General features: G+C 42.1%; 8 protein-coding genes, 1 long non-coding RNA gene and 3 pseudogenes across 23 annotated transcripts; 6 read left to right on the top strand and 6 right to left on the bottom strand.

The window, feature by feature from the left end:
- Window positions 1-2,116: 2,116 nt before the first annotated feature.
- Window positions 2,117-15,594, top strand: LOC103712868 (C2 and GRAM domain-containing protein At1g03370-like; annotated as a pseudogene). The gene is made up of 8 exons (XR_016399408.1): window positions 2,117-2,337; window positions 11,954-12,146; window positions 12,312-12,595; window positions 12,694-12,810; window positions 13,747-14,008; window positions 14,273-14,440; window positions 14,553-14,731; window positions 15,373-15,594. The product of XR_016399408.1 is annotated as a C2 and GRAM domain-containing protein At1g03370-like (transcript).
- Window positions 15,595-17,717: 2,123 nt separating this feature from the next.
- Window positions 17,718-20,291, top strand: LOC103712843 (protein phosphatase 1 regulatory inhibitor subunit PPP1R8 homolog). Its single transcript, XM_008799516.6, has 3 exons — window positions 17,718-17,864; window positions 18,294-18,954; window positions 19,208-20,291. The coding sequence occupies exons 2-3, from the start codon at window positions 18,503-18,505 to the stop codon at window positions 20,019-20,021; spliced, it is 1,266 nt and encodes a 421-aa protein (XP_008797738.3). The 5' UTR covers window positions 17,718-17,864; window positions 18,294-18,502; the 3' UTR covers window positions 20,022-20,291.
- A 10,105-nt stretch (window positions 20,292-30,396) lies between these two features.
- LOC103712867 (NDR1/HIN1-like protein 6) lies at window positions 30,397-33,465 on the top strand. Its single transcript, XM_088716428.2, has one exon. The coding sequence runs from the start codon at window positions 30,485-30,487 to the stop codon at window positions 31,202-31,204; it is 720 nt and encodes a 239-aa protein (XP_088572554.2). The 5' UTR covers window positions 30,397-30,484; the 3' UTR covers window positions 31,205-33,465.
- Window positions 33,466-38,525: 5,060 nt separating this feature from the next.
- On the top strand, window positions 38,526-48,727 carry LOC103712841 (BTB/POZ domain-containing protein At5g47800-like). Of its 3 annotated transcripts, none has more exons than XM_088716427.1 (7): window positions 38,526-38,961; window positions 39,072-39,152; window positions 45,375-45,519; window positions 45,741-45,810; window positions 46,292-46,696; window positions 46,917-47,651; window positions 48,033-48,727. In XM_088716427.1, the coding sequence occupies exons 3-7, from the start codon at window positions 45,461-45,463 to the stop codon at window positions 48,036-48,038; spliced, it is 1,275 nt and encodes a 424-aa protein (XP_088572553.1). In that variant the 5' UTR covers window positions 38,526-38,961; window positions 39,072-39,152; window positions 45,375-45,460; the 3' UTR covers window positions 48,039-48,727. The 3 variants fall into 3 exon arrangements, with proteins under 3 accessions (XP_088572553.1, XP_017699711.1, XP_038982771.1); XM_017844222.4 differs by having other exon boundaries at window positions 48,023-48,727; XM_039126843.2 differs by having other exon boundaries at window positions 38,611-38,961; window positions 39,056-39,152; window positions 48,023-48,727.
- A 1,508-nt stretch (window positions 48,728-50,235) lies between these two features.
- Window positions 50,236-52,878, bottom strand: LOC120110899 (pentatricopeptide repeat-containing protein At3g02490, mitochondrial pseudogene; annotated as a pseudogene). The gene is made up of 2 exons (XR_015975598.2): window positions 50,669-52,878; window positions 50,236-50,411 (listed from the first exon to the last, which is right to left on the bottom strand). The product of XR_015975598.2 is annotated as a pentatricopeptide repeat-containing protein At3g02490, mitochondrial pseudogene (transcript).
- Window positions 52,879-61,578: 8,700 nt separating this feature from the next.
- LOC120110900 (uncharacterized) lies at window positions 61,579-72,437 on the top strand. The gene is made up of 5 exons (XM_039126863.2): window positions 61,579-61,678; window positions 62,697-62,779; window positions 68,387-68,538; window positions 71,608-71,683; window positions 71,848-72,437. Exons 2-5 carry the CDS (start codon window positions 62,719-62,721, stop codon window positions 72,045-72,047), a joined length of 489 nt encoding a protein of 162 aa, XP_038982791.2. The 5' UTR covers window positions 61,579-61,678; window positions 62,697-62,718; the 3' UTR covers window positions 72,048-72,437.
- Window positions 72,438-82,459: 10,022 nt separating this feature from the next.
- Window positions 82,460-94,492, bottom strand: LOC103715879 (zinc finger protein CONSTANS-LIKE 9-like). 4 transcript variants are annotated; one of them, XM_088716425.2, is made up of 5 exons: window positions 94,187-94,492; window positions 92,296-93,599; window positions 87,523-87,747; window positions 84,376-84,698; window positions 82,460-83,157 (listed from the first exon to the last, which is right to left on the bottom strand). In XM_088716425.2, the coding sequence occupies exons 2-5, from the start codon at window positions 92,878-92,880 to the stop codon at window positions 83,028-83,030; spliced, it is 1,263 nt and encodes a 420-aa protein (XP_088572551.1). In that variant the 5' UTR covers window positions 92,881-93,599; window positions 94,187-94,492; the 3' UTR covers window positions 82,460-83,027. The 4 variants fall into 4 exon arrangements, with proteins under 4 accessions (XP_088572551.1, XP_008801880.2, XP_088572552.1 ...); XM_008803658.5 differs by having other exon boundaries at window positions 84,376-84,680; window positions 92,296-93,597; window positions 94,187-94,340; XM_088716426.2 differs by lacking the exon at window positions 94,187-94,492 and adding an exon at window positions 93,760-94,153 and having other exon boundaries at window positions 92,296-93,597.
- Window positions 94,493-97,785: 3,293 nt separating this feature from the next.
- Window positions 97,786-101,062, bottom strand: LOC149768324 (uncharacterized). Its single transcript, XR_016399407.1, has 2 exons — window positions 100,970-101,062; window positions 97,786-98,068 (listed from the first exon to the last, which is right to left on the bottom strand). It is a non-coding gene; the product is annotated as an uncharacterized LOC149768324 (long non-coding RNA).
- Window positions 101,063-109,639: 8,577 nt separating this feature from the next.
- On the top strand, window positions 109,640-110,388 carry LOC149768323 (uncharacterized). Its single transcript, XM_089928176.1, has 2 exons — window positions 109,640-110,201; window positions 110,360-110,388. Exons 1-2 carry the CDS (start codon window positions 109,640-109,642, stop codon window positions 110,386-110,388), a joined length of 591 nt encoding a protein of 196 aa, XP_089784302.1.
- Window positions 110,389-110,908: 520 nt separating this feature from the next.
- On the bottom strand, window positions 110,909-112,785 carry LOC120110906 (uncharacterized). Of its 6 annotated transcripts, none has more exons than XR_005512030.3 (6): window positions 112,650-112,785; window positions 112,224-112,389; window positions 112,050-112,128; window positions 111,865-111,952; window positions 111,421-111,708; window positions 110,909-111,326 (listed from the first exon to the last, which is right to left on the bottom strand). XR_005512030.3 is itself a non-coding variant. In XM_039126896.3 (5 exons), exons 1-5 carry the CDS (start codon window positions 112,668-112,670, stop codon window positions 111,742-111,744), a joined length of 381 nt encoding a protein of 126 aa, XP_038982824.3. In that variant the 5' UTR covers window positions 112,671-112,785; the 3' UTR covers window positions 111,359-111,741. The 6 variants fall into 6 exon arrangements, 4 of the variants coding, with proteins under 4 accessions (XP_038982824.3, XP_088572548.2, XP_088572549.2 ...); XR_015975596.2 differs by having other exon boundaries at window positions 111,524-111,708; XM_039126896.3 differs by lacking the exon at window positions 110,909-111,326 and having other exon boundaries at window positions 111,359-111,768.
- LOC103723554 (uncharacterized) lies at window positions 112,767-124,353 on the bottom strand. 3 transcript variants are annotated; one of them, XM_008814507.6, is made up of 15 exons: window positions 123,680-124,353; window positions 122,689-123,347; window positions 121,021-122,247; window positions 120,804-120,875; window positions 120,140-120,211; window positions 119,932-119,969; window positions 119,734-119,821; window positions 119,499-119,648; window positions 117,210-117,401; window positions 117,040-117,119; window positions 116,861-116,933; window positions 116,630-116,731; window positions 114,300-114,405; window positions 113,254-113,341; window positions 112,767-113,184 (listed from the first exon to the last, which is right to left on the bottom strand). In XM_008814507.6, exons 1-15 carry the CDS (start codon window positions 124,038-124,040, stop codon window positions 113,004-113,006), a joined length of 3,489 nt encoding a protein of 1,162 aa, XP_008812729.3. In that variant the 5' UTR covers window positions 124,041-124,353; the 3' UTR covers window positions 112,767-113,003. The 3 variants fall into 3 exon arrangements, 2 of the variants coding, with proteins under 2 accessions (XP_008812729.3, XP_088572547.2); XR_606666.6 differs by lacking the exons at window positions 112,767-113,184; window positions 113,254-113,341 and adding an exon at window positions 114,852-115,006; XM_088716421.2 differs by lacking the exons at window positions 112,767-113,184; window positions 113,254-113,341; window positions 114,300-114,405 and adding exons at window positions 115,565-115,747; window positions 115,853-115,949.
- Window positions 124,354-127,216: 2,863 nt separating this feature from the next.
- On the bottom strand, window positions 127,217-127,726 carry LOC149768322 (secreted RxLR effector protein 161 pseudogene; annotated as a pseudogene).
- Window positions 127,727-135,453: the final 7,727 nt, after the last annotated feature.

Below are 135,453 nucleotides of genomic sequence, written 5' to 3'. Positions count from 1 at the left end.
AATAATGTGACTAAAACAAGATCAATTAGTGTTCTCTATATCCGCAATCACCTCGATATCGATATATAAAAATCTTTGTGCTATTATCTCAGACTCGATAAAATTTGAGATATCCCAATGCACTATGCTGATTTTTTTTTTCATTTATTTTTAAATTTTTGATATAAATTTTTAATTTATACATCTCAAAGTCAATGCTTAAATTTAGTTCTATATCTCAAATTTATCATATTGGCTAAGATTCTAACATAAGGAATCTATACGACTCAAACCGTATAGCGTGTTCGATTCACGCAATGCACATAAGGAATCTATGCATAGTAATGTCTTTCTACCTGACTCATATGGTATCCATCGTAGGCCTATAAAGACCACCTCCACCTCCCACTTCCGCCCCTGCAGTCCCACCCTCTTCACTCTCGTGTCGACTGAGTTATCTCTCTCCTTCTCGCTCTCAAAAAGTTAAAACGGTGTGGGTTTCTTTTTTTCTTTTTTCCTTCCGACTGTCCCCCCGAATCTCCCAATGCTCCGATCGGATCGGTCTCCTTCATTCGCCCTTTGTTGGAGACTTCTCTTCCTTGCTCTAGGTCAAACGTATGAGTTCTTACTTTTTTTCTTCTTCTTTTTTTGTGATGGTTTGTGGATTGTGGTGCTTCTTCTCAGTTCTTGACCTTCTTTCTTATTTTTTCGATCATTCTTTGTGCTTCTGCCTTCTCTCTCTTTCTCTGTTTTTTTTTTTTTGATTGTTCTTGGTGTTTCTTCTTCTTTTTCTTCTTTCTTTTTTTTTTTTTTTTTTGGTATAACGGCTGTTGACACCCTACAGATGTGAAAACATCCAACAGAATCCGAAAACAACAAAAAAGAAAAAAACTCCGGCACTATGTCGTCCTCCCTCCAAACAAAGTCTCCAAAATGGTGAGCCGCATAGAAAGCGACCCAATCAGCTGCACAGTTCGCTTCCCTGTAGACGTGTGTAGCCTGATGGGTGCCACACGCCTGCAGGAGTCTGTGAATGTCCAGAAGCAACGGCCTGTCCTCACCTGTACGATCCTGACCCCTGATCCAATCAATCATAGTGGCTGAGTCGCCCTAAAGGATGATCTGGTCTGCACCAAGTGTCCGTCTCGCAAAGGATATGCCCTCGCAGGCAGCCCGAAGCTCAGCACACACCACCGACGAATCGAAGATCCGCTGGCCTCCCGTCGCCACTAGTCTGGAATCATGATCTCAAATGATGAAGCCAACACTTTCGCCTCTCCCATCAGCAACCATACTGCCGTCGAAGTTTACCTTCAAGAAGCCAGGGGGTGGGGGCATCCAGGATACGAAAACATATCTGGACACTGCAAGAGCAGAAGGGGTACCCCAGATGTCCCTAGCCAACCTGGTAAGTGAACTCACCACAGAACTAAAGAACTCCTCTGCATGTAGTAATGCTTTGGCCACCACCGCCCATGGGGGCGAACTGCAACCCTCAAAGACTCGTGCATTCCTATTCTTGGTGTTTCTTCTTGAGGTATGATTTCTTGGCCCTCTTTTTTTTTCTCTTGATCATTCTTAGTGTTTTTTCTTGAGGTATGATTCTTTGGCCCTCTTCTTTTTTTTTTCTCTCGATCGTTCTTGGTGCTTCTTCTTGAGATCTCTAGCAAGAATATTTTCTTTTTGGCTATGATCGTTGTTTTATGTTTCTCGAGATCATGCTTAGAGATCTCTCCGAAGAAATTTTAAGTTTTCAACTAATAAATTCAATAGGTGTTCCTAGAGTTTTAATGGAGGAAATAAGGTTTCGATGCTTGGCATGTTATGAATTCTACTTCTAATTCTTCCAAGACTGGCAATAGTGGATTCGTAGGTGACCCATGATCTCTTTTGAAAGCTCTAAGTATTTTTTGAGATAATTTTTTGGCATTAAATATTTTTATCTTAGTTTATTCCCAATTGGGATTTTTGAGAGTTTTTTTGAACCGTAATTAGGATATTTTCTTAATTAACAATGTTCGATTCATGTGAGGCGCGTAATGAATCTATACACAGTAACATCTTTGTATCCGACTCACATGGTATCCTCTCCTAGGCCTATAAACGCCGCTCCCGTGCCACCCCCCCGGTCCCACCAGCTTCCCTCTGATTTCGAGCGACTCATCTCCTTTCCCTCCCGCTTTCGAGGGTGGAAGCGGGGTGGGTTTCTTTCTTTTTCCCCTGCAGAACCATCCGCCGAAGCTCCAAGCTCTTCTTTATTCACTATCAACGTCCCCATCGGATCGGTCTTCTCCATCCGCCCATCTCTGGAGAAGAAGATACGCATACGAAGCTCCTCTTCTTTACTCTGGGTCAAAGGTGCGAGTTCTTGGCCTTCTCCTTTTTTTTTCTGATCGTTCTTGGTGCTTCTTCTCGAGGTATGAGTTTTTGGCCTTCTCTCTTCTTTTTTTCGATCGTTCTTGGTGATTCTTCTTGAGGTATGAATTCTTGGTGCTGCTATGAGTTCTTGGCGCTGCTATGAGTTCTTGGCCCTCTCTCTCTCTTTTTCGGTCGTTCTTGGTACTTCTTCTTGAGATCTCTCGCAAGAAATTTTTTCTTCAGCTTCGCTCGTTGTTTATGTTTCTCGAGATCGTGCTTAGAGATCTCTTTTAAGAAATTTTAGGTTTTCGACTTAGGATTTCAATGGGTGTTCATCCACGTTTTTTATTTCTTTTATTTCTCTGGACTAGAGTTTTAATGGAGAAAATAAGGTTTCGATGCTGGATATACTGTGAATTGTACTTCTGATTTTCCAAGTCTGATCATCAAATTAGGAGTCTCCATGACGTGGAATGGTATCGAAGCTGTGGTGATAGTGGATTCGTAGGTGATCCATGATCTCTTTTGAGAGCTCTAAGTGTTTTTTAAGAGAATATTTGGCATTAAATATCGTTATCTTAGTTTATTTGATGGGGACATCAGCTAGGCTACCATTTTATTTGCATGTTTATTTTATTATTTTATTTCTGGGTTTATTTGCATTTTAGGGCTTATTTGTGGTTTATTTTATTTCTGGGCTTATTTGCATTTTAGGGCTTATTTGTGGGCTTATTAGGATTTATTTCTGTGTAAGGGGGTTTATGCAAATTGCGTATTTGGGCCCTATATATAGGGAACTATTTTCATGATGAGGTTTTCAATGAAGAATTAAGAATTTCTTTCCCCACATTTTCCTCTTCTCTCTTCTTCCTTCTCGTTTTTCTTCCTCTCCTCTTCTCCCTCTCCTCTCTGCCGTTTTCCCTCCCTTCTTCTCTTCCTACTCTTCCTCCCCTTCCTCTGTTTTCACCTTCTACCATTACAACAGTCAACATTGAAGTAGCAGTGTGATAGTCACCACTTCCGGGATTAGTCCTACACCAACTTGGTATCAGAGCGTTGGCGGGCTTTGCCTCTGTTGCCAAAGCCCCGATCCGAGTTATGATGGGTTTGTCCCTGTTCTTCCACGCAGGAGCCTCCAAACAGAGTCCTTCCGAGTGATCTGTTTTCTCTTCCTTCCCGAAAAAAAAAGAAGAACGAAGAGATCTCTGCGGCTGGTCTTCCCCGTCCACCTGTCATCACGCCCGACACCACCATCAACCGCGGTACCCTGGCTGTGTTCCACCTCCCTTGCTTCAACGCCGGCGGCCGCTTCGCCTTCCACAGAAAACCCCGCCGGTGTATGGCGGAGCAGCGCCGGATCCCCGGATTCCGGTTGGCGCACGAGCTCTACGGGGTACCCCGACCATGACACCGAAGCGTGTCGACGGGCCACGAGCGGTTCCCGTTGCCGGAAAGAAGAAAAGCGTTGCCGCCCTACTTTCGGCCCTATCCCTCGGATCTGTCGAAGCGACCGCCGACCACCACGCACAGAGGCTGTCCGCCTGCCGCCACGTCCAGCCGCCGCCTGTCGCCACCGACCACGGAGTCGCGGCCGCGAATTCCGTCGCCGTTTCGCTCGGCCGTTCTGCCGCTGCCGCCGAATCGATCGGATCACCCTCCCGAATCGGTCGGAAGGTTGAAGAAGAAATTAGGTAACGGGTAAGTCCTAAACCCGTTACCTACAACCCGGTAACCCGGGTCCAACAAGTTATAAAAAATTTTTTTTTGCACGTGATCTGCACGTGCTGGGCTTCACAGTTATCGGAGCGGGTTTCAACCGAAACCCGAACCCGATAACCTGAACTCGTAAAAAAAAAAAATCCGTCGGATCACGTGACCTGCATGTGTTTCCAAAAAAAAAAAGCTTACCTCTGTTTCTGCCGAAGGGAAACCTAAGGGTGTCCGCCGCTGATGCCGCCGCCGCCGCCTCCGCCGTGCCGCTTTCTGCCGCTTTTGCCTTCTCCTCCATCGTCCGAGCCCGCGCCGCTCCGCCACGCCGTCCCCCATTGTCGCCGAGCTGCACCTCCTGCGCCGACTGCATCCGCACGCCGTTGCCGAACCGCGACGCCACCAATCGAGGCGCCTCCTTCCCGCGGCCAACCACAGCGCCGTCCGAACCAGCCGCGAAGACGCTGGGCAGCCGGCAGACCACCTGAGCGCCGCCCGCTTCCTCTGAGCGTCGTCTTCTCCCTTCCCACCGAGCCGCGCCGCCACTCCAACGCCGTCACACGCCACCGCAGCTCCGCCCTCCTCCGTTTGCCGCTGCACCAGACCGCCACCACCCGCTTCCTCTGATCCGCCACCGGCCGTTCCCATCCCGAACCGCTGTCGCCTTCCGCTGCCCTTTTTTCCCCTCAAACTCCTTCCTATCGGGCCGATCCCACGCGCCTCCCATCATCTTCTAAAGCCAACACGGGCCGATCCCAGGCCCACACAGCAGGAGCCTACCCCGACTCTCTCTCTAAAGCCCAAGTCAGCAGGCCGCACCAGAGCCCCTTTCAACGGGCTTTTTCTTTTCCGGAGGCCACACCACCCCTCCCTCCTCCCTTTTCAAGCCCATCGGCTTGGACCCATCGCTCATGATCGTCGCCCCAGCCCTCGAGCGCACCATTCTGGTCGTCTGCTTCCCGACAGGTGACAGGTTTCTACTTTTCTTGGGCTTGTTTATCTAACTGTGTTCTAGTTCTCTTGCATGACAGCCATATTTGAAAACTTACTTTTCTGTCATATTTTGCAAACCTAGAACATAGATTACCACACCCGTCCTATTCACCCTCTAAATTTAGATATTAAATTAGCATACCCTAGCGACAGGATAGTTTTCAACATCCAAAGATCAGATTAACTTCAGACTTTGGACGACCGTAATACATGTTTGCAACCTAATTTTTTATAGTGACTAATTTTCTACCTTAATTCTGAAATAACCAAAGTACAAATTAGTAATATTTAATATTAAGTTATTTTGAGAAAATTTGCTGATTTTCGAATTCATAGTAGATTGCATTAGGAGGTTGTCCTGGATTGCATTTGGCAAGTTAGGGTTCATTAGTAGCATTGCATATCATATCACCAACTAGAGTAGGCCCTGCATGCCAACCCGTAGTGGTAGAGAGTACCTTCTCACTGACTCTCAGACCCCTTTACCCACCATGGATCCCAGAGTTCTACAAGATATTTTGGAACAATTAGCTGCATTACGAGCTGATCAAGATGAATTCAAACGAGAGATCCGTACTCTAGTACAACACCCTAGGACTCCTGAATCGTCAACCCCAATCGCAGCTTATCCCGAGCTTGGTTTGACCACACCACCTGTAGCTTTTCCTCATCCCCCTAGGAACCAACTTCCTCCTGATCACCAGCGCGATCTTGACGAGCAACTACTTCGTACCGTAAGAGTAGATGCTCCCACATTTGCTGGTCAATTAGAGCCGAGTGTGTACCTTGATTGGAGAGCAGCCATGGATAACTATTTTGAGTGGTACGAAATAACTGATGAAGAAAAGTACGGTTCGCTAATAATGTTGAACATATGCGTGAGATCCAAAGGCTTCCTCGTATCACCACTTGGGAGGATATGAAAGAAAAACTGAATGAGAAGTATCTGCCATTCTCTTACCGACAACGCCTTATGGATAGGTGGCAGAAACTAACTCAAGGGACTTCAACCGTTACCGATTACATTGCACGATTTGAGGAGTTTCATATGAGGTGCGGTGTAATTGAAGAAGAAATTATTACCTTTTCTAGGTTTTCGGGCAGGACTCCGCGAGGAAATCTAGAAAGAATTAGTCCTCCGAGAGATTACCACCCTTGGCCAAGCATATCAGTTGGCTCAAGATGTGGATAGCTTCTTATGAATCCCTGTAGTGAGGCGTACCGACTCTCGGTCCATACCCCCAGGAGCCCGACCTAATCAAAGCTATTTCCCGCAATCCAGACCATTTTCCAACCATCCTAATCAGCCCGACTCTAGCCAAGCACCGACTAGGCTGTTCCCGATGCCTGCTCAAAGTCCGTCAACTGATAAAGAAAAAGGCATATTAGGTTCCAACCCGTCATCAAGAAGTCAAACCCAGAGTTTCAGGTGCCAAAAGTTTGGCTATATCGTGTCCCAATGTAATGCCAAGACCTATCTAATGACTGAACTGGAAGCAGAAACCCAGGAGACTGAATGTGTCGAAGAAGTCTATGAACCAAACATCGAGGATTTCGTAGAAGACTTTGGCGACGAACAGACCGGGTTAGAGTTTGTTCAGATTGAATCCCAAAATGAGCCCACTGATTGGAATGACCAAAACCCTAGGCTCCATGTGGTTAGGTGTACTCTAGCCCAAACTAAGACCGAACAAGATTGGCGTAGAACCTCCCTATTTTACACGTTTATTAAGATCAATTGTAAAACATGCAAAATCCTATTTGATAGCGGGAGTTGCATCAACGCCATTGCGTCTGGAGTTGTTTTCCGCCTCGATCTGAAATCTACCCCTCATCCCAACCCATATAAGGTAGCCTGGGTAGATAAGACGTCCATCTCGGTGTCGGAAAGATGCCTTATCCCGATTCAATTTCTATCTTATAAAGACGAGATCTGGTGCGACTGCCTTCCGATGGACGTAGGTCAAGTCATTCTAGGAAGACCTTGGTTATATGATAGGGACGTCATGGTCGGTCGAATTCGTGTAGCTTTATGTTCCAGGGTCGGAAAATTATACTGAATTCATTGCTTCCTAGAGATCCCGCCCCTGAAAAGAAGGGTGCTACACCACGGAAAGATGAGTCACTTCACATCATTACTTCGAAAGAGGTAATGAAAGATATCGAAAGCCAATCATCTGTGTTCGCCCTTGTGGCTAGAGTTATCAATGTGGAGTCAAATCCCGAGCATCCGGCCGCAGTAGTTCCCCTGTTGGAGGAGTTTCACTCTGTTTTTCCTAAGGATCTTTCAGATACACTCCCTCCGATGCGTGATATCCAGCACGTAATTGATCTCATTCTTGGAGCATCTTTGCCAAATCTTTCCCATCATAGGCTAAACCCAAACGAGCACACTGAACTGAAACGTCAAGTTGACGAACTTCTCACTCGAGGATATATTCGTGAGAGTTTGAGTCCCTGTGCTGTACCTGCACTCCTCACTCCCAAGAAAGATGGCTCTTAGAGGATGTGCGTCGATAGCCGTGCTATCAATAAAATCACGGTTAAGTATCGTTTTCCAATTTCCAGGCTGGACGACCTTTTGGACTATATGTCTGGTGCTACAGTTTTTTCCAAGATCGACCTAAAGAGTGGGTACCACCAGATTCGGATTCGTCCTGGGGATGAATGAAAAACTGCCTTTAAAACTAAAGATGGACTCTACGAATGGCTAGTAATGCTTTTCGGATTAACAAATGCTCCTAGTACTTTTATGAGGGTGATGACACAGATCTTTCGACCTTTCTTGAATAAATTTGTCGTTATATATTTTGATGACATCCTCATCTATAGTCAAACTCAAGAGCTCTATCTCTCACCAATATTACCTTGTTCGGTGGAAAGGTCGACCCGAATCAGATGTGACGTGGATTTCGAGAGTCGAGTTGCAGCGCCTTGACCCTGATCTTCTGGAGCAGTACGACAGCCGACCAGATCTGCACTCGACGGGGTCGAGTTTTTCCCACCCGGAAGGAGTTGATGGGGACATCAGCTAGGCCACCATTTTATTTGCATGTTTATTTTATTATTTTATTTCTGGGTTTATTTGCATTTTAGGGCTTATTTGTGGTTTATTATATTTCTGGGCTTATTTGCATTTTAGGGCTTATTTGTGGTTTATTTGTGTTATTTGTGGGCTTATTAGGATTTATTTCTGTGTAAGGGGGTTTATGCAAATTGTGTATTTGGGCCTTATATATAGGAAACTATTTTCATGATGAGGTTTTCAATGAAGAATTAAGAATTTCTTTCCCCACGTTTCCCTCTTCTCTCTTCTTCCTTCTTGTTTTTCTTCCTCTCCTCTTCTCCCTCTCCTCTCCGCCGTTTTTCCTCCCTTCTTCTCTTCCTACTCTTCTTCCCCTTCCTCTGTTTTCACCTTCTACCATTACAACAGTCAACATTGAAGTAGCAGCGTGACAGTCACCACTTCCGGGATTAGTCCTACACCATTATTCCAAATGGGGTTTCTTGAACCGTAATTAGTGTTTTTTTTTGTAATTTGCTTTTGCATGATCCGTAATCAGGGTTTTTAGTTTATTCCAAATTGGGTTTCTTGAGGGTTTTCTTGAACCATAATTCGTATTTTTTTTAAAATTTGCTTTTGCATGATCCGTTATCAGGATTTTTAGTTTATTCCAAACTGGGTTTCTTGAGGGTTTTCTTGAACCGTAATTAGTGTTTTTTTTAAATTTGCTTTTGCATGATCCGTAATCAGGGTTTTCTACAGACAACAGATGACCTGATTTAACTTTCAAGATTTAGTTTCAGAAGAAATATTTTGTTTTAGATTTTTTTTTAAAATAACTTGCCTGAGGTGTACTCTGGTTTGAAGTTTTGCTGCATTGCTTTGATAGTTGATCTAGTGTCATCACTAATATTAGTATTTCTTGCTGCAGATTTTGTTTTCTATACATTCCAATGCAAACATCAGTTCGTATATAGTATTGGTGATCGTATATAGATTGTTGAATCCTTTTGCAATTCCACTTTTTCTTATTTTTGTCAAGCCATTTTCTCTGTAATTACCTTCTTTGTGGTATCTGTTACTAGTGATTTCAATTTATGTCCTCCCAAGAGCTGAAGAAAGATTTAGCTAATGGTTTTTTTGGGTGAAACTCTCCTTGAACTGAGAGGTGATTGTATTTGATTATACATAGGAAAACTTACAACAGTAGAATGGGAAGAAAAGTAATTGCAAAGATTTTAACAACTCAATTAGAATATTGGAAAGATTTCTTCTTTGTTTCCAACAATTCTGCATCTTCCTTATTAGTTTCCAACGGCTCTATATCTTCCTTATTGATTTTCAAATCTCTACATCTTCAATAGCATTTTGGAGGGAATTGCATGATTGATGATTTGTTTTCAACAACTCTGCATCTTCCTTATTAGTTTCCAACGGTTCTATATCTTCCTTATTGGTATTCAATAATTCTTCATATGACAAATTGGTGATTTCTTAACATCCCCCCTCAAATGAAGCTGCGAGATGAGGCTTAATTTGCGGCGATTGAACTCATATGCTGGTCGATCCAATGGTTTGGTAAAAATATCAGCTGTTTGGAGTTTGGATGGAACATGCTTCGTGCGGAGTAGACCTTGTTGGACTTTTTCTCGAACGAAATGAAAATCAATTTCGATATGCTAGCTACGGGCATGAAAAACAGGATTGGCTGCCATGCAAATAGCACTTTGATTGTCAGTTAGGAGGAGAGGAGGGCGTTGTAGAGGAATGCCAATATCATGTAGAATGTAGGATAACCAAAGTAATTCAGCGGCAGCATTGGACAATGATTTGTATTCTGCTACGGAGCTGGAACGGGAGACAGAAGACTGTTTTTTGGCTGACCAAGAGATGTTATTGCTACCAAGGAAGGTGCAATATCCTGAGGTAGATCGTCGAGTCTCCTTACAACCGGCCCAATCGGAGTCAGAAAAACCATAAAGGTTAAGAGCCGAGTGGCGGCAAAGGTGAAGTCCAAGAGTGATGGTGCCATGCACATACCTGAGGATCCTTTTGACAAGTTGATAATGTCCTTGCGTTGGAGAATGCATAAACTGCGAGACAAAATTCACACTAAAAGAGAGGTCAGGTCTGGTAAATGTAAGATATTGTAAAGCGCCAACTATACTCCGATAGTGAGTAGGATCAGAAAATGGCGTGGTGTCCGTGGAGGCCTTGTCCTTGGAAGACGTGGGGGTGTTCACAGGCTTACACCCCTCCATTTGAGCTCGTTGAAGAATGTCTAAAGCATACTTGGACTGTGACAAGAGCAAACCATTAGGAGTATGTGTGATTTGAACACCAGGGAAGTAATGAAGAAATCCAAGATCCTTCATATCGAATTCTTTATGAAGATCAAAAATGAAATTTTGTAAAAGGGTAGGATTGGACCCTGTCAAAAGAATATCATCAACATAGAGAAGGAGTATTAAAGTGTCACTCTGTTTTTTTGTAAATAAAGAGTGAAGGGTCAGCAATGCTACAGAAGAAGCCAAATTTATCAAGAAAGAGCTAAAACAAGCAAACCATGCACATGGTGCTTGTTTGAGACCATATAATGCTTTGTGTAATTTGCAAACATGATGTGGAAAGTGAGAATCAATGAAACCGGGACGTTGTTCCATAAAAATAGTTTCTTGGAGAGAACCATGTAAGAAAGCATTTTTAACATCAAGTTGTCGAATGTCCCAATTTTTTGAAAGAGCAATAGAGAGCACAAGTCTTATGGTACCTTGTTTGATTACCGGAGAGAAAGTCTCATGGTAATCGATGCCATCAACTTGATGATACCCTTTTGCAACTAAACGAGCCTTTAGGCGTTCTAAGGTACCATCAGAATTGAGTTTAGGTCTGTAAACCCATTTATTGCCAATGACATGCATGTGAGGCTCTCTAGGGACTAAACTTCAGGTTTCATTTTTACTTAGAGCATGTAAAAGGCAGGCTCTGATACCATGAAGAAAGATTTAGCTAATGGTTTTTTTGGGTGAAACTCTCCTTGAATTGAGAGGTGATTGTATTTGATTATAAATAGGAAAACTTACAACAATAGAATAGGAAGAAAAGTAATTGCAAAGATTTTAACAACTCAATAGAATGTTGGAAAGATTTCTTCTTTGTTTCCAACAACTCTGCATCTTCCTTATTAGTTTCCAACGGCTCTATATCTTCCTTATTGATTTTCAAATCTCTACATCTTCAATAGCATTTTGGAGGGAATTACATGATTGATGATTTGTTTCCAACAACTCTGCATCTTCTTTATTAGTTTCCAACGGCTCTATATCTTCCTTATTGGTATTCAATAATTCTGCATATGACAAATTGGTGATTTCCTAACAAGAGCTAGGTCTACATGAATAAACCTAGCTTCTCTATTCTATGTGTGCTAATGTGAAATATCTTGTTGTCTATACTATTAGTGATCATCTGCTCTTTTTTGCAATGGCATTATTGATCATTACTATGGTTTGGCATGCTCTAACTTTAGTCTTTTGCATTTTATAATCATCAACAAAATTCAGCCTCCACGGAATTATGTATTCTAAACATAGAAGCTACAGCGGTTATATATTCTCAAAAAAAATGATAAGTTATGGAGGTCTCGAATCAAAGCCTAGTCAACCTCATTGTTGTCTTATGTTGTCTCAGCCAACAAGTCTTCTCTCCTGTCAAACATTTATAGATATTTTTTTACTTCATAAGAAGCAAGCAATCATGTCCATTAGCATTATGTTAGAGAATTAAATGAACATCCATTGTCACAGGATCATGAGCTGAGGCACGACCTTTGCCTCTTCTATCGCACAAATCATTAGTTAGATTTTGCCCTTAATATTATTTTCTTCTTATGATTGCGTTTTTTCTATATAGTTTCTCTTTTAGATCTTTCGATCTCCAAGGCAGCCACAGATCAAAGAGAGATTGAGGGGTGAGAGAGGTGGGGACATGGAGAACAAAAACCAGGGTTCTTCTGGATTCTCTGATCCATATGTTGTTTTTACCTGCAACAGTAGAACAAAGACCAGCTCAATCAAGTTGCAAACAACAAATCCTGAGTGGAATGGTAACTGAGTAAAGTATCTCTTCTTCCATTTTGTTCTATTTTCTTGCTTTTGTTCCTAATTATGAACAAGTACTTATTTTCTGATTTCACTATGAGAGTTTTGTCCGATTGAATTTGGCCAGTTTATAGTGCATTCCTTATACTTCACTTTTTTTTAACTTGCAGAAATATTTGAATTTGATGCCATGGGTGATCCTCCATCCAGAATGGATGTCTCTGTTTATGATTTTGACGGACCTTTTAATGAAGCCATATTGCTTGGTCATGCTGAAGCCAACTTTGTGAAGTCTAATTTATTAGAACTATCTGACGTATGGATTCCGCTTAAAGGAAAACTTTCTCAGGCATGCCAGTCTAAACTGCACTTGAGGATTTTCTTGAGCAATACACAGGGAACTGTGGTTGTTACAGAGTATCTAATAAAGATGGAGAAGGAGATTGGTAAGAAGGTGGGAATTATATTTGGAATTCACTATGTTTGCTGTTTTCAGCTCTAGTATATTTTATAGCTCTCTTGCCCAAGTTTATGAGATACTTAAATGTGCAGATAAATTTGCGGTCGCCTCAGACAAATTCAACATTCCAGAAGCTCTTTGGTCTCCCACCTGAAGAATTTCTCATCAATGATTTTACCTGTCACTTGAAGCGCAAAATGCCTTTGCAGGTACTATTGTTCAATTTATGTGGTAATTTACCTGGCAATCAGTTAGCTTTCATATTTTCCTACTGAATATTTATTAGTAAATTGCATTTACCTTAGTTCAGCTGGATATGATAAGGCATCTTGGAGAGTACATACTTGCAGCCTGCATGTTGGTTCAATCAACCATAAAGGGGACCTGAATTATGGCTGTTGACATCATGCCATGATATCTTCCACAATTCCATGTCTCCATGAATATACTCTCGTCTCTAGTTAAATCACCTCATTTGATTCCATTTCCATGTTCTGGAGAGAGAAACAAGGAAATGCATCAACCACAAGTGGGAGCACGCATGTTAACCACAGGAATAAAAGAATATCATTGCAGAAAACCTAATCCATCATATACTCCTTAAACCAGTCACATGCAGTTCAATAATATCCTGGTCTGATGGTTGTCTCAGTATTTGCTTTTGGATGGTCTGCAGAATCAATGCAGTGGTTGAGGCAAATGCTTATTAATTAGTGGTTGACTTTTGCAAGGTGGATCATGCTCAATGGCGTAGGTCATGAGTTAGTTGTTAAATACTGTGATATTGTGACTTGTAGTGATGTCTTTAAAGTAAGAGGAATGCTTTGGTGCCTCCACTCATCTTCCCCACTTTGTTTCCTGTCCCACATCGCGGGAGGTGTTTGTCCAATTCTCGGAGTTGGTGGCTCGTTTGGGGGAAGATTCCTATTTTGCCTCTGCCATGCCAGTGTCATGGAGATGGAAAACTCAGTGGGGTGCCATGGAATTTTTCCTGAAATATTTGTTGACTTAAATTTATATGGTTTATTGAACTTTATTTTCAATTTCCTATGGACGGACTTGGAATTTTATATGATCAAGTCTTTTTCTTGTCACATTTGAAGGATCAACTTTCTTGTTCAACTGAGAACATCAGCTTTTTGCAGGGTCGCCTCTTTCTTTCCCCTAGAATAATTGGGTTTTATGCAAATATATTTGGTAACAAAGCCAAGTTTTTCTTTCTCTGGGAAGACATCGATGACATTCAAGTCATTCCACCATCCCTGGCATCTGTTGGTAGTCCCTCTCTGATGGTCATTCTGTGCGAGGGCAGAGATATGGATGCAAAGCATGGAGCAAAGGCACAAGACCAAATTGGAAGATTAAAGTTTCATTCCAGTCATTTGTTTCATTCAAAGCAGCCCACAGGTCTTTATTCATTCTCGTAAAGCTTCATTTACTTGCTCAAAGTTCAAATGGGATGATTTCTTTTCATCTTTCATGAGCATGGGCCAACCCTCTCAAGCAAACCATGTATGGTAATATTGAAGTTTCACTCTCTTCCACTTTATTTCCTGGTGTCTGCAGCGGTTTGAAAACTCTCAAAGCCTTGGGTTTCCCAAGTTGCACATCTAGATTATGTTAGTATTTGCCTAAAAGAGAATGATGAGAACATACTTTTATGTCCCACAGGGAAATCATGGCGCTGTGGAAGACAAGATCCTTGAGTCCTGAACAAAAGGTGCGGATAGTTGAAGAAGAATCTGAAGTAAAACCTCTCCATTCTGAAGATAGTGGATCTTTCTTGGGCATGGAGGATGTCAAAATGTTAGAGGTTTTTCCTCTACAGTTCCTCTTGCTGTGAGTCTCTTACCCTAATACTTCACACAAATATTTTCAAGTTGAAACATTTTGGGGGCGTCATCAATGTCAAACTTTGAGTTACCTTTTGTTATTTTTAATGCATTGCCAGGCCAGTTCATTGATGAAAATATTTGGAGGAGGGTAAAGTGATGCAGAGAGTTGGCTGTGTTGATTACTTAATGACACCAAAGCAGCTTGCAGCAAAAATCACAATTACCTGATAGAAATGGATGGGTTATCCAAGAGGTCATGACCCTCCAAGGGGTCCTACTTGGTGACTATTTTAATGTATATAAATCTTTCTTCAAGTAATTCTGCAAGTTAATGTTCTTATGATATAGTTCTTGGGATATTCTCTATCATATTATATTTAAAGAAGACAAAGAGTACCCTGAGCAAACACGGAAGACTTCATTTTTGATAACTCACCACATCATGAACCATTTGCAGTGATGAGTATTTGACAATCTACCCTGTTTCAGGAAATTTATTTATAATAGTTATTTCCATGAATATACGTATATAGGAACCACGTTTTCGGGTCCAAAACCCAGAATGGTGTTTTATGGAAAAAATAAAAAAGAAAGAGAGATCCCTAGGGAAAAAGCATAGCTTCCTTGGCTACATGTCCTAAACATTTCTTGGATTTTCTTTGCCCCATACCTGATCCAGATACATGTATTTTTCTGAATGCAACGAGAAAAAGAATATACAGACAGGCCTGTATATTCCTAGGAAATTGTCATTTTCCTAGTGTAGCAGCATTTTCTTTTCTTTCTTTCTTTTTTTTTTCTTTTTCCCCTTATTTACATAGTAGGTGCTTATCAAATGATCTATGGTATAGTTAATTGGGGGAAAATTCTACATTTTAACAAATGATTTCTCTGAAATCTTATGTTAAATGTGTGATATTCTTGTCTTCCTTGCAGCTTCAGTTGAAGTATCATGTGGAAAATCTTCCATTTAAATCCAAGGAATGCAATGTTCCAGTATCCGTGGGATTGCTTGGCTAAAAAGCACCAAGTATCAAAAGAGAATCATAAAGAACATAATTTCCAGTTCTTCCATTCGCCACAAGGAGATGTTCTCTCAAGTTGAAGAGGAGCTCTTGCATGGAAACCATAAAGATTCTAACTTTGAACTGAACCCTTCCACTCAAGGGTGAAACGCAAGCATGGAGATTTATTGCCATTTTTGTTCGGTACAAGAAATTCGGAGGGTATGTGCATCTCGAGGGCATTGGTTTTGAGCTCCAGGTTTTCAGGCTTTGTCTGAGAAACAAAATGAAGGCTTTTGAGAGTTCTAAGCCAAGCAGAGATTGTCAATGAAGATAATGCAGATTACATCTTACCTCCAGCATGCACTGAGGTAATTGATATTAATTGATGAGCACAGATTCTCCAAGCTGGAAATATCGCCTGTCTCCATCCCAGTGCAAGAATCAGCTGTAGATCCTATTCATTCTCTATGGATTGCATTCTCTGCTCTCATGTTCTTTTTTGTTACAATCGCCTATATTGTAATCTGGAAGTGGACTTGTACCGGAGAATTGAAGATATCCACATTAAGAGTATGCAATGGGGGACTGCAAACCACTTTCCATATCCTGTTGATACATCATGGCGTAGATTTGTGTTCAGATCCCTGATGCATGTGAGCTCAGTGTATGAGTGATTACGATTAGTTGCAGCACATGCCCAATGTTGTAACAAAATAATCCCTCTGTAAACTAACTTCTGCCTGATGAAAATAAAGAGAAAGCAGGGTTCTGTTTGCCTTGACTGATTTGTAGCTGAACTCTGCTCACATGATGAAAATGAATAGAGGAATGTAGAATTATGGATTATGGTGTATTGTTTTTCCCCGTAAAGGTGTACAGCCTTAATAGCTGTCTTGGATCATATCCTAATGGTGCTGCATTTGTCCGTGTGGTCAAAAGGAGTGCTTTAATAGCTGTCTTGGATCATGAACTCTATTCTCCATTTAATTGCTCTTCTGAGTGAGATAGGTTATAGCAAAAAAAAAAAAGAAGCACACAAATCATTTAAGCCTTCAAATTCTTCCTTTTGTTTGGGAACAATTATAAACTATTAGACTCAATGTGTTACAGCATTCTTTTTCATCTATATCACAGGGATTAGGATAATTATATGATGTTATAATTGCAATAAACATTCTTTTAGTTAGCTTGAATATGTATATGTATACATTTATATATTATTTTTATATGAAAGATATACTCCAATTGAGTTTTTAACTTGGGAGGAAAATTTAACCAATATCAAGGATTACTTTCACTTTTTTAATTATTCATGGTGTTATAATTTAATAGGTTATAATCAGAATCTTCCTATGTTATTCTTCTCCAATAGGATCCCTTATCCAATTCAGCATATGCCATCAAAATCATGCAAATTTTTTCAACATTTTTATGTTCTTTATGCAAATCCGGTCTCACATCATCTTGCAAGCATCACCATCATAACAATTGGTAGTCTATAATGCCAACATCTAGTAGCTCAACTGGTTGGCACTCATCTCTCCAAGTGATGCCTCAAGTTCACATTTGAGCAGTGGCAAAAATATTATATTCTTCAAAAAAATCTAATAAATATTATACTCTTCAAAATATCTTAAATTCCTCTCAAATATTGTTGGCCATGCACTAAGTTCACTAGAGCCCTTGACCTATTTAAAGTCTAAGCCATGGTCATGGAATTGCAATTAGGATCTTGACTGCATAGACGAGAATCAACTATGGGTGCTGAAGTGGTGATACTACACAGTTTATTTTCATATTCTTAACCAAAAAATTGAAGAAAAAAAAGCAACATTAGATAGTAAAATGTGATAAAATGGAGATGGTTTATGTAGGGTCTCTTACCATGCGACAAAAGGGGCCGATGAAACTAACAAATTTATTGCCAAATGTAGCGGGTCGATTGATTGTAGAGTTGCCAAGACAGCTCGATGGTGTGCGCATATGGAATATTTACATCTCATTAAAGGTCGCAAGTAAAAAATATTTCTATTAACTAATTTGATAATTCTTCAAAAAAAAAAATTCTTTTCATAGAGGAGGGCATAATTAATCTGTTCCATAACATATGAATCCTCTGCCAAACATCCCTACTCTTGACAAAGGTGGAATTTGTATCTGTCTCCAATATAATTATTTTACCTCCAATTGCAGTAAAGTATTGATGAAGAGTCCCACAGTGGAATGAGTCCATATTGTAGGATCCGTTACTGAAAGAGGAGTCCTAAAATGGAGTCAGTTGCATAGGTCTCCTAACGTATTGCAAAGCTTAAGACCATCCCTCGGCTCCGAGTACTTTCCCCATTCTCTTCCCTATCCATTTGTCTTCTTCGGCGCTTCCATAAAAAACCCTAATCGGAAATCTCTCTTCCACCTCGCGAGGTAACCTTTCCTGGCCAAATCTCGGATTCTCTTACTCCACCAATCACCGCTTTGCTATCCTAATCCTCATCTCTTCGTTTAAAAATTTGGTTCCTATCCGATGATTCGATGTGCTTTTTTATATGAATGCGTGCTTCTGATTTGATTCGATTTCTGTTCTTCATCGTAATTTGTTCTTGTTTCTGTAATCCTTTCAAATCATACGATGTGTAATTAGGGATCCGATTTCCTAAAGCTCTAGGGTTTTTATTTGCTTAAAGGTGGCATTTTATTTCTTTCTATTGATTTGGGTGCTTTTTTTTTTTTATGTAAGTTCCAAATTTGGGTTTTCCTTCAGCTTCTCGTCTGCCGGAAATAATTTTCTTTTTGTGAGTTCACATGGGGTTTCATTGGTCTTTTGGGTGAATGGAACTGATTCTTTTCTTTCAGGCGGTGGAGCAGTTTTGAGAACCCTGGTATCAAATTAGGGTTTGGGAGCTTTTACCGGGTCTCTGTTTCAATGGGTAAGCTCCATACCTGTCGATTTGGCTGGATCTAACAGAGGTTTGATGTTCTCTAGATGGTCTGTACTTAAGCTTTTCTTTCTGAAGAAAAAAGACTGCATCTTGGGATGATTTTTTAGAAAGGAAGAAAGGAAAATGTATAGAGGGGGTCTCGATAGATTTAAGAAAGCCCAATCTTTGGAGCCATTCTCAGTTAGCCTCAATTCATCTTCCAAAACTACTTCAGCTCCTAAACCAGCCCACCCTCCAGTCCAGTCACTGCAGCCGCAAAATTCTCGCCTAACCCATACTCAGCATCAACAGCATGTCACCTCGAATCCTACAGGACCTGAAGCGGTGGTTCCAGCTTTGCAGACCACTCAGGTTGGTGGAGGGCAATCCACCTGGCAGCCTCCGGATTGGGCTACTGAACCCCGTCCGGGGGTTTACTATCTTGAGGTGTTGAAGGATGGAGAGGTCATCGATCAGATCAATCTAGATAAGCGGCGGCATATATTTGGGAGGCAGTCCCCGACATGTGATTTTGTGCTAGATCACCAGTCTGTGTCACGCCAACACGCAGCAGTGGTTCCCCACAAGAATGGAAGGTTAGATATCTGAATTGATTCTAATTTTCTCCGGTTCCAGTTTCTGTGTACAGCTTGTGAAGTATATAAATTGAAGGCTTTTTTCGTACAACCTTGCATATTCCTTCATTATTCTTTTTTAAATTATGATTGTTTGTGAAAACAGTTTATGAGGATTGCTTTTTTAAATTGGAAGAAATTTATTATGTTGATTTAGTGTTATTTTTTGGAGCTAGAATGTCTCCTCAGATGCCTGTACTTAATGTTTCTGCAGCATTTATGTGATTGATTTGGGGTCGGTTCATGGTACATTTGTTGCAAATGAGAGACTGACTAAAGATAATCCAGTTGAGCTTGAAGTTGGGCAATCGCTACGGTTTGCTGCTTCAACCAGAAGCTACATCTTAAGAAAGAATACAGCTGCTCTTTTTCCCACCCCAACACTTCCTGCAGAAATTAATCTACCTTCCCCTCCAGATCCTTCTGATGAAGATGCTGTGGTGGCATATAATACGATACTCAACCGCTATAGTGGTATTAGTCAATTGGATCTTTCATCCAAGTCTAAGCAATCTTCAGGCAATTTGTCAAGTGAAACTGATGATAACCATCTGTCAGGAAGGTCTGCCAAAAGAATCAGGAAAGCAAGAGTAGCATTTAAAGATCAGGTTGGGGGGAGTCTTGTTGAAATAGTTGGAATTTCGGATGGTGCAGATGTTGAGACTGAACCAGGTCCCATTGGTGTAAAAGAAGGAAGTCTTGTTGGGAAATATGAATCTCTTGTACAGATTACTGTCATCCCAAAAGGAAAGGAGCAGGTGTCTCCAAGGGAAGACAGTACTTCTCCCAAGGGTGTTACTGATAAGCTACAACAGGTCTTGAACAAAGTTAAAAGCACTCAAAAAAGTGGGATTTATGATGATCTATATGGGGATTCCTTTTTTGGAAAGGTGGGCTCATCCTGGGCATACAAGCCAGATGGGCAGGCAGGTAACACCAAAAGCGTTGAAGAAAATCCCCTTAGTTCTGCGACTGAGAAAATCAATGGTAGTTCAGAGGATGACAGCGATGATCTTTTTGGTGACTAATGATGGCATATAACAGCTTGTTGTTCTCTTATCTGTTCATTGAAGGAGTCTCTATTGAGGTATGCCTCAAATACACATTTTTGGAAGCCATGGTGGTATATGAATGTTATGTAACTGAGAAATTTTGCTGTAGTTCCTCATGATTGTTTTTTATGGCATGACATACACCAGAAAGGTACGCTTGGCTAGCCAAATATTATTCTACAGTGATATGTTTGGGCTGTTCTCTAGTGATGAACCTTTTACTTCTTTAAGTTACATTTTCTCTCATGAACTGGTTATGGCTTGTGCCTCTGATAATTAGCATTACCTGATAGGTAGTTTCAGATTTTGATATGCCTCTGAGCGTTATTATGCCCTCAGGTTTGGCATTTTAGAATAGCACTTGCATAAAGCAGTTAGTACAACACTGTTTGTGTTTTCCATATTGATTGAGCTGGAGAAGTTCGGAACAAGGCATGCTTAATCTTTTTTTGAGTTTTATGCCAAGCTTCAGCTCATATTGTATCACAAACTTATTATTAGTTGATTCTGTCTACTATATGCTATATGTCGAGTTTGATTTTAAGAACATTGGAACCAAAGCACTATCTCTCAACTATTCTAAATTACAACTAAAGCAGCTAATTGAATCACTCTAACGTCATGGTTATATGTAATGAGGCCGTATATTAGTTGGAATAGGTGGAAATGAGATTTTGCATGATTTGTAATATAAAAATTGTGAGCAATCAGGATGAACATGATAAAAACTAGAACGTTGAGATGGATCTGTGGAAAAACTACCATGGTGATGTAAGGATATATTACAAGAGGCATAGGAGCTAAATCAATTGAAGATCAATTGGTGAAGAATCAATCAAGAAGCTATGGGCATGTACAACCAAAATCTCAGGATCCAACGAGTGCTCAAGCTAGTCTCAAAGGGTCTAAAACAAGGAGAGGGAGGCCTAGGCTGGCATGCATAGAAGTTGTGGGAAATGATTTGGAGAAGCTTGCAATAACACCAAATCTGATCCTGAATACAAATGGTTGGCAGAGAGCAGTCAGAATCCAATCCTAAATGTTCGGGACAAAATATGGTGGATGTGGTTTCATGGAAATTACATGTTTATTGGTATGTTAGTGGGAAACCTTTTTTTTGGCCTCCTTGGTTGAAATGTTTTCACATTCTTATCTCTGAGGCTAGGTTGGTAGATGGATTTAAGTGGAGGGCAATGAAGGAGGTACCTGCAGGGAAATGTTCTTTGTTGTTTTGACTGCCTAGGTTAGGCACAATGGTAGGTTGTTCTGCAGTATTGTTTGTTAATTTTCAGAGAAATCATATGAACATCCATGCTACTCTGCTTTATCTGTCTTGCTTTGTCTCCAACTTTAATAAAAAAAATAGATGCAAACTAGAGAAAATGATTTTACCAGTATACTTGATGATCAATTTTGATCAAGAGCATTCCTTGATTCTGTTTCAGTTACTATTTTTGTCACTGCCTTAACAAAAGGTGCATTTTATTATGAAATTTGATGATCCATCTATTTTATTTGCTCGCTTGATATCCGGTAACTTTGGTTATTTCGTTTTCACATGACCTGGAATGCTCTTATCTTATGTGGTTTTAATCTATATGATTTGAAGTCCAATGAGCATGACTTTTAACAAAAAGCATCATTTATAGCACCTGCTAGAGTTTTGGACAGAAGTTTATTTAGAAGCAGATGAAAGCCTGATATTTAGGTCGTAGGTTTTGTTGTACTTCAGATTCTTAGGGTAAACTCTCTTCCTGATCAGATATTGTGATCCTTAACATCATGTGGAATGTTGTATAAGATCTTTTTCAATAAACTTTTAGACGAGGGATTGCACAGTATTCCAAGCAGCTCATAGGGAGGCAAACAGAGCAGCTGATTGGAATGCATCCTTTGTTGCTCATCACTCTGGCGGCTTTTTTTGAAACAACTATGAGACCATTCCTCCACCCCTAAACAATCTCTTGTTTTCTGACTCTATCGAATGTATTTATTCCAGAAGTATATCATCCATCCGACCTATCAAAAGAAAGAAAGAAAGAAAGAAACTAAGTTTAGTGGCATTCCACTACCGCCCTTCTGCCTTCAATTCCTAATGAACATGTCTTCTTCTATCTGTACATTCTTCGAACAGTGATCAGTCCAAAATCTGTATTTGCCTATGCTGGATCCCTTGATCATTAAATTCCGCTCTAGTATCATTTATTTTGGAATAATATAGCACCCAATATAAAATTCCTTGCCACCAAGGTGGTAGCCTGGTGGTAAGGGGGCGATAATTCCACTCGAGTTGCTCGAGTTCGAAATGCGCGGGCGTTGATTAAATTAGGGGACCGGATGTCCCACGCCCAGATGGCTTGCTGGCGGTTATGCTTTCCTTCCATCTGTACTAAGGTGACGCTGGGGTGACGTACCCACACGTGAGGCGGTGAGCCTAGTGGGGTAAGCCTACGGGTCGGGAAAGGCACGCGAAAACCTGCGACCTGTATCGAACATTTTCTGGTGGAAGCGAGGTCCAATGGGGGTTGCTACGCTGGTGGGCTGGTCCCTCCCCCTCCCCTCCTATTCGAACCACTCAAAAAATAAAAAAATATAAATATTTTGCATTGTTTTGGCCATTAACCAACTTGTGAAATCGCACAGGTTTCTTTCCCTCTGACTTTTAGACTTTGGGTTTGACCTGGAGCGCCTATTATTTGGTCTCAATTGGCATGAACAAAAGCCCCCAATGGGGTTTCCAGGCCTAACCTTGTTGCACTGATATTTCTCCCCCTTCCCAGTAGGGGGTTTCTTCAAGGCTACACTACGTTGTTCATTGGTTTGTTCATTTATTATGTTTGTTAAGTTGCATCGTTAGGTCATGGTGTTTTCTTTTCTCATCATAAAGCACCAGCTAATATAATTAGTCAGCAGTTGAGTATAAAGCCTCATGATCTAAAAGCTAAGACCCTCAGCGGTCGAGACAAAAATACTTAGAACTCATCTTTCAACATGATGTAGATTGTCTCCTGAACCTTAGCGTAAAATATTAATTAAATGTAGGATAAATCTTCGCAAAATTTGAGTGGGTTTACAAAATCCTACGAGTAAGAAATGATTTAAGGGGTCCTCAAACTTTCTTCTTTTTTGTGGCAATCAAACTTAGCACGCGGCTCCTGCAGAACTTTCCATGGGGCATGTATTTACAAGAAGTCAACCCCAAGCGGATTAAAAGATTATTGTGCGAACATTTGAAATCTCTAGTGTTATATGAAGGAAAACTACTGCGATGTGTCTGACTAGATTTTCTATCCAATGTGGATATTATCGCAAGTATGATGCGCTACTAGATGCACCCCACCTCAGTTTCTGTCTCTCTTTCACTCTTTATTTAAGACAGAAACCGGTAGGGCACAAATCATCTAACATAAAAATGAAAATATCAGTCTCGGCACCAAAGGGACTACATTGAAGAGCACCTGCTTATGTTTCTGCTGTGTGGCCAACTGCAATGATCCCTTTTGAGTCCAATAACTTTTGCATCTGATTCTAGTCAGGCTTTTTTATGAACTCTGCTAAGCTAAAATGAGGCTAGACGGCTAAAGATGGGGCTGGACGATTCTAGTCGGACTCATAAGCATTGTACATGGTTCATACAGAGGGGAAGGAGAATGTATGATATTATTACCTTGTGGAATTTAAGTTTTTTTTTTTTAATGAAAACTTGATTCATAACATAAGAATCCTCCTTTTCCATTCAGAAATGATTGAAATAGCCATTTAAGTTCCAAGTTGCTTCTGTTTTTCCACGTTAACACACAGAAAAAAAAGGATGCGAGACAATTTTTTTTGCCTCAATTACTCGTTTATCTTCTTTATGCTGCTTCCAATCTTTTTTCAGTGATTATGTATTCGTAGCTTAATGCATTATGAGGGGAATGGTATATGTCAACTTCGTTCGTTGAAGATTGAATTTTGTCTTTGGATTTTATTATGGAACTCCTTTTTTTTTAGACCCACCAAAGAAATCCCTTTTATTTTATTATAGCGAAAAAAAAGTTCATTCACTCTTTTTTTTCTCCCCTTGTTAATTTGAGTACGTGGAATGATGCGTTCCATCCACCACCTCATTTCCGTTTTCCAAATAGCGATAATACTCATGAGAGAATAACCTCTTGTCCATCCTTCTCCAGATCCTAATGGCTGTCATCCGCCTTTTTTTTATAGCAAATGCTCTCCAGAGACGGTATCTCATATTTACAGGAAAAGGAGATAAATTGGATTGCCTCCCAACAAGCATCGCACAATGATATCATACTCATGGAATCTGGGCTCTTTTCACCACCATTTCAGAGCATTTTAATAGCTGATGCTACGTTTTGTCTGTTGTTTTCTTGTAATTCAGCATACTTTCCTTTGTACCAAAAAAAAAAAAAAAAAAATCCTCTACCCCATACCCATACTAGGAGACTAGATTTTAGTGTAGAAGACGCAACTACATTTCTCTCCCCCTAAGCAGATGGAGTTTGATGGATGTATGGTTTGCGTCTTTGCGACTTTGCGAAGAGATCGTTTTGAAGGGGAAGGCACAGGGGAGGGAGGAGAGAGTTTGGCAAGGGTTCATTTTTGAGAACCTTCCGAATCCGTGTTGCAGATGCGGCAGGGTTGGGCACGGAGAAGCCTTCTGTGTGGCGGGTCCGTTCGTGTCCCCGGTGGATGGGTGCAGTGAGGCAGCTACGGAGGTGCCGAAGGGTACATCGGAGATCCCTTCACAGGGAGGGGTCGGTGGTATCGAACCTCCGGTGAACCCAGGGTATGGGCTGTGGTTGGTCACACACAGGGTTCGGCAGATGAGGGCCGGGGAAGGGAACGTGAAGCCGAGGAAGACGATGGCGTCGGAGACTGGTCCACAATCGATGGGCACGTCTTCTCGGACGAAGATATCTCCGGTGGATGGGGAGTCGGTCCCCTCTGTATCCCCTGTGGACCTGGATGGCTGGTAGAAGCCATCCAAGGTGGCCCGGCGGAAATCGCCGGTGAAGGAGAAGGGTGAAAGCTCCGGGGGCAACTCGGGAGGCGATGTGAGTCATCTGGGGGGCGCTTTCGGAGCTTTGTCCGAGTCGACCAGTGACTCGGTGCTGGCTGAGAGGGACCGGCCTTCGGGAGGCTGGGCCGGCAACGGGACGCGGCCCATTGCTATTGTGGATAGGCGGGCGGGATCTGGCCCGCTTAGTCCTAAGACCGGGTCGGGTGCTACAGGGCCTGGCGTTGGGCTGGGTCCAATAGCGGTTGGCCGGGACCTACCGGTATTGGACGCGGGTCGCGGACCGGGTTTGAGTCCGCTCAAACGCGCCCGCAGTCCATCAAAGAAGGGCGGCTTCGTCGACGTCCCGGGCCCAGCTGGTGGTGCTCGTCCGGCAGGGGGCTTCCGCAGGTTGGTGGCGGTGGGGCATCGGAGAAGCCAAAGTTCCCCTCCGCCGGCGGCATCGTCGAGGTCGAAGTCGCCTAAGGCCGGAGGCGGGCGGAAAGCCAACGGCGGTCGACCCTCAGGTTGGAGGTTCTCCCGAGCCACCTCGGTGGGGGACCTCCCGTCGGTCTTGAAGGCGGCGGAGGTGTCGATGGGCGCGGTGCAGCCGCCGGATGGTCAAGCTGAGTCTACCCGAGCTGAGGTTGCTGCAACATCTAGAGGAGATTTCGGCAGGGAGGGAGATGGCACTGTGAAGACCTTGTGCCATTTGGCACGGGGGAACAGTACCCCGAGCCATAGCGAGCTACTGTCCCAGACTTTGGCAGCTGTGCAGAAGGGGAGTTCTGAGCCTGCTTCCAGCATGGGATTGGAGGGGGATGGTGTGGTGAATGTGGACAATGGGGTCGGCTCTGGGAGGGAGAGTCGAGCCACTGAACTTAGTTGTCAATGAAGCTAATCCTTTGGAATTGTCGGGGGGCCGGGAAACCTTCGTTCGCCCCGGCGTTTCGGAGGTTGGTGCAGGTGCACAATCCAGACATCTGTGTCTTATTTGAGACCCGGTTGGCCGGGAGGAGTATTGTTAAAGCCAGGAGGGCACTGCCACGATCCTGGGGTTTCTATGCTGTGGATGCTCAGGGGTTGTCGGGCGGCATCTTTGTGACATGGAAATTGGATGGTGGGAAGCTGGATATCTTTAATGTTAGTAGCCAAGAAGTGATCATGGTGATATCTGAGGGGGTGGGGAGGCCATGGATTTTTGCAGCTGTGTATGCTAGCACCGATTTCAGGGCTCGGAGGTCACTGTGGGAGGAGGCTTCCAAGCTGGTTGATCAGAGGCAGCCAATGTTGATTGCAGGTGACTTTAACTATATAGATGACCCACAGGAGAAGATGGGAGGGAGGCCATTCTCCTATCAGAGGAAGGTGAGGGAGTTTCAGGAGTTTATTTCTACAAATGGGTTGATTGATCTGGGCTTCACAGGGCCCAGATTCACATGGTGCAACAACCAACAGGGTCCGGCTAGAGTTTGGGAGAGGCTTGATAGGGCTTTTGCTACAGCTGGATGGATCCAGGAGTTTCCAGACTATCATGTCAAACACCTACCGAGGATAGCTTCAGATCACAGTCCAATACTGGTATGTACTGACAGACCCATCCCTTATCATTGCCCTTTCAGGTTTGAGAGGTTATGGTTGTGTTACCCTAGGTCTTGGGGTGTTGTGAGTGAGGTTTGGAACATGCCGGTTCGGGGGGATGCTATGTATCGGGTTTCTCGCAGACTTGAGTTGGCTAGGAGACACCTTCGGCAGTGGAACAGGGTGGAGGTAGGGAACATATTCCGAAGAATTGAGGAGTTAGAGGAGGCCATTGCAAATCTACAACTTCGAGAGGCCTCGGGGGGAGGACTATCACAGGCGGAGTTGTCGGAATTGAGATCCTTCCTATCTCTGCATAATGCTCTCCTTAGTCAACAGGAGATCTTCTGGAGGCAGAGGTCAAGAGTACAGTGGATCCAAGATGGGGACAGGAACACCAAATTTTTTCATCAGTCTACATTGATCAGGAGACAGCGGAACAGGATCAGATCTATCAGGGACGAGGATGGACAATCCACAGAGGACCCGAATATGATATGCAGGGTGCTTGAGCAGTTCTTCAGAACTAGGTGGACAGAGCGGACAGGGAGTGGCATGCATACTGAGCTCCCCTTATCTTCTGAGAGGGTTTCTGATGTGGACTCTTTAGCACTGATAAGGCCGGTATCGGGGCAGGAGATTCAGGAGGCGTTGTGGTCCCTAGAGGGAGACAAGGCACCCGGGCCGGATGGCTTTCCACCTGTGTTCTTTCGGAGGTATTGGTCGATTGTAGGACTTGACGTTATTGAGGCCATTCAGCAGTTTTTCAGTACGGCGGTGATGAGTCCGGAGTGGCAGAGGACCTTTATTGCATTGATTCCCAAGCGCCAGAATGCTACTGAGCCTGGACACTTTCGGCCTATCAGTCTATGTTCTACCTTATATAAGATTACGGCAAAGATCTTGGCAATGAGACTGAGAGGGATTTTACCCAGTATTATCTGTCCTGAGCAGGGTGCTTTCATAGGGGGGAGGAACATCTCAGATAATGTTCTAATTGCCCAAGAGTTCATGTTTGATCTGGTGAAGGCTCCGATGCGGCGCTGTCTTATGGGGGTCAAGCTTGATATGGAGAGGGCATATGATAGGATGTGCTGGGAGTTTCTGCGACATTCTTTACAGAGTTTTGGCTTCCATGAGGTGTGGATCAGGTGGGTCATGGGCTGTGTGATGGGGACCTCTTTCTCCATTCTGGTTAATGGCACACCCTCTCCTTTCTTTCAGACATCTGTTGGACTCCGCCAGGGGTGTCCGTTGTCTTCCTTGCTCTTCATTATCTGTGCTGATGCACTTTCCAGAGCTCTTCGAGCTGCAGTGGGTACACAGACTCTGGAGGTTTACAGGCCAGTGCAGGGGGCTACGCCGATTTCCCACCTACTCTTTGCTGATGATTGCTTGCTGTTGGCTAGGGCGACCAGGCAGAATGCTCATGTGATTCGGAGGATCCTCTTAGCCTACTGCTCGGCTTCTGGTCAACGGATCAACTTGGACAAATCTTCTATTCTTTTCAGTCCGAAGACCAAGGCTCAGATAAAGGCCGGAATCATGGAGACCCTGGGAGTGGGTGAACAGGTGGGCACCTTGACATATCTGGGGGTGCCGATTCTTGGGCGGCGTATGCGTAGTGGAGATACCATCACTCTTGAGCATAGTATCAGACATAGACTGGAGGGGTGGCAGATGCATTCACTATCCATGATGGGCAGAGTCACATTGGCACGGTCAGTTCTTAGTGCCATCCCGGTATATCTTGTTTCCCACACTGTCCCTCCCGTAGCTTCGCTGAGATCAGTTGAGCGGCTTATCAGGGACTTTATATGGGGGAGGCGTGGTGATAGAGGCAGAGTACATCTAGTTGCTTGGGAGGTGGTCTGTCAGCCGGTCAGTTGTGGTGGCTTGGGGGTGCCGTCACTGGTTTCGCGCCGGGAGGCCTCGGTGATGCGGTTGGCAGCTAGTCTCATGCTGGCCTGATAGTTTATGGTCCTCACTGATGAGGGCTAAGTACGGGGCTTTGACGGTTGGTATTAGGGCGGGGCGGCTCCAGTCCCCTATTTGGAGGGAGATCAGTGCCAGAGCTTTTTCAGTGCTCCCGGCCATCCGGTGGGCCATCGGGGATGGTATGTCGGTGGATGTTCTTGAGGATAGCTGGGTGACTGAGCTACCGATCAGCAGGCTACCGGCACTGGTGGATACGAGCAGGTTGTTGGGACGTCGTGTTGGTGACCTACTAGTACCGGGGGAGGGGAGCTGGGATGAGGTTTTCATTCGGGAGACCTTTGGGGAGCAGCTGGTGGAGCGGATTCTGGCATTACCGATTCCGTCCCGGGCGGAGCCGGACAGACTGATCTGGTTACCGACAGGCCGATCACGTGTACGTGCCAGGGATATTCATGCGTGGACTAGGAAGGAGCCGGAAAGACGGATTGAGGATGGATGGATTTGGAGGATGAGGGTGCACCCCCGGGTGGCGCTTTTTCTTTGGAAGGTAGCCTGGGGATGCCTTCCGACCAGGAGCGTGTTGGCCCGGCGGGGGATGAGGATGGGCTCACTTTGCAAGGTATGTCTGGATGCCGAGGAGACGGTTGGCCATGTCCTTCTTCGATGCCCTACAGCTGTGCAGTGTTGGAGAGAGGCCTCGGCGCTACTGCCGCCTATATGGGAGACGGTGGAGGACATGCTCCGGTTCCTGAGTAAGTCTATTCGGAGGCCGAGTGATGCTGAGACTGGCTCCCTTGTGGCGTATCTGGCCTACCACATATGGCTAGCCAGGAATGACCGTCTATTCGAGGGTGGGCGGCCGACCCCACGGGTTGTGATGGAGAGAGCTTTGAGACAGGCAGCAGAGATATCTATGATGACCGCGTTGGCACCACCTGGGAGGACTAGGGAAACCTGGGGTACCTGCACTGCTGTTTCAGCGTCCAGGTTCAGTTTCTTTTCTTGGGTACCCCCACCCCCTGGTTATCTTAAGGTGAACTTTGACGGTGGTATGGCGGAGGATGGTGCCTCTGGGGGCGTGGGCTTCGTTATCAGGGACCACCGGGGCACTTTTATTGCTGCTGGGGGACGGAGTACCTTCGGAGTTTCGGCGGTGGGAGCAGAGCTGCAGGCTGCTTGGGAGGGTGTTTGGTTTGCGAGACGAGTCCTGGGGGCCGAGAGACTTGTTCTCGAGGGTGACTGCTCTACGGTGATTGACCGGCTGCGTGGTGTGGATATATATGGTGATGATCATCCTCTTATACGGGACACTAGGAGTTTGGTGCAGGAGCTGATCTCCTGTCAGGTTGCCCATGCTTACCGAGAGGCGAACAGTGCAGCAGATTGGGTCGCCTCTTATGTTGCCTGGCACACTGGGGAGGTCTTTTGGTCTAGTTTAGATGGCGTTCCACACGCCTTATTTTGTTTGCTTTTCTTTGATATGTCTGGTTGTACTCACGTTAGAGGTATATGAATGAAATACCGTTTTGATCAAAAAAAAAAAAAAAAAAAAAAAAAAAAAAAAAAAAAAAGAAGAAGAAGAAGAAGAAGAAGAGATCGTTTTGACAAAAGAATATCGAAACAAAATAAGAACCTTTTTTTTTATAGCACAAATCTGAAAGTGTCCCTAGAATCTCGGTGGCCGCTTAATTCATAGCGGACCGAAACCGCAACGCAGCGCGTGGGATCCGTGAGTCCACGCGGGTGGGCTGGCTATGGAAATGCCCCAACGGCTAAATTTCTCTCCCTCCACTTCCAACATCTTCCACCTTCCAAACAGGTGTGCAGGTGTGCAGCTCCCCTTCGCTATAGGACTCTTAACCCCCCATCCCCTCCTTCTCAACCCTTTCCTCCAATTGCCCATCTCTCTCTCTCTCTCATGGATTATCACCAAAGGTCCCATCTCCCTCCGCCACCGTACATGGTGCTCGCGGAGCAAGGGGGTGACTCGCCCCTCCGACCTCCGCCCCACCGCCGCAACCTTCCTCGGTACCACTCCCACCGCTCCAGCAGTTCCTGTAGCTGCAGATGCTGTTGGTGCTGGTGCTGCTGCTTCCTCCTGCTCGTTCTCGTCATCGTCATTGCCATCACTGCCTACATCTCTTTGATCATCAAGCCTAGGGTGCCAACGTACTCCGTTGACGACTTCTCCATCGGAGACCTAAATCTCAATCCCACCGATCTCACCATCCGCACCAAGTTCATCGTGACAGTGCGTGCTAAGAACCCCAACGACATGATTGGGATCTGGTACAAGAATGGCTCCTATGTCGCGATCTCGTACCGCAACACATTGTTGTGCTCCGGCTGCCTGCCGAGCTTCTACCAGGGGCACCACAACACGACAGTGATGCGGGTGGTGTTGGAGGGGCAGAGCAAGCTTGGAGCCGAGGTCCATGGGGTGCTCGAGGAGAACCGGCGGATGGGGCGGATCCCACTTGACGTGTTCGTGAGGGTGCCCGTCGGTCTGCGGGTCTTTAACATAGACTGGCGGCAGGTCACGGTGAATGTCACCTGTGCGCTTGTTGTCGACGGCCTATCGCCCGACAAAAAAGTCGGCATCAAGTCTGCAGATTACAAGGTGGATGTGGATTTATAAATCGTGATGATAAATCCGTTATGAGCGCTTGTGTTAAACTACCCTTGCCGGCCACATCTAGAAGTTATATCCATGGTATTTGATGTGCCTCCCGAAACAAGGAACAGCTTACCTTTATAACATCTGAATTCACGTGGGGCCTCCTACGGTCCAATTGTAGGTAGCTAGGGATTGGCATGAGATATGAGTGAGGTTTTCGGGATGAGAGTTTAAATCCTTGTATGATGTAAGTCCAAGTGTTCCTTGACTAAGAAAGCAAGGATTTTGCTTTAATGGCTGATTACTTCTCGGTTTTTAAGAAGAAGGCTTAGCATAATATAAATGAAACTTTTCAACTTGGAAAAAATAGAAGTTCTATGAGATTGTCATTAAATTGCCTTTTGTTTTGTTGAGCGACATAGCTGAGTTACCCAAACATATTCCTTTACTAGATTCTTTGCGTATGTTAGAGAGAGAGAGAGAGAGAGAGAGAGAGAGAGAGATTTAAATGTTTTTAATGCCTAAGCACCATCACAGGGTATCTAGATAATGATAGTTTTTGTATTGGATTTTTGTTTTTTAAGAGATTTGGTGGGATGCCACTGTCTAGGATCATGAACCGCCGGACCTCTCCTCCACGAGGGATGCTAACTAACTGGGCTAGGCATTGTTGGTGCTAATATCCAACCATAAGATTTCAAAACCGTCTTTGTTATAAAAAAAAGACTTTGCAAAACTCATATCTAATTTTATGCACATTTGACATTCTGCGACCGTAAGGACTATTGTCGAACAGGTTGAGGGTGGCAAACAATGGGCGATCGGAGTAGGAAGACGACGAAGGTTACCACCACTAGTGAGGATCGGACATCCCCAAGGTGGATTAAGGAGATTCCGTCGTGCTCGGGAGTGGTCCAAGGCCACCACTGGCAAGCAATATAGACTAATCACAGGATCTTCGACGATGAGTTGGAGAACCTCCAATGCTAATTCACTAAGGTTTTGGAGCTACCGGCGAAGAGGGTGGAGACTTCGAGGCCTGGGAGTCTGTGGTATTGATTGCTCGGAGTCTTGGTCGGAGGGTGCCACCCAATTGCGCTGCTCGGGATTTCAAGGTGAGGGGGAAGCTCGACTATGATGTGGAGTCCTACCCCATGCCAGAGGAGGTCAGCATGTTCCATTTCAAGATGAAGGTGGATCAGAACGTTGCTGTGGCCGGCAGCCCATAGTTAGTGGCAGGCCAACTGATGGCCATGGAACCCTGGGTGCCCGATTTTGTCCTGAGTAAAAATGTCGTCAAGATGACCGTTGTGTGGATGCGATTGTCATGCTTACCCTTCGAATATTGGGGGAAGGAGACGATCTGGGACATCGTAGCTATAACCGGCCGCCCACTAGCGTTTGATAGCTTTGCCGACTAGTTGAAGAAACTGAAGTGTGCTCGGATAAAGATCGAGATCGATGCCCTAAAATTATACGAGAACATTCCGGTGTTCTGCTATTGTTGTAGAAGGATCAGCCACAAGGACGAGGTGTGCTACTTTTCCTTTCCCTCGTCGGCGGTAGGAGGTGGTGATCCGAATGGAGCTTATCCGACCTCGATGGTTGTGGAGACCGGCAAAGAGCGCTCTAACAGTGGAGGAGGAGCATGCTGTTGTGGGGAAGCGCCTGGTATTTGGACCCTGGTTGGCCACAAAAAAAATTCGGCCACCTAGAGTTTCTAAGGGAGGGGTGAGGCTAAGAGAGGAAGCTGAGTTGACCCCAAAGTCAACATTGGGGCTGGGTTCATCTTAGTGTGGGTCGAGTTCCTCCTAGAATCGACCGAGTTCATTGGAGTCTCCACTGGATTCAAATGGGTACCAGAAGGCATCCAAGATGGCGCGACGAAAATCTCTGGCGAAAGGCCACCCCGACAACGAGTCTTGTCTGTCAGGGAGCCCAATTCTGGATTGGAGCTAGGCTTCAAGTCGTGGGAGGAAGCAGGCTAGCTTGGTGGAGGTGGAGGTAGGCAACTAATGCAGCCTTTCATAATTTCCTCATCTGAGCTGAAGCTAGCTAATGCAGCCTTCCCATAGCTGCCCAAAGATCATGGGTCTAGAGTGCTAGGCTTACGAGGAAGTCAAGCATTGGGCCCAAGACCATGGGTCTTTATTCTCATTATGACGGTCAATAACACCAAGAGTTTGTCGTAGTTTTAGACGTGTGACATGTATCATTTATTCAAGACGGATGAATTTATTGAAGCCATAATCCAATCGTTCATAATCCTAACTTTTCGAAGTTGTTTCGGTGTTTTGCATACATATATATTTATATATAGTATATATATTAGTGTGTGTGTATATATTAATTCTAGTTTTAGTTTAAGTGGATGAAACTGTCTTTTCCTTAACTTTTGCCTATGCTTCAAAAGCGAAACTTAGAACTATGCTTCAAGGCCATGGTCTATAAATTTCATGACCAATGCTCGAATTTCAATCCTTACAAACCAACCTGTGTGTGTATGTGTGTATATATATGTACATATGTATATGTATGCATATATTAATTTAAATTTTTATATATATCATTTTTTAATTAAAATCATGCCGGGCAAGCTCAACCATGGATAGGGGGTAGCCCCGTAGGCCCCAATGAATAGAGTTGGGTGCTCATTGGATCATTTGATGGTCCAATGCAATGCCTAGTTTTGATCTTGTTGTGAGATCGATGAAAACGTGATCACATATAATGCAGCTGAGCATGTGATCGCACTCGGTTTCTCATAAATCGGAATATGAGATTTGAGGATCAACGCCGCATCAGACCATCAAACGCTCGCACGAGCGCCACTCAACTCGCCTCCCCTATGGAATGGGTCAAAAGGGGACCAGGGAGAACTAAAGGCATCATGGAATCTTGTCCCCAGGTGGACGGTTCAGATCGTTTTGATCGTATTATTCTATTCTAGAGCCGCGGTTAACGGAGAACGAAGTTGGCGCCCGGGCGGTTCTATGGCAATGAGAAAAGGCCGCGGGCCAACGACCGTTGAGGCCAGATCTATTGTTAATTCCATGTGTTCCCATGGAATATTTCAACTTAAACGAAACCGATCAATAAGGCCAGCAGAGGATCAAATCTAGAAATATCTTTGCCAAATGAAGCACTGTCTTTATTGGGGGAATGTGTTAAGCTAATGATTTTAGAAGAACACGCGAACTGGTCCTTGCAATATAACGGGCCACCGAAAGTCTTTTCTTTTTCCTTACTTGGATTTGGCTTTGCATTTGAATTGGACCCAAAGAGCTTGGCTATTTACCAGCTCTTTCTCTGAGAATCCCTGGTAAGTAATTCTTTCTAGTGCTCAGTTTATTTCATTCCATTTTTTCCTTTCATTTCAGTGTTTGTTTTTCTTATTCAATCATTCTATTCCCACATCGACAAACTCATTTTTCGAAATCCAAATCCAAAAGTACCCATTATATGACTTCACTAATCACCTTAGAGCATTCCTCATTGTCATAATTGTCTAGCATTTAGAAACACTGAATTAGAAACTGGTCTCATGGAACTCTTTTTCTTGCCTAAGAAATAAATGAGTTTCTGATCCATTGTTTCATTTCCCATGGACTCGCAATGAATTAGCAATTGCAAAGCTTTTTATCCAACTCCACATTTCAATTGTTGGGCTAGAATTGGCCTTGGTGCTGTTAAAAATTTATTAACCATTGCAGATAGAAAAATGATCTAATTCTAGCTATTATTCAAATTTAGCAAAAGAAAATGCAACTTACCATTAGAAAAACAATTAAAGGTACTATTCTAATTGAAGACCCAACATTTTTTTATTTTTACTATAACAAATGCTGTGGATGCATTGCTTCATGCAATAATAGTTTACTGTATTTGATAGAGGCGTAAATGACGACGGAAGAGTTGAAGCCCGCCAACATTGTTGTGCCGGAGAATTCTTTAGAGGATGATAAGAACACTCCATTGATGATGATCGGCTCACCGCGAGCAGCAACCGGTCGACGACTTCTATCCAAGCAGTCGAGTCAGAGGGCGAGCTGCTTGTGCTCTCCGACCACCCACGCCGGATCTTTTCGTTGCAGGCTCCATAGAAGTTCTCTCCACCACAACAACAGCCGTTCCGTCGGCTCGGGGCTCTCAGAGTTGGCCAACAAATCGCCACCCAATGGGAGTTCCGTGGAGGCAGGATGATCTTAGTTCTTCATTGCTTCCCAACATCCACCCCATGAAATCAAACGAGAGGACATAGCTCTTACTAATCTATTTATTTTGTTCATATCCGTGGGGAAAGTTTGAGTTTCTTATTATCCATACATGTATATAAAGACAACATTAGGTATGTATTGTATGGTTTATTTAATGAAGCATGCATGAATTCTATCTTGTTTCTATCATCCTTCTCTAGCCAGCCAACTTCATGCTCCTATTTTTTGTGATCATTGTCATCGAACTTTGGTGCATTAGTTGATTCATTTATTTTTTTTAATCTAAATTTTGAATATTATTCCTAGCATTACCTTGTCTTCAATCCGACAGCACCTCCACCATCCATGCAACCAACAACTTCACCACCTTACAATTGTCATGGTGTGATCCCATGACGACCGTGCCGGCTTGACAGAATGCTCTGCACCACTTTTCTCATGCAACATGCCATCATTCTTTCAGCAAATCCATTTAGGGCCAGAATTTCAGGTTGTTCGTGTGCTTAGGCTTGAGGTCACATTTGAGTTGGTAATGACATCTATGGACACTCAATTAAAGTATTTCTAAAATATCTGCTTTCTCGCACATGTACTTTCATCGATGATGCTCATGCGCCCACTTTAGATTCTGGCAACCAAGCAATAAACTACTGTTTGGCCTGTGGGAATGTGAAACCATCTAGGATCCTAATGAATACTCATGGATTAACATCTATATGTGCTCGACCAATTTACCTTAGTTAAGGACCAAATAATGGGTTCTTGATCACCTAACAACACTTCGTTCGTTTTTGACATGGATAAGACCATCAGATACGTCTCTGTATGTGGCATTGTAAAAGATATGATGGACATGGTTAAATTAGGTGTTCCTTCTACGTACCTTGTTTCATTTTGGGGACAAAAGCCTGAAGGCAGTTGCATTCATATAATGAAAATTACAGCTAAAAGCGTTATCTCGTGTTATGAGTCAAAATTCCATACGCAGAAAATTAATTGTCACTGAGGCAAGCATATATGGCCAGTCAAAGAGCTACACTACAGGTATCTTCTGTGAATGTATGGACAAGATCATATCCTGTTCACATCAAAGCATGCATGCATGGATCCTGTTCAACTATATATCCTATATGCTGAGATGGTTGCAGTTAAAATAATAATAATTAAAATTACATGAGGAGAGCTAAGATCACCCCCTCCGAACTTTTATAGCTAACGTATGCTAAGTTTCATCAGTTCCATTGCTTTCCCTGCATTCTCTTACTTCTGCTTGTGAAGTAACATAAGCAAAAAAAACATTACAAATTAGTTCGGATGGCATCCACACTTGAAGTTTTGATAGAATTCTTCGTTAGTAGATTTTGCTGAATTATATCTCCCAATGAAATTACTTGGCCTACTTGTTCGCTGTATGTCCACATCAGAAACAATACAACGATAAGTGTTGGATTCGATGTGAAGAAGACTAAAGGTTGACCTTTTATTAAAGTAGGCACGTGAAAGCCAGGAATCTTCTCAAGAGAGATGAGCTCCATTTAGACCTTTTCGGGATTAGACAAAGAGGATGGCAAAGTCGTTGATTATATGATAGCATTTGAATACTAAATCCAAATGATCAATCTATACTCAGATATGGTTGTCATGCTTTTAGACCCTATGATGGGATTGAGGAAGCATAAATATCCCCGTGAAAATATCGTAATTCTCACCAACTGGTTTGAATTTACTATCAAATTAAAATGCTATCAAATTTATCACCAAATAGGCTTGACACCACCTTATATACATATATAATTGGAGAGATAGCAGCATCTCATTCTTAGGATTTCAGTCGTAATATCAACATCACACAAAGGAGAAAAAAAGGGGAGAAAATCGGAATTGAGGTATTAACAATCCATTACAAATTATAGTAAACACTGCTTGCTACCTCAATATCAGTTGTTTCTCATTTAAAGAGGAAGAAATGAAAAAAAAAAAACCCCTCTCAAATCAATCAAACGATTCTTAGCTCTTTGAGTTGTAAGATTTTTTATGTCCCACATGCATGACCAAAAATGTTGAATGTTTAGTTTATTTGACTCTTATGTTATTTGGCTCTTTCAATTCGATCCTCATAAAGTGTGTTAATGCTCATAAAGTATATTAATGGCCATAAAATGTGTTAAGGGTCAAATTTGTGAGAAGTTAGTTTTCTCTTGAAATTCTCACTTTGATGGACGGTGGAGAGTTTTATGGTATTAAAAGGTTGGAAATATGGTCCTCTCTCTACCCTATAAATGAACACTATCTCCATCATTTTGGTGTATCTGAATTGAGGGCTAAGTGAGAGAAATCATTTTTCTAAAAAGTGTCTACTCTAAAAATTTCAACAACAACAAGTAGACTTACTCTTATGGATTGCGGTATGTCTTCTAAATTACTTGAGCCTTATGTTTATATTTGTGAAAATCATAGTAGTTGAAGGTCTTGGGATTTATGTTTATTAGATCTCTTATGTATTTAGATCCATCTTATTGGTTAACATGAATGGCAATAGGATGTTCTATTCAACTTACATTCACAACCAATGAATCATTACTTAATCTGTTACATTGGCTTTTCATTGTATACTAGCTAGAAAAGCTCATGAACCTGCAACTTCGAAGAATTACAAAGCCTGCGATGATAAAAAACCATGAGATTGCCATACACACCTAGCAATTCTACCATGAAGGAGGTAGTTCGCATAGGCAGCGCAAGCCACATATTTGGATTAATGCCCGCAAGTGGACGTAAATGCGACGGGAAGTAAGAGGAAGACAGCAAGGTAGGCGCCAGCGGGTCGTCCTACTCGGAGACACGGTGAGATCGGCTCGTACGGGCTTCCAGACAACCTCGACCAAAAGAATCGACGCTATCATCCCTGTCGAGTGGACTTGAGATCCGTTTGGCCTGCCACCGTGATGCCAATGCGCGACGAGCGAGAGGTGCAGAAGGAGTCACACGCCCGACAGCGATATCCGGATCCTGAGGGGGATGGGACACAGAATATACCTAGTTAGTGGGGTGGGAGGGGACGATGATGGGTGTCCACAGTGGACCTTTCTCCTCCTTCCCACGCTTTATGGAGTAGCTCCCACTTTGAGGCTTCAATCATAGAGCACCAACAGAAGGCCCCTTTGGCCTTTCAATGAGCTCATGATACCCAGATGAACAATAGAATGGTATAATGTTGGTGTGTTATATGAGCACAACAAAAATCTGCCCAAGTAGTCTCGTAGCCATCGTTTCTTGCCACTCCTTTTTTCCCCATTTCTTTTTCTTTTCTTCTTTCTTTTAATCAACTTATGCTGTTCCTTTGACAATGGCAACAAGAGTCCTACCTATAGGTTTTGTAATCATCTTAATAGGCCACCCATTTAACTGGTAGAGCACAACTCTCTCTCTCTCTCTCTCTCTCTCTCTCTCTCTCTCTCATCTCTCAAATGAAGGGAATCAGTATGAGACTATCTTGGGATCGATTGAAGGAAATCTCTCCTTTGGCAGCAATCCTTGACCTGCTTTCTACCTATACTTCAGGTGGGCTATGCATGTAGGACTGGACAAGTTCCCCCCCCCCCCCCCCCCCCCCCCCCCCCCCCCTCCACGCAAATATCTTATGATATATTTACAGCTTATCTCAATTGAAGGAACTGATATGAGGAAAGGTTGGGACTGGGGATCTCGATGAGCGTCTCTCCTTGACAACCATCTTATCTTCTGCACTTCAGGTAAGCTTCTGTACGTTCAAGTCTAAAAGATCTCTCTCTATCATGCACGCTGGCTCGCTCGCTCCCACACACAGCAACTTTTTCTTTTCCTTCAAAACTCTCACAGCTACTTCATGTTTCAGTTACTTTGCCAGTTCTCAACAGTACTTCTTTTCTCTTTTTATCTGTGTATATTTAAGTTATATTATGCCTCATGTTTTTGTTTAATTTTGTTGTCATCGCTGCTGCTGGTGGTGGTATTGGAAGGCTATGAAATTATAGGCTGTTATTTACCATATGACAAATTTTCTGGCTGTCAAACAGCAGCCCTGCCATCCATGCGATCGATGTGGTTGTCATACCATAACAACCACTTAATCTTTCTTTCCTTCGCTTTTTAGGCAAAATTCTCAGCCTACTCACATATTGGTGTTTCCAAACTCAGATGAACCAACTTTGTTTTGCTGATCATCTGCCTGTTGGAAACCCTAACAAGTTTTTTCTTATGTCCATGTCTCTGAGAGAGACATCAGATATGAAGTCTCTGCAAGCAAATAGCATGGTGTAAATAGCTACTTATATAGATTTTGTGTCCATCAGCGGACATACCATCTTTCAGTGGACCAGTTGATCAGGTTGTCCCAACTGGTTTCCTCTGAGCTTAAATTAATGGACCAGTGCATCCCAGGTATATATGTTCCTCAGTGTAGATGAAGATCTGAGATGGTCGGTATGATAACAATCTGCACATCTCTTCTAGATAAGGATTCATTAGGTGGGTGATCTAGATAGAGGAAAGTAGAATCTGCTTTCTATTTCTGGAGTTTTCAATTTTTGATTTCCAATTATCCAGTCTTAATTTTAAAATTATATTCATTCATCATGAACATATAGACAGGACAAGGTTGAGAATACTCTAAATTTGGTGTTTATTAAGCGTATTTTTGAACAGATCATGAAGATTTTTCGTTCTTTTTCTCCCCCCATTTTTAAACTTAAAATTGTAATGCCTATATTTGATTAGCAATACCAACTTCCATGAGCAAGCATGCTCTGGAGCACAATAGATTTTAATCCCAAATCTTTGAACTTGAAAGTAACTCACAGATCTTTTTTCCTTTTTTAAAAAAAGAAAAGGCAATAGGTTTTGCTAGGGTACCCTTTTTATAATTTTTTACGTTAGAAGATATCTAAACTATTCAATAGATTATGATATTTAGAATATTTTATTCTTAACAGAGTAGCAGCATGGTAGCTATATGTCACCAACCTCTCCACTTTTTCACCATCTTTTGAAAAAAAGTATTTTATTTATTTTCTATTCTGACTTGACCGAACCAAGTCAGAGGAAAGTTGGCCCATCCTCGCTTTTGTTATTATCTTTTCAAAAGAAATATTTTAATATTTTTGTTCTGAAAGCCGATTCTTCCTCGGAGGCTGTGCGCGGTGGCAGCGGCGGCGGCAGCCAAGAGGGAGGAGAGGAGGGAGTGGAGGTGGTGGAGGAGAAGGCAGGCGAGATGATGGAGGTAGCTAGCCTTACAGCTGGAAACACCGATTTGGTGGAGCTGGGGGGAGGTGAGGGCAAGGATGGCGTTGGAGACGGCGCCATGCTCACCACCGTCGAGGGGGAGAGGCGATCCCTTGACCGGAGGGGAGGATGACGCGGAAGATAGGCATGACGAAGCTGGGAATAGGAGAACCGGCGGAGGGGACTTCAAATCGGCTCAGGGGCGATGGAGCTGGCGCCACCGTGGGCGAGGCAGCAGTGATAGGGAGGAAGTTGAGCGCGGCCGTCGTGGCCACCACGGTGACTAGGATATGAGGTGGTGGTGGTGGTGGTGGTGGTGGTGGTGCAGGAGAAGAGCTCCAGCGGCAGCCAGGATGGCTTGACTCCAGAGAGCTCCTAGGTCTCTTTCCATCGCACCTCCGCTCCCTCTCCCTCCCTGAGAAGACCCTCCTCCTTGCTTGCCTCCTCCACTCCCTCCTCCCTCCCGCTCCGGTGCCGCTGTCGCCGCCCACCACCGTCTACACCTCTGGGACCAGGGTAGGGTATCAGGGCTAGGGGTCGAAGGGCTTCCAAAATGCCCCTGACGTTCAAAGAATTTAGCGCACCATCTACCATTTTTCAATTCCAAAAAGCCCTTGAAGTTCAAAATAGTTACAGCACTAGCCGTGCATATGATCGGCCAGAATCATATGCCGTCCACGTTAAATGAAAAAGGATTAAAAAGCCTCCTCCACTTTTTTCTTATTATTTATTTATTTATTTCTAGCATGAGTGCTACCGCAAAAAAAAAAAAAAAAAATATATATATATATATATATAGGACTCGTTTGGTTCGCAGAAAAAGAAAAGAAAAAAGTGTGGTCAACGAAAAAGTAATGAGATGCCTCTTATTTGGTTGGAGTTTTTAAAGGAGAGGGACGAGAAAGTTATATTCCCATGAGAATATGATTGCCACATTTCATGGGAAAATCTTTCCCATGAGAAACATGAGAAAGTTACTTTCCCATTAGGCGGAAATAACTTTATTTTTACTTTTTCCCAAAAAGACCCTTCAGCATTAAAGAATTATTAAAGAGGCATTAAAGACCTAATTTTTATTAAGGGCATAATAGGAATTATACGTAACTTTTCCATGAAAGTGGATGGCGAACCAAACATAAGCACTTTGTAAATTTATCACTTTTTCATTGTCAATCAAACATGTCAAAAGTACTTTCCTAGGCATCCTCTTCCTGCAAATTTATTTTCCAAAAATCATATTCCTAAGAGGAAAAATGCTTTCCACAAACCAAACGAGCCCATAAGGTGATATAGAGATGAAGGCATTGTTAGGCCGTATCCACAGAACATCTTCTAAATGATAAACAGTAAAAGAAGCAATCTAATTTGCCGTTCTGTTCGTCTTTCGGTATACATGAGTAATCTTTTGAAGTACTGTTAACCGGCAAGTCGAGCAGCTCAAATTGCCTCTCCGGTGAACCAAGTTGGTTCCAGCTCATGTCAGCATGGTCTCATCTGCGGAAAGGCCATTTGATACTGGGAGGGGCACTATTTTGCATGAGGGGAATGGGGACCCAAGAGGTGAGAAGGTGATGATGGGATCCTCGTGGGATGAGAGCTGGGTTATGTACTATTCCATCCCAAAGTAACACAATACCAAGTGGCATGGGGTCTGCTCTCTCTAAACCCCACCACTGGCATCTAAATCTAGCTTTGAAGAAAACTTTTCCGTCCTCATTCTTTTATCTCTGGCTGAATCATTTAACACGAGCTCATATGATGATGGGCTCCTTTTCTTTTCATATGTTCATCTTTTTTAGTTGGGGTTGGGTAAATGATGGGCTTTCTCAAGACAGCAATGCTTCAAGGTCCCATCTGGTTTTTTATATTGCCTTTGGCCTTTTCCTCCTAGCAGTAAAATGACATGTAGAGAGCTAACCACGACATACCTATATATAGGGGACCCCAAAACTCCTCAAAATCCTTATCTTTAGATTTTGTCTGCAAAAAAGTATCTCACATAATAAGGTTAAAACAAGGCAGCCTCTGTCACTGATGTAGCCAACATGATGTTAATTCTTATACGGGTGATGGTTAGGTTGTCTGGGCCACAATTCCAGTCACACCTCACTAAAGGTTGGGTGGTGGGTCTAATTATCCCCTTTTTTTTTTTGTTTTGATAAAGGGTCCAACTATCTTTGAAGAGGTGACATGATATCACCGAAGGTTGGGTGGTGGATCCAATTCCAAATCCCTGATATCTCGAATTTTGTCGTAAGGAACCGGTAATTGTTGGAGTATAACTTTGTGGCTTTTATGTTGAAACAGATTTTCTTGTTAACAAAAATAGGAACGCATGAGCTGATTAGATTTCTAGTTGTAACAATCCAGTACCTCATCCAAAATAGCTAGTCAGAAGATATTTTTTTTGAGGTCCCTTAATTTCCAAGATCTATCCAGTGAATAACTAATGTAGAACTAAACACACGCCCGTACAAATCCTCACTTCACATATTTTTTTTCATTTAAGCCCTGACGTTCTCATCAGGATAAATGTTAAAATAAATTCTAATCTAATCACAAACATCACAAGCACCATGATCGGTCTATGGTCAGCCCCAATGAATTCGTACTGCAGTGTCCTCTAGTCTACATAGGTTATGGACTGATACCCATTAAACATAGAGAGCAGCAAGGGAGAATAATTTTTCAGGGATGGTGTAAACGCTTCTCTTTTTTTAATATCATTAATCCAGTTTTACCAGTCCGCTGCTAATAAAAAAAATAGAATTTGGTAGCTTTTAGATAAAAAGTTTTTTAGAATTGGGATTTTATGCCGAAATAAAGAAAGAGCAAATGCTATGAGGACAAAGTCATCCCTCTCCCTTAGCAAAAAAAAAAAAAAAAAAAGTGTCATCCCTCTCCCTTTTTCTTTTTGGAGAAAATATTTAATTCTTCTGATTTAAGGGAGGTAAAAAAAATCACCCAGAAACTATTGAAGAGATGAAGCTGCCTTTATCATCATCCAAACTCTTGAGAAACCCTAGCAACTCTTTTTGATGGTAGAGCAATGACTAATCATTAAAAAGACTACCCTTGTATGCAGTACTTGCAGCAGTGGACTTCTTGTTAATGAAAATCTTGGAGTTGTGCTTCTTCTAGTATACCCATGAGATCACTGCGACTGGTATGAAGATAGCTGATTGCAAATCCTTTGTGATGTATTCCATTCTCCAAGTAGAACAGGGTGGTCCAAAGCCTTGTCAGTAGGTTGTTGAACTCCCAGTTTGCTGACAGAGCATATTCCATATCTCATGGCAAATAGGCATTTGACAATAGGTACTTCCCTCGATTTGTGTTTAGATTATCTCTGGAAGTCAGTTTGGAGGTATCCCTCTAGAGGCATCAAGAGCAATCCAGGTATCAATTTGGCCACCTGACAGTGAACGAATAATATCTGGTGCCAATCAAGCTTGGATTCCTGGAGGAAGTATCCCTCTAGAGGCATCAACAGCAATCCAGGCATCAATTTGGCCACCGGACAGTGAACGAATAATATCTGGTGCCAATCAAGCTTGGATTCCTGGAGCCCAGCTGCACAACACCGAAGGAAATTATCGTATCACTTACCGCTCTCCTTTTGGGAGCATCCCGGAGGCCTCTTTCCTTCCAACAAAGCAGTGACATAGGAAAAATTAAAGAAGGCTCTGGCTTCAATGTTCATTGGAAGATAAGCATAAGCTCTAGTAGGTCTCCCCCTAACCACCATTGTTTATTTATGTACAGGCTGGGATGAAGCTCAAGTAGTGTCCTACCCCTCTACAATAGAAACAAACAAGCCCTTTCCTACGAGTGTTCTGATGATGACCTACTTCCCCTGTTTCTAAAGGAGTGTCTTTGCCACCAAGTAACAGGACGAGAGAAGCCCGGCCAAAGGGTAGACGAGGGGTAGGAACAATGGGTAAATGCGCTACTACGGTTTACAGGTCGCCTTTGATATCCAGGTTTGGAGATTCTGTTAGGGTGAATGAAGGCAGGATGGGTGTTGGCTTGGTAGAGGAAGAAAATGGAAAAGAGAGGTTTGGGGGCATACTTCACTGTACCAGCTTGAACTAGACGGACGGACGGACCGTACTATATCGGTTCGGTATCGGTATCCAGTATAGATGGCGTACCGAATATCGGCAATACCGAAAAAACTCCATACTGTACCGTATCGATATAGTTATTACTGTGGCATTGGTATGAATTCGGTACCGAAACAGCAAATCTTGATCTGGGGTGCTCCTGACACCGGCGCAGAACAAAGGTGGCTAGAAGGTGTTAAGAGTCAAGAGTGGTTAGAGCCAGCTACAAGGCAGCAACTCGAGCTCCTGCACTTCCTTTGTTGCCGATGGTAACAGCATTAGCTACTGTCAGAATAGTTATACTTCATATTTCCATACATCCCATATTTGTCGGTCCCTACAGACCTCTCCAACCTCTTCCTATTCCCCTCTCCATTGCCCCGAGAGCGAACTCGTCAAACATCTAAGTTTTGACAAACTGAATGGGCGAACAAAGGGTCCAATGCACCTTTTTATGCCGGTACAGGAGATTGTGTTTGCAGTCAAGTGCATATTTTTTTCAGAAATAGTATGACAACCAGTACCTTTTTTCCTCCATATCTCTGCATCTATACTGCAACAACAGATGATGGAGAACTAACATGTTAACCAATCATGCCTTGATGCCAGGTTTAACGACAACAAAGGAAGATAAGGTCAGTTATTGACAGTAAGAAAGCTTATGTCATTCTTAGGAGGAAAGATAAGCTGTAAAGATGAAGTACATGAAACTTGGAACAAAGCCAGACACTTTCTACACAGAAGAAGCCGTAAGGTATACGATGCTTCATTACCAAATGAGATTAATTTGTAACCGCAGGAATGGATTGGTTTTTTTATTTTATTCAACGAGTAATAAATCAAAGAAATTGGTTAAAAGAATATAACTTCTATTTAAAAATCTTTAATTACAAGCTGATTAGGAATATTCATTTACTGTACAGAGAATTACATTTATATACAATTGCTTAAAAAAAATCTATACTTGTATTGCAGATCAGTGCTGTCGGATGTACCAACTGACATTATCATACACATTAACAGCACGAAATACCTATTGCATAAGGTACCTCTCTCTCTCTCTCTCTCAGACACAAACACACATTCGCAGTATCATTGTTTCAGGATCAAGACCATATTGACAAGGGTATTTGAACTTCAATATTTGGAGACATTTGAACTTCGAGGCAAGAAAACTATAGAGAAAAAAAAAAAGAATAGTGGCATTATTAATATATTTTGTAAAAGATCGTTCCAATTGGTTGTCAGGTGTCTCCACATTTCAAGCTTAATAACGAGCATGATCGTACGATCATCATCAACATCTAAGTATCTACTTTAAGCCCTTATGAGTGGATAATGAATCTCTAGGACTGCAGAGGTTAACGTTTAACATAAAACTAACGTTTGTTTTTTTTTATTCTGCCTAATCTAGCATACAACTCGAGTACAAGACCCCATCGATGCGCGCATTATAACAAGATCAGCAATGTTGTTATGTTTCAATTACTTCAAAGCTTTTGATTTCAGGGTCTTTTGAACTGTAGTTTCCGCTTCTCCTGAAGTGTGGCCTCCTACAACGCCTTTGCTCCGACGCTGAGGACGATTCCGACCAACCCATTCCCATAGCTCTTCACGATGTGCCTGGGGGGGAAGAAGCATTTGAGCTCTGCGCGAAGTTCTGTTACGGAATCACCATCAATCTCAGCGCCCACAACTTCGCGCAGGCAGTCTCTGCAGCCAGGTTCCTACGGATGACCGAGTCAGTGGCCAAGGGAAATGTCATTGCGAAGCTCGAGTCGTTCTTCCAATCGTGCGTCCTCCGGGGCTGGAAGGACCCAATTGCAACGCTCCAGTCTGTAGGGAAGCTGTCAGGTTGGTTGGATAATCCTAGGATTGTGCAACCATGCATGGATGTCATCATTGAAAAAATCCTTGCAGACCCATCAAAGGTTTGGTTACTTTCACAGTCCAGGTTCTTTCCTTCTTCTTCATCAATATATGGTTCGCTATTAGGAACTTAGCTTTGCAGGGGCATTACATGCTATCTAGAGCTAGCAGTCTTCTATGTGACGCCACAGGACTTAACCAGCAGCCTAGTTGATACCTTCTAAAGATCCCAATTAATGCACCACTGCATGTAACTAGTTGGTCATATATTTTCTTGTCCAGGTTACGTGGTCCTTCACATACACCAGGCCAGGCTACACCAAGAAGGATCGCCGTTCTGTCCCCAAGGACTGGTGGACTGAGGATGTTTCCGAGCTCGAGCTCGACCTCTTCCGATCGATAATCTCCACCGTCAGGGTAACAAAGAAGCTCCCTCCGGCACTCATCGGAGAAGCTCTCCATGTCTATGCATGCAAGCACCTCCCAGACCCAATGGAGGGCCAAGGCGTAGCTCAAAGCTCCACTGTTCGAACCGGAGAAACCCTAGCCAAGGGCAAGCGCGTGCTGGAGTCCATCGTCAGCATGATTCCCAGTGAACCAGGTTCGGTCTCTGTCGGGTTCTTGTTAAGGTTGCTGAAAGTTGCCAACTATGTTGGGGCTTCGCCGTCGACCAAAGCCGAGCTAGTTAGGCGATCAGGCCGGCAGTTGGATGAAGCAACAGCGAGCGACCTGCTCATTCCACTGCCTTCAAACCCACAGGAGTATGATGTTGGTGCAGTGGAAGCGGTATTAGAGAATTTCCTGGTTCAACTTCGCCGACCCATGCCTCCAGAAGAGAGTAGGAGGATGCTCGGGTCAATGGCGAGGGTCGCAAACATCTTCGACTCCTACTTGCAAGTCATTGCGCAAGACACTGACTTCCCAGTGTCAAAATTCTGTGATCTTGCAGGGTCCCTGCCAGAAATGGCACGACAAGAGCACGACGGGCTCTATCGAGCCATTGATACTTACCTTGAGGTAATAATACTTTCAACACTAGTTAATTTGATCACATATGAAAAGAGATTTTCTTATGAATTCCAGAAGGCGAATCTAAAATCAAGGTATTTGGCATGAGGAAAGCAGAACATTAAGAAGCCAATATAAGTAGACAAAAAACACAACGACACTACTGCCCCCAACTTTCTAGAGATGACACTGGTGGGTTTTTAATTTCCACATCAACAAAAAAAAAAGACACTGGTGGTTGTTCCAACCAGTCAATTTCTGAAAGTAGGAGTTGAATATGAAAACTTGGCAACTTGAATTGCTTCGTTTACTTACATTCTGAGTGTTTGGAACTTGGATGTAGTTTCTAGTATGCCTTAACTCTAAATTGATCTCCTTAGGAGCACCCAGACTTGAGCAAGGCAGAGAGGAAGCGGCTCTGCCGGATGATCAACTGCCAAAAGCTGTCCCCTGCTGCACGCTCGCATGCAATAGAAAACGACCGCCTGCCCTTGCGCACGATCGTGCACCTCCTGTTTGTAGAACAGGAGAGGGTGGGCAGCGCCGGCAGGAACCAAGGGGCTCCTCCCGTTCGATCATCGAATGAGGTCTCGGCCGCAAGGGTCGCTCAAGATGACAGTAGAAGGCTGAGACAGGGATCAGAAGAAGGGCTTCAACACAGAGGAGAGCCAGTACAAGGTGGTGGAAGGATCAAGAGTGTAGAGATGCTGAGGATGGGGAGATCGACATCAGAGTCTAGAATGACCAGGAAGGACAAGGAGAGAGCAGTGGAGAAAGGGGAAGGATCCGGGAGCAAGATCAGACTCAACCAATAAAGCTAAAGAAGGGATAAAAAATATGATGATGATATTAGCATCGCATCCCCTCTCCACCCCAGCAATAAAAAGGGGTGAAAAGGAGAGACAGGGGGAGGGGGGATCGAGTTTGTAATACCTAGTCTGTTAATACTCGCAAAGATATTCATGATTTTTTTTTTTTTATTTTCCAATTCTTTTTGGATCTAGAGACCATGAAGAATTTGTTTGGGAGGTAAATTTTGTAATTATTTGAGTGAGCAAGGGATGATCGATCATTTAACCTTGAAATGTCTTGCACAAGTCAGGAGGGATATTTGAACTTCTACTTTGTCCAAAGTACTCCTCCAGGATTATCATAGAGGATCTCCAAGACTCCAAGAAAAGCTACCATAGAAGATATAAAACAGAAAGAATCCAAGTGCAACAGATCAAGTTGCTTGCAGGCAGCGCAGCTGTAAATAGGTTGGACTAAGGTGGGATCCATGGTATATCTTTATCCAAAGTCAACAAGACAAATTGAGTTTTGATTCAAATTTGAGATCACCAAAAATGAGTAAGCTCCAAACACAAATCAATCCAGATTAATAGTCAGATGCAAGCTCAGATTTAAGTTTTTGTGGAGTTCGATTCAGCACTTAATTTTATTTTATGTTTCTTCATGCTATTGCTCTTCTATTTTTATTCTCCTTCTATTATCTAATAAGAGGATTGTTCTGGTGCACTTTAGGGAAGTCGCATGGCACTACGCTTTTAAAATACAGATAAGGATTCCATGCCACCTGGTCTCCTAATTTTGTTCCCGATGAACATTTATTCTTACCAGCAACAACAATTAATTTTTATGTCAGCAATAGAAGCCCAAGTTCATGGCATTGCTGATCTTGTAGAGGTCGAAAATATCAAATTCATCTAGTTAAAAGTATAAGAGAAAATACGTAATTAAGTTGGCGGGGGTGTTATTTTAAGAAAAAATCTAAAAAGTTAGAGTATACAAAGAGAAGGAAATGACGGCCCGTAAAGGTTACATAATGGGAAGATGGAAACCTTGAGTCACAACAATCAGGAAACATGGTAACAAAAACATAACCATGTAGAAGCTGCAAGGGAAATGACAAAACCATCAAGAACCAAGTTTGCACTGGTTTCTCACATACGTCTCTTCTATTTACTCCATGAACCAAGCAAATAAGTTTGTCTTGCTAGATAGCAAAAGTAGAGAGTGCGACAGCAAAGCGCATAAGAAAAAAGCAAGTTCTATTACTAGAGCTAAAAAAAATGGGTATAAACTTTACACGATGCTTTGATTTGGTGTAAAATTAGAAAATGGACCATAATGTGAAAACCATCCACCGAGTTGGTTTGAAGAACAACTGTGTAACCACATATATATAACCGAAGGGCTACCTATGGGTAGTGTTTAACCCAGATGATCAGTAAAAGGTAATGCATGTAGAATAAAATTTAGGAATTCACGTGGTTAAGTAAAACCCCACAACCCCTGGGAGTTGAATCATATAGTGAAATAAGTGTTCGAAAATAGTATGTTATCCCTGATACTGTGCCTAATTATATTGCATTCTTGGCTACAACAATCTTGGCTGTGATGGTCTGCTAAACACCCAAGAACCCTAGACTGCAAATGAATGAACAGATTTGGGCCTAGTAAAGGTACAAGGAAAATTTTAAATTAGCCTGATTCTGTCAAATCCTATAGCAGTACATAAATTCACCCCCCCCCCCCCCCCCCCCCCCCCCCCCCAAAAAAAAAAAAAAAAAAAACTGCAGAGGCTCAAGCATTTAGCCATATAGCTAAAATAGTTACGAAGCCTATGAAGCCAAATACAGATATGAAAACACAAAATTACCCATGAAAGGGAATTATTCTATTATGTCATTTTTAATCAGCAGCTTTCTGGTCATCAATGTCCAAGCGATGTGGCACAAGATCTCTGAAGTGATAATACAGTGCAACCTAATAGTATAAGAAAAAAATCTGTCATCAAATCTGTCTAAAATGTGCATAAGAATATGCTTAGGCTTCAAAATCAAGGAAATCATAGACAAAAAGATAAGTCTTTCTTTTTAATAAAAAGAATATAGAAATCCAGAATCAAAAAAATTCTATTACTGGAATTCAGTGGAGTAAATCTCATTGAATTAGCCAGTCATTTTAACATGGATCTGGAGACCAATGAACTTTCAAAGTTTTTTGAGGAATAATGAACTTACAGAGGTTATGGAAGGACTCGGTTGTATGATTTGCATGTGATTCAGTACCAAATGGTATTCCAACTGATGAATTGTTCTTTTGTAGAAAAAAACAACATTACACCTCTGCTGCATGTCAACTATGAAGCTGCTGCAGTAGCTTCATCTGGCTTCATTAAGTAGAAGAGATCCAAGACATCAGCATGGTTACGAACACATCCCGGAGATTTAGAAAGTATACCATGTGCCACCTGATGCCTCCCTGCCTTGAGCAATTCTTCAAACATATGCAGGTACACTGTTTTTGAAGGGAATTCCTTCACAGTCATTGCCTTCAAAAAGCTCAAGGCATCATCCACAGTTCCGGACTTGGATATATAGCCAATGAATGGGTCAATAAAAGGAGGATACCCATGGGTTTTCATCAACCCCAGAAGACTGCAAGCTTCTTTGATATATCCTTGACTTATCAGACTTTCAATCAGAAAGTTGTATGTGGTGTGCCAAGGCTCTACATTCTTTTTAGTGACCAAATCCTTAAGTATCTTGTATGCATCTTTTGCTCTGTCTTTCTGGTAAAACCCATTCACCAAAACTTCAATGGCACAACCAACATTCTCACCATCCTTTCTTTCTATCATCTTATAGAAACACTGCAATGCCTTATCTAACTCGCCAGCCAGAGAATGTTTTTGAACTAAAGATGCCCATGTCTTTGGATCCAAACTATACCCGAATTTTTCCCCATTATCTAAATACTCGAGCGCATCATCGAATCTCCCACTATTGACAAGTCCAACCACAACCCGATCATGCACGGAACTGTCTGCTACAAAGCCTCCTTCTTCCATGGCCTTCAAGATCTTATCACACTCTCCTAGTTTACCAACGCTACTCAGTGATTTAAGTACTGTACCAAGAACCGATCCTTCCATAGAATTTCCGGCATTTATAAAAGTGCGAACAACCCTAGTAATCAAATTCAATTCTGGGTCTTTACTTACCACTATTTTTCTCAACAATAATATGAAATCCCGAGGTGAAGGCTTCTCTGAACTGTCCAGCACAAACGCATAAAGGTTCACGGCCTCTGCACTCATTTTCCTCTCTAGAAACCTTTCCAACACCTTGATATATGTTTCTGGCTCCAATTGATATCTGCCATTTCTGATCTTATGAAGAACATCACAAAACTCCTCGACACAATCTTCTCGACCCAGAACCCTGGCCATCGCATTGTAAACTCTACCATCGATTTTAAAAGATCCATCTTCCTCAACCCATCGGAAAAACCTTAAAGCCTTCTTAGGATATGAGCTAATCCTTTCCAAGACTGCAACGACCAAATCAGATGACAAACTTACACCCAAGTCTTCTAGTTTCTTTTGAATGATTTCACTTGATTCATCCTCTTGTCTCAAAATCTTGCAAATTTGAGAACACATTCTCCCAACTACATTCTCGTGGGAATTCAAGAAACATATTTCCTTCAACAAATTGAAATCCTTCTCCATTTCCTTCTCTTTGAAACTCTCTGAGACTTTCAAGTAGGCGTCTTTTGATAAACCGAACCCTTTTTTCTTCATGATTTCAACAAAAGCCCAAAATTCCTCTGACCGGCCCTTCGTGCCCAAGATCTCAAGCATTAAATTATATGACCTCGAGTTCAACCTGACAGTACCTCTCTCCGAAACCCAATCAAAGAACCTCCGAGCGATCTCAGGGCTCCCTTCGAGATCCCAGAGCACCAGGTTCACAGTCTCTTGGTCCAGCGAGAGATTGAGGGACTCTAATTCAGCCTTGATCTCATCAGAACCGATAGGCTTCGAAAAGATCTCCGTCACGAGGGCGTGATTATGGTCCTTGCGATCGATAGCCGGCTTCGACGAGAAATAGCGGTCTCTAGGGTTTCCAAGAGTATGCCGGCCGAGAAACGGAGCAAGAAAGGTAGCATTTTGGGGTTCCGGAGCTCTCACCTGGAGATTTAGGAATCCAATTCTCGAGCTTTGAGCAGAGATCCGAGAAAAGCTCCGGAGACACAGTGCCTTCCACCCGTTCCTCATCTTGCTGTGTTTCAGGCGTTCTATCCGTTGCAGGCGTTGGGATTTAAGATTAGGGTTCCAGAGAATCTGAGATGAGTTAGGTTTAGGGTTTGGAAAGGGTTTAAGCGCCATGACAGCTCGGCGGCCGATCTTTTATATATATATAGTATCTTTCGCGCAATTGAAGTTCACCTTTTTCTTTCTTTTTCTTTTCTTTTTTTTTTTTTTTTTTTTTTTTTTTTTTTTTTTTTTTTTTTTTTTTTTTTTTTTGGTGAAAACGGCAATTCATATTACTCTAACTTGAGTACATCCAGCCATATCAAAAGAAAGTAAAGATAACAACGGAGTGGGACTATCAGCTGCTGAAGTCCAAAGAAACTCTCCGGAATGCCTAGCTACGTAAGAGGCGACCCAGTCAGCAGCTCTGTTCGCCTCCCGATACACATGTGTAACATGAAAATCACCCATCTCCTGAGCCAACCTCCTAGTCTCACGAATGAGTGGATGACCATCACCGAACCTATCCACACCCTGGATCCAATCGATCACCACCGAAGAATCACCCTCTAGATGCACCCGGGCGGCGCCGAGGATCCTCCTCGCATAAGATAAGCCCTCCCAAGCAGCTCTCAGCTCTGCTCCAACAATAGTAAGCCCTGGGATGCGACGACCACCGGCGGCTATCAGTCTGCCCCTCTCGTCTCTGATCACAAAACCCACACCTCCGGAGACACCATCCACCGAGCAACTACCATCAAAATTCACCTTGAAATGACCAAGGGGTGGGGGTACCCAAGAAACAAGAGCGAACCTAGGCGCTGTTGTAATAACCCCAAAATATTTTTTTTATATAAAAAGGGATAGAATAGTCCTTTTCAATTAATATAAGGGGTAAAATAGGAAAGAATCAAAAGATAATGGCATAGTTGTAGATGCATTGAAGTGGTAAGGGTAAAATTGGAAGGAATCAAAAGTTAATGGCATAACGGTAGATATGTTGAAGTGTTAGGGGCAAAATGGGAATTTAATAATATTAAACAAAGGGTGAATAGTGTTTTGATGTGATTTAATTGGGGGGGGGGGGTTTGCTGTGGCTTTTAGATGGAAACCGAGAGAGAGTCACAGGGGAGTCTCAGACGGACAGAGAGGAAGAAAAAGAAGGAGAGGAAAGGAAAGGAAGAAAGGAAGAGGAAAGGAAAGGAAGAAAGGAAGAGGAAGGAGATCCCGGTTGCATTTCTAGCTGAAGGGAAAAACGTAGATCTCCTTCCCCTCTACGCAAGGACCTCGATTTCCAAAAAGAAAAAGGTAAATATCAATCCCTATCTAGTCTTTTGATGACATTAGGCTATACAAAGGGTGGATATAGTCTAGAGGGGTCGGATAAGGGTTGTAGAGGCGGTTAAAAGAGGAAGAATCGGATTTTGACAAATTTTTCCGGCACTACGGAAAAACTGTGCCGAAGTCCCAACTTCGGCAAATTATTTAGGGGGTCAAACGGCCTCCGATGATGATGCATGTTATCTCTTTGGAATCCTCTATGAGTGTAGAATGTTAGGTAAAAATTTCATCAAATTTGGAGTCTGAAAAATGGATCAAACCTGGGATGAAGTAACCGGCTGTCGGTCTGGGTTACTGTTCATCCGGGTGGAAAATAGGGGATTTCATGCTATAATAGGGTATTAAGCCTAGATCAAGCTAAAAGGGACCTTGTACTCATGCAAGGGAGTCCCTAATACACATAAATGGTGAGTTAATTAATTAAAAAAAAAAAAGAAAGAAAAGAAAAGATTTAGGGAACGGGGGAGTTGAATCAATTAAAGTTCCCTATATTATAATTGGCACGTAGATTATGACCTTGATACAAGACTAAATGTATTATAAATGCATGTCACAGTTGGGCAAGAAGTTAGGGAGCAAGAAGAAGAAGCCCCTACTGCCTACCATAAAGTTTTGGAGGCGTATCAGGGCTGTGCCAGATTGACAGGTGAGTGGGAATCATGTACTTTGCACCATGAGCATCCTTAATTCATTTTCATGAATGTCGCCAAGTGTGAATTGATTCCACTTGAGCATATTGATTGATATTGTAGTAGATTCCTCTATAATCTTGATTCTCCATGCTTGATTATTCTGTACATGCATTTGAGGGAACATTGAGAGGAATTACGAGGGGTTGATGAGTAATTAAATTGATTCCGAATTGTGAAATGATTTCTTTTGTAAATTGATTTTATTTCCTCTATTTTAAAGACTTGTGAGTCGTAGCTTGATTATACTCCTTTATGAGTAATTAAATTGGATCTGAATTGTGAAATGACTTTTTTTGTAAATTGATTTCATTTCCTCTATTTCAAAGACTTGTAGAGCCCTTCTCATGGTATATTGAGTTGCATTGTACTCCCGTGATTCCTCACTCCCAACCCTGATGTTAGTTATAATTGGGTCGTGGCCGAGTGAGTGGTAGTCTTGATTATGCTCCTTTTTAGTAGAGTATTGGGAGGGTGCATTATGGCATTTATGCATGGCTTGGCAGTATTTGCAGGACACCTATAGTCGATGGGGTTGAACATCGGCCTTTGTGCACATAGTAGCCTTCTGGGTGGGCGGAGCCCAGTCCCTTCCTAGGGGGGACACGGCCCTAGGCGTAGGATCGGCCGGTCCTACGACTTATATTCTGCTTGCCGCCGGGCATAGTAAGACCCCGCGAGGTACAGTATGGCTTTCCGCGGATGTAGAATTCCCGCGAGGTGCCGTTTAGTATGTAGATGTGAGATGGATTTCTGTTCTGGATACTGGCCAGCATTTACATGATCAGTGTGGTATCTTATCCTGCATATGCATGTGACAGTGGGGAGTTGTTGCTGGTTCGCCTGGGGCGTAAAACCCACCTCCCGATAGCTGTCTAGCATTTACATTATCGATATGGTGTCTTATCCTGCATATGCATGTGACAGTGGGGAGTTGTTGCTGGTTCGCCTGGGGCGTAAAACCCACCTCCCGACAGCTGTCTAGTGATGATTTACATATTGGTGTGGTGTCATATTCGATATATGCATATGGCAGTAGGGAGTTGTTGCTGGTTCGCCTGGGGCGTAAAACCCACCTCCCGATAGCTGTCTAGTGATGATTTCAGCATATTGACACCTGATTTGTATGTTCCAGCATTATGATCTGTTGAGCATATTCATGAGTAGCATATATGTTTACTTGATTATTCCATATATGCTTCAGATAAGTTGATATTGATTGTGGTAATATTGATGATTTATTCCATATTCTCTATGTTGAGTTCATGTTCATGTTGTTATTGATCTTGAGATTTCATCTCAAGCCATGATTATATTCTGTCTCATGTGCATAGTACTCTCTACTCCACTCACTGAGTATTTATATACTCACTCCCCAGTTTGATGTTTTTGATTGCAGGAAAGGTATTGTATAGAGAGGAGCAGGATTAGTGGTTGCCTGCTAGCTGTGCCGCTCCATAGTATAGTATAATGTAGATAGAGGTTTATACCCTTTTGGTGTATTATAAACCTTCTGTTGTATTTAGTGTATAGTCATAGTCATAGATCCTGTTGTGGATATGGGTTTGACCATGGATGGAATGGGAACCAGATTTTTATATAGTTGAGTTATATGCCTGTGATGATGTATTGATATATATTGTCCAGGTTCGTTATGTGACAGGTTATGTGATTGCTGCTCTGACAGGTAGCGTTGTTGTATGTAATGAGATAATCCTGATAGGTCACCATAGGAAAGGTGATCATTTTGTGCATGCATCATGCCAAAATTTTCAGAATTTATTTATGATTGATAGGTAGTAGGGTTCTACGTGGTGGCTGGTGGCCTTATGCCTACCCGCACCCTAGGACCGTCGCGGCGGCCCGCCGGGAACGGGGCGGGGGTCGTGACAGCTGTAGCAGCGGGAAGGATACCCCAGATGTCCCTAGCCATTCCAGAGGTGAACCACGCAGTAGTCGCGACCATCTCCCCTGCATGCAGCATAGCTCGATCCACCACCATCCTCGCGGACCACCTCCTACCCTCAAATAGACCAGCGTTCCTGTCCAGCCATATATGATAAGTCAAGTGTGCCATCATAATACCCGCCTCAACAGAACAAGGCCTCCGCGTAGAAGCTCTCAACACATGCATCAGGTCCTGGGCCGACTCCACTGAAAGGGGTAACATAACAGGAGACCTACTCCATATCTCTCTAGCCCTGGGGCACTGCAGCAAAACATGGTCAATGGTCTCCTCGATACCTGAACACCGCTCACAGCACTGAGAAATCAGCATGCCCCGTCCGGCTAGCATGCCCCTGGTCGGTAAGCATCCCCATGCCACCTTCCAGAAGAAGAGCGCTACCCGCGGGTGACATCGCAGCCGCCATATCCATCTGCCCTCAATCTGCCTGTCTGACGCCCTGCTCATCAAAGTGTGGAGATCCCTAGCTCGCACCTGCGCCCGACCCGTCGACCACCAGACTAATCTATCTGGCATCTCCTGCAGAGGAATCGGAAGGTCCATTATCGTCACTGCCAACTCCTCCCCAAACACCTTCCGAATCAGTCCCTCCCTCCAGCAGCCCCCCTCTCGGTAAATCAAATCACTAACCCTAAATCCATCAATCCTCACCGAATCCACCAAAGTCGGAATACGGCTGATCGGCTGCTCAGTCACCCACCTATCCTCCAAGACATCTATAGACCGCCCATCACCAATGGCCCATCTCATCTCTGGAAGCACCAGCGCGGCCCTAGCACACATCTCCCTCCACACCGGCGAATGTAATCGGCCTCCGCGCACTCCAGGTATCAGAGCTCCATATTTGGCCCTCATCAACGAGGACCACATGCTATCAGGCTCTAACACAAACCTCGCTGCATGTCGAGCCGCTAAAGCCTCTCTCCTATCCCTCAAAGACAACACCCCCAACCCACCGAACCTGATCGGCTGACAGACCACCTCCCATGCCACCAGATGAACACCACCTCTGCCCCCATTCCCACCCCAGATAAAGTTTCGAAAGGTCCGCTCCAAGCTCCTCACAAGAGACACCGGAATAAAGGAATTGGACAATAAGTAGATGGGAATTGAAGAAAGAACTGACCGAACCAATGTGATCCTCCCCATCATGGAAAGAGTGTGCATCTGCCATCCCTCCAGTCTGTGTCTAATGCTGAGCTCAAGTGAGAGACAGTCCCTGCTCCGCAGCCGCCGGCCTGAAATCGGAACCCCCAGATACCTCAGCAAACCCTCCTGCTCACCCACCTCCAAAATCTCCAAGATAGAGGTCCTCTCCGCCGGCCTGATCCTCGGGCTAAAGCATACAGTAGACTTCCCCAAATTAACTCTCTGTCCCGATACCTCGCAGTAGTGGCATAGAATCCTTCGGAGAGCCTCCGCCGTCCGCCTCGTAGCCCGGGCAAGTAATAAGCAGTCATCAGCAAAAAGAAGGTGAGACAATGGAGGAGCTCCCTCCGCCGGCCTGTAAATCTCTATCTCCTGAGTAACCATCGCCTGTCTGAGCGCTCTAGACAGCGCATCCGCACACATAATAAAAAGTAATGGTGAGAGGGGGCAACCCTGTCGCAGCCCTCCGGCCGGCTCAAAGAATCGGGATGGCGAGCCATTCACCAAAATGGCGAATGAGGGAGCCCTCACACATCCCATAACCCAGCTAATCCATATCTCGGGGAAGCCAAACCCCTGCATGGATTGCTGCAGAAAATCCCAGCACATCCTGTCGTAGGCCCTCTCCATATCGAGCTTGATCCCCATCAAGCTCCTCCTCATCGGGGCTCTATGCAGGTCAAACATAAACTCCTGGGCAATCATCACATTATCTGAGATACTCCGCCCTCTCAAGAATGCACTCTGCTCCGGACTGATCAACCTCGGTAGAATCTCCCTCAACCTAACAGCAAGAATCTTCGCCGTCGCCTTGTACAAGGTCGTGCACAGGCTAATCGGGCGAAAATGGCCCGGCTCCGAGGCGTCCTGCCGTTTCGGTATCAGTGTGATAAAGGTCCGCTGCCACTCAGTGGGCATCGCAGATACATCAAAGAACTGCTGTATGGCCGCCGTCACATCATGTCCGACTATCATCCAGTACCTCTGAAAAAATAACGGAGGAAAACCATCTGGCCCCGGGGCCTTATCCCCCTCAAGGGACCAGACCGCCTCCCTAACCTCCCTCTCCAGTACCGGCCTGATCAATGCTGCAGTCTCCTCCTCCGTCACCCCAGCTAAAGGCGCCGGTATGTCCTCTGTGCTCCCACCCCCTAACTGCTCAGTCCATCGCGCTCTGAAAAAACTCTCCACAATCCGACTAATCTGAACAGGATCCTCCGTCATCTGCCCATCCTCACCCCTGATGGCTCTGACCCTATTCTGGTGCCTTCTGATAACTGTCGCCTGATGAAAGTATCTGGTGTTCCGATCTCCCTCCAATAACCACTGTATCCTTGACTTCTGTCTCCAAAATACCTCCTGCTGTCTGAGTAAAGAATTATGCAGTGCCAAGTGAGATCTAAGCTCCCCCACCTCCTCCTCCGATAAACCTCCTCCCTGGGTCTCCTGAAGCTGTAACCTGGCAATCGCCCCCTCTAGATCCTCCACCCTCCTAAAAATATTCCCCACCTCCTCACGGTTCCACCTCCGCAGCCGTCTCCTCGTCATCTCCAGTCTACGGGATACTCGGTACATAGCATCTCCCCTAACAGGTACCCTCCAAGCCTCCCGCACCATCTCCCAGGATCTAGGATAACTGAGCCAAATCTTCTCGAACCTGAAAGGAGGGCGAACTAGTACAGGTGCATCAGTGCTCACCAGTAGTGGACAGTGGTCCGAAGCAATCCTCGTCAAATGACTAACCTGGTAATCCGGAAAACACTGGACCCACCCCGCAGTAGCACAGGCTCTGTCTAGCCGCTCCCATACTCTGGCCTGTCCCTGCTGATTATTACACCATGTGAACTTTGGGCCAGAAAAACCCAAGTCAACCAAACCATTCATCATGAGAAAGTCCTGAAACTCCTTAACCTTCCTATCACAAGAAAAAGGCTTCCCACCTCTCTTCTCCTGAGGATCCACAATGCAATTAAAGTCACCTGCCATTAACATTGGATACCCCTGACTGATCAACTGAGTGGCCTCCACCCACAAGTTCCGCCTCACCCTATACTCTGTACTTGCATACACCGCTGCCAAAACCCACGGGCTTCTACCCCCTTCAATCCACCCGGTAACATCTGTTCGCAAAAGAAACGAAAGCATTTGAAGTTTTTTGAGATATGTGATGCAATCCAATAATCAACTCATAAATTAAGATTAATTATACTTTTGCATGGAAAATACAATCCGAGTGACCGAGTCCAACTAATCTAGTGCATATAAGAAGAGCTAGGTTGAAATCTTCGAATCAGACCACCACATGTAAAACACTTTGGATATGTTTTTCTGTGATATTGATCGTCTTAGCTACAAATTAAGATATGGCACGAAAATATCGCAATTAATGAGTAATCTTAATAAGTGGATCAAAATATAGAAGATTGATCATAAGTTTCATTGAACTTGGAAAAGAACGATAGATAGGTGACTATGTTTTCTGAAATACTATGAAAAATTAAATATTGATTGAGTTAAATATGACTAGCTTAAGGATGTTAATATAGGTGTTCTAGGGCATTTTTTTGTATTTGGCGGCCTATAATGGTACTATATGTTTAGTTTCCTTATATCCTAGTGTGATTTAACAAATCAAAAAAATCTTAATCAGAAAGCGTCATGAGAATAACATTGTATGGTGCAATGCCAAATCAAAACTTTGATGTATCATTTGTAGCTCATGATAGGAGGTCATTAAAGCATCAATCAAACAAAAAGGAGAGTTTGTTTGATAAAATAAATATGCAGCCTGCATCTTTATGGATCTCAAGACAAGGATGTAAGTTCCACACATGGTATATAATTTTTGGTCAAATTTTGGAAGGGCGGTTGCAAGGTACATCACAATTATCTGAAATCAATTACAAGTTACTATTTGCACCATATATTTGCAAGCTTATATAGGCTAATCAGCCAATTAGATTAGACTAATCATACGATGAGTCCATCCAATAAATAGATTGGATAGATTCAAGACAAATTTTAAAATATAATCGGTTAGAAACAATAAAATGAGTGGGTGGAAAATAATTGACCACTGCTTGTAACCACATGAAAAGACGAAAAAGGTATTAAAAAAAATTGTAATGAGAGCAAGAGATCCTTCTCAAAATAATGAAATCATTTTTATATTATTTTTTTCTTTATTTTACTCTAGTTTTTAAGGTAAATCTACAATAAATTTAAGTAGCATTTCGTTGCCTCAAAAGTTCTTGAAAATTCAAAATAGTTGAATCCGATCCTATCTTCTTCAAATTCCGGCCACAGGCCGGTGGTATGCTGCGCAAATTTCCTCATGCCACCATTTGCTTGGTATCCTGATTTCAATCCAATCAGTTAATTAAAAAGGATAAAAAGCACCACACAGTGGTAAATGTGACCCATCACATGCATTTACCATTTATTTTCGAGGTCAATTGCTTCAACTATCGTTGCATTACATGTTATAATTGGAAACAGCAACCTCATCCCACATTCATGGAATGCAAACATCAACAATAGTAAAATTTTTAAAGCCTTCAAGCCAAGAGCCCAATCCTATTAAAATTGATGAAGACTTTCAAGGTCATCCGGGCTAGCCCAATATATATACTGGGCCTTGGCAGCGTGACCCACTACGTGAACCGGTTTCTGTCTTGATCGCCAGGCGCCAGCCCGGTTAACAAAGTCGGTTTACTAATAGACCTTGCGGCCCGGCCTACTTCTAAAGCCATTTTAATCCAGTTTCTCTCTCGAAAACATTCTCTTCCCCTCGCGCCGGGCTATCTGGATCCTTCGCCCACTTTGGAGGCATCGGACCGCAAGGAAGGTTATCGAGTTTTCTCCACCTCTCTCTCTCTCTCTCTCTCCGATTCTTGCTTGGATTATTCCTTCACGTTTCTCTGATAGATCTTTTCATCTCCGCTTATCTTGCCCTCAATTAGAAAGAAAATGTTATCCTTTTCCGTCTCTCGTCGTTTTCGTTGAGATCAAAGAGTGTTTTCATTAGATTGCTGTTATGGGGACGTAGTGTCGAATGTGAAAGAATTTCCAGAAATCGTCCGGTTGATGGTTAACGTTCATTTCCTGATCGGTTCTTGAAATTTTAATTTCCAGACAGGTTCTTTTTTTAGGTTTTTTTTTCCTTTTCATGACGTGGGTGTAAAAAGATCGGATCTTTTTCGAGTTTCTTGGAATTAATTATCTAGGATTGGTGATTTATGGGCTGGGTTTTGGGGGCAGTGATTTTTCTTCTTTTTTTTAAAAGATTTTTTTATTTCTGAGGACATGCTTTGCTAAATTTCCAAGATTTGCAGTTTTTATCTATTTCGAGGACACACCCATGGTCATTATATGCTTTCTTTCATAACTGCTCATTGCTGTTGTAACACGATGTATTTTTATTTGACTGACACGTGCAATGTTCTTTTTTCATTATATTGTTGTTGTTCTTTTTTTCCTGACATTTTTCCTCAAGGTTTTTCTAATCTTGAAAATGAAAAATTGGTTCTCCTTGTAATATTGTTGCTTTTACTTTAGGTTTAATTTGGTCCAGTTTTTCTACAGATTGTTTTTATTTGTGAAACAGATAATTCCCTCTTTTGTGATATCCTCACAAATTACAAGTATCTGTAAGTCATGCGTTTTATAAAATGTGCACAATTTGTTCCCATGGGTTTTGATCAGAAGTGAATGGATGATAAATTTGGCTTGAACCAACAGAATAAGTAACTTTCTCATATGTTCGCTTAACGATTTAGTGCCTATATTAAATTTTGTCTTGGAAATTTTTTCATTCTTTCTCTTCATATGTAATGGAAGTCCTAATGGAAAATTCTAATCTGTAGGTTTTCCCTTTCATTTCTTGGCATGATGTCTCTAACAGCTGGAACAGTACCTACACTCACAATTTCATTTAACAGATTGCCAGGTACTTAATTTTACAATGTCTAAGATGACTAATTATTGATTGGACATAGAATAATTCTGAACTCAACATGGATCTATGTAGGTTTTCTTGTTCAATTTGTTATTTGTGCCCCTTAGGAGATCCGTAACATATTTAAATGAAGGTCTTATGCATGCAAGATGCAAAGGTGATTCACATACTTAAACAAGCGATTCATACCAATTTGTGAGGTGAAGAAAGATCTCTAGGATGATTTGAACGTCAATTAGGTGTTTGAACATTGTAAGCATTTTTTTGGATGTGATGTGCCTAAGAATTCCTTGGTTAGTTTGTGGTGATTATTCTCCGATGGATACATACAACTTCTGTTCCTTGTTAGTTTATGGTATTAGTTTGTCATAAACATTGAAATTGTCATTAACTAAAATACAATAAATGTATACTCTATGATGACATGAAACATGATCTTTGACTATTTATTTTTAAAAATTGTGACTTATTGGATGTTTCAGTGTGAAGCCTTTAAATGATAAATTAAGAGGCCCTTAATAGTACCGCACTTCCAAAATGATCTTATTCATTTTTTTGGCTTGTCATGTGCGTGATAGATTCCCTTTTCTCTTTTGGGCCTTTTACCCCAATTACCTTTGGGACAAAATTGTCAAAACCATTGTGTGAAGCTACTGAAACTGAAACTAATGCTTGGTTGAAATCAAGTGTTTGAACTAACCAAATGAGGCTCCACTTTCAGTGAAAGATAATTAAGGAAGGAATAAGTAAAAATATAATTGGTGATGTTACAACTCTCTTTGGCCAGGAATTAAGCATTTCTCTAGGTGATGGAGTGAGGCCTTGAAATCTAGTTTTCAAACCCACCAAAGAAAAGCTAATCTAATACATGATAATTAAATTAGAGAAGGAACAAATGTTCTTTTTGAAGTTAAATAAAAAGAAAAGCAAAAGCAGAAGATAGGTGGATATGGCTGCTCTTTGGAAATAAAACAAAGCATCACACTAGGTTCTTAAATAAGGTCTTGATGAGCAATGCTACCATGATGGTTGAAGTGGACAGACAGGTCTATTGAATTGCACTATTAAAATAGGAGGAAACTTTTTGGATAGAAGAATCTTCATTTAATATTTCAAGCCAACCTTTACAGTGTATGGCTTTGAATTTATTGGTATATTGGAGGTTTTAATTGTTAAAGCAATTTAAATAACCATAACCATTGCTACAATCATTGAGCCTTGTTCCATCTTTTAGAGGTCAGTTCTGACTTCTGAGAGAAGAATATGAATATGGTACTGAGAGAAGTAATTTGATCTGCAATAGAGAAAAGGATATATGCATAATCAGCATGCTATAATTGCTGACATGTATGCTGAGACGATAAGAAATATCAATAGTAGTTGTTGTGAGGCATGTGTAGTTTCAAGCATGTTGGGTTTACAGTAAGCTTCAGTGCTGAACCTACGTCTCTAGATACCAGTTACAAGGGAACATACTGCTAACGTTTAGGAAGATTAGCTGTGGTGAATGATATTTGCAGACTACGACAGGGTTTACTGATCAGAAGAGAACAATATTAATTGATACTTGCTAGAGTTATGCTAGATAACTTTATAAGGTAAAGACCTAAAAGTTAGTACAGAAAAAACAAAATATGTGGAATGCAATTTTTGATGGGAACATAAATGAAGCTGAGGCTTCAGACAAAATTATTGGCCAAGAGATACCCCAGTATGGTCAGTTTCATTATCTTTAATTTATTTATTCTAAAGAATGGAGAGATGGAGAAATCAAATAAAACTAGAGTTGGTTGGATGAAGTTCTGAGAGGCTTCCTGGGGCAATATCTAGTTGACACACTTCTTAGCGACATGACAATAAATCTTAAAACCAAAACTCAAGTCTTCAAATGTTTTATGGTTCATAAGCATCTGCAGCAAAGAGGGTTTGAGTAAGCAAGATAATTATGATAAAAGTGTTTTCATTGAGATGGATATATGATGAAACAAGGATAGAATAAGCAATGTGTGCATAAGAGGAAATGTAGGAGTTGCACCGAAAAGAAATGTATAAATAATGGAGAACTGATTGAGCAAATAGTATGCATGTGCAACCATGGTCTTAGGAGCGTCTAGTAAGAAAAGTGCTTGAATACTTGTCCAAGGATATCTACAAAGAAGAGGAGACGACCTTGTCTTGCATGGATGACAGTTGTGAGAAGGATTATAGCTCATAAACATTGGAGGTGGCCTCGTAGGAACAACTGGAAAATGATGACTCGTAAAGCTAAAAATGAATATTTGGGAAGAGATTTGATTGTAATTGTTATTTTTTTTCTTTAAGATGATCAATTACATGGATTGTCAATTTATATGGCACTCCATGCAGTTACTGCCTAACTTGATTCATAGAATAGTCCTTTACTTCTTATATTTTGAAGCCCAAATGGATGAATATGGCTGGAATCTCACAGGCTTATTCTACAACAAAATGATTTCTTAGTGGCTTGTATAAATATTAGCAAAACAAGAATTTATCTGTAAATGTTAGAATTTTTTTACAATTAAATGCCAAGAAACACTATTCTTTGCTGTCGATCTGGAATAAAAAGAAAAAAAATTAAAGGAGAGAAGGACAAGTTTTTCTTACATTATTGAGTAGGCATCTAATGATAAAGCAAGGAAGCTTTTGTGAAATTGTATTCATTTATTAAAGTTGTCTTGACCGATGATTAAAGTGCTCTGATGTATTACTTCGTGTATGCAAGATGTATCATACGATGGGTTTTTGATATGATATGGGGAAAGTACCCATTTGCCATCTATGATGTCTTATGTCATACCAATTTATAGCACATTTGTAGTACAAGATTGTATTCATTTCAGTTTTAAAATCTGTGCTAACAGCTTTGTTTCTGTTCAAAATAGTTTTGAACTCTTCCCATTGAACTTATTTTCAGAAACAAATCGAGGTTCTAAACTATCAACCCAACATGGCAATAACAAACTTGTTAGTCTACATTGGACCAATGGTTCGAAATTGAGACAACTTATAATTTATAAGTTTCCAACAGTACCTTGTGTACGTGATCTTCCCATGATACTTCTAATGCGCGAAATGCTACAATGTGTTTGTTAATCTGCCAACACAATCATGCAACATTATTTAGTGTATGGTACCATACCGTACCGAACTAGACGGTAAAGAGCATACTGTACCATACCGATTTAGTACCGGTACATGGTACGCGAGGTAAACCATACTCAGTACATTGAACCAGCCTCCATACCAGACTTACCGATATAGTGGCGGGGTGACACCGGTACGAGGCCTGGTACCAAGATGGCGTATCTTGATTTAGTGTGATAAATTACTTGGCACTGTGGAACACATGTTAAACATTATTTAGTGTGATAAATTACTTTTGAATAATTTATGATCTTATTTTCCTAAAAATAAGCAAAAACTTATTTTTGTTTGCATTTTATTTTTTAAAAAAAATCATATATCATAGCTTCCCAGTCTTGAATCTTTTTATAGACTAGTGCTTCTTTTCATGCCAATGCATTCCAGTTATCAGCTCTGTGCTACATGGTGTGTGTACTGTATTAAAGGCATAATTCACTCCACTTTGGTCATTAGTCTTACCGATTAAAGCGCATAAATACTTTGACCGCACACACCGAAGTTTTCTTATCAGATCATTGATAGGTGAGTTTTGTAAGAAAACTTGGTAAGAATGTTATGGTACCATCTGACCATTGAAGAGGAACTTACGCCTCCTCAAGTAGAGCGACATATTGGGAAACTTGTTTTTTCTCAGCATTTGTGTGCTTTCAATAGGTATTCTCAGTCAGCACTTGGTTTACCTCCTAATTTCAAACAGTACAGCACTTGGTTTCTCGTTACTTGATGAATGCTTATTTTACAAAACCTAGCTGTTGCTGTACCATGGAATGACTCTGCTCGGTGGTGTTGGACTTCTTAATGGGTACTATCATTCTTCATATTTCTAATGCCCTAAATGCACACCAAAATCAACTATTAACAGACGTGGAACTCCAAGCTTTCCCCAGCCAGTGTGTCTCCTTGGCATTCCTCGTGCCTGTCACCATTATGTGAAAAACAACAGTTTTCTTATCATAAACTCCCTGACATAACCATTTTTTCTTAATAAAATCTTTTATGGAAAGTCTTTTTTTCCTTCTTAAGTTTTGCATTTCTCTTCCCAACTAATAAAGTGGAACTCTTTTTGGTTATTTTTCTATTTTAATGTTTGTAGTGTTTCCGCAAAACCTTGTTATGCTTAAAATTTATCAATTTTGATTATGCTCAATCTTGCCTTAACTTGAGTTTTGCCTATAAAAATACAAAATGCAATTATTCTGTTTGGTTTTCAAAGAACAAATTATTTAAAGATCTAAGTGATGGTCTGAAGAGAGTCGTGAAGATCGAATTTTTTTTTTACTCAATATTATTTTTCATTTTTCTCATCTGTGCCTTTATGGGCGCATGCTTTAGTTTGTATGCATAACAGATGTCATAGATGTGATGCTACAAGCTGCAAAAGAAGTCATAAAAGGATAAATAGGAGGGCAATTTTTAAGTTATTTTTCCATCTTTGGTGCTCATTAAGCGAGGAGGAAGAAAGACAAGAAGGTTTTGTAGTATTTGGAATCCAAGAATAACTGAAAAAAGAAACTAGAGGACACTAGTTTGCTACAATGGGAGCACCCAATGCATTCTAAACACGAGCATGCACTGTTTCAGGGGAAGAGCACTTTAAAAAGAAAGTGTATGTGTTTGTGTCAGAACTTTTTTTGTTGTGTTATAAAGAATGTATCTGTGTCTTTAACAAAGTTGTAATATTGATCATTTGGGTGCATCTTGTATAATCTGATGGAGGAACTATTTGGTTTATTTCCAAATCTTGGAGTTCCCAATGTACAATGAGAACTATTAGAAAACATAATGATAACATTGGGAATCTAAATGTAATTCAGCATCATAAATAGTTTCTGAAAGTTGCAGTCATCTTTTCCCATAATTTTAATGGCTGGTATATATCCACTTTGATGGAGGGAAAGGAAGTTAAATCTGTGTATTGTGGAGTAGTCTTGGGACGCCTTTTGCATCTGGTTGAGACCTTTACAAATTGAGAAATTGGTTTTGCACAACGTGTTTATTGAGATCAAGAAACCATTAGTTAGAACTTTGCCAACTTCAAATTTGAGAGCATTGAGCTTATGGATTTCAAATAAGTAGTTTGATGCTTGTTGAAAACCTATATGCTTTAGGTGTTCCCTTAGAACATGGTATTTCTAAACCAATTTATTATTCCATTTAACTTCTGAGCATTTGCAACTAGCTGGAAGTTGGGTAATGCACTTGGGTGGATAAATTAGTATTTAACGCCATCTTGAAACTGAACATACAATCATATACCTTGATTTGCTAAGAAGGCATAGCGTATCTTTGAAGCTGATTCTTTCATATCTCAGTTTCATAATTTTTGTCTTGTTTTCTGCTTCTTTGTGGAATAGCTGTTATATTCATATTCTTTATTTCCCCCTTAATCCTTTGTTGATTAACATTAAACTATATGACCATGTGATGCAGAAAAAACAAAGAGCTTGCAGGCCCAGAGGCTCCAACTTACCAAGTCTGGTATTGCAGTAACCTACACCAAATTTCAGCCATTTCAAAACAGACAACCCATTTTGCATGTTCAAAGGCTGCGCTCTACTGCAGTGATCTGTGCTGCTGCCTTGGTATGTGATTCTATAACTTTTTCAAGTCAAAAGGAAATGATAAATTGGGCATGATAAAGTCCATGATTTTTATCCATAAACATGAAGGATGTTATCTTTTGCCAATTAGCAGAATGACTCAAAAGTCTGGTATTAAATTCTCTTGATTGATTATAAAAATCTCCTTAATTCTGTCTAAGGTCTAATTGTTGATGCATCTATCTTGTCAAGCATCTGGTTTTATGGAAAGATTAAAGGCGTATTTTCAAAATTTAAACTTTTAGATGGCTTATCTAACTTTTAATATGTTAATTGTGCTTCAAAATAAGATTGACCAAACATATATTTATCTGTCTATGGAATAGGGCATGTAGATGCATGCATGGAAAGCACATGGAAAATGCCCTCAGGGCATGTGGAGAAGTTCCTTCAACCCTCAGGACTTCCTCCAGGTCTGTTTGGGGGGTAATCTTTGTTCCGTTTGCTTTTCCAAACATCATAAGCAAGACTATGAAAAAATATGGCTTTCAGTTAAGAAAAAGAAATAGAACTTTATTACAAGCTAGAGGATGGTAACAATTAGATCTAGAAGTGCTTATTTGCAATGCTAGGTTTTGGAATAATGAGTAGGTTTGGGTTTAGCTAGGTACTGTTCGTAGGTGGAATCATTCTTTTAATTCATAGGAGGCATTTTTTCTTGATTCACCTCAGGGAAAGAAAAGAAATTAATAGTTTGTCAAAGGCCAAGTTATCAAGGGGAAAGATGCGGCATCAAAGAAAATATAGGAAATATACAGGTTTTGCAACTTCTCGTAATGGAAGAATGGCAGAAAACAAAGAACGCAGTTCTCCTTATTTCTTGTTCTGTTTGTATTTTCATTTTCTTGAGTAGGTTCTTGTCTTTGTTATTTTAGATTTTATTTTATTTTATTTTATTCTTTGGGGTGGAAGCGAGCCTGGCTGCTTCTCATTTATTTCTGTGAAAGAAAAGAGGTGGGAAATGTTGTTTTCTGAAGTTTTGATTTTTAACACACATACAACAAAGCGGAGAAGACCTGATATGTATGCATGCATGCACACACACATGTGCATGCACCATGCATGTGCGCTTGGAAGAAAGCATGGATGGGAAAATGTCGTTTTGCCAAGTTTTGGTTTTAAACACACACACACATACTCTCTTTCAAGAAAGCGAAGAGAGACCTGAAAACACAAAGATACACACACTTCTAAGAAAGCTGAGAGAGACCTGACACATGCATGTGCCTGCATGCATGCATATAAACACATGGATGTGCACATAGGCACAGCGCAAGCACCATGCCTGCATGCTTGGAAGAAAGCAGAGAGACGTGATACACACACTCACACTTGGAAGAAAGCAGAGAGAAAGCAGAGCTTTGCTTTGAACGACCATGAATTGAATTGTTTCCTGAACCCTAGCAGTTAATGTGGTGTCTGCAGACCATGGTAGAAGTTCATGCATTATATAGGTTGGTCCCTTTATAGTTGTTTTAAAGTGCATGCAGACCTAAAGAATTTTGAATTTGACCCATTGAATCCAAATTTTAATAGCCTGATTCATAGTCTGATCTTAAAATAATGCACAATCTGGTTTTGAAAACTTACCTAAAGGCAGGATTAAGGAATATGACATTATTCTTCAAATTTTATCATTATTATGGCAAACATGTGAGTCTTAGGGTGTTCAAGTATGCTAAATCTAGTTAGTTGAGAGGGGTTTGGGTCGGACACTGGAGGTAGAGGATGGTTATTGGCTTTAGGTCATGGATATGGGCCTCATGTAAGGTTTTAGGGGGTTGGCTCTGCGGGACCGAGCCTCTACAAATGTTATGTCCTACACTTCATAGGATGGTACCCATTCTTGGTGTCTGAGCATGTGGATTTGAGTACTGAAGGGCTATTAAGTTCAAAGAAACAAGGATGTTGAGTGGGAAGCAATGGGGAACTTCTAGAGTTCTTGCTAGTTTTTGGTTTATGCAGTCAACTGCTGTTTATGGTTCTTTGGTCCTCTCCACGTCAAGTGATTCTTTTTCAGCCATCCAAACTATTCTTCTAGTGTATAAGATATTGGGCGTTCAGAATACAACTGGCTATCCTTACGTACGAACAGAAACAGTTCGAGGATCTCTCTATGCTTTATGAATCCTTTTGACAGATGTGAAGTGTTTAATGATGTCATTAGAGTGTCTTGAGTGTCTCCATGCTTGACATTGCTTCAGTTGAAGTTGGACCATTCCAGTTCTTATGGTAAATTATTTGTCAATGCTATTCTGTGGCAACTGGACTTTTAAAGGACATGGTCAATTAAATCTTTCAGGGAATATAAACCAGGATCATATTTAATCTAGATTCCCAAGACTACATATTTGAAGAGATTCTGATACTGGACTGATGGTCTGTTGGTTTTCTTGTTGCTGATGGGCTGTCTTGTTAGCATCGATTTTTTTTGGACTGTTGCATGGCTATGGGTACGATTGCTGCTGCTATTATATTTCTGAATAAATGTTCTTGAGGAGGACTTGCTGATGTAGCAAAACTTGGATGATATTCTCTGCTAGCTGGATCACTTTGTTATGTTTCTACTGTTGGTTGCTGGTAGTGCTCTTATTTTGCATAATGTTGTCATATGCTTTTCCTGCTGCCATTTTAGTCAGTTCCCTACTTTGTCCGGCATTCTCTTGTTTTGCATCTTTCGGAATACTTGGTGCAACTTTGAAATCAGCAATTTGGTGGACAAAAAGTGGGAATCATGTGACTTCCACAGTTTTTTCTGTGAAGCTTTTGTAGCTAATTTAGTTTCTTTCAATTTCTGTTGGCTCACGGTTGATTTCATCTTCTTATGTATCTGACCTACTGATCTTGATCCCATTTTTTTCTGCTTACCTGTCCACTGTATCTCTGTTTTTTTTTTTTGGTCCCACGGCGGCTCAATCTCTGGTTATTTTTGAATGCAAGATTCTTCTTGTTGGTGCTAGTATGTCTGTGTGCAAAACTTGACATTCATTCAAGTTATTTTTGTTCTTAATGAGCCTATTATTGGTAAATTTCTTATTACTGTTGCTGCAGAATGCAAGATGTGCAGCAGAGCAAACACAGACTGTCACCCGCCAGTCATCAACAATCACTCTTGCTCCCATCCAAGGTAATAATAAACCAGTATTTTCTAAAATTACTGATAAAAGGGGGAAAATGTATTTTTCCTACACCTAAGACTGAAAGTTGTAAAATGGCAACTTGCTGGCATATTATTTTGCTTTCACCAATTTTTGGATCACACAAGAAAAACTGTATACTTGTGGATTTCAGGAAAAGAGAAATCACCAGAGCTTGATGATGGGGGTACTGGACTCCCACCTCGTGATGATGGCGGTGGTGGTGGTGGCGGTGGCGGCGGTGGAGGTCATCCTTGGTCAGGTGGTTTCTTCTTTTTTGGTCTGCTTGCATTCCTTGGCTTCCTGAAGGATCAAGAGAGCGAGGGACCCTACAGGGAGGGTAGGAGGAGATGATTGATCCAACCAAGATAATCTGCCGTTGCAACATGTACGCATTTCTTCTGCTAAAGAAGACAATAGAAAAGAAGAAAAAGAGAGGGCGATCAAATTATTTAATTTCCTACATTTTTAGGATCTGTTAATGCAGAAAAGTGCATTGAAGACCCACTGAATATGCTATCAGTAAAAAAAAGACCCATTGAATAGAGCTGCAATATAAATGGTGATGTCTTGGTTTGGGGGCAAAGGTCCAGCTTGAACTGAAAATCCTTGCATGCATTTATTCTCTAATGGGCCGTCTTATTTGCGTTCTTTTGGTAACAATGGGCTGTCTTGTTATTGTACATGGTGCAACATCAAATCTTGCCCTCCAAATTATATATGTATTATTTGTTTGATATTTTATTTGGATGTGATATTGGATGCCTAAATGGCCATGATGAGTTGTTGCTGCTTTAGTCCTCAAATACTGATACTATTTATCCTAGAATTCAGTGATCTGGAGGTGCAAGAGCCTACACGGCAGAACAAAAGAATGAGAAATTGGAAGGTCAGTGAGCAGCATGATAGGAGCCGTTGCTCAAGAAGGGGTTCTACTACAATCTACAATAAGCTGTCCATGCTTTTGTAGTTAAATTTTTTATTTTATTTTATTTTATTTTATTTTATTTTGATAGGTTCTTCATACAATGCGTGAACGAATATACCTAATAAAATCAAAAAACACAAGCTTGAGGAGTGTATGTGGTGGCTCCTTCTCTTCTGATCACAGGGTGTACACTGAGTGGTGGTCCGTGCTCTCGCCCCTCGGCCCTTTCGGAATCCACTTGATAACCATGGCTGAATCGCCCTCCAGGATGATCGAACTGGCCTGCAGCATTTGTCGCGCATGTCGAAAACCTGCCCAGGCAGCTGGCAACTCCGCCTTCGAAACCGACGTGTCGAACAACTGGCAACCATCCGCTGCCACCACTTTAGAGTGCGGGCTCTGTATTATAAAGCCTGCACCATCCCGCGTACCTCCATCCAGCACCGATCCGTCGAAGTTGACCTTGAAGAAGCTCGGGGGTGGAGGCTCCAAGATGAAAAACACCATCTAAGGAGCTGCCTAAACAGAGAGGGAACTCTAGATGTTCCGAGTTGTCAAAGATCTATCTGCTGAGAATTTCCGAGCAATTGGAAGCCGCTTTCGATGACGAGGCCGAAAAGAGTGGGTAGGTCTGATCTCTATCGCCTGCACTCGAGCGGAGTCCGCAACAAACCTCGGTAACGTTTTGCGCTCGCCGAGAGTACGAGCGTTCCTTGACAGCCAGATCTGATGCGCTGTACAAGTCGCTCTGATGGCCTCCTGACATGTCCGCACCAACCACTGTCGCATCACCTGTAGGAGCTGTAGCCTCTCACGCCAGGCCTTCTACGGGATTCCTATCCACTGCCATATCGACCTCACCCATATTCACTGGAATAGCACATGGTCCACCGACTCTTCTGCACCGCATATCCCGCACTCTGTGGGGATCCCCAAGCCATGCCTGCTCAGCACTGCTCTCGTCGGAAGGCGGTCCCACATCACCTTCCATAAGAAGAGTGCTGCCCTCGGGTGAAGCCCGAACCTCCATATCTAAGTACAGTCTAGCCCCGGCTCGTGCTCCTGTTGGATAACATGGAAGAGATCTTCCAATCTAACACTGGCCCTGCACAAGGTACCTCAAACCCTGGTCCTGCACATCTTGGTATCGGAAGGGACCAGATCCTCTTAACAAGGTGTATCACGAACAATTGTCATTATCTGGCCTCGTCCCACTCTGCCCCTCCTGGTGCTACGAGGTCGCACACCCGCAGCCCCTCCACGGCCTCAATATCAACCATGGTCGGCCAGCACCTCGGGGGAAGGGTATCCACCCACGGATCACCAGTCACATAGATGCTCCGTCCATCGCCTATCAGCCACCTGGTGTTTACCGACGCAGTTAGCAAGTACCTCCTGATCTCGCACCACATGAAGGAGACTCTATGACCACTCCGTTCCACCTCTGAGCCCCCTCGTTCATATTTGGTTGCCATCCCCTGACTCCAGAGCCCATGTGGCTCTAACATAAACCGAACTATGTGCCGAGCAATGAAAGCCTCGCGCCTCTCCAGAAGGGACTGCATCTCTATACCACCCTCACTGGTGGGAAGGCAGACCTACTGCCAGGCCACCAGATGCACCACATGGCCTCCACCATGTAACTTCCACAAGAAGCTCTGAAGAAGTCACTCGATCCTCAACAGAGTCGTTTTCGGTACCACAGTGTTGAACATGAGATATACCGGCATGAATTCCAACACCGATCTGACCAGTGTCAATCTCCCCATCATGGATAGAGATGACGCCCTCCATCTCTCCAACCTGCTCTGGATCCGCTACACCAAACCCGAGTACTCTGGCACCTGTAGTTAAATTTTTGAGTGAAAGATAAGAGAGGTAATTTTGAGATAAAGTATGGCCAAAATTTGAACCACGCATCCCATTTTCAAAGATGCCCCGTCAAAGTGATGAAGACTAATGGTAGACTAAGTTAGGAGCAACTTGCAAATTGCTGCAGATAAAGCTAAAGTTCGCGGCCCGATTCAAGTTAATATGGGAGTTTGAGTTGATAAACAAAAATTTTACATGAAGATTCATTCAATTATTTCAAAATACTTTAAGTTACTTCTTTTCCTAACTCGTGAAAAAACACAAATTATCTATCCTGTAAATCTTCATAAATCCAAATTGCTTCATTTATATGTATGGAACAAGTCAATATAAATTTTGATATTGTATTACATAAAATTTTAAACTTAAATCCAGATTCAAGAAGAAAACAAATTATATATCAGTGAGTATAGAGGAATAAAGAGATGAGAAATGGTTGTTAAATGATTTGGTTGATAAAATTGCCTGGAGCTGTTACCACTATCCTGGATTTAAGCCGGAAGAACGGCAAGACAAAAATAATAGTTAGAAGAGAAATTAACGACACTAACGAGACAGCGGAAAGCACATAAATCATTTTCTGAGCAATCAATAGAAGGGACGAGGAGAGAGAAACCTTGAATCAGTCAAAAGACAGAGAGAGATGAGGAGGGATAATAAATGAAGCAATCAATTACCAAATATATACAAATTTTTAAAAATATATATATATTTTTTAAAGAAAACTGCAACTATTATATTTTTTGCTACGTACGTAGTTTCTCAAGATTCAGTTTCACCGCTCTTCTATTGCCTCAATTCATCCTCTAGGGGAAAGAATGATTGACCTTCTTTCATGATATTTACTTGGTATAGATTTCAGAACACTTCAATTTATTTCCTCCTCTATCTGCACAAATCTCGAGTTGGCTGACCTTCGAATGCTTATTTGTAGGACTCGCTGAGGTTTGGAGAAGAATACCGGCCCTTCCTTTCTCCCTCATGCTTCTTCCCACAGCCTTTGTTCTGTTAATTGCTAGCCCTTCATGTTTGGTTTAAACCTGCAGTTCTTATCATTATCAGCATGAACGGGTCCAATGTAAATCTAGATGGTTTAACAACGGAATGTTGAAATTTCCGTTCATAATTTTTTATCTATGCATTCTCATGTTGTGTTAATTTTCAAGGTTTTAATCTTTGTATCTATTGTAACTAATGTACATTATAAATTTAAATTGGTATCAGAGCAAATTCAAATATATATATCAACCTACAAATTTTATAGGATTTTCAACCCAATCATCCGAACAGATCCTTAATGTAGCCTGCGGACTATCTTAAGAAGGATAACTACAAGAACTCCAGGGAGAGGAGTAAACCAGTTATGAGAACAAAGCAAACTTTGTTGGATCGAACATAGCAGATGACAGACCAGACAATTATTCAAAAAAAAAAAAAGATTTATGCGACATTATTTGTTTTCCAGTCTGGAGTGATTTGCAAAATATTAGCCACCAGCAGTGTGAAGACCTGAATTGGGCCCATCCTAGGGCCCAACAAACTGAAGTCGGCAAGGGATGCCGACTTTAGTTGGGTCGTCGTGGGGGTGACCACGATGACCACGCCGGCCGAACGGCCAGCGAAATCACCGCAAGCCCCCCCTCTTCCCTCTCCCTCCCTCTCTCTCTCTCTCCCTTCGTGAACTATCAGAGGAACCCCTCCCTATTCCTCTAAAAAAATCTAACATTTCCTCCTCTAACTCTTTCCCCTTCCTTGAGAGCCGTTGCCGCTGCCGTCGCCGGAGCCCCGTCACCGCCGGAGCCGCAGGGGATTCATCCGCTGACGACCGGAGGTGAGGAAGATATTTTTTTTGTTATCACTTTTTATGGATTTAAGGGGGAAAATGAGGGATATCAACCGGTTTTATCTTCCCCTGTTTCTGAAGATTTTTTTTTTTTGTGAAGTTGGCCGGCCGACGGTGGCCGGCCGGGGTCAATCCGGCCGAAATGGGTTCGGCCGGAGGTGGGTGAACGGGGGCCGGGCTTCCAGCCCCGGTCTCCCTCTCTTTCATCCCTTTTCTTCCTCCCTCTCTCTCCTTCTTCTCTTCTTCTTCCCGTCCGGCGCCGCCTGTGAAGGTGGGATGGCCGACGGCGGCTGGCCGAGCGCCGCCGCCGAGGGCCGACCGGAGCCACCAGCCACCCCCCCCCCCCTTCTTCTCCTTCTTCTTCCTCTTCTCCTTCTTCTTCCTCTTCTTCTTCTTCTTCTTCTTCTTTATTCGGCCTGGGTGCTTGTCCTTGCTTTGATTTCCGTGCCTCAAGTGGGGATCAGACCATGAACCGGTTTAGATTATGAACCGGTTCCACCTAATCCTTGTATTGGGTTTGATCTGAATTTGAGTGAATAGGTTTGGGTTATTGTTTTGGATCTGAGTCAGAAATTGGGGTTAGCCTGATTTGAGTGTAATCTGATTCGTCAAGATTTAATCTAATCTGGTCTGGTCAGACCTGGTTTGGGTTGGGCTAGGGACTTGTTTTTGGGCTGAGTTGGGTCTGATTGGATCTGTGGGCTGGTTTGGTTTGGGCCCGAGATCTGATCTGGACCTGTAATCTGGTTTGGTTCAGTTGGGCCTAATCTGTGTTGGGCCACAATTGACTTGGGTTTAAAGGATTCTGATTTTAGGGTCTATGTTTGATCTTAGGGGCCCATTCTTGGATCTATGGACTTAGGAGTTTAAGGGGTTGGAATTAGTTTAAATTATGTTTCTTAATTAATTAAATAATTAATATTTATGTTTAATCAGGGGTTCGTGATATCTGTGACAGGGATTCTTAAGCGAGCCCAGGTAGGTGACCTATTGCTTTAAAGTAGAATTTTAACATGTATCTTGCATATGTCGATGTTATGATTTATTATTGGCATTATGTTTAGAATTAAAATTAAATATTTAATTTCATAAATTGTTATGCGCTTTACTGTGGGGAGTATGATTATGATTTTGATATAGAAAGTTGATTTATTGATTTTCAAAATCCGCGTGACTATAGTCTAGACCCCGCCAATGGGATGATACGTTGGCCCTGTCGACTTGTACTGAGGAACTAGTTCCGACACCGCGACCACCGGTGATAGAATAGTGGCGGCACAGGGGTGCGTTTTGCTCTTCGGAGCGGCTCGGTGGAGCGTGAGTTTGGCACCAGGGGGTGCGGCACAGTGGTGCGTTGGCTCAGTGGAGCGGCTCTTTGGAGAGTTGTATTGGCACTTCGGTGTAACCATGCCACTGGGTGATGTGGCCGTAGTCATGCGGTTGAGTTATTTTGAGTCTCGGATTGGGTTTACAGATTATTGTGTGGATTTTTGGATTTATGTGTTTAGCTGCTTTTATATGCATTATGACATGTTATATGATGACTTTATTGCATGATGTCGCCTACTGAGCTGTTAGCTCACTCCTACTATTTACATTTTTGCAGGTGATGATATATAATTATGGGGATTACGGGACGGAGTGATCATGATGTAGTTAGCTAGTGGATATAGACTTTCTCTTTTGACTTATGTATATATGGACATTTGATCTGAAAACTGTAATTTATTTTTAATTAGTTATTAATAGTTGATCTGATTTATCTGCCTTGCGTGCCTGCGGGGTCCGCCCTGTAGGTGCGCGGCGTCTGCTCGCGCCCCGGGCCCCGGGTTCGGGGCGTGACAGATTTATTGGTATCAGAGCCAGGTTAAGGTATCCTAGGGTTTATGTTCAGGCGAGTATCAGTGGAGAATTATGATAGAAAAACTATCAGAGCCTTGGTTTATAATCACCTGAGATTGTAACAGGAATGATATTGTAATCTAAGGTTTAAGACCACTAGGGACTGTAGCCTTAGTGGCATTAGAGTTTGACGTTTAAGATCATTAGAGATTGTGACAGAAAAATATCATAGCTTAAGGTTATGATCATTTGGGACGTGACAATTAAATTCGGTGCTTAGGGTGTAAGATCACTGGGCATAGTGATAAAATGTATGCATCGGGTTTGGTTTTCGATGAGTGTGGAAGGAAAGTATAAATTGTCTTTGATCATGATAAAAAAAAAAGAGGTTTGACCTAAGATAACTGTACGAAGGTCAACAATGCCATATCGGTTATATTCAGATATTATTTAAATGACCTGGAAGTTCAAACTTGATATGGGTTATGATGTGATCGTACTTTTGGTTTTGCTACTAATTATTAGAGTGGGATTTGTACGTAGATCTTCCATAGTATTGGAGTGAGCTAAGAAGATTTCATAATATTGAAAGGAATGTTCGTCGAAGTTGAATATGTATGTGAATCTGTATGTGGTATTGGCATGTTTGGATATTACAAATAGGTCTATTTCCTATTGATATATTTGATTTTATTTTGAGGCTATTGAGTTGGCATATTGATGGGGAAATTCTAATTATTGAATTCATATATTTGGATTGGGCTACTGAATTTTTTTTATAATTGTTGGAGACTATTGGATGTGTTAACTTGAACTAAAGTGTAGATTTATGATCTAACTAGGAATCTTTGCCATTGAGTAGAGATTTAGATTTTGAGATGCTTATGTGAGTTATCATATGTAGCATTGATCATACATATTAAAAATCTTGGTGAAGAAAGATTTGAAGGTTGATAGAGTTAATTTCTAATCATAGTGATATTGGCTCAATGATTTTTAACCCATTGAATTTGAAGTAAATTCTTTTGGAAGGAAGGTTAATCTAAATTATGTAATTGAATTGCTAAGAAATCCAGAGTTAATTAAATCTGGATATTTTGGATTCTAAGTTGTGGAGATCATGTAGTGACCTTAAACTTGATTAATGGCTTGAGGGTTAGTTATGGTTAGTATCTTCTACATAAATTTCAATTAAAGTTTTGAAATCTGGATTTTCTTATTCCTAGTGCAAAGTGATATTTTGGTCATAAATCATTTAGAGACCTTAGAGTATTTAATGGATTAAATCAGAGTGTGCAGCGGAAGTGTGGTGGTTTGACTTATTTTGAAACTGGTTAAGATCATTAATATTTGATCTAAAAGGCATTATGATGAAATACTTGAGTTAGTTTCAGGAGAATGTTGTTGATTCTATGGATCTCTTATTTGTTGGGATGATGTGGGGGAGAGAAAAATTCTGGGTCCAGAGATTATTCAGCAGACAGTGGAGAAGGTTCAGCTGATCAGAGAACGACTTCGGGCAGCTCAGAGCAGACAGAAGAGTTATGCTGATATCAGGAGGCGGGATCTGGAATTCCAAATCGGAGATCATGTTTTTCTCAGAGTGTCCCCTTCTAAAGGGTTAATGCGATTTGGAGTTCGGGGTAAGCTCAGCCCGAGATATGTGGGACCATTCGAGATTCTCGAGAGAGTTGGAGCTGTTGCTTATAAGCTGGCACTTCCACCTGCTTTATCGGGGGTCCATTCTGTTTTCCATGTCTCTATGTTGAGAAGGTATATTGCTGATCCAAGTCATGTGATTGAAGTAGCACCTTTACAGCTCCGTGCAGATCTTTCTTATGTTGAGCAGCCTATCCGTATAGTGGATAGGAAGGACCAAGTTTTGAGGAGGCGCACGATTCCTTATGTAAAGGTGCAGTGGAGCAATCACAGTGAGAGAGAAGCTACTTGGGAGCTGGAGGAGGAGATGAGGGAGAAGTTTCCTGCCTTGTTCTCGGATTGAGGTATGTTTTAATTTCGAGGACGAAATTTCTTTTTAGTTGGTTAGAGTGTGAAGACCTGAATTGGGCCCATCCTAGGGCCCAACAAACTGAAGTCGGCAAGGGATGCCGACTTTAGTTGGGTCGTCGTGGGGGTGACCACGATGACCACGCCGGCCGAACGGCCAGCGAAATCACCGCAAGCCCCCCCCTCTTCCCTCTCCCTCCCTCTCTCTCTCTCTCTCTCTTCGTGAACTATCAGAGGAACCCCTCCCTATTCCTCTAAAAAAATCTAACATTTCCTCCTCTAACTCTTTCCCCTTCCTTGAGAGCCGTTGCCGCTGCCGTCGCCGGAGCCCCGTCATCGCCGGAGCCGCGGGGGATTCATCCGCTGACGACCGGAGGTGAGGAAGATATTTTTTTTGTTATCACTTTTTATGGATTTAAGGGGGAAAATGAGGGATATCAACCGGTTTTATCTTCCCCTGTTTCTGAAGATTTTTTTTTTTGTGAAGTTGGCCGGCCGACGGTGGCCGGCCGGGGTCAATCCGGCCGAAATGGGTTCGGCCGGAGGTGGGTGAACGGGGGCCGGGCTTCCAGCCCCGGTCTCCCTCTCTTTCCTCCCTTTTCTTCCTCCCTCTCTCTCCTTCTTCTCTTCTTCTTCCCGTCCGGCGCCGCCTGTGAAGGTGGGATGGCCGACGGCGGCTGGCCGAGCGCCGCCGCCGAGGGCCGACCGGAGCCACCAGCCACCCCCCCCCCCTTCTTCTCCTTCTTCTTCCTCTTCTCCTTCTTCTTCCTCTTCTTTATTCGGCCTGGGTGCTTGTCCTTGCTTTGATTTCCGTGCCTCAAGTGGGGATCAGACCATGAACCGGTTTAGATTATGAACCGGTTCCACCTAATCCTTGTATTGGGTTTGATCTGAATTTGAGTGAATAGGTTTGGGTTATTGTTTTGGATCTGAGTCAGAAATTGGGGCTAGCCTGATTTGAGTGTAATCTGATTCGTCAAGATTTAATCTAATCTGGTCTGGTCAGACCTGGTTTGGGTTGGGCTAGGGACTTGTTTTTGGGCTGAGTTGGGTCTGATTGGATCTGTGGGCTGGTTTGGTTTGGGCCCGAGATCTGATCTGGACCTGTAATCTGGTTTGGTTCAGTTGGGCCTAATCTGTGTTGGGCCACAATTGACTTGGGTTTAAAGGATTCTGATTTTAGGGTCTATGTTTGATCTTAGGGGCCCATTCTTGGATCTATGGACTTAGGAGTTTAAGGGGTTGGAATTAGTTTAAATTATGTTTCTTAATTAATTAAATAATTAATATTTATGTTTAATCAGGGGTTCGTGATATCTGTGACAGGGATTCTTAAGCGAGCCCAGGTAGGTGACCTATTGCTTTAAAGTAGAATTTTAACATGTATCTTGCATATGTCGATGTTATGATTTATTATTGGCATTATGTTTAGAATTAAAATTAAATATTTAATTTCATAAATTGTTATGCGCTTTACTGTGGGGAGTATGATTATGATTTTGATATAGAAAGTTGATTTATTGATTTTCAAAATCCGCGTGACTATAGTCTAGACCCCGCCAATGGGATGATACGTTGGCCCTGTCGACTTGTACTGAGGAACTAGTTCCGACACCGCGACCACCGGTGATAGAATAGTGGCGGCACAGGGGTGCGTTTTGCTCTTCGGAGCGGCTCGGTGGAGCGTGAGTTTGGCACCAGGGGGTGCGGCACAGTGGTGCGTTGGCTCAGTGGAGCGGCTCTTTGGAGAGTTGTATTGGCACTTCGGTGTAACCATGCCACTGGGTGATGTGGCCGTAGTCATGCGGTTGAGTTATTTTGAGTCTCGGATTGGGTTTACAGATTATTGTGTGGATTTTTAGATTTATGTGTTTAGCTGCTTTTATATGCATTATGACATGTTATATGATGACTTTATTGCATGATGTCGCCTACTGAGCTGTTAGCTCACTCCTACTATTTACATTTTTGCAGGTGATGATATATAATTATGGGGATTACGGGACGGAGTGATCATGATGTAGTTAGCTAGTGGATATAGACTTTCTCTTTTGACTTATGTATATATGGACATTTGATCTGAAAACTGTAATTTATTTTTAATTAGTTATTAATAGTTGATCTGATTTATCTGCCTTGCGTGCCTGCGGGGTCCGCCCTGTAGGTGCGCGGCGTCTGCTCGCGCCTCGGGCCCCGGGTTCGGGGCGTGACAAGCAGAATACAAGATGATGACATGAGATAACTGTACAAAGCTTTAGAGATTCAATTACGGAGTTCGACCACAATCACAAGCTCAACAGAATAACTAAAAAGCATTTCAAAGTTTACATGGATGGCTTCTCTTTCACGAGCACAATACATACAAAGTGTTTCCTCTCAACTAAATACGATAGACAGTATGCTCTACAAATCTCACATGGAAGCATATACATATATGTAGATATAAATATTTAAACAAAAACCATAACTAGCATCTCACTTTCATCACAGACTGCCATAATGCAGTTACATACTCCACCAATGTCAGAAAAGAAGAAAGAGGATGCAAGAAAGAGGCATACAAAATGCTGGCAACCAGTAAAATTTGACATGTTAGATAGATATGTGACCACTTCCCATGCACATGTAAAATAGTTGCTCCATTCACATCAGAGAAGAATGGCTTGCAAGCTGGACTTGATATTACTTTTTCATGTGGCCAGAAGCATTCCATATCAAGATTTCAGCTGTCTAGCTTTTAAAGACTTCGGAGTTCTCTGAATGTTCATGGCCTTGTCAAATGCTAGGGAAGGCGATCACGTTTCCATCAATTGTATGCTTAGAAGAGAATGTGTCATCCTCCTCAACCGCTCCTGGACTGGCAGAGTGGGTCATAATCATAAGCATCGCCGGCCTTGACAAACCTCCCTTTCACCCGCCTTCTGACATCTGCTCTGGCTTTGCGAGATGCATACCTAATTTTCTTCTCAAACCTGTTTCAAAGAGAGAGATATTTGTTGTTTCTGCAGTTCACTAAGAAAAACAAATGTCACTACCAGTTAACAATGGCAACCATTTGTGATAGAAACTAACAACAATACCTTGGCTTAGAGAAAATGGACCAAGCAATACTGCACTTTTTGGTAGTCATGCAATACTGCTTTTCAACTATAAGAACCTTGCTTCTCTCTAAATCCAGTGCATGGAAACTAATAGGAGGCTGTCTTTTGATTAAATCTCAAACTAATAGGCCATCCTTGTGACCTTGTGAAAACCACAAGCAGTTCTAAATGCTGTAGCATGAAATAGGTAAATGCAGTAGTCACCTAACGCCAAAATTTCATTAAATCTTCATATCAATTTTATCAGCAAGGTGAATACGGATTTGAATAGAAAATGCAGACATGTTTCAGATTTCAAAGGCACATAATCTCTCTGGAAGCCATCTGAATCATATAAATAGATTTTTTCAGACTCATAAAAATGATGATATGGGCTTGGCAACAGCCAAATATAGATATTGTAGTATAACAGAAGGCAATGTAATTAGACGGAATCAATCATATTCAAGGCATCATAGGTGTTCAGGCTGAACAGAGTCGAGGCAGTGGAGTTACCAGCCATACATACATACATACATACACATACATACATATATATAAGGTTTTGCACTCACAACCATCAAAAGGCCCATCCCTTGGATAGAATAAAGAAAAAGTCTATTCTAGATTAAGGGATTCCAGAAGTTCAATTATGTAATTGATGGCCAAATATAGTAGCAGTGGCAGCACTTGTATTATCATCAGTTACTGAATTATCCAAGCCATAATCCACCCAAGAGAGATTCTTTCAACAGAAGCATATTCAATCATCTGAGTGAAATTCACCACATATATGTGTGTATATCACAACTTACACCTTGATTTCATTGGTGATCTCAAACCCCATGTGTGGATAAATCTCGATACAAGTTAATGAGAGAATTTAGGCAAGGTAGCTTTTAACCACAACAGATTTGCACGCATCTGGAAAAGGGTATTTACAAACATAAAGTGCCATATAGGGGTTTGATACCATATAAGCACTTTAATTAGAGGTAAGAAGTGAATGCAAGCATTAAGTGCCAATAGTGGTCATGTGCACCAGTGTTGGTATTGAAAATGTACTATTATTTGCATGTACAGTTATGCAATGTAAGACACTGCACTTACTTCCGCATTTTCTTTTTTTCCTTGTAACGAATGACAGCACTGTCCCTGCTAGCAGTCGGGAATGAAGAACTCTCAGGACCAGGAGGATACCATAGAGGTTCACCCATGACAAGTGTAGATGACATCCCACAATCTTGATAGTCTCCACCGCTGCTCTCACCAGTCAAACCAGAGAAGGAAAGAGAGAGGCTGGAAGGAGCTTGCCTTGTGGAGAAACACAGGTTAGGATCGGCATTGATTCCTGGATTGGACATCATGGAATCAGCAGATGCTGCATTGCTGCATGCTGCCTGCATTGATTCCACCTGCCCAGAAGATAATGCCTGAATGGATTATTGAACACATAAAGCAGATGATAAGCACAATAGCTCTGACGATACAGCGATGTAAATTTATGAGTAACATTCACGATCATAAACGACTGACTGCATGTTATTTGATGACTGGCTGATGATGCAGATAATCCTGAGATCAAAGAGTTCATAACATATTTTTCGAGATGCATTCATGGATTCCTAGGACCACATATTAGAAACATGGATGCATGTACTCTTCTTATATAATATGCAGTCATGCTGATAGCTCCTGTGGTGGCCTAAAGGTTGCATTGCAAGCAGCTGGGGTTGGATAGATATTGGTGGGAAATAACAGATTCCATTTCCATACCTGTGCATGTTTGCTAAATCACATGCTTTGTTACTTGGATATCCCTGTTACCTTGAATTATCTACTCAAACCATATGATAGCACAGAAATGGCCACGCCTATGTTTTTTTGTGTCTAGAAGATTCTTATTCATATAAATAGTCCTTGTACACATCTATGTTTTTTGGTCTGACATGTTTATGTGTGCAGATAGTATCTCATTATGGTATCTCGAGTTGTTCGTCCAAAGCAATGCAATAAAAAACTGCTAACTTTGGTTCCACTTGCATCTACCAGACCGTTATCAAGGGCAACAATGAATTTTAAACATAATACTAATAAAAAAAGACAACCCAGCGCACGATATGCTCCAGCCACTGCAGGATCAGGAGAGGGTCAGATATACGCAGGCCTACCCCTCCATGCAAAGAGGTTGTTTCCATGTTTTGAATCATGATACCCAGGTCACAATGGGGCGACTTTTTACCCATATGCCAAGGCTCACCCTCTTTTGCACAATACTAGTATACTAGGGAAGAAAATCTTTTTTGAACAAGCAAGAAGATGACTCCTAAATATGGTGCATTTGTTGGCTTCTAATCTATGAAATACAGTAAATGGACAAGCATGTACTTAGCAGAACATGGCTAATTCTCAATCACATATAGAATGAGAAGTGGAAGGGGAAAAATGCAAAAGCCACGAATCAGATTTGACAATTGAATAAAAACTACCCCCATCATGCAATAATTTGTTTCTTTCATGCTCTGAACATAAATCGATTGAGATGGCATGGATATGTATAGCGAAAATTTGATAAGGCTCCAATGAGGAGAGGTATTTTATTTTGTGTTGAAGATTATTAAAAAAAAATAAAAGAAAAACATAAATTAGAAGGATGGAGGTTGTGGGGATGAACATGGAAAAACTTTGAGTGATATCAGAGATAGCCCTAGATAGGAATACATGATGAATGAGGATCCATAAAACCGATCTCAAATAGTTGGAAAAAGCCTAGATGATTATGATTATGATTTATGCTTATGACACAAATGGTTTTGCTTAGAATCAAGGTCAGCGGAACCGGTACCGGGCACCGTACTGATTCTTCAGCAGCACGAGTCGGTACGGGTCCGTGTCGTACCATGCCGAGCCTGTATCGACAAAGGAGAGGGCACGCAGACTGTAGGAGCGAGAAAAGAGAGAGAGAAGGGGGAGAGAGGGAGGGAGGGAGAAGGAGGCCGGTGGACAATGGCGGAGACCGGCGGAAGTCGCGAGAGGCGAGGCCGCGGCCAAACCCCTGTTCGAAACAGGGGAACCAACCATAGCCTCGCCTCCTGCGGCCTCCGTCGGCCTCCCTCTCTCTCCCTCCCTCCCCCGCTTGCTCTCTTTTTCCTTCTCCTTCTCCGGCTCTGGAAACTAGTAGAGACCGGCGGAGGTCGCGAGAGGCGAAGCCGCGGCCAGACCCCTGTTCGAAACAAGGGAACCAACCGTAACCTCGCCTCCTACAGCCTTCGCCGACCTCCGCCGGCCCTCCGTCGGCCTCCCTCTCTGTCCCTCCCTTTCCTGCTCGCTCTCTCTTTCTTTCTTCTTCTCCGGCTCTGGCAACGATTTCCGTTTTCATTATCGGAATCGTACCGATGAGCCGCCGCTACAGGCTTACTAATACGGCTCGAAACGGCCAGAACCGCCCGGTTCGGAACGATTCTGCCGACCCTACTTAGAATATATCAAGATATAAGCTAGTTTGACTAACTCATGATCATTATAATTTAACAAAATAAAAACTTAGAGGATTAGGATAGCAATAAGCTGATGAATGCATGCAAAGAAAATACAATGAACAAATAGAGATTTACCAAGATGCACCTACCATTCTATCTGAAGGGTAAATGTGAAATCAAAGTTGTGATTTTGAAGAAAAGTGATGTTTATAAAATCCTTCGCTTGGTTGCTGTTTTCCCCCTCAAGTGGCTATGAGGTCTCATGCAGCTGGAAAATAAGCACAAATAACAAGAGCCTAATCCCATCCTTTATGTGCCACTTACCAATTATGAAAATATAAGAAAACAACATAATCATCTTTTACAAGCTGTAATCATATCATTTACAGATATTTCAGCAGCATCATAGCTTTCACTATTGCCATTTCAATAAATTTCTGTGATGCGATAGCTGTAATATTAACTCCTTACTTTTTAGCAGTCTCAAGAAAACCAATCCGCTCCATATTTCACTTTTCATGCATAAATTGAAGAACAAAGGATACATGCAGGATAACAATTAAGTAACTAATGCATCACATTTGGTAGTTTATCTAGAAATCTTTAAACTGATGTCATGGTAGACTGGTAGTAGCTCCTGGTGGAACAGGAATTTGCAATGGCAGTATTTAAATAGGCATCCAATAGAACATTAGACTCAATCATGACAAGAGCTAATTGCATCAGAAGATTGGTGCCAAAAGCAAGATAGCAGAAGGTAAAGTTTACGTAAGAATACCTCTGCAGTGAATGTGCCTTGGCAGTTGGAATTGGCAGCAGACATGTCCATTTCAAACAGGTCATCAATTCCAACATCCCCAATAAATTGCCCTGAATGATTATGAGATACACCAAAAAGTTCTTCATAGTTCTCAAAAGTCAAGTCAACATCATCCACATTGAAATCTTCATTTAACCCATCATCTTTACAGATTTCATGGTTCCTTGTCTCAGTACAGCATAGCTGTATGTTGAATGAAAGAAAATATAAAAATCAAGAATGCAATTTCTAATAGAAAACATAAAAATGCAATTAAGAAATACAGAACATTCCAAAAATTTGACAACCTCTAATCGTCAATTCTAGAGGGGTTTTTTGTAAGGAAAACAGATGCAGAAGACATAAGCATTGTATCTTGCAACTTCAGCTATTACTTTCGTTGACATGAGATCAACTTTAATAAAGTTGACAGCCTCTACCATTCAATTTTAAAGTATTTATATACATATATACATTTATACATATATATACATATGTACATTCCTATACATGTATGCATGCATGTATGCATATATGTATGAATTCAAGAAGTAGCTATTTGCTAGCATGTAACCTACAGGATGGGAGGTATTCAGTTTTTTTTTCCTTTTTTCAACATTTCCTGAAATGCAAAATATAAATGTAATAAATTATAATAAATAGAAAGCTTCAATAACCAAACTTCTGTTGCACATTAAGTAAATAACTTTAATGATAGCTAAGCAGAAACTCGTGTCATTAATGTTGGCATTATTAATATCAGCATCTCTATAGTAAATGGAGAACTTTGCACAAGTTGGGCCATCATGGAAAAACTTCCATCATAAATATGGCATCATTAATAGAGTATGGATTTTTCTCCTTTTTTCCAAATGTTCTTGAAATGATATATATCAATATGGTCAATTATAATAAATAGAAGGCTCCAATAATCAAATTTCTGTTACACATCAAATATCTAAATTGATATAGTAATATCAATTTAAATAAGTATAATACTTATATATTTTAGCTGGATAAATTCTCAAGTGTAAATTATATTTATATCAATTATACAAATATTATTGATACTTAATATCGTTAATAATAAGGTGCTCCATTATCTATCACTTATACTTGCTTATCATTAAAAGAATAGATAATTTATAACAGATATTTGTTAATAAATGATCTTAAAAGGATATCTTTCTCTTGTATCAGTTATAAGAACCCTACTTATTATTCAAAATGAAGAATCATATTAATGGCATTGTTAATATGAGCGTCCATATGGCAAGTAGAGAGCTCGACTTAATTGATATTCATTTTACATTACAGGATATTAGTAAATCGCATTCAAAATTTTCTCTTTTCTTTCTTAGGATGTTTTCCTCACATAACATGACTATGACACTTTATTTACCAATTTACATATCTCCAAATCCACGGAATGTTTTTAGTAGTCACTAAAAATTGTTGATCTTCGTATGAATATGGATTGTTTTGCTTCTAGCGCTCTTTTCCAAGCAGAGTGTATGCTCTGAAAATCAGCTGTTTAAGTTAACTTGTGTCCAATATCAGAAGACTTACAAACCAAAAGACATAACACAGCACAAAATTTGTTCAACTCACATTCTATTCACATCCTATGAACCTGTTAGAATTCGGCCTTGTGTAACGCACAGGGTATCCTTTTTCCAATTCTGCTTGAGATGCAATATAATAATGCAACAATTTATAATAAATAGAAGGCTTCCATATACAAATTGTTGTTGCACGTAAAGCAATGAAATCTAATGATGGCTAAGTAGAAACTTCTGTCAAATATCTCAATTGATATAGTAATATCAATTTAGACAAATATAATACTTATATATTTTAGTTAAATTACGTTTTTAATTATCAACTATGCTCAAATTATACAAATAGAATTAGTATTTTTATAACCATTGCTTAATATTGATAATAGAAAAATACTCTATTATCTGTCACTTTTACTTACTTATCATTGAGGGAACTGCTAATATAATACTCACTTGTAACATATATTTATTAACAAGTGATCATTATAGACCTAGCTTTCTCTTCAATCAGCTATAAGAGCAAATAACAACTATTATTTACTACAAAATATATTATTTATTAATTTGATATTTAAAATTATTATGATAACTATTATAATAGTAATAGATAATAATAAAAAATGATAGTACTTTTTTAATCACCTTTCAGTGGATAAAAGTATTATTTCTCAAACTATACAACTTCTTTTACAGAAATATTGATGCAAAACATTAAATTTTGAAAAATATTTAGTTAAAGGATGATGCAAATGACATAATGGTTGCTATTGACATCAAAACCAACTATTATAATACTAATGATAGTTCTTTTTTAATCACCTTTCAGTGGATAAAAGTATTATTTCTCAAACTATACAACTTCTTTTACAGAAAAATTGATGCAAAAAATTAAACTTTGAAAAATGTTTAGTTAAAAAATGATGCAAATGAAATAATCGTTGTTATTCATATCAAAACCAACAATTATAATACTGATAATTGTGATATAAGAGATTCATTTATCAAGATTTGATAAATATGATTAGTTCTCATCAAGAGTAGAGTTTGATGAATGACTATAGTCATTTTTGATACATATAATAGACTATCCAAAATAAAGAACCATATTAAATAGAAACCCTACTTATCATCCAAAGTAAAGAATTGTATTAATAGCATAATTAATACAGATGTCCATGTGGCGAATGGAGAGCTCATCATAAGCTAAGCCTCCATTTTATTATATACTAGCATATAACCCATGTGATATGCAGGGTATATTTTTTTCTCTTTTTTCCAATTGTTCTTGAAATACAATATAGAATAGATATAATAGAATAGATAATAGAAATAGAATAGAATATAATAGATGAGAGCCTAATTATTTTCTAAAAATAATTGATATTAATATTATGATATACTATCCAACTATACAAAATTCTAATAGTATATGTATATCTTTTGATGTAGTAAAATAATATATTATTTAACCTTCCTTTGCGCAAAGGATACAATTACAATCCTTGTCTAACCTAATGATCCGCACGGGACATGAGCATGGTATAGTACTAATGAAAGGTTCTTTTCATTAATATCAGCATATATTAAGCGAATATGATTATTAATAATGTCATTAATTTCTGTATTATTAATTTCTAGCATATAACTCGTGCAATGTGCTGGTTACAATTTTTTGTTTTTTTTTTCAAATTTTTATTGAAATGCAATATGGTAGTGCCACAAATTATATTTAAAACATTATGAAGATCTATCAAAATCATCATGGTGCCATTACAATATTGTAACTGCTGTTAAAAATATGTAATTTAAGATATAAGGAACCCTGTTAAATAAGAGTCCTATTTATAACTCATAAGCTGATCCTCATCGAGTATTAATATTGATTGTTATCGGTATGCCAATACTGATCGCACATTAAGCTCATGGAGTATACCACAAATTCTATATCATAATATAAGCATGACTATGACAAGTTAATAAGATAGTGTGCAAATACTATTTCACATTAAGCTCATCTAGTATACCACAAAATTTATATCATAATATAGACATGACAATGGCAATTTAATACAGTATTTTATTTCATATTAGTAAGTATTTTTCTATTATTATTATTATTATTATTATTATTATTATTATTAATATCATTGCACATTAAGCTTTGATCTTGTTTCATGCTATTTATTATAAATTTTTGATATTAATTTTATGATGTACTATCACTGTACAAAATTCTAAGTGTATATATATCTATCTATCATAGTAGAGTAATATATTATTATAAAATAATAAGATCATGACCCAACCTATGTATGATAAGAAATTGAAAAGTATTGCATCTAGAAGATATCTAGATGCAATATTACTAGGTAATTAATTGTTTTACTTTTAACTTTAAGTAAGATCAGCATCATAAAAATACAATAGAAATTAATAAAATATTAGCGTAATTTAATGACCTATGTGGGATATGGATAGGGTACAATTGTAATGAAAAATGTTTTTCATTTATATCAGCGTACATTAAGCAAACATAGTTATTAATAATGTCACTAATTTCTATACAAATTTAGTAGAACTAATGAAAACTTCTTTATTTAATATGGTTTAATAAGCTAATAAGCTTCTTATTAATGATATTAAATTGTTATGTTTTAATAAAGAACCGTATTATAATAAGAGCCCAACTTTATACAAAATCAATAGTTCTATTAATAACATTATTAATATGGCATCCGTGTGGTGAATGAAAAGATTTGCACAAGTAGAGCCTCCATTTTAGTGTGTGTGTGTATATATATATATATTAGATTTATTAGATAGTAGATAATAGATGTATAAGACATCTATAAGAAAAAGGGCTAATAGGCAATTCGGAGAAAGTAAAGCATACATAAATAACACTATCAAAAGTTAAAATAGGATGAAGATATAACATTCTGATAACAATGGGTTTAACAAAAGTTGAGAAAAATAAACCAGAATACATAACTTATCAAGCAACAACAAGAAGTTAACATCAATGATTTGCAGTTCAGCAGATTTGGAACTCATAGTGATAAAAAAAACCTTATACTACCAAGTTTATAACAATACATTACATCACATAAATATTTTTTGTAATTTATGTAAATATGATTGTGATGACACATGAGCAAATATCAGCCACTGACAAATTCAGAATTTGCACCTTAGGTGTCACCAAATCTACTGGTCCAGCCAGTTGATCAGCATTACATGGGATCATAGCAACAGCAGAGTTTGACGATGAGCCAATCCAAGTATCCAAGTTGTCGATTATGTCAAGATCATTCACCCCACCTGCACTACATAAATCAACAGTTCTGCCGTTCTCAGGAGAATTGCTACAATTACTGATGCTATTCTCGTTGATGCTTAATCGTAACCCTTGTTCACCATTTGAATCTGCCACTGGGGGAAAATCTAGAGCAAAGGACCAAATCCTAGAAAGCTCTGCTGATGATGGACAACCTGAGTAGCAGTTAATTGCTTGTCTTTTGTGCCCCAAAGCTGACGCCGAGTCACCGTGTCCATTCCAATCACAAGTTTGACAAAGAGAGACATTTTCCTCAATGCACCTAACTCCTGCAGGCTGTGAATTGCATCTGCCACATACAAGAGTACGCAAGTGACGCCGAGAAAGTGCATTTGCAGAGTGAACATTGCGGTCACATGACAAACATAAACAAGCAGCATCAGGTCTGCAGTAGACCATAGACCTTTGCTCCCCGCAGAAGTCACAAAGAAGGCCCATCCCCCCTTAATGGAAATCTGATGTCCAACTAAACAAGAAGTAGCACTTTTCACTTAGCCTCAAGGACCTTAACCCTTTTCACAGATACACTATGTCTAAGAAGCTTCTTCGGAATCAGAACCCCCTAGAGTTCCATAAAACCTTCAACAACCTTTCAAAAACTCAGAGCTGACACAATGATGGATTTGTAGAAAATTCCTCTTGTGGATCTCATCAACATGCCAAACACCTGAATTTTTGACCAAATACCTACCCAATCAACCACCACTAGATGCTGATATCAATTTTCTTGGCATCCATACAGCTTCTCTTTTTCCAAATGAACAACTTACCTGAATCAGCAAAGATTTATCCACATCCGTTAACCACTTTCGATACAGAGTTTCATTTCACAAATCCAGCAGCACACCCACTGGCCACTGCCAAATACGAATTCACAGCAACATATATCTTAAAAGATCCGAAGTTCAGTAAACTTCATTTTTGTCTGTTCATCCCATCTTTTTTTTAACTGACTCTTAGAACCGGCAACACAGACAGCCAAAACAAAATCCATTTGAAGCAAGCTTCATAAAATCAATCTGATCTCCAAACACTTCATGCAGAGGAGTAAAAATCTCAGGTCCATATTTCCCTGTAGGCCTTAAGGAGACCATCTCTGAAACTGAGAAATTAGTAAGTGCCCTCCGATCTTCTCATAGGCTCAGCAAGAATAACCTCTGCAACATGAAGCACAATTTTAATTATTCAAAAAGTTGGAATACTACGAAAGGCTAATAGTCTCTCGTTATCAAATCACAGTATTTCGAAAGCATCCCAAATTACAAAGAATAAACACGGGCAAAAAAAAAAAAAAATGAAGCAGTCGTATTCACTAACCACAAGAAATCAAACTCAAAAATTTTCATCTTTAAAAAAAGACTATATACAATGCATATCTCCCGGTCCCACAGAGAAATTCTAGTTAAAAAACAGCAGGGTGAGGGCGCTCCAATTCTATATAAAGATTAAAGACGCAACCTGAAATGGAAAGAAATCACTAAATTCAGAGAAGAACGAGCAAATAGAACGCTCAAAAAAATCCAGAAGAAAAAGAAACAGAATCAAGACAGCAAAATAACCAGTTCTTAAATTGTACATCAAATTCTGTAAATCTCCGTTCATATCCGAAAAAACTATCAGATCAGTTCGTAGAAACAGGAAGAAATAAAAAAAACTACTTAAAAAATCCCAAAAAAATCATAACTTCGACCCAGAACGAACGTAAAACTACTTAAATCCAAGGCAGAAGTCATGACTTCATTACCAAATCCTCGGAATCTCCAAGAAAAGCACGAGCTTTTCCTCTTCGTTTCCGTCTTCGGATACAAACCCTAGCCCCGAGATGGCGACGTCGGATCCCAGATTCGCTCACACAGAGAGAGAAGTGGAGGAGCTGGAGAAGGGGATTAGAAGAAGAAATAAGTGCAAGAGAGGAGAGAGAGCGGGGGGCCCACTGTGCTCGTGAAAGGCTTCGGTGGGGTCCCTGCCCTTTTGCGCTTTTGCGGCATTTCCGTAAATTGACATCCGAATTAGGGGTAATTTTTCTACTGGCATCAATCCAACGCCCTCCGTCTGAAGCGGGAGGACCGGGTGGTTCTATATACACCCCCCCTATTGCTCAGGACACCCCCCAAAAATTAAAAAAAAATTGAATACTCTCTACACCCCCCCATTTGCTAAGGACACCCCTAAAAAATTAAAAATTCCTAAATTACCCCCCACCCTCCCCACCCCCTCACCTAAATTGCTCTCTACACCCCCCAAACCCCCCCCCCCACCCCGCTCTTCCCCTCCAAAACACCCGCCGGCTTCTCCCTTCCGCCCAAAAAACCTCGCCTCAAGCACCTCGCCGGCGGCCAAACCCCCTCCGTCTCCCTTTGAACTGTTCCGCCCAAAGCACCTCGCCAACGCCCAAAACCCCCCCGTTCCCCCTTCTCCCTCTCGTCGCCGGCATTCTCCCGATCTCCGACCACCTCGCCGGCTTCTCCCGGAACCACCTCCCCGGCCATCTCCCGAGCAACGAGCACCTCGCCGGCGCCTCCACGACCACCTCGAGGTAGCTCCCCCCCCCCCCGCCTCCCCAAATCGTTCGGCACTGGTTCTTTGAACCAGTGCCTTCGGTTCGGCCCCATGGGGCCGACCAAAATACATTGGTTCGGCCCCATGGGGCCGACCCAATGTATCTTGATCCCCATGGGGCCGAATCCAAATTTTTTTTTTTTTTTTTTGTTGCTAGACTAAGGATTATTTTTATTCCCAAATTTTAGCCTAGATCACGTCCTTAGGGTGAATTGGATACCCAACATCAAGGACAAGTTTTTCATTACTAGATTAGATAGTAATTTGAGAAGTAGGGATAATTTAGAATCATTATCATATAGCATTAACATGGTGCATCCAAATATGATGATCTTGTTACCTTCATCGATGTCATTCTTGATCTTGGAATGATTATCTCATATCAAATGCTCTATCAAATAATAAAACCACAACATTAGTTAACGAACAAAAACTAAAAACAAAAACTAAGAACTGCGGCATAGTTTTAGGTAAAGTCTATTATTGAGTTATGTCTTGAGTTTACGAGTCGTATACTTTTGAATTATCATTTATGTATGCAATTGAAGTAACATTGAATTATTTATCACAAAACCCAATCATGTAGATTCCAAGAAGTAACTTGTTTCTTTTTTGGCTTGTTTTATCGTTTATCATTTATGTATGCAATTGAATTATTTTCTTTGATATAGCCTAACATTGAATTTCTATATTTTCAGACATGGATCCCGGTCCCTCCAGAGTTAGACCTACGGCGTCAGCTAGGAGACGTCGTGCTAGGATTGCTTCTCCCGAGCCTGCTCATATGCCATCGCCCTCTCCTGAGTCAGAGCATGATGATATGCCCGCTAGGGGCGAAGACGATGAGTCCGTTGGACCATGTCCAGGAGGTCCAGAGGATGAGTCCGTCCTGATCAGTTTCAGGACGCATATAGCAGCTTCCATCTGGAGGCAACAGGTATTGTTTATTTGTTATAGCATTATATTTTGTTTATTGATGTTTTATAAAGTAGTAGTAATTATACATTTATATTACAGGAACGGGCTCCACTAAAGTGCATGAACCATACTGCCAAGGTTGGTGAATGGAAGTGGTGGTCTTCAAACCAACCAAATACCAGGTTCAAAGCACTATTGAGGCAGTCGGGCCTCATAGAGTTAGTACAGTGCTCTTATCGATTCACCGATAAGATTCTGATTTCGGGCTTCGTAGAGAGATGGCAGCCCGAGACGAACACCTTCCATATACCATTTGGCGAGATCACTATCACGTTGGATGATGTATCCGCCATTTTAGGGATTCCTGTCGCAGGTGCCTCAGTAGCAGTTTCTCCTGAGAGGATGAGTGATCGGGATGCTGAGGAGCTACTTGTGGAGTTGTTGGGGGTGTCAGCTGGAGACGCGCGTCAGGAGGTACTGTCATCGCGCGGTCAGTCTGTGAGGATGGAGTGGCTGAGGACTCAGTTTCACTCTGTATCTGATAGAGACAGCCAGCAGAGGATAGAGTGTGCAGCACGAGCCTATTTGTTATTTTTGTTAGGCTGCACACTCTTTGCTGATAAGAGTGGGACCAGGGTGCCTATAGCGTATCTGTGTTTACTGCGGGATCTGGATAGGGTGAGCATATATGCCTGGGGTACAGCTGCCTTAGCATATTTGTATCGGCAGTTGGGGATTGCGTCGAGGTCATCAGTGAGACAGATCAGTGGTTATATGACGCTTCTGCAGGCATGGATTTATGAGCATTTTCCAGCACTCAGTCCTCACCCGTCGCTTGAGTATACTGATGCCAGTCCCCGCGTGCACCGCTGGATGCCCGGTACTCCATCCCGTACCACGATGGACCATTTAGTGGTTCTACGTGAGTCATTGGACCTTTTGAGCATCGATGAGGTACATATCATATTACCATTTGCTTGTGTTTGTCAGTACTTTTAATATGCGATATAGTATAAAACTGAAATGGACCTTTTGTTTTGCAGGTTATTTGGGATCCCCATCATCGGCTTCGGGGAGATCGCCCATATGTTGATATCGCATTTTTTAGTGGCTCCATCAAGTGCCTTGATATCGTAGAACCCTATCATCCAGAAAGGGTTCTTAGACAGTTTGGTCGTATTCAGACCATCCCTCGAGCGCCACTAGCCCCTACGCGAGCCAACAGAGGTTCCACAGCAGGCTCGTACCGGATACATTACTCCTATATGGATCAGCTTTGGGAGCGGTGGGAGGACCACGTGCTGAGCCAGGCGAGCAGGAGCCACCCAGTTACCCGGCCATCAGACAGCGTACCGGGATACATGGAGTGGTATCTCCGTATCACGCACGTTGCAGTTCAGCCTCCTCATCTGCGCTCGAGTACTCATTCTGGAGCTAGGGGAGGTCATGATGATGCTGACATGCACCGGCGGCGTATTGCAGATGCACTCGGTATCAGTACCGACATTGTACGGATGGGTCCCTCAGAGGCTACGTCACTAGGTGCCGGGCACCTATTTCATGCTATTTGTCAGATGCATCAGTTACTTCTGGGTGATGAGCCTGGCCCGAGTACAGCACCCTCTCATTCGGATCCAGCACCCTCTCATTCGGACGTACAGCAGTACACGCGTCGACGACGGCGTCATAGGGATTGATGATGGAGCCTTTATTTTGATTATGTAGCTTCGACTTTTTTTTTTTGTGTAATTTGAAACTGTTGATATTAATGAAAAATATATATTTTTGGTACATTTACGTGTAATCTTTGTAAAGCCTGGCCCGTTCTATTTTACACAAATATAACAGTGCACATAACAATCAATCTAACAATGCGAAGACAGATATTTTTTGATTTATATTGATGATGGAGTTTCACAGTACATGACTCTAAGAGCCCAAAAAAATTTACAACTTTCAAAAATTGTACATATATAAACAATCAATCTAACTCTACTGTCTCGCTAATTATAACATTAGGTGAGATGCTCTCTTTGAACTGTTGAATCCGGGCTTCATATGAATTTTCCCATCCGGTAGCACAAGGAAGATGATATTTTCGCCAGTTGGTCGCTACTGGCGGAACGGGATGTCCCGGCAACAAGAACACCTTCAAAATTAGAAATAAGAAAATATTAATAGCTACAAAATTATAAATAAGCAAAATTAAATAAGCAAAATTAAATATTCGCAAGTGTTGTGAACGTAGTACCTCAACAAAATGATTTCTATTTACGAATCCGATAGCGATATCTTTGCGGGATAGAAGAGGTACTGGCACAGAACGGAGAGGTAGGAAGGTCAGACATTGTTGCAACGAGAGATGGTATAGGACAACATTATAGCAGGATGCTATAAGATGACCCATGTCCGGCATAGTCATCCATCTGTCATATGGTGGACAATCATCATAATATGATAATGCATGAGTAATCTCAGCAATCGTCCCTTCCACACCATATAATGTGCGATAGTGGTCCGAATGACATTGCAACTCTTGCAATAAATCCTTCCTAACACGCACCCAGTCATCTTCTCCAAATCCCAGTCATCTTCTCCTTCCCATCAGCTTTTACATCCTTGATATGCTGGATGTATGGTCTCAAGGCAGAAGGAATAGCATCAATATAGATAATGGGCGTATGTGACTGGGCTCTAGTACGAAAAACCTGCAAATAATATCAAATGATAGAAAATATGTAACAATGGCAGAAATATCCAAATAGTTATCCGTCTCAGCACATCCCGTACCGGCACGGCACGGCACGTCCCGACATGTCCCGTATCGGCACATCTCGGCACGGCACGTATCGACATGTCCCGTATCGGCACATCTCGGCACGGCACATCCCGTATCGGCACATCTTGGCATGGCACATCCCGTATCGGCACATCTCGGCACGGCACGTCCCGACATGTCCCGTATCGGCACATCTCGGCACGGCACGTCCCGACATGTCCCGTATCGGCACATCTCGGCACGGCACGTCCCGACATGTCCCGTATCGGCACATCTCGGCACGGCACGTCCCGACATGTCCCGTATCGGCACATCACATACCGGCACGGCACGGACCGTCCCGTAGACGTTGTGATACCTATTGTAAGGAAATAAATATTTGGTACTTACCTTTTGCTTGGGCCGCCTCTTTTGAATCTGAGTAGATGGATTGCGGATGGTAACTTTCTCAACACCAGGTGAATAACTATCCTGTCCAGATAGAACCAACTCAAACGCAGACGGGTCACGTCGAGTAGACGTATCAACCTTCATTGAAGCGCGCCCACGTGAACCGGTCTTCCGTTTTGCAGGCTCTAAAAGAGGTGTACTATCTGGACTTGCAATCTCTCGTAACTTCTTGATCATCTGCAATTGAGAAGCCCCATCTAACTTCTTGAATCGTAGCGCAATCAAATCTAACTCTGCATCACAACTCAACTGAATTGGCTGCACGGGGGGGGGGTAGGCACAATATCAAGTTTCCTCCAATGAGGATCTATGCAGTCGAGAGGAATGGGCCGACCTTCCACCCTGTACCGCGCAATCTGGTGAGCACATGGTATACCATGTGTGCGTCGAATAGCGCACCCACAATTTGAATCATCAAACCCAACTGAATTGGCTCGTTTCGATTGGGCGAGGACATGATTTAACGCACTTATAGATATGAAACCTCGCAACTCTTTGAATTCAGCTGGCTTGAAGTGGTGCTGCACTACCAATAAACTCTTCTCCAATGAGGCTTTAACGGAGCTGTGCTGCAACTCAATCAATCCATGTATTCTAGTCCAAGATGACTCGAAACTTCCTTGGCTTGATCCAGCTGCTTTTTGAGCTTTGCATGTGCACTCTCGACCCTAGTAAACAAATGAAAGTTAGATATAACAATTGAGGCAAATTAAAATTAAATGAGTCTTTATTTGTGATACCTATTTGTCGTCACATTTCCGTAGTGCCTGCATGTATCCGTCCACGCCGCAACAAATCTTTCCTTGTATTTGCTCAGCCAAGTATCTGACACATACTGTAGTACATCTGGATAGGTACCGAACTCTCTCTGCAGTGCACTCCAGCGATCATTATACTCGTCTTCCGTGGAGGACAGCACTAGTACATTCCAACTCATAATAAATTTATCCCATTTCTCCTTCAATTCGAAAAATTTTTTGCACTTGGCCAAAACATTCCTACTAATATGCCATCTACATAATAAATGTCTAGCAGTAGGAAATACTCTATGAATTGCATTCATCAAAGCCAAGTCTCTATCTGTAACAATCAACTCAGGCAAAACATCATCAGCTATGACACTGCGCAATCTCTCTAATGCCCAAGTATAGCTTTCTTCCCGCTCAGAATTTAAGTATACAAAAGCAATTGAAAATGTCATGTCAGTAGATGTCACCCCCACAATCTCTAAGAGCGGAAGACGATACCTATTCGTCTTGTACGTGCAATCCATTATCAACACACGGAGAAATGCACGGAACAAATCAATGCTGCCAGGGTGTGCCCAAAATAAGTCATGCACAACATCCGTATTAGTACAATTCCTATGCCACTCAATATATTTAGCCTCTGATAATTTACCTAATAGATGTTGCATTTCAGACCTCCCGGCTTTCTCTACAACCTTAAACCGTTGACGTACATTGTAGATAGTCTTGATAGTCGTAACATTGAGGGCATCTCTTTCCTTCAATGTGGATAATATGTCCTTTGGACGAACCAAACTCTTTGACATATCCACTAACAATTCCGTCTCCTGCTCAGATAATCTCCCTGCATATGAGTGCCCCTCCAGATTCTCTGCAGCGGGATGATTGTGCACTCCACATACGACCAGTAATATCCAATCATCCGCAGTATCCAATTTCTTTCCTCTTAATGCAAAAGGGCATCCACACTTCTTTGTCCCACAGGCAGTCTTTATTCGCTTTTCTTTTTTGGTTCGGTACGTCCCACCCCTCTCACAACCTAACGTAATTCTGGGTTTCTTAGAAATGGTACCTGCATCGGATGATTTGATTACAACAACAAAACCATTTCGCCTCCCAGCTTCACGACACCAATTACACAAGTCCTCTCTACTCTTGAAGATCTATACATTAAACAATTTATGTAAGTACACAGTTGTAAAAATAGCTCGCTAAACTAATACAAAATTGCACAATACATTATAATACCTCGTAAGTTGTAAATTTGCTTGTGTAATCCAGTACAAATTCTGATCCAATTATACTCGATTCGGTTGTAGCATAGCCCTACATATAAAATAATTTATCACCAAGAATTAATGAATCAGAGGATCTGTTCGGCACAAAATTCAGCACGGCACGCGATTTGGCACCAGAAGCCTTCTGTTCGGCTGCACAGTGCCGAACAGAAGGCTTCTGTTCGGCTGCACAGAGCCGGACAGAACCCTTCTGTTCGGCTGCACAGTGCCGGACAGAAGCCTTCTGTTCGGCACTGTGCAGCCGAACAGAAGGCTTCTGTTCGGTTAAGGGTTGCCGAACAGAAGGCTTCTGTTCGGCACTGTTCAGCCGAACAGAAGCCTTTTGTTCGGCGATCCAGTGCCGAACGGAGCACGAACCGTGAAAAAAAAAAATTTCGAAACAAGGTGGAACACGTACCTTTGCGGCCGATTCTTCGTCCCAAATCACTAGTTGCTTGTCCATGCTTCGAATGGGGCTTAAATCTCCTTCAAAGATCGCCTAAACGATGTAAATGGATCGAGGGGTTTAAGGGGGGTTTGAGGGGTGTTTTTTTTTTTTCTTTTCAAAACGAAACGGAGGAGGAGGAAGGGGGGGGTGTACTAAGAAAATTTCAAGGGCAATATGGTAATTACACTAAAGGTTAGTTTGGGTATTTTTTTTTTTGGTTTTTGGGGGGTGTCCTTAGCAATAGGGGGGTGTATATAGAACCCCCGGGAGGACCGTTTCCTTGCGATACGTCAGTTTACCAATTTACCCCTCTATCATGGGCCGGAAAGAAGTTGACAGCGAAAGCTTTAATTGATGAGAATGATGTTTAGGCTTATTATGATAACTAATTAAGTGTCTAGAAAAAGTCTTGACATACGGCATCTATTGGTCGGAGAGGTCCAGAGATATTTACACCGAAAGCATAATTGATTCTGGATATGTTATGCAATATGTGCAACCTATGATAGGGTTTTGACGATGATGAGATGCCGCAGACATCAATTTTGAAATAAAAAAATATTTTTTATACTAATATTTTTTAAAAAATTTAAATTTGCATGAATATTTACTTAAATTTCTAGTTATTTTTTGTCCTCATAAAATACTATTTTTGCACAAATATTCCGAATATAACAGTTCTTCTAACACCGTTAATAAAAACCATATTTATTTTAATTTAAAATAAAATAAAATTTTGAAATTACTTTGTCCTTCATTGCGATCTTTTTATAAATATTTTTTTTACACGTCTACCCTATTAAGAGTATTTTAGTCATTTTAATTTGAAACCGTTAATTTGTTAGCGACGTTAGATAGCATGAGTATATATGCAAAAATAAAAATATTAAAAAAAAAAGAAGAATAGCAAAATAAGTATTTTATGAGGGTATACATGTAAATATCAATTTTGGAAGAGTATTCATGCAAAATTTAATATTTAGAAGGTATCCATACAAAAATATTCAAAAAAAAACTGAGAGAGAGAGAGAGAGAGAGAGAGAGAGAGAGAGAGAGAGAGAGAGAGAGAGAGATTTGACCCTCCTCAAGAACCATGCAACAAGGGGAATGAAATAAATTTAGAGTTTGATATTTAGTTGAGCATTTAAGCAAGTAGGGAAAAGACCCGCTTGACTGAAAAGTAGAAGCAACTCCGTGGTTATTAGAATTGTTCAAGTAAATAATGAGATCCCCATAGAGGATCGGTTATTACTTATTATTGTCTTATTTAATAGTCGGCACATTAAACTCGCATTTAAGCAAGCATTATTAGTAATGCATCTGGCAAGAATCTTTCTGCCTTTGATTACATGAGAAAAGTCATGAAGGCATTTTCCAATCAAATATTACAAAGCCTTTAGCAGGAATGGAAGCACAATAGGAGCTAGTTAGTTAATCTCAAATTAATTTAATGTGGTCAAAGAGCCAAATATTTATATCTACAAATTTTAGATAGGAGCGTAGGGAGCCGACTTACTGCAACCCACATCTAGACACGTGATGACTTGCACCTATGTTTCATGTCGATTGCAACTGAACAGAAGAAGAAGAAAAATAATTGGCTGTCACCTTCCAAAAACGTGTTCCTCAGTTAAATCTATGACATGATGATATGTCCTTCACCCAACAAAAATAGTATGAGAACAGACCTAGCCCAGCTGTCGCACCAATCAATAGGCATCCTCATGATGATATGTTCTGTCACTGATTTTTTTCAATTACTTATGAGAGCCATTTCAGCTAGTAAAAAGACAAAAGCCCATTAAAGCGCTCGGCCTAGCCCGGATATTTTGGCTTGAAAAATGAGGTAAAAATAGAAACGATGGGGTAAGAGGAAGGGTTGAATGGTGCAGCACATCAATATTTGGGGAAGCCTGATTGTTGGCAAATTGTTCACTATTTTTTTTTTTTGGGGATATCGACTGCTTACATTAATCACACATTAGCACAGCTAGCTGAATTCTTAGAAAATAGACTGCACAGTAACGGAAAAATAGAGGCATGCCTAGTCTAGAGGATCTTTCCAGAATAGCAGATGGCAAAAAAGACGACCCAATCAACAGCTCTGTTCATCTCACGAAATACGTGCACAACTTGTAAAGCATAACACTCCCTCAACAGCTATCGGATATCGTACAGAAGCAGGTGCTCAGCCTTCCGACAGATTGTTTACTATTAAAATAGGTATATTTACAAAAAAAATTAATAGTGCAATTGGTTGGATGGAATCCTTTGACAAATATTGTGTTCCAATTATTAAATATTTTAAAGGGCGACTCCGCGACACTGAGCGAAGGCAAGGTTTGCATCAACGATACAAGACCAGCGGGGGTAGAGAGAGAGAGCGGGTGCGCAAAAGTTCGCGCACCCTAGGGGGTCTCTGGGGAATTTCGTCGAACAAGAGTGGGGGAGTGGGTCATGGCCGACCCTGGAGGTGGCTCGACAATGCCGGTACCGAGAAAGGCTGAGGGACCTAGAGTCTCCGATCCTGGGGGTGCGGCGAAGGGTCGCACATGGGCAGAGGTGGCGAAGGAAGAGCCGAGGAGGCAAACCTGGACGTGTCATCGGACTTCCCCTCGGGAGCTGGAGATGTTGCAGAGGAAGTTCACTGAGGTGGTGGATGTACCCAAGGAGGAACTGGAGGGGACTCGGTCGGAGTGGCGGAGCACAACGGTCCTAGTGAAAAGCCTGGGGAGAAGCGTCCCGACGGATTGGGTGGCGAGGGAGATTAAGCGGGTGGGGCGTCTGAGCTATGAGGTGGAGTGTTTCACGCTAATGAACGGATTCATTACCGTGGGGTTTGCCAACGAGGGTGATCGGAAGGCCGCGATGGCGAATGGCTCGTGGATGGTTGCCGGTCAGCTCCTTGCAATGGACCGATGGCGCCCTAATTTCATTCCTGGGGATGAGGGTGCAGGCAGGGTGGTAGTTTGGCTCCGCCTGCAGCGGCTGCCACTGGACTATTGGAAGAAGCCCACTATCTTTCGAATAGCAGCCAGTGCTGGGATTCCTTTGGCTTTGGACGGAGTTACAGAGCAGGGGTGGCGGTATGGCTTTGCCAGGGTTAAGATCGAGCTGGACTGTTCCGCTCCACTCAAGCCGGGCACCCTTGTGAGGAGAAGATCGGAGGGGGCAGGGGAGCTCTTTTGGCAGAGTTTCATTTACGAAAATCTATCGACCCCCTGTTCCCGGTGTGGTCGGATCGGGCATGCGGCTGCGGAGTGTGTCTACTATTCGACGACCCGTGAGGCGGCGGAGTTGGGGGAGGTCCGGGGGAAAGGTAAGGAAGTGGCAAGGACGGACTTCCCGGAGGTTTCGAACCAAGCGAACAGGGAAGGTGATGCTCCGGAGGAGATGCAGGCGTTTGGACCGTGGATGGTCACAAGTAACTCTCGAAGTCTACGGGCGGCCAAGATGCAGACTCGGGGGAAGGAGAAAATCGAGTCCGGGGCAAGGCCGAACTCGGTGCCGATCTCTCCCCGCTCCGGCAAGAAATCAATCGAGCACAGAACGGAAGCTGAGGCCTCCCAGATCGACCTTGAGGGGTGGCAAAAGCCTACCAAGGTCACTCGACGGAGGACACCGGAGAAGGACGTCTCGGCAGCCGATGTGGGCGTGAGCAAGTCCAGACCGAGTCAACTCTCCCAGGGAGCTGAAGCGGGGGCTGAGTCAGGCCAAAAGCTGGGATCAGACGGGGTCGTCGCTGATCTGATTCGGGCCACAGTCGAGGAAGTGGGCGAACTAGGCAGCGAATTTGAGCGGGGTGGGGTCAAACTTGAACCCACGGCATGCCTCAGTGGGTTAGGTCTGAGCCCTAGGAAACGAAGCAGGAGCCCCTGCAGACCCAAGGGATCGACCGCAACGCGCTCTTTCTCTCCTGCAGGGGGGTTATTTCCAACCGGAAAGGGTCGGCTGGGGGGAAGCTTTCATCGGAGTAGGAGCTCCCCTCCACCCCTCTCGGCGGCGTGTAATCGGCCCCCCCGAGCGATGCGGGAGACCAGGGGCGTCGGTGGCCTCTTTCGGTGCGGGGGTGCGGCAGCCTCGGGGAAGCAGCTAATCTCTCCACGGCGGCTAATCTCTCCGGTTTGGGGGAGACGTCGTCTGCCAGACTGATCGGCAAGGAGGGGGCAAAGGAAGGGCCCGCGGGGGAGGAGGCGTCCGCTGGTTTTGGGACAAGTAAAGTGGGGGATGATCCTCTCAGCGACCCCAAGGTAAGAGTTGTGATACAACTGTGCCATACCCAAGGTAAGAGTTGTGATACAACCGTGCCATATGGCACGGTTGAACAATGACATACCTTTTCTGGGGGAGAGCTCAGAGGAGCAAACCATGTGTGCTAAGAAGGCATGGGCATCGATTTGGAGGCAGGCAGTGGGCAGAGGGGGGTTGTGGTAGGAGGTGCTAATGTAAAGCCCTCTAGCCATGTGGCACAACCTGAATGTGGAGATGATCATCACCAGATTCTGAGCCAATTGAAGGCAATTGCAAAGAGGGTGAGCCTAGGAGACTTGGCTAGTGGTCGGGCTATGGATGAGGCGGTGTTTCATGATTGCAAACCTGGGGTAGTGGGTTGTAATACTTCGATGGGTGATCAATGAAAGTTCTCCTATGGAACTGCCGTGGTGCGGGGAAGCCTTCCTTTGCCCCGACTTTTCGCAAGATTGTGCAACAGCATAGTCCAGACATCCATGTGTTGTTTGAGACCCGGTTGTCCGGGAGGAGCCTACAGAAGGCTAAGAGAGCGATTCCCAGATCATGGGGATTCTATGCAGTGGAGTCTCGTGGGCTGTCGGGTGGCATTATTGTCACTTGGAAGCAGGGATCTTGCAAATTGGACATCTTTCATGTTTGTGACCAAGAGGTGATCACGGTGCTTGTGCCCCTTGGGTCCTTGCAGCGGTGTATGCTAGCACTGATTTTAGGAAGAGACAGAGACTATGGGAGGAGGCATCGCAGTTGATTGGTCAGGGCTTCCCTATGATGATGGTTGGTGACTTCAATTGTATTGTTGATCCTCAGAAGAAGATGGGGGGTAAACACTTCTCTTAAGAGAGGAAGGTGAAGGAGTTTCAGGATTTTCTGACTGCTAATGGACTAATAGATCTGGGATTCTCGGGCCCTAGATTTACATGGTGCAACAATCAGCAGGGTCGGGCTAGAGTTTGGAAGAGACTGGACAGAGCCTGTGCGACAGTTGGGTGGGTCCAGAGTTTTTCGGATCACCGCGTGAGTCATTTGCCCAGGATTGCATCCGATCACTGCCCTTTACTGGTGTGTACAGATGCTTTTACCCCAGTGCACCCCCCTTTAGATTCGAGAAACTGTGGCTTTGCTATCCACAATCATGGGAGATGGTGAGGCAGGTGTGGAGCATCCCAGTTAGGGGTGATCCCATGTAATGGGGTTTCCTGCAGACTAGAGTTGGCGAGGAGGAGGTTGAGGAGGTGGAACCGAGAGGAAGTGGGAGATATTTTCAGTAGGATTGAGGAGTCAGAGGTGGCCATTGCTAGATTACAGGCTCAGGAGGTTTGAGGAGGGGGGCTTTTGGATGAGGAGGGAGGGGAGCTCAGATCATTATTGGCACTGCATAATGCCCTTCTCAGACAGTAGGAGATATTCTGGAGACAGAAAACGAGGGTACAGTGGATCATTGAGGGGGATAGAAACACCAGTTTTTCCACCAGGCGACAGTGATTAGGAGGCATCAGAACCGGACAGAGTTATCAGAGGTGAGGACGGGCAGCAGTTAGAGGATCCGGATATGATCCAGAGGATTTTGGTGAGTTTCTTTAGGGCCAGGTGGACAGAGCAGTCTTTAGGTGTGAGTCTAGCAGATATTCCGCCGCCAGTGGTCGGGGTTATAGAGGAGGAGACTACAGCGTTGATCAGGCCGGTTTCGGAGAGAAAGATTAGGGAGGCAGTGTGGTCCCTCGGGGGGGACAAGGCCCCAGAGCCGGATGGATTTCTACCGGTGTTCTTTCAGAGATATTGGATGATAGTTGGGCGTGATGTGATGGAGGCTATACAGCAGTTTTTCAGCTCGGCAGTGATGGCGGCTGAGTGGTAGAAGACTTTCATCACCTTGATACCGAAGCGGCTGGATGCTACGGAGCCGAGTCATTTTCGTCCGATTAGCCTTTGTACGACTCTGTATAAGGTTACGACGAAGATTCTTGCTGTCAGGTTGAGGGATGTTCTTCCTAGGCTCATCAGCCCAGAGCAGGGGGCTTTCTTGGAGGGGCGGAGTATATCTGACAATGTACTCATTACCCAGGAGTTTATGTTTGACCTTGGGAGGGCTCCGATGAGGAGAAGCTTGATGGGGATCAAGCTTGACATGGAGAGGGCCTATGACAGGATGAGATGGGACTTTGTGCAGCAGTCTTTGCGGGGATATGGGTTTCATGAGATATGGACAGGTGGGTCATGGGCTGCATTAGTTCTCCTTCTTTTACTATTCTGGTGAATGGCACGAGGTCCCTTTTTTTGAGTCGTCAGAGGGGTTGCGCCAGGGATGCCCACTTTCTCCACTGTTGTTCATTATTTGTGCGGATGCACTATCTAGATCTCTTCGGTAGGCAGTGGCCAGTCAAGAGTTGGAGGCTTACAGACCGGTGGCAGGGGCCCCTACGATTTCTCACCTGCTCTTCGCTGATGACTGCTTGCTTTTAGCCAGGTTGTCAAGGCAGGGGGCCCGAGTGATAGGTCAAGTCCTTCGGGATTACTGTTCCATGTCGGGTCAGCGGGTCAATTTGACCAAATCGTATGTTATGTTTAGCCCGAAGACTAGAGTGGCGGTGAAGCACTCCATATTGGAGGTCCTGGGGGTGGGGGAGCAGGTGGGTACAATGACATACTTAGGGATCCCACTATGTGGCCGATGGCTGAGGACTAGGGATTGTACCTCTCTTGAGCTCAGCATCAGACGCAGGTTAGAGGGGTGGCAGATACACTCACTTTCCATGATGGGTAGGATTACCCTGGTTCGCTCAGTTCTTACCTCAGTCCCCATCTATCTACTGTCCCATGCTGTGATCCCGGTGGCAGTTATGAGGTCCCTTGAGCAGCTTTTCAGGAAGTTTATCTGGGGGAGGAGCAGTGGTAGAGGCGGTATCCATTTGTTGGCATGGGAGGTTGTTTGTCAGCCGATCAGCGCTGGAGGTCTAGGGGTGCAATCTTTGGTGGCGAGGCGGGAGGCACTAGCGGCGAGACATGCAGCTAGATTTGTGCTTGAGCCCAAGAGTATGTGCTCCTCTTTGATGAGGGCCAAGTATGGAGAGCTGGGACTTGGGGTGCGAGCTGGGCGTCATCATTCTCCGGTCTGGAGGAAGATGTATGCTAAGGCTATGGTGGTGCTCCCGGAGATCAGATGGGCCATTGGGGATGGTCGTTCTATTGATGTGATAGAGGATAGCTGAGTGACCGAGTGGCCGATCTGTCGCATGCCGACCTTGGTGGACTCGGCGAGATTATCAGGGTGTACGGTCAGCAATTTACTGGACTCAGAGGGAGGCTGCTGGAGGGTGGCCTGGTGGGGTTGATTTGGGAGGCATTTGGGGAGCAGTTGGTGGAGTTGGTTTTGTCTCTGCCAGTCCCCACGGGGGGGGGGGGGAGTCTGACAGGTTAGTTTGGATGGCGACGGGACGGTTGCGAGTGCGGGCCAAAGATCTTCACGCCCTGTTCAGCAGGGAGCCAGGCCGACAGATTGCGGGTGGCTGGATATGGAGGTTACGGATTCATCCCCGAGTGACACTTTTCATCTGGAAGGTGGCTTGGGGATGCCTACCGACCATGCTTGCTAGTCCGGCGAGGTATGCGGGTCCCTCAATTTTATGAGGCATGTGGTGATATTGAGGAGACCATCGAGCTTGTTCTTCTGCAGTGCCCCAGGGCCTGTGAGATATGGCGGAGATCACCGGCCCCACTACCAGACTCAATGGGTTCAGCACAAGACCTGATGTAGTTATTGAGAGACTCCATGAGGAGTCCTAGATCTGTTGAGGATGGGATTCTTAGTGCGTACCTGTCCTACCATATATGGTTGGACAGGAATGCTGGTATATTCGAGGGAAGGCGATCGCCTCCGTGGATGGTGGTGGATAGAGCGGCGCGTCACGCGAGGGAGGTTATTGCGGCTACCGTTGTGGTCTCTTTTGGGATGGCTGGGGACACCTGGGGTACTCACGCTGTTTCAGCGCCCCATTTTGTCCTTGTTTCTTGGGCGCCCCCACCTGTTGGCTATCTCAAAGTAAATTTCGACGGCAGCAGGTCAGCAGATGGCGCGACTGGAGGGGTTAGCTTTGTGATCAGAGACCACTATGGTAGGATGCTTGCTGTAGGTGGGCGCCGGACACCTGGGCTCACTGTTGTTGGGACAGAGTTGCGGGCTGCCTGGGAGGCGTTATCCTATACCAGGCAGGTGCTTGGTGTGGAGCGGGTGCACCTTGAGGGGGACTCGGCGGTGGTGATCGACTGGATTCGGGGGGTGGACAACTATGGTGATGGTCATCCCCTTATCCAGGAGACACGCAGATGGCTCAGTAGATGGGCGGCTTTCAGGCAGCTCATGTGTTTAGGGAGACGAACAGGGCTGCAGACTGGGTCGCCTTCTATGTCGCCCGGCACTCCGGAAATTTTTTGTGGACGTCCGGATCAAATGTTCCTTTTGCTTTGTTGTTTTTACTTTTCCGTGATCTAGATAGGTATACTCAGGTTAGACTTATATGAATGAGTAGCCACTTTTATCAAAAAAAAAATAATAAATATTTTATTTTTTAAAAAAATTCTATGGATGTATCTATATTGAAATAATTTAATTTATCAATATTTTCTTTCGCGCGCTGCATGTCTGCATCTCGGCGGTCCGGCGGAGGAAGAGTATGGTTGCAGGTTAAAGCGCGTCCGTTCACTTCGGTAAAAAATTAAAGAAATGCCCTGACGGGGCAAAAAGCGAACTGGCCTTACACGTGATGGATATTTATACGCTACGCGGGCCCCTTATTCCATCCAATCAACAGACCGTCTCCTTCGTGGGCCCCACTCACTAATTGGTTCTGACTTATCTTCTCCCCACTCGGTGAAAGGCTGGATGAGCGTCTCCACCCTCCAGGACGAGCACCATTCGATCACACGGTCAGGATCGCTTCGCATCCAAATGATCTCGGAGCTAGTGGAAAAGGTTTGACATCATCGGTAAGAGTATAATTTTATTTCCGCGGATATTACTAGAGAAATTAAAGCATTTCTAACGTGACAGTCAACATTATTCTATTGCTAGCAAGAACATATTCCAGTGTAGCATTTAACGATTATTCGTAGAACCTGCATGTACACTGCAGTTATCTAAGAATATCTGAAGAATTAAAAGAATGTATTCGTTTGATTGCCGGTGAATAAATGGGAGACTCGAAAAATCAGAAGAAATCGAGTTTTTCTCCCAACTTAAGGGGGGGTTAGTGATGACAGGCATGGAGATGACAAAAGAGGCTATGCCACCTAGATGGTCCTGATTGGTCATACAGGCTGGTGGTAATGGGTGGGTTGATATCTGATTGATGGTGATGAATCACAAGCAACGGCTATTCTATTTTATTTCGCATCAGATGAGCTTTTACCTTTTTCAGAAGTTTGGCATCACCAGCACTTTCCTCTAATTCCTCGTACGGCTGCATTAGAGGGAGATAATATAAAAAATAAATTGAGTACCGCACAGGGATAATGTTGGGGATAATCTTATTAAAACAAAGTGGGCAATGATACCTCATCAACCCAAATAACATGTGGAAGCAATCCTTGTACTCGATGACTATTTAATTGAAGTAAAGAAATTTCAACGTGACCTTCAGATCCACTATTATTCTACCTGATCGGTGACATGCCGTTGGGATGTGCTTGTAAAAATATTGGCTTCCTGTTTGCCAGTTGTCTGAAAACATACATATTAGCTTCGCATTTGCCAACTGTGTACCCACCTTTCCACCGTGAAACCGTTTTTGTCTGGTCCTGACATCAAATCCTAGAGGAAGATTCCATCGGAAATGATATCACCTTTGTCCAAGACAAGATAATGGCATGCTTGAATTAGTTTCGAAGGAAGAGCGTTTCTGCCTGCACAGAAACTAGGACTGTATGCACGCCTAGGAGATAAAGATATTCTTATTTAGTGCAGTGAAGATCCAATGACTCTTATGATCGCATCAATACCTCATGATTTGCATCTATATGTGAACTGAGGCGAACGGAGTTAAGGAGATGCCCCACCCAGTGATGAGCTTTAGCTCTCATTTTTAACCTGCCAGAAAAATTTCGTCCATTAAACTGATAAAGAAAGAGGACAAGCTGGCACCGAGGATGAAATAGGAATTGTAATTTGGGAGCTAATATAGGACCTTTTCTCAAATAATATATTGCACAGGAGCAAGATGACATGCAAGTCCAAAAACCTTGGTGCATAACGCTGCATGGTTTCTGTCATCCAAGATTCTCATTTGGTAAAGAGGTGTTTTTGATACAGTAGCCATTAGATAAAATGGAAATTGTACATAAATTTACAAAAAATATACCATATATTCCCCATTTAATGAGTTTTCCCAAGACTGTGAGGTCACTAATGAGAGGCCATAGATTGAAAGGTAAGGGGTGCACCACTTGATGCATGCCAAAACACAGAAAGCAAGAGTAACAGGATAGGCTTCCGAAGTCCCGGAACACCAGGTAAATCAGGACATTCTGCCAGTCAAATTCATGGGGTTCTTTATAAGCGAAGTTCAGAACATATTTTGATATCAGGAAAATTAATCCAAAAAAAGTATTAACAAATATATTATTCAAAATATAGATAGTATAATATGTGGTCAAACAATTACAGACGATCAGAAATAACAGTATAATACTTTGATAATAACTTTTAGATAATACCAAGATATGTGTATTATGTGATTAAATATTCTTGTGCAACTTAATAACATTTAGAGAGAACAAAATTTTACCTTGCTCTGAGTTTCTCTCATATATGCAGAAACTTACATATTAGAGGGAAATGCTTACGCGAGAACATTGGTGAGTTTAATTCACACATGCACATTTAACCTCCTAAAAGTCAAGAGTGCAGAACTGAGAGAGCCATTTACTCCATGAACGAGTATACAAACAATTTTGAAGAAAACATAGGCAGTTAGCATAATAGAGGTATGCTCAATGAGGCAGACTTCCTACAGTATGGATCTGAATCATGGACATCATCACCAGCAATCACAAACCAATGAATTCTCCAGCAAATTCCTCGATCAGCTCCAAAAATATTGTAATAATAGGGGATAATTCAGCCATTCTTAGAATTCCTATCAACCTGAAAAAGCTCGAACCGCCTGGGATATCAACCGGCAGAACCTTGCTATCATTGAATGTCCACCTTGAAGGTTCTGAATGGCAGCCATTATTTCATTTGACACTGACATTGGCAGTGTTTCCTGTGTCCCAGATATCTTGAACTGCAGCTCAGATGGCACAGAGGGATAGACAGCACTGTTTCCAAACAAAAGATCATTGAGGACCATTCATATACGAAGTTTGTTGCTGAAGTACTAAACTCACCAATTTAGATTGGTCATGTCAAGAATCAGTGGAACTTTCCACCCCCTCCTGAAATTCATGAAACAGAGCTGCAACTCAAGTTGGCCCGCTGAAAACAATGCAAATGCCAAGTGATCATTCATCATTGTATTAAGTACACAAAGATGTCTATGTCTGATTCTTGATAATATGCCGAAGTCTTCAGCACAATAATTGGAGAACCAAACCAGGCCACGGTGTAATAAAAAGTCTATTTGAGCAAGAGGCTGTCTATAATGCAGAATGCATAATTATGAAGCAATGCGAATTGAATGAACCAAATGAAACAATCAATTTACTATTTTTAGTTTTCCCAATATTCTGCTATCCAAGTCAGATATGAATCAGAGCAATAGCTAGTACTACTTCTTAGCCATAGCCACAAAAAAAAAACCCACTTTAGACAACATGGGGTCGTCTTTATAAATCCTCTTTCGCCAATAATTCCAGTTAAAAGTGCCAGATAGTCTCATCTGAAGGCGGGAAAATCTTATGGTTTGTAAATTAATAAGCAAATATTCAAGGAGAAAGTAATAAAATTAAAGTATCAACTCTAACTGAAAATGATAAATAAAAAAAAAAATTAAGATACTTGTTGTCTTGCTTGCTCACAACTGCAGAGTTCAGAGTGAGTGCCCAATTTCACTCCTCTATTATTGCTTTACCTATTTTTTTCTTTCAGACATTTTTGTGTAAGCATTAACTATCAGTCACTGTCTCTAAAGAAGTCTTAGAAAATTTCAGATATGCAACAGTTATGTAACTTCTAATGAAAGGTGAGTGGATTGCAACTTACTAGTATTAAAGAAGTAGCAACACAGACCAAAAGACAAAGTTTCATTATACAAAGTTCCTGCAAACGTCTAACTTGGTACTCTGATTTTTTTGCCACAATTTAGATATTATAAATAGTTGAAAAGAAAAAGCAATCAAATCCTCTTGCATGTAGAGGAGAATAGCATGCAACTTATCCAGAACTTTAAACATAAATAAATAAATAAAAGCGATATAAAGTGAACATGACTTACAGGGTTGAGAATGGAAGGTCGAGTGGGTCAAATTTAGCAATTCCATTCTTGCAACTTGAACTTCTTCAAGCACATCAACTAAGGTACCAAGAAGCAAGCTAGTTTCCTGTACAAATGGCTAGCATGAGTGAGAGTGAAGGCTCAAGAACAGGTTAAATGAAATGTAGTGCCATAACAGGAGAATTGTACGCTAACATCTACAGAATGGTATGAAGTTATAGGAACGAAGCAAGAATTGTAAAAAAAGTAGCACCAACAGAATTTGACACATCAGCGACTGATGCATACTAAGATCCAATTCCAATAAAGATTTGAGTTCAAAAAAAGCCCTGAGAACTAAGCAGTCTCGTAATCTCATAAAACAAATATTATGATTTCACAAACCTATATAGATGGGATAAAGTTTTAAGATTGTCAATGACTGAAATGTGTGACTGTGGGTATGTTCATGTGCGGTGCCCAAGTGACTGAACATTAAATGAAGATAAAATCACACACAAACACACATGCACAAACACACACAGAGAGAGAACAATATTATGAAATTCTTACGTGCATAGCGGCTGACTTTTCCCTTATTCAAGTCAAAATGATCATGTGGTCAGTTTCATGAGCAACTCGGACACCCACCATACCCTTTGCGCTATTATACTGTATATGATATATAAAAGCTAAATCTACCATCCCATGCAGCACAAGAGAATGACCTGCGGACCAAAAATTGGCATATTATGCAAAGGCAATGCCCTCTGTCAAGACTCTAACAAGAAGATACATGGAAGAGGCATGACTATTACTGTATGCTCATGTGGTTAGTTGAGCATGTGCCCTCTGTATGCATTGAGAAGTGGCAAGAAAATCACTTTGAAGACCAACCCACTAGATTGGATCTGGGTTCCGGTAAGAACTCATTGGCTTAATCAAACTTATTTGTTGCTTCTTGATTCCATTTCTACTATTATAATTAGATTGCTGATATTTGACACTTCGCTTCACTTTTTTTTTTTTGAGCAATACCCAGGATTTGAATCCTCGACCTCTTGAAGGGCAAGCCGTTATGGGTGAGATGCCAACCAACTGGGTTAGTAGTAGTTGGCCTTTCTGGATATTTTGGACTCACAATTTTGCCTCTCTCTTTGTTTTCATCCTCCTTTATGCCCTCCAGTTGTTCTCTGTTTTCTCATACAAGTCTTGCATTGGAATTCAATGTTATGCATCATAGACCATTAAACTATTTTGTTTGTCTCTTCCTATTAAAAACTCACTTCATGTTTGTGGAGTCATAGACAGCACGAATCCAGATTTCCCTACAGTAGCTAACCAGAGGCCATCCTTGAGGAGCACTTGCTATACACTCGTGATGTGGCACTCATATTTCTCCGCTTCCCATTAGAACTATTTATATCTCCAGAGCACAAGCCATCTGGAATCTGAGTCTAGCCATGCACCTGAGTATTAACAGATATGCAAGAATTATTCAGCACAACAGGGATAAATTGTGCAAGAGTTTTATTCCATGATTATGAGGGTTGGCAGTGGGCCAAGTCAATTACCCATATCAGCAAGCACAAGCCCTGGCATGAAACTTGAACAAACCCATCAGTGGTATGGCATTGACAAACCCGAACCTGCTGATCCGAGCTGAACCATCTGACCCATGTAAAAATATCCCGTATTTAAAAAAAAAAAAACCATATCATTGACCTGACTGTATGTAACAGTTTGAGCACATGGCATTGGTCTCACGATCTTAATTAGAAAGATCAAATGAGTTGTGGCCTGGTTGAGGATCAGACATAACTGAGAGAAGGGAAAGAATATGATGATTGGTACCTCTTGAGTGAGATAATGGGAGGAGGGATCTTCAGGTTGAGCAACCCAATAGCTTTGGGTGTTTTTATCCATGTGAAGCTTTTTTCAAAATTAAAAAAAGTAATAAATAAAGAGAAAAGTTCAGGTAACCTGTGAGGAAGTCTAACGATTGGTTAAAAGGAAGAAAAATGTGCAACCAAATAGCTAGCATTTACTATTCTGATGCGCAACTTAACTAGTTTCTTATTCACCTTATAATTAGATCTCATTAATTATCTATTATCAAGTTAAACCCAGAACTAACTAGTTTGGCAGTAAGAATATATTATGCTTAAAGAAGACAGAGGCCGTCCATGTGTGAAGCATATTCTAATAAACTCACAGGTTAAGTTTGCAAGAGAAGGATATGCAGAAGAAAAAAATTCCAAGTGAGGCCTACATGGTTCTATCAACATGTGGAAACTGAAATGAAAACGTTAACAATTAAAAAAAATTGAATAAAGGTCAAAGTGGCTTACCAGTGTCTTTTGCTGAAGACATTTTGAACCAGAAAGTCTGTGATCACCCTTGGCTTTGAAAACAAACTCAAAGGCTGCACAAGCATTCATGTTTGGGAAAGTCTGGACAACATCACCATGATATAAGCAGATAACCCCTAAATGTTTTATTTAGACTACAGTATGATATCAGAAGCGGACAGTCAACAATAAGACAGGGTATCCAACATAATGAGATCGTAACTCTAGAACCTTTTCAATGTTTGAATCATTTAATGAGATTTTGGCAACTATACTTGAAGTTGGGCAGCCATTTACTGTAAACCTGTTAAAAAATACTTAAGCAAACATGAGTAAAACATAGAACAGCAGTAGGCAAATATTTTTATTTATCTTACACTAGGAAGGAAAAATAAGCAAAAATTAGAAACCTCTGGAAGAGTAAATTGCAATAGTTGAGAACAATGTCATGTTGATAATTACTTTGCACTATGTCGCTCAACCCCCATAGCTAGAATGAACCAGAACTCCATCAGCAACACAATATAAACGGCTGTAGCAGCACAATGAAAATAATGTCAGAGGAAATGGAAAGGTTTACCTGCAAATCTTGGTTAATGATCCTACAGCTTTTTCTCTTTTCTAAATGTTCTTTGGCAGCTTTAATAATCTCATCACAGTTCAAGTTCCCTTTTATCTTGCAACAAGCAACAAGAGATTTCACCAAGTGCTCTACTTTTTGCTCCAGCATTTTGACTTCCTGTCTCATTGATATCACTCTGCTATGTTGCTCCTGGAAAACCATCATCCACAGACAAGTTTAACAATCTCCATACATGCAAAAAGCAGTTTATGTGGATTAATAGGCAAAGAAGTCCTCATATATAAATCTTTTTTTAAAGTCTCATGATGTCAATAAAATAAATCAGACTAATCGTCCATGAAAGACCATGATATGCAAGAGTTGAAAATGGGTGGGCAACAGTGAAATGGTTTATTTATCAAATTCAAGTTGAAGTAAAACAGGCTCAGAACACTCATAAATAGCAACAGGGTAGTTTCAGAAATCTGGATATGGCTTGCGCTTTCCATATTCAGCTACAGCTTGCAGCCCCCCACCCTCAAAAAAAAAAACACCAACAGAAACAAGGGGGAAAACCTTTTCTCTTTTGCTGCTTGTGTGTGTCTTGAAGTACCTTGATCAAATGAAGATGGTGTAGGATTGCATTTTTTTGTCAGCAGGGAATCATAAATAAGTTCTGAATATATGAAATAAAATTAAATTCAAATGGGTATTCCATATAAGAAGCATGCCAAAACTTAACCTAGTCATATGAAGATAATACACGCCCACATTCAACCACTGCAACTTAGCCTGGTTGTAGTGAGAAATGTAGAACGTTCCTAGGTCATTTCTTGCCTGTCTCACACTATAACTGGACATCTGTAGCCTAGGGGCAACAGATGGCAAGTTGTAGATAGCACATCATTTTAGTGACAAGAAGATGAACTTACATTAATCGGAGAGGTGACAAGCAACGAAGCTTGTCCGACAAAACAAAAGCTCAAATCTCCAGCTTAAAATGTTGGGGCATCAATAGGAGCAATAGATGAGTAGATACAATGATGAAAAGAAGAGTTCATATGGCATGCATGCAAGAAAAGCAGGAAAACTCTAGGAGATTTGTGATGGTTTCAAGACTGTACAAATAGTGAAGGATTGTGCTAGAATAGAGTTGGATATCAGTAGATAAAGAAGAAACAATAAATGTTCACATCATAAGTACATTGCTTCAAAAAATGGGCCAAACAGCCAATCTATATGAGTCAAGTGAGGCAGCTCCCATGAAAGTCAACTAAGGCCTAGGTGATTCAAGATTAAGGAGCCATCTAGGTTGATGCAGGAGCCGAAGCAGTATTCCAGCACAAGTGACCTGGCATTTAAGAATGTTTATTCAGGTCTGGAACAACTGAAAGCAGCAGTAGAATTCCATTGCATTATCATGCCCCAATTTAAAAGAGCCTTAGGCAGAGAAGGAAAGAGAGAAAAGGATAGAATACAATGACTAGATCTGGTTATGACAAAAGCTAATGGCAGGGTTTCCTATTATGTCCCTTCTTAACTTCCTCTTCCTCCTTTTCTTCCTTCTCTGCCTCCTCTTGCTGACCTTGTTCTTTTCCCCTTTTCATTTCACTTGCAATGGTGCAGCAGTGGCTGCAGCCACCAAAGGAAGCACCGGAAGCTAATGCATGTAGCAATTGCCACTTCAACAGTCAACAATTACAACAGATAATGAAAGCAGAAAAAGGGGAAGGAGGAAAGAGGAAAGAGGAAAGAGGGGAAGGAATAGAATATAAAAAAGGAGATATAAGAAAGGAGCTGAGGCAGAAAACCAAGAGACATAAACACACCATTTATGGTTTATATATTCCAAGTTTTTGAACTATATTTCTTTTCTTTTGGTTTTTGATTAAAGTTTCAACATTATAACAATGTTGAGATACCACAATATGATCACTGTTACTCTTATTTTACTCTTTCAACATCAAATGATATGTATTCTGAGGCTTCAGTGAATTTTGAAACCAGAAAAGATAGCCCAGTTAGAATTATCATAAATAACCATATCGCAATGGTTTAAATAAAATGACTAGAACATGCATACATTGGACATAAAAACATCCATACAAACATTCCACAGAAACAGAGTTAAAACGGGCAAAATGAAAAAAACTACAAGAGCAATTACAAGCAAAAACTTTTAGATGTTACAACATAGATGCGAAATTCATCAAAACACATCACCAGTACAATGACATTTGTAATTCATGCAAAACTGTAACTACTCAGGCTAAATAGGTTACAGGAATTTTCAATTTTCCATGTTACCTGATTTTTACTACTAGAAATGGATGAAACTGAGTGAAGATGGTCTTCCTTAGTTTTAGAAGCTCTCGTACTTGGAAGAGAAAGCTGTGAAAACATTAATTTTAGATTACAGCATTCTCGAATTCCTGACTGAGTTAGCTGGGCTTTATTCTGCAACCAAAACAAAGTTAGCTGAATTAGCAGCTAACCACAGCTTCAGAGCATTAAAATGCTAAATAAACAAGTAAAATCCTACATGCAATTGATCTAGCTTCACACGTCTAAGCTGCAGTTTTGCCTGCTCATATAAAAGCTTGTCTTGCAATGATCTCACTTCAGCTACTCTGGATAGCAATATTTAATCAGTTTTTACACTTTCAAAACAATACTATTCCTTTGTCTTTGAGAGATGGATACAAGACGGGTACCCTCTTTTAAAAAATTGAAACTGTACCTCTGATGGTGCAAGTCACCCAAGCGATCATGGTTTCTCTGCAATAACAATCAAAAAGCTCTTGGTTGGCCATAACAAAGATTGGTAGATTAGGACAAGCATTGTGACAGTGCCAATATTCATTTTGTACACAATATTACCACAGTAATAGGACTAAACTTTGCAAAAGACTTTTTGTTAAATGAAAAAAATAAACTCATGTCCATACCAGGGAAGCTGAAAGCCTCTCATATTTTCTAGCCATTTGCACCTCAGCCAACATATCTTCCAAAGTATCAAGCTTCACAAAAAACAGTGGGAAAATGAGATAAAGTGCACAAGCTGAAAACATATTATCAGGAAATTCAAGAATGAATTGAAAAATCAAGAAATTAACTCATTGGATGCTATTTAGTAAACTAAAGGACTTTTGTGATTGAAAAGTATATCAACAATTAAGATAAAAGTGATAAACTACAAGCTGGTAGCTATTGTGCTCTGCTATTCATTCCAGTACAAGGTCATGTATCTCTTCTTGATGAACTCGGATCCTTTGAACCAATTTTGCACATCTTTTTTCCAGGTCATCTCTTGAATCATTCAGCCAAAACTAAACCCTGTACCTTACATGGGCTAATCCTAGCTTTCACTAACTACAACTCAACCATTTCATAAAGTTATTGTAACAACATCTCATCTTAGTGCTAATTCATCTTAGGGAAATTCTATCCTCAATTTTAGCATCTATTTACAAATACAAAGAGCAACAAATTCTTTAGCCACATGCATTTCCATGTCTGTCGCACACTTAATGCCTTGCAAAGTGCTGTTTTCTATAAAAGCTTCCAGCTCGCATACCCAATGTGTAAGTATCAAAATGGTATGGAACATACCTCTTGCAAACTAAGTTTATGCATGGATGGTGAAAATACTAGTTTTGTTGCCTCAGATACTTTGGAGAACATCTGCAAAATGCAAATAAACGGCAATAATCCAATGCAGAAATCTTAGATTTGTTTAATCTAGAAAGTAATTCCTAATGCTCCTGTAAAGAGCAAAGGAGAAATGATAGAAATGAATTAAGTATTAAAAGACAAGCTACACATATACACTAGTCCAATGCATCGCTGGTGATTGGCCTCCAAAATCATGCGCTTCATTGTTGCATTCCCACTGACTTCCCAAAGAAAATCCAGATCCACTAACTGCAACTTTAGGTGAAATGTGTGGACTCTCTTGTGTTCTGCTTGTTTTACTGGCACGGTCTTCATCCATGATAAGATTTTGTTCGCTTCTTCTTTTCTTTCCAAACAGATCAAAATCTTGAACAGAAGTTGATTCTTGAACAGCATGGAAATCCTGATGGTCAACTTTGTAAGCATTATCAGAAACCAGACTATTTTCCTTGAGCTTAACCATAGTCTGCCTTGGAGATGAACCATGTTCACCAGGGATAGAGACCACTTCAGTGAGGCTTTGAGAGATCAATGGACTCTGGTTGATTTTTGTTTCTAGGTTAGATGAAGATACGGCTTCATTTAGTTTCAGAGTTTCACTGGATGCTTCATTTTTCTCACTGTGTGTCGATTCCCTAATGTCATTCCCTGAATGATTTAGTTCAACACTCACTCCATGTACTCTGTTCTTTTGAACAGAACTCATAAAAATCTCTTCCATGTTCATAACAGGGACACCCACAAGTTTTGCACTGGGGTTATTACTCATCCTGTCCAATGTACCTTCCTGGTCAAGTGGCAAATGATCCTTTCTTGGTGTTGCTACTCTGGAATTGCTAAGTCTTGGTGTCTCAGGAATTGTGAATTTCGACATGCGATTTTTAATAGCTGAAATTCTCTCACCATGTTTTACAAGTTCCAGCTCCAAAGTGGAAGGAGGCTGTTCTCTAGCAGAACCATCTATTGATTTTCCTATGGAAAGAACAGTAGGATCAAGAAAAAGCCGTTGCCGCTTGGCACGTAAAGAGGATACAGACCCTTGTGAAGGAGACTCAAAGGGTTGAACAGCATTTTTGGGGGTCTGCATTCCACAATCAGATTCAAGTTGTTGTTGTTGTTGACCATCTGCGATCATCAATGCAGGAACCGGAACTTCTCTGGCAGACAAAGGGGAAGAATTGAAGAAGTTTTGGTTTCCACTTAGTTGATCTTTAAAAAGTGCTTGGTGTACATGAGCAGATTGTAAAATGAAATTGCTCCGGGACCCTCTATATGGAGGTGAGAGCATGTCAGAATTTTGAGCAGTGGCTTCCACAGTATCAGACTGAATTGCCTCATGAACAGCTTTGCAGAAGCCCTTACCAATGGGAGAAACTCTTTCCTGCAAGTGATTCAGAATGTTTCAAATTAACTATCTGGCCAGCATATCTAAAGTGATACTTCTAGTTTATAAGATTTTATTTTGTGATTTGAGTTAGAACAGTCCCTTTTTAATGAAGATCAAACTATGTGAAAAGTTCACAAAGAAATATTCCGCCTGCTGAAAAAAAGTGCAAAAGGATCAGACTAAATAGATCTATCATATGGGCGTAAAAGCATGCACTCAAATGAGAGATGACAAGACTAAATTCCAAGAAATGGAAGTATTAAACAGTTGCAAACAAATGTCAACTTGAAAAATAAGTTGATGCAAGTAGCCCTTTTCAGTAAATAAATATCAACCTTTTCTAATGAATACATACACATGCACGGACACATGCATTCAATTTATGCTGGAATAAAATCACAAGGTGGAATCGAACAGAATCTACAGGCTTCTCACCTTTGTTTTTTCATTGTTTGAGTTATCCACAGGTAGATCTGCTCTTCTAATAGGAGAGAGGTGTTCATTATCGACCTGTTCGGTGACAGCACCCATTGAAACATCTTTTGAAAGATGTGGACCAACACATTGATCATCAGCCACAACATCCGGTGCAGCTGCATTACTAACATGTCCTTCATCTTTTGCAACCACAACTACACCTATATGTTCATCAGAAGTCATGATTCTACTGTCGCTATTTGGAGAATTGGACTGCATGCACTTGTTTACTTCATTCAGTAGTGCTTCTGATGTGGGTGATAATTTTGCATAGTCGTATCTACTTGTGTCGTCTCCTATCAAAGTCATACTACTTGAGCCACCTTCACTGCTACTCAGCTTCCCATCAGAAAGCTTGCTGCGAGCAAACAGCTTCTTGGATCTTGCAGGGACCATGTGGTTCCCAGTGTCAGCAGGTACTGTATCTCCTGTTGGCGTCCTGATGCTTCCTGTCGAGTTCGCAGTGCGGTCGTCTGGGGGAGCAAGATTACGGAAATGCAATGAAAATGTTGTGGAATCCAGAGTAACATCATGATTTTCATCGTCTGATATTCCAGCTCCAGAGAGTCTTCCCGATCTAATAAAACTCGTTGATACGGGCCCAAAAAAGTTATCATCTGGTCAAAGGGCACAGCAAGGATCGAGAAGGACTTCAACAATCAGTTTCTTCATTAGAAAGTGAATTTTATGGATAAAATGAAATTTTTGAGAGAGGAGACTAGTCAGATCAATTATTTCCATGGTCGAATGGAAATTAATAGGAATTTACAAAGAAGACGGCAATCTGCAGAGGTGATTGTAAAATTTTAATCAGAAGATGAATTAAGAAAGAAATTTCACAAATCCACTCGATTGAACACATTAAGCAACAACTTTCCAGCCGGGGGAAATTAGGGAAAATACTATGAAATTGCATTTAAAAAAAAAACAACAATATTACTAAGAATACCATCATTTGAAGTCAGGGATCCAACGGCGCTTCCAGGTGACGAGGAATCCATGTCCCTCACGAACCGCTCCTGTTCTCCGTCCTCGTCCTCGTCGTCCTCCTCTTCCTCGCGGGCGAAAGCCTTGGAATCATCGCTATCCGACTGGTCTCCTTGGAACCCTACCACTTCTCGGGAAGGCACGGGGCTGTCGGTGGAGGCCGGCTTGGAGTCCGGCGGGGTCTCGAAATCCTCGTCGCGGTCGAAGACGTGGACGGCGGTGATCTCGGCGAAGCTCACCCGGCGAGAGCGCTTCTTCGCGATCGTCTCGTCGTCGAGCTCGCCGGCGCTCCGGAGCTCCTTCCCCTCCTCTCTGGAATCCATGAATTCCGGCAAGAATGAGACCGGGGCTCGAATGAATGCGCGACGTACCGGAGCCGGGGTTAGGGTTTCGGAGTCGTTCGAAGGTGGGGGGTTTAGAGGGAAACTAGGTTTCCTTTTCCCAGTTACTAAAATGCCCGAATTTTTTATCTGAAGGATTTGGGCGGAAAGAAGTTTGAACGCTGTGATCCGGGATTGGAACAGGATGATGTACGTCCCAAGAAAAATACTAGGATATCATGTAAACCGGCTTTCTAGAGCGGGGGAATGGGAAATTTAGTCCCAGGATTCCAGGAAGGATAGGAAACACCGTCTCGCTTGGTGAAAGGGATAGAAGCCCCGGTTTACAACTGTCTCCTGCTTTGTTCGGGGGATGCGTAAGCGCCCATACTGAATTGCAGTTTCCCTTTTTTCGAATAACTGTTTTTTGATATACGCATAATCTTGTTATTTGAGTCCCTAATTTCTGCATGATTCTTCACATTTACACGGCAACATCAGCACTTTACACGGCAAAGCACCTGAAAGTGTAATAAGTTGTTTAACATAGTGATTCCATAGCCATTGCATCCGTGTCTCAAAGTTTTTAATTTAGCTTTCCCATGGACAGTGCACCTTTATGTTATATTATCTAAGGCTAAAAATGGATTAGACATGGCTATATCCAGTAGATATAAATATAAATATAAATATTAAATAGATATCAAAATTAGTAAATATAATTTTTAATGGAGATAAATACGAATGTTAGTTATATCAAATATTTTCTCTATTCAAACATGTATATAAGTCAATATCGTTCTTGAATGTTCAGCGGATATTTTTTTATGAAAATGGATGGCTTATGCAACTCTAGTATGAATACGTCAAATAAAACTAAAAAAATAAATATCACAAAAATATATCATAGTGAGGAAGACGTCCGTCCAAATACCTGTACAAAGCCTTGGCCGGAGAATTGCATCTCGAGTGCTGTCTTATGGACTCGCACCCGCGAGGAAGGGGCACAGGCCAAGCTCCCGCCTGCTGCGGGTCTTGAACGGCCGCAGTGAGTGTCTGGACCTGCTGGACGAGCAGACTGTACTGCTTTAGTAGGACCTAAGAAACTTGGTCTGCCGGTGCCGCAGGTGATGGGCTTTAAGGCGAGTTGCCGAGAGTTGGTACCCCGCACCTCGATGGACTACAAGCTCCTCGACTCCTCAACGTCATGATCACGACTCAAGCCCTTCCTCTAGCGCCAAATGTTGTGGTTGAATTTGGCCTGAGGGCTACCATGCCAGAAGGGAGCCGAGGGGACGCCGGCCGAGACAAAGAAAGAGGGCTGCCTCCGATGTTCCCGGGGACTTCCAAGAAGACAACGACCGGAAAGGAGAAAGATGGCTACCTCCCTACGCTCCGAGGTACCTGCACAAAGCCTTGGCCGGAGATTCCGGCGAAGGCCCTCCGATGGTTAAGTAAGCCAGGCCTTTTTATGGAAAAGGAAGCTTTCTGAGTGCCTTTCATGGCCTTTTGTAGCTCAAAATAGCTTTAAGCTTCTTTAAGCTACTGCAAGCTATTTTGAGCTACAAGAGGCCATGAAAGGCACTCAGAAAGCTTTCCTCTCCATAAAAAGGCCCGGTTAATTTAACCATCGGAGGGCCTTCGCCGAAATCCCCGGCCAAGCCTTTGTGCAGGTACCCCGGAGCATAAGGAGGTGGCCATCTTTCTCCTTTCCGGCCGGCGTCTTCTCAGAAGTACCCCGGACCACCGGAGGAAGCCCTCTTTCTCCGTCCCGGCTGGGATCCCCCCGGCTCCCTTCCAGCGTGGTCGCCCTCGGGCCAAAATTCAACCACAACACATATCATTATGAATAATCAAACATGGCAATGGTTTCAAGGATTCTTGGCGATGCATGGACATTGAATAGCACGCAAGCTTGCAACCTAAATCTGCCATCTTTATTTCCTATAAGTAACCAAACTCTGCTGCTCGGAATGAAATTTGGAGAATACCAAACTAAGATTACTTCCCAAAAATTTATATAATTGTGATAAAACTATATGGTATATCAATAAGAAACTAAAAACCTCATGATATATTAGATGAATTAAACACAGCGGAAATAGAAGTACCTCCAGCCATGTGATCAGATTTGATGTCGTTTGTCTGAAGGTTTAGGGAGATGAAGACTTTGAGAATGGAGATTGTAGGGAACAAGGAATTCTTCTGGTCTATGCCTTCTTCCTTTTAGTGTCTATAGATGAGAATGACAGGCACTATCTGGCAAGACCAAGGACCCCTTGTATGCACGTTGTACAAGTTAGTTTCATCCCATCAAGAAAACTAACTCCTATATGTATGCTGATAACTATCTCACAACCTTTAGTTTGAACAAGTCAAATAGCTACCCTTATCTTCCAATATGTGGGCCACTATGGAACAAATAAATAAATAAATAATCATATCATTTTATTTAAAATATCTAACATTCTCCCACTTGGCCCACATAACCTTATAGAAGCATTGGGTACTTATAATTGGCCAATTTTACTTTGTTCATTTGGTTGTGGAATGCTCCCACTCGATCAAGTAACCAAACACATGGATCATAGCGGTTATACTCTAGTCAAGTGAGTATTCCCTTCCATGCATCACTATGCATCAAGTTACTTAATTAAGCACTTTAAGAGCAATTTCTTTAATGAACAACTACTAAGGTTATTCGGGTCCTCTTTATGAATTCAATACTTTATGCGCAAATAAAAATAAATTCATTGAATATCATAATAAACTTATGTTCATGAACAAATAGAGAGAAAAACATAAACTCAATTAACAAGTCCCATATTTTCCACATGACCTTTAAACTGCTTTACCGGTAACCCTTTAGTCATGGGATCTGCAATCATCAGTTGAGTGCTAATGTGTTCAATAGATACCTCTTGTCTCTTTACATTCTCTCTTACACTGAGGTACTTGATGTCGATATGTTTGCTTCTGCTTCCACTCTTGTTATTTTTAGAGAAGAATACAGCAGCTATATTATCACAATAGATTCGCAAGGGTCTCTCTATACTACCGACAACCTTGAGACCACCAATAAAGTTTTTCAACCATAATGCCTGCGTAGTACTCTCATAGCATGCAATGAACTCTGCCTCCATGGTAGACGTAGCAACAATGGTTTGCTTACTACTTTTTCAGGACACAGCCCCTCCAGCAAGAAGAAAAATATATCCTGAAGTAGATTTTCTGGTGTCCACACAACCGGCAAAATCCGAGTCTGAATACCCAACCACCTCCAAATGGTCAGTGTGTCTATAAGTCAATCTGTAGTCTTTGGTTCCTTGTAGGTACCGCATCACTTTCTTTGTAGCCTTCCAATGTTCCATTCCTGGATTGCTTTGATAGCGACCCAATAACCCTACTGCAAAGGCAATGTCTGGTCTCGTGTAAACTTGAGCATACATTAAGCTGCCCACTGATGCATAAGGGACCTTTTTCATCTCTTCCTTTTCCAATTCAGTTTGAGGAGACTGGCCTTTATTGAATTTGTCTCCCTTAATAACGGGTGCTACTGAGAACGCACAGTCTTTCATCCTCAATCTCTCCAAAACCTTTTCAATGTAGGCTCTCTGAGACAGACCTAAGGTCCTTAGAATTCTGTTTCTGTGAATCTCTATGCCAATGACATAAGAAGCTTCACCCATATCCTTTTTTTTTTTTTTGCTGAAAACGGATGCTTCATACAGTACGGATACGAATACACCCAATAAGATCAAAATACAAAATCTCGCGGAGTGCCAATGGCAGCTCCGCCTCCCCCGACCACAGGGCATACCCTGAGTGGTGGGCCGCATGGGCAGCCACCCAATCGGCTGCCCCATTGGCCTCCCTGAATACATGCTTGGCCAGAAAGGCCCCCTCCTCACACATCATCACAATATCGCGAATCAAGGGATGGTCTGTGCCCTCACCCCTCAATCCCCTCTGTATCCACCGGACGACAGTGGCCGAGTCACCCTCCAAAATAATCAAGCTGGCTCGCAATACTACCCACGCATGTCGAAGGCCTGCCCAGGCTGCACGCAGCTCTGCTCCAGGAACTGATATATCGAACAACTGACAGCCACCGGCGGCCACTAACCTGGAGTGCGGGCCCCGTATGACAAAGCCTGCGCCGCCACTCGTGCCGCCATCCAAAACCGATCCATCGAAGTTGACCTTGAGGAAGCTCGGGGGTGGGGGCTCCCAGGTGAAAAACACCAACTGAGGAGCTGCCGAAGCAGGGGGAAACCCCAGGTATCCCGAGCTGTCAAAGGTCTGTCTGAGTGAGGGGCGGGTCTGATCTCCGAGGCTTGTGCTCGAGCAAACTCTGCCGCAAACCTCGGAGACACCCTGCGCTCATCGAGAGTGCGGGCATTCCTTGCCAGCCAGATCTGAAGTGCTGTGCAAGTAGCTCTAATGCCCTCCTCACGGGTCCGTAAACTGGCTAATCACTGCCGTATCACCCGGAGAAACTGTAGCCGCTCACTCCGGGCCCCCTGCGGGATCCCTGCCCACTGCCATGTCGACCTCGCCCATGTACACTGGAAAATCACATGGTCCACTGACTCCTCAGCTCCACACGTCCCGCACTCAGCTGGGACCCCCCAACCTCGCCTGCTCAACTCTGCTCTCGTAGGAAGGCGGTCCCAGAACACCTTCCATAGAAAGAGAGCTACCCTCGGGTGAAGTTCGAATCTCCAAATCCAAGTGCAATCCGGCCCCGGCTCATACTCTGGCTGAATGGCGCGCGTGAGGTCTCTCAGCCTGACACTGGCCCGGCTCGAAGTGCCCCACACCCTGACATCTGGCCCCCCGCATTCTGGTAACGGGAGGGATCGAATCCTCGCAGCTAGGTGTACCCCGAACAATAGCCTGAGTCTGGCCTCATCCCACACTGCCCCTCCTGGTGCTAGGAGGTCGCACACCCGTAGCCCCTCAGCTGCCTCTGTGTCAAACATAGTTGGCCAACTGCTCAGGGGCAAGGAGTCCACCCATGAGTCGCCGGTCACATCAATACTCCGGCCGTCGCCAATCAAACACCTGATGTGTGCCGATACTGACGACAGGTACCTCCCGATCTCACGCCACATGAAGGATACTCGGCGACCCCTCTGTGCCACCCCCAAAGCCCCTCGGCCATATCTGGCTGCCATCACCTGACTCCAGAAGCCGTGTGGCTCTAATATGAACCGAGCCGCATGCCGAGCAATGAACGCCTCGCGCCTCTCAATGAGGGACTGCACTCCCAGACCACCCTCACTAGTGGGACGGCAAACCTGCTCCCAAGCTACCAGGTGCACTCCGTGACCTCCACCGTATGACCCCCACAGAAAGTTCCGAAGAAGGCGCTCGATCCTTAACAGGATCGTCTTCGGAACCACTGTGTTGGCCATGAGATACACCGGTATAGATCCCAGCACCGCTCTGACCAGTGTCACTCTCCCCATCATGGATAAGGAAGACGCCCTCCATCCCTCCAGCCTGCTCTGAACACGCTGCACCAAACCGGAACACTCTACCACCCGTAGCCTCCGGCCAATAATAGGCACACCTAAATAGGTAAGCGTCTCCTCCTGCTCCGGTATCTGTAGGATCCCTCTGATCTCCTGTCTGACTCCGCTCTCTGTGCTGGGGCTGAAAGAGATGGTAGATTTGTAAAAATTCACTCTCTGTCCGGACGCCGCGCAGTAAGCCGCCGCCACCACCCGGCGAAGAACCCGAGCCTCTGAAGTCCGTGCCCTGGCCATAAGAAGACAATCATCAGCAAAGAGTAAATGGGTGATAGGGCGGGCCCCCGTGGCTGGGATATAAGCCTCCAGCTCCCGGCTGGCACACGCTCTCTGCAGAGACCGAGATAAAATATCAGCACAGATAATAAACAAATAAGGGGATAAGGGACATCCCTGCCGTAGCCCTAAGGAGGACTCGAAGTAAGGTGATGGTGTGCCGTTGATCAAGATAGAAAACTTTGGCCCCCGGACACACCCCATAACCCAGCCGATCCACTGCCTGGGGAAGCCGTATGCCTCCAGCGCCCGCTGAAGAAAGCTCCACCTGATCCTGTCGTAAGCCCGCTCCATATCCAGCTTGACTGCCATCAGGCTGTGCCGCTTCGATGCTCGCCGGAGATCCCACATCATTTCCTGGGCCAACATGACATTATGAGAAATATTTCTGCCGGCCACAAAAGCCCCCTGCTCCTGGCTAATAATACCAGGCAGGAGGGGTTTCATTCTGCCCACCATAATTCTTGCCACAACCTTGTATAGGGTTGTGCACAAGCTGATGGGCCTAAAGTGACAAGGTTCAGCCGCATTTTGACGTTTAGGTATTAGTGTGATGAAGGTGGCCTTCCAGTCCACAGGCATAGCTGCCTGGGCAAAAAAACACTGGATAGCCTCCACCACCGCTAGTCGAATAATACCCCAATACTGTCGAAAGAAGAAGGGGGGAAACCATCAGGTCCCGGGGCCTTGTCTACTGCCAAGGCCCAGACTGCCTCCTGTACCTCCTGTGCCGACACCTGCCGGGTCAGAGATACACTCTCAGCATCACTAATACCTGCATCCACCGTTAGAGGGGGGGTCCCCATCACTGGCCTCCTCATCCTCCGTCCATCTAGAACGGAAAATTCACCCATATCCTTCATTTCAAAGTTTTGAGAGAGGAACTGTTTAGTCTCATGTAGCAAACCTAAATCACTGCTTGCAAGTAAAATATCGTCCACATATAGGACCAAGAAAATAAACTTACTCCCACTGACCTTAAGGTATATGCATTGATCCACAATGTTTTCAATGAATCCAAATGAAATTATAACATTGTGAAACTTGATATACCATTGGCGGGAGGCCTGCTTTAGTCCATATAAAGACTTCTTAAGCTTGCAAACCATTTTATTGTCTATATTGAAATCTTCAGGTTATACCATGTAAACCTCCTCCTTAAGATCCCCATTAAGAAAGGCCGTTTTCACATCCATTTGATGTAGCTCTAAATCAAAATGAGCCACTAACGCCATGATAATTCTGAATGAATCTTTCTTAGAAACTGGAGAGAAAGTTTCATGGTAGTCAATGCCATCCCTTTAGGTGAAACCTTTGGCAACAAGTCTGGCCTTATATCGTTCAATATTACCTGAGGCATCTCTTTTGGTTTTATAAACCCATTTGCAGCCTATGGCCGCAATTCCCTTAGGTAATATAACGAGTTCCCAAACCTGATTTTTCGCCATTGATTCCATTTCCTCTTTCATGGCATCATACCAAAGTGTGGAATTTTCTCCACTCATGGCTTGTGAAAATGAGGTTGGATCATCCTTAGGTCCGACATCAAAATCAGACTCTTGAAGGTATACAACATAGTCATTAGAAATTGCTGGTCTTCTAGTTCTTGAAGATCTCCTTATCCCTAACTCTTCAACATTATCCGTAGGTTGAAAAAGTTCAGGTTGAACCTGTTCTTGATGAGTATGTTGTTGCTCAGATGATTGTGTTCGGAACACAATCACACGCATTTCACTCTGAGGTGAAACAACCGACTCTTGTACCTCCTCAAGTTGTACTTTACGAGGATGGTCACTCCCACTAGGTTCATGATCTTCTAAGAATTTCGCATTTCTAGACTCAACAATTTTAGTACTATTTAAGGGTGTATAGAATTTGAAACCTTTGGAGTTCAAGAAATACCCAATGAAATAACCACTAATTGTCCTTGGGTCAAGTTTCTTTATGTGAGGATTGTAAACCCTCACCTCAACTGGACAACCCCATACGTGTAAGTGGTTCAAACTGGGTTTCCATCCATTCCACAATTCAAAAGGTGTCTTAAGGACAGCCTTAGATGGAACCCTGTTTAAAATATATACATCGGTCTTCAGAGCTTCACTCCATAAGGTAGGTGACAAATTTGAGTTACTAATCATGCTTCTCACCATATCCATAAGCGTACGATTCCTTCTCTCAGCTATACCATTTTGATCTGGTGTGCCAGGCATAGTATACTGAGCAACTATACCCTCACTTTCAAGGAACTGTGCAAATGGATCTTTCATTTGTCCCTTATCTGTAAACCTACCATAGTACTCCCCACCTCTATCAGATCTTACGATCTTGATTTTCTTTTCTCTTTGTTTCTCTACCTCAGCTTTATAAATCTTAAAGGCATCAAGTGTCTCAGACTTTTCATTTAAAAGGTAGAGATACATAAATCTTGAATAGTCATCAATAAATGAGATAAAGTATCTCTGACCATTCAAGCTGGGAGAATATGGTCCACAGATATCTGTGTGTATGATCTCCAGAATTTCTGAACTTCTTTTGGCACCCTTAGAGGACTTGTCGGTCTGCTTGCCCTTAATGCAGTCCACGCAAGTCCCGAAGTCAGTGAAGTTAAGAGTTTGTTTAAGAACTCCATCATTCATTAACCTCTTAATTCTCTCTATGGAGATGTGTCCCAATCTCCTATGCCAAAGTAAGCCAGAGTCCTCATTTATGAGACTCCTCTTTATGCCAACATTTGTATGTAAGGAAAAACAGTTATTTTCAAATTTTTGATCCAAGTTAATTTTGAATAAACCATCAACCAATTTTCCATTACCAATCAAACAATTATCCATAAAAATGTTCAAACAGAAACCCTTAAATGAAAATTCATAACCAAGTACTGACAATTTAGGAACAGAAATAAGATTTCTAGAAAATCCAGGAATATAAAAAACATCTTTTAATTCTAAAATATATCCAGTTTCTAAAACTAGTCGGAACATCCCAACCGCCTCCACATGTGAACGCATCTTGTTTCCTGAATAGACACTCTGTTCACTGCCAATTGGCTTCCTGAGGTTGAGTAATCCCTGCATTGTGTTGGCAATATGGATTGAAGAACATGAGTCAACCCACCATGAACTTTTAGGAGCATCAATAAATAATGATTCATGACATACAAGAGATTTGAAATTACCTTTCTTTACGAGCTAGGCTTTATAATTTTGGCAATCCTTTTTGAAGTGACATTTCTTTTTGCAAAAAAAACACCGCTTAATACCATCTTTCTTGATTGATACTTTGTGCTCCTTCTTGCCCCATTGGCCATGATTGCCTATCTTGGCTTTTCCTTTGCCATGAGTTGCCATGTGTGCACTTTCGGGCCTCTCATGTTTCAACCTCTCCTCCTCCTGTACACACATGGTCAGAAGTTCATTGATTGACCATTTCTCCTTATGTGTGTTGTAGGAGATTTTGAAAGCACTGTATTCTGAAGGGAGAGAGTTGAGCACGAGATGAACCAAAAATGGCTCTGAAATTTCAATCTCCAAGGACTTCAGTTGAGCCGCAATATCCCTCATTTCCATGATGTGTTCACGGACACCCTTAGAATTATTGAAGGTTTTGGTAGATAATCTCTTCATTAGGGTACTGGCTAGGGCCTTATCGGAACTCACAAACTGTTCCTCAACAGCCTTCATATAATCCTTGACCTTAGTGCAGTCAAGGATTGAACCCCTTATGCCCTTACTGACATGAGATTTTATGAGCATTAAACTTAAGCGGTTTGACCGCTCCCATCGCTCATACCTAGAAATCTCCTGTGGCGTACTGGATTCCGTGGGAGTGGGAGGTTCATCCTCACGGAGCGCCAAGTCAAGATCCATACAACCCAAAGTGAAGAGAATATTTTCCTTCCAGTCGGAATAATTGTTACCACAAAGTGTTGGAATGCGAGATGAATTATCAATAATAGCAGTAGGAATAGCTACAGGAATAGCTGCAAATAACCAAAGAATAATCACATGCTATGATAAGGAAAAATAAGAAACTATATGGGCTCGTTTGGTTCGCGGGAAAAGAAGGAGCAAAAGTGTGGTCAACGGAAAAGTAATGAGATGCCTCTTGTTTGGTTGGAGTTTTCAAAGGAGAGAGAAGGGAAAGTTGTATTTCCATGGGAATGTGATTCCCACATTTCATGGAAAAGTCTTTCCCATGAGAAACATGGGAAAGTTACTTTCCCATGAGGCGGAAATCACTTCATTTTTACTTTTTCCCAAAAAGTCCCTTCAGTATTAAAGAAGCATTAAAGAGGCATTAAAAACCTAATTTTTATTAAGGGCATAATAGGAATTATATATAACTTTCCTAGGAAAGTGGATGGCCAACCAAACATAAGCACCTTGAAAATTTGTCACTTTCCCATGGTCAACCAAACATGCCAAAAATACTTTCCTAGGCATCCTCTTCCTAGGAATTTGTTTCTCAGGAATCATATTCCTAGGAAGGAAAATGCTTCCCGCGAACCAAACGAGCCCTATATAACAGTAATCCTGACCTTCCTGTGGGTAGAGGTTGCATCACACATGAATTACTATTATCTTTAATTAATAAGACTGATAAATTCAAATATCAAGAAATAAATTTTTCGTACCTGTGGGCATAGAAAAATCTATTTTGATGCCTAAAATTACCATCTCATTCTAATCAAATCATAAAATTTAATAATTTCCCTGTGGGTAAAAATTACTAAATTTTATAACTTTATTACAATTTGATGCCAAAAATTCTTATGAAGCTAATTTTAAAATGATTTTATGTAAGCATAAAATTTATTGGGATGCTGTGGCTACTCCCAAGAATTTTAATATTCACGCTTCAAGGCATCCTTAAGTTATGTTGGTAAAGATAATAATGTCACTGCCAAAACCATTTTCCTAATTATTCCAAAATCATCTCTTGTAGCATTATCATAAGAAATACAATCTCTAAGGACATTCAGGGTGCTCCTTTTTTTTTTTTTTTTTTTAAGTTTTCATTGGTGTTGATCTATCCATCGCAGCCTTCCCAGTCCTAGCTTGTATCCTTGCGGAGCTCAAGCTCTTTACAACTGATATTGACTGTATAGCCAGATCTGCTGCTTGGATCCTCCTACCCTTGCCGTTGTCCTATCTGGTTCAAGCCATTTCCCTCTTATCTCTCTCTAGGTTCTTTTTTGCGGAGTTGAATTTGCCTTGTTTTGTATAATCCGTGTGCGACCCATCTTGTTATGGATTGCACGACGCACACCAGGGGGTGAGCCTGTAGGGGAAATATATGTTTGTGCCACTCTAGCGGCTGTTCTGTCTGCTGGTTTTGTGATAGATACTATAGGAACACATGCTTTATTTGGTGCTTTTATGATTGGGGTTCTGGTACCCAAAGATGGTCCCTTTGCAGGTGCAATGGTAGAAAAGGTGGAGGACCTTGTGTCAGGCCTTTTCCTCTCTCTATATTTTGTTTCAAGTGGATTGAAGACTAACCTGGCAAAAATCCAGGTAGCACAGTCGTGGGGCTATTGATTCCTGTTATACTAACATTCAGTCTTGGGAAGACTCATAAATTTAAAAACTGAACCAGACTCT

Source organism: Phoenix dactylifera, chromosome 2 (genome assembly GCF_051530095.1).
Source record: "Phoenix dactylifera cultivar Ajwa chromosome 2, Ajwa_hap1_PhDact_Kaust_v1.1, whole genome shotgun sequence".
In the NCBI taxonomy this organism is placed as follows: domain Eukaryota; kingdom Viridiplantae; phylum Streptophyta; class Magnoliopsida; order Arecales; family Arecaceae; genus Phoenix; species Phoenix dactylifera.
This window is presented reverse-complemented; position numbering and strand designations above follow the sequence as displayed.

Excerpts from the sequence above, each read along its gene's own strand:
- LOC103723554 (XM_008814507.6), bottom strand. The coding sequence starts at position 124,040 with ATGGATTCCAGAGAGGAGGGGAAGGAGCTCCGGAGCGCCGGCGAGCTC. Across the intron at positions 122,248-122,688 it reads CAAACAATGAAAAAACAAAG|GAAAGAGTTTCTCCCATTGG; the intron begins GTGAGAAGCCTG and ends AATCACTTGCAG. Across the intron at positions 113,185-113,253 it reads GACATGACCAATCTAAATTG|TGCTGTCTATCCCTCTGTGC; the intron begins GTGAGTTTAGTA and ends GTTTGGAAACAG.
- LOC120110900 (XM_039126863.2), top strand. The coding sequence starts at position 62,719 with ATGATGTCTCTAACAGCTGGAACAGTACCTACACTCACAATTTCATTT. Across the intron at positions 62,780-68,386 it reads TTCATTTAACAGATTGCCAG|AAAAAACAAAGAGCTTGCAG; the intron begins GTACTTAATTTT and ends CATGTGATGCAG. Across the intron at positions 71,684-71,847 it reads CACTCTTGCTCCCATCCAAG|GAAAAGAGAAATCACCAGAG; the intron begins GTAATAATAAAC and ends TGTGGATTTCAG.
- LOC103712843 (XM_008799516.6), top strand. The coding sequence starts at position 18,503 with ATGTATAGAGGGGGTCTCGATAGATTTAAGAAAGCCCAATCTTTGGAG. Across the intron at positions 18,955-19,207 it reads GTTCCCCACAAGAATGGAAG|CATTTATGTGATTGATTTGG; the intron begins GTTAGATATCTG and ends ATGTTTCTGCAG.
- LOC103712867 (XM_088716428.2), top strand. The coding sequence starts at position 30,485 with ATGGATTATCACCAAAGGTCCCATCTCCCTCCGCCACCGTACATGGTG.
- LOC149768323 (XM_089928176.1), top strand. The coding sequence starts at position 109,640 with ATGAGGAGTCCTAGATCTGTTGAGGATGGGATTCTTAGTGCGTACCTG. Across the intron at positions 110,202-110,359 it reads GGAGACACGCAGATGGCTCA|ATAGGTATACTCAGGTTAGA; the intron begins GTAGATGGGCGG and ends TCCGTGATCTAG.
- LOC103715879 (XM_088716425.2), bottom strand. The coding sequence starts at position 92,880 with ATGGGCCTTCTTTGTGACTTCTGCGGGGAGCAAAGGTCTATGGTCTAC. Across the intron at positions 87,748-92,295 it reads TAGATTTGGTGACACCTAAG|CTATGCTGTACTGAGACAAG; the intron begins GTGCAAATTCTG and ends TTCAACATACAG. Across the intron at positions 83,158-84,375 it reads GAAAAAAAGAAAATGCGGAA|GTTTGAGAAGAAAATTAGGT; the intron begins GTAAGTGCAGTG and ends TCTTTGAAACAG.
- LOC103712841 (XM_017844222.4), top strand. The coding sequence starts at position 45,461 with ATGAAGTACATGAAACTTGGAACAAAGCCAGACACTTTCTACACAGAA. Across the intron at positions 45,520-45,740 it reads TACACAGAAGAAGCCGTAAG|ATCAGTGCTGTCGGATGTAC; the intron begins GTATACGATGCT and ends CTTGTATTGCAG. Across the intron at positions 46,697-46,916 it reads TCCTTGCAGACCCATCAAAG|GTTACGTGGTCCTTCACATA; the intron begins GTTTGGTTACTT and ends TTTCTTGTCCAG.
- LOC120110906 (XM_088716422.2), bottom strand. The coding sequence starts at position 112,670 with ATGAGAGAAACTCAGAGCAAG. Across the intron at positions 112,390-112,649 it reads TGAGAGAAACTCAGAGCAAG|AATGTCCTGATTTACCTGGT; the intron begins GTAAAATTTTGT and ends TTTGACTGGCAG. Across the intron at positions 111,709-111,864 it reads ATATAGATGCAAATCATGAG|GTGATATCATTTCCGATGGA; the intron begins GTATTGATGCGA and ends TCTTGGACAAAG.